The sequence below is a fragment of the Callospermophilus lateralis genome, unplaced genomic scaffold, assembly GCF_048772815.1.
Source record: "Callospermophilus lateralis isolate mCalLat2 unplaced genomic scaffold, mCalLat2.hap1 Scaffold_52, whole genome shotgun sequence".
Lineage (NCBI taxonomy): Eukaryota > Metazoa > Chordata > Mammalia > Rodentia > Sciuridae > Callospermophilus > Callospermophilus lateralis.
Window position 1 is genome coordinate 2158276 of NW_027514454.1, and position 122894 is coordinate 2281169.

Here is a 122894-nt window from a genome sequence, read left to right on the forward strand (position 1 = left end):
CTCTCCTTCCCTGCCTCTGTCCATAATCCTCCGATGAGGAGAATTTGTAGCAAAACCTCCAGATCATATCACCAACATGGTCCCAGTTGGATCTCTCCATTGCTGGATGGAATCTTACAGAACAAGAAGGCAAGTGAAGAAGTCACACCATGAACTATCAGAAGCAACCAAAGTTGCAAAACCACTAACATAAAATTATTATTCTTTTCAGATATTTTTGAAGAATTTGTGTTAGAACTTTAGCTCATTCTCTATGGAAATACACATTTATGCAAATATAGATCATTTAAATATATGGAGCTATGTAATGTTGATTAACAAGATTTACTATGCCTTTCATGTTTATGATGTATTTTCATGCAACACAACCATTTAATGAAAGGGCTCAAGAAGCCTATTGACATTTACCTTTCTGGGTGCAGTATACTTATTAAGCACGAATATAACATTCACATTAACATCAAACACATGTAAAATATAAAAATGCTAGAAAGGAATGATGACATATTTTAGTACTTTGATGGTAGTGCCAACATTTCATTTAGGATATTTATATGTGTCATCTAATAAGGACAATAAATTTCAGGGAAGGCTTACTATATTACAAGACTTTTCATCAACACACTCCACAGGGTAGGCTAAAACCACAGAGGGAAGGAAAAAATACTTCTGAATAATCAATCTTTGAAAGCATTCAATGTTATTTTTAAAAAGGTACATTTAAAATATCCGAAAGTCTAAAAAATGAATGTGTCGGAAGTGGCGTGATGCATATGTGTAGGCATAAGAGTTATAAGGACATTTATAATAGGTAAGCAAACACTTAAAAAAATAGCTAAGGCTTTGACACAAACTCCACCTCTGGAAGGTAGAAGACCCTTTTAGGTGACACTATTGTCAGTTTCTAGCCACTGTATGTGCTGGCATAGGATAGCTGTCCTCACTGCTCATACATATAGCAAGGCATGTGGTCTTTTCAGCTTTAAAGAGGGATGAGTTGAATTAACCAAGTTTGTTACTCCCATATCCTTCTGAACATTGGAATGAAGCTTGCTTAAATCTCTCCTATCCTTAGTTTGGACTTAATTTATTTATGCAGTAGTTCATCCTGATAGACAAGTATTGACATGAATTTATTAGAAACCACTATGCCCAGGCTATGTTAAGTGAGCAAAAGTGATGCAAAGAAAGAGAGACTTGAAGCATTTTTTAAAGAGGTGTAGTTGCACTGCTATCTGTTACAACTGGGAGCACCCCACTTTAAATTGAAGGGACAGAGATCAATAGTTGTGAATCTCATATCCATCAGAAGGAATCATTTTATTCCCTGTGAAAGATCAGCTGTACTTTGTCTCAAGCTTTGTTCTCTGTACTTAAAAACATTTCATATTCAATAGGAAAATTTCCTAATATTCCTTTGTAAAAGAGGGCCTTATGGATCTATGCTTTTCCAGAGGGGTTTCTTCTCACTTCCATTTGCCAAGTGAATGAATTCAGAAAAACAGATTGAAATCTCTGTCTGTTGTGTCCCTGAATCAATGCCATCAAAGGTTTTGTAGTATATCTTTCTATAGGTTTTATTCAGGGGTGCCAAAGTGTATGTGCATGATAACTTTTGAAGTTCTTTCCAATATATACAATGCACCAAATGAAATCCATTTTCTAAAAAAAAAAGAAATTCATTTTTGAAAAGTGAGGCTTTAAAATTAACACAACACCCTTGGTGGACTATCACTAAAGAGGAATTGACCACATGACAATCTGCATACATTTGGTTTTTAACTTTCACAAATCTCTCCCCCTCTCTCTCCCTCTCCTTCTCTTTCTCTCTCTCTCTCTCTCTCTCTCTCTCTCTCTCTCTCTCACACACACACACACACACACACACACAATCTCTCACAAGCCCTCTCCCAAAGATAGGTATGGGTTTGAATAATCTACATATACATATCTTTAATATTTTTCATGCTCTTTCATTGCCATACAAGCCCAAAGCAGTAATGAAGCACATGTCAGATGAAAGTACTCTTTTGGTTTTCAGACACAACTTTTCATCTTGGAGCACTGAGGGAAGTATGTAAGTCTGCTCAGTTTGTAACACAGTTTACAAATGGGCCCCATTTTTTCTCAAAATTGTAGGGAGAAACTATTTATCTTGAAGCAGGAAGAATATATATATATATATATATATATATATATATATATATATATATATATATATATATATATAGTGTCTCAGCCCCTCTCCTGAGAAGTTATATAATATCTATAAAATTTTATCTTTGAGAGAATAACCTTGACAGGCAAAACATTATTCTACTTACTAGTAGGCAGAGCATGAAATCCCATGCCCCTATGATGGGGAAAGTCCTCTTTTCCACAAATTAATTTTTCTACTACATCTGTAATGAAACTGGCCACAACTCTGGAGGTACACCTGTAGATTATCTTAAATTTATGTCACTAACTACATCTGTCCCTCATTCATTTTGTTTTGGTCTGTCTCATAGATACCTGAATAATGGAAACTCATATAGTGTGCTGGTCACCCCATGTCCATACCGGAGACATTTTTAAACTCTCCACTACTTTGTTTTGGATTACACATGGACTATGGACAGAACAGATAAAAATGGCTCATGAACAGGCAAGAAAGGGCTTCTTTACAAAGCAAGCTTGGAAGGAGTCCTTGGGGAAAATCCTAATCCTAAATTTACTGGCCAAACTTACTTTTACTCTGACCTTGACTTCACTTCAGTCACTTAATTTCTTTTTATCATTTAAGCCAATATAACCTAAGACCTCAAATTTAATGTATCTTTTCTGATTTGTCTTCACTCTTTCCAGTCTCAGTTGTATTGATGTTTTTGTAGAATGTTATCTTCCAGTGTTGGTGTATTTATATTGTCTTTTAACTGGAAGGTAGGCATTCCCTGGGTCTTCATTTTCAAACATTCAGCAAATGTCACAAGGAAGCTAATCTCCTCCAACTAGGTCCTGGAACTGTATGATGGTTATCGTAATTGCCAGACTACTGATACGAATAAAGACACTTCAAGGATGTGTATCATCTTAAGAATGTTGCAGAGTATATACATCAAATCTGTCTTAATGAAAATACACCATAGATAGATTTCTTTCTTTACCTAGATGGTGCCTGAATCAAGGTAATCTACTTATCCATATTCAGAATAGACACTGCAATGGCTAGTGAAATTGTGGCCTTAGATTAATGTTTATATCAGAAATGGACAGAAATAAAATCTCTCCTGTGCTTATATAGGATTGTGGAAATTAATGAAAGAGTTCCACAAGAGTCCTTTCTTTAACTTAAATGAGTGATTCCTTGCAATAGCAAGAAAATTAAAGTGTTTAAAATCCAAAATTAGAGCAAGAAATACTATTTTTCAAATTCATCATCAATTTTTAAGTCTGGTTACAATCCTGTTACTTGGAAGGACAAAATTATTATCATTCATACCTTCAGATTCAAAGAAATTCTGAATTTTTTTAAAGGGGTTCCAAGCTAACAAAAAGCAGAAAAGGAACCTAATCTTTAGATGTCATGCCTGTAGGCTTTCCATGAACTGCACCAAATTTCTTACTTAATTCTACTGTTATTTAAAAGGTCATAAAGAAGAACAAAAAAATAATTTCCAGATTATTGAGTTTCAATTATAGAACTCTTGAGGCTCATCTAAATTTAGCAAACATTTTTTTTTTCATAATATGACCTGTCTTCATATATGACTTAATGATGAATCAAATCTGGTTTCTTATTTAGTGTAGACAGTATGGTCCTCAAGGATAAAGACACCATTGCTTACTAATCTTTGGCTCTGAGAGGAGAGTGAAGTGCTGTCACAGAGCAGAAGGATAATACATGTTTGTTGAAAATAATTACCCATGAACCTTGAGTCAGAGGGCATTATTTGCTTTCTTCAGTTTGTCTACATGATGGAGCCACAAAGCTGAAATTTGTAGGGGCCAGTTTTCCTGTTCATAGCTCTACAAGTTCCCAACCATAAAGTATTTAGTTGTCAGAGAATGTGCAGACACAGTGTAAAACAGTTGAAGAGTGATGGTGTTACTTGGGAGACTTTATAAAGAATCAAGGTACACATTCAGGTGTCATAGAAAATGCTGAACACTTGATTTTTTTTTCCTGTTTAACCTCAACGACTTTCTTAGAATTTTAGTTCACAGATCTCCATAGAGAACTCTGCTGTGAGTATTTTCATGTTGTCAGGACATTTCGCTAAGACTTATCAAGTTGCATTATTATGTAGGCAAAGCTTCAAATATGTAGGAGCCCAATCCTTTCATATGAAAAGAGTACAGCTTATTTGGTAATAAGGAGAATAATGACAAACACAGCAAAAAATCTAGTTGATCACAAATTTTAACCACTATCTAGTTGACATGTGCCTGCTGTGCTAATTGCTTTATTACTTAATTATGCAACAACTAATAACATCCACAGCAAACATCACCCATGAAGCATAATTAAAATACAAAGAAATTTGCTCTACACTCTTTAGTGCAAACATAAATATTTTATAATAAGGAAAATCACTTTTTATATAACTGTATTGAGAATTTTGCTGCTAGCTTCAGTTCTTCCTAGAAAATTTTGCAATGCTCTTACACACCATAACCTTTACTGTCTGTGCTTATAATAGACTTTGCCCTGCTACCTACCCCCAAAATGGGTTGTGTTTTTGATTTTTTAGAGCATTGATGTATGCCCCTTCTGTAATGCATAATTTATTAAATAAAAGAATGAATGAATAACAGGATGCAGGAGCAAACAAGTGAACCCATAAATCTAGGGCACAGATATGAAATTAGAGGGGAAACCTAGAAACTACTTTACTCAGACACAGGATGGTAGCTTCTGGAGTAGGAAGGCCACAGCTGTGTTCCAAACAGAGACAATGGACTAGACATAAAATTTCTATGTAAAACATTCATAGTCCTAGGCAAACAAATGGATGTTGTCATTTGAAATCTTCCTAATTCCATTGCTCTAAATGTTTTAGAAATTCTTAAAGAATTGTTCTCAGAGAATTTAAGACTCTTCAAAGAATTTAAGTTTTATTCTTTTTGTTCGCCCAAACTAACAAAATGCTTTTTGTCCTTGCAACTATATTCACTGTACATATTGTTCTTAAATTTGGGTGTTTTAAAAATTAAAAAGGACATTTGAAAGTGAAATAATTGCAAAGTTAAAGACATTCCAAGGAAATTTTTTATGACTGTGAATACAATTTAAAATAAAAGATCAAAAGTCTTACTTATATGGAAGCCTCACTGAAATAACTGTATGCTTTAGGGAATTGATTCTGAATCAGGTAACATGAATCTGACCATGCTATCTCTGTTATTTTCAATCTTTCACATTTGAACACAGAGTCTCATTCTTTCCCTTATGTCTGTCAACATCTGTGTAGTTCTTATATATGTTCTCAGAATTTTGTTGCATCTCAAGTTATAGAAAAGGAAATATTGTGTTGTTTAGCACTCAATATTTACATAAAACACCAACATAATTGATGATTGAGGGTATCATGCATAGCCAACGCTTAGGTCTCCCATTGGGTTTTGAGTCAAAATTATATGGTGGTGGTATCCTAGTCAACCAAGTGTTTAGTATTAATATTTCCTTTCTTGATTTATTTATTTCATGAGTCACTTTTTGAACATCAATATATTTATGACTCTCACGCACCATATTGGCTTCCAGAGCTATAGACGTGAAAATGATGGGCAAGCTTATAAAACAAGAAACATAAGTTTCATGACCATTTTCATGATGAGAGTAAAAGGAACATAGAAGGCAAAGGTTTTTAAATATTAATGTTAGTTAGTATAAATTGTGTTTGAGATGTTCAGGTTGAGATGACAAGCTACTGGTCAGAGACCTTGGGATTGTTAGGTAATGCTATCCAATCCTTATATGTAATTTTTATGTGTTCACAGCATGTTTTCTCAAACCAACAAAAATTTTTGGTGTAGGAAGGGATCATAAGTATTTAATTCAATAAAAGTTTGTTGCTTGTGAACATGTTTTAGCAACTAAAGCTCAAGAAATTGAATTTTTTATTGCGCAAGGTTAAAATGTGCACTGTCCAAAGTTTACACTGTGTCAATTAGATCAATTTTGCATTGTCTAAAATGACCTGCACCTTAAATATGATGTTGGTTTCAAGGATATATAAAGAAACTAAACACACACACACACACACATACACACGAACAACAACAACCTAGTCAATATACAGGTGAAGGAATTGAACACACACTTCTCAGAAGAAAAACTATGAATAGTTAACAAATATATGAAAAAAAATGTTCAACATCCCTAGCAATTAGAGAACTGCAAATTAAAACTACACTAAATTTTTATCTTATTTCAGTCAGAATGGCAATCATCAAGAATACAAGTAATAATTAATTTTGGTGAGGATTTGGGTAAAAAGGTACACCTTGCTGATTGGGTTAAAAGTTGATTCAACCACTCTGGAAAGCAGTATGAAGATTCCTCAAAAAAACTAGAAATGGAACCACCATTTGACCCAGCTATCACACTCCTCAGTATATATCCAAAGGATTAGAAATCAGCATACTACAGTGATGCAGCCACATCAATTTTTTAAGGAGCACAATTCACAATAGCTAAGATGTGGAGCCAACCTAGGTTACCCTCATTGGATGAATGGATAAAGAAAATGTGGTATATATACACAATGAAATATTACTCAGCCATTAAGAAGAATGACTTTATGTCTTTTTGCCAGTAAATGGATGGACCTGGAGACTATCATGCCAACTGAAATAAATCAATCCCCAAAAGGCAAACATTGAGATATATGGAGGCTAACCCACAATAAAGGGAGGCAGATGATAAAAATTAAGTAGATTAGACAAAGGTGAATTAAAGGAGGGAATGGGTATAGGAAAGGTAAAGAGAGTGGAATGAATCTGACATAATTTTTCTATGCACAGATATGAATTCACCCCAGTGAACCCTACCATTGTGTATATCCACAAGAATGGGGTCCAAATTAGAATAAGACATATTACATGTTTGTATAATTATATCAAAAGGGATTGTACTAAAAAGAAACAATAAAAATTTAAAAATAAAATAAGAAGATCCTGAAAATGCAGAGCACAGTGGTTAATATTTAGAACAACTGACATTATCTTCATGATGTTGGCTTTCATGTATATGATAGAACTCATTTTTTCTTACACTTGAGTAACTTCAAATGTATTTTGCCTCTCAGATTCTAAATCTTTGGTATCCTAACCAATTTAAAACTTGATAGATTCTCTATAGAACACAAATTTCTGATTCTCTTTTAGGCTTATATGTTTACTTAATCATAATACAATAGTTGCCAAATTTTAAGAGGCAAGGTCTTACTGCTGAAGTTTCTTGTTTGTGGGCCATGTGATGAACTCAAAATAGAAAAATGGTTGAGAACGTGGGCTACAGATTAGAATTCTGTGTTCCAATTTTGGCTTCACAGTTTACACATAATTTTGATAAAGCATCTAAACTTTCTCAACTTCTGTTTCTTCATTAGGAAAGTAGGAAATTAATAGTCATGGGATTTATGGGAGAATAAAATATTATAATTCTGATAAATATGTGCATATACTTGGCTTTTATTTTTTTAAGGAGGGTCACTATGAATCATACTTTATTGTGTGGGAAACAGCATGTGTCATTCTGAATGTGTTTTGCTCCTTGTTGACCATCCACTTTATACTGCCACATAGTTGGTTCCCCTTTCACGATCGCACTGTGCTTCCAGGTTGTACCTTGATGTTCTGACCCATGCTTGAAATGTGATTTTACTGACAAAGATTCATAGTTTCTAAAATGAACTAATCTCTTCTGTTTTACCTGACAGTTTTGCCTAAACAGAAGCTTTACAACCAACAGCACTTTCTCCTTGAACAGTCCAAGTGAAAGGGCAACTAGTTTTAAGAACAGTAGGAAATAAAAGGATATCAGTGCAATTGAAAAAAACAGGCATGGTTAGCCCTAACTCCATTCAGTTCTTACTTCCTCTTAGAAGGAAGAAAAGACATTTCTCTCAATACTTGAAATTGTAATAATTCAAAGTTTTATGTGTGTGATTTATAATGGGTAATCAAACCTGTTAACTGTGCTGTTAGCAATGGAATTATTTATCTTGTAGCTTGACTAACAGTAAGGACTGCAACAGGTTTCAGAGCTCTCCTTATATGATTGAAGGTTTCCCTTCATTTAGTGAATGAAAATGAGCCCTGGCCACTTATGTCTCTTTGAAAACTCTAGACAGACAACGAGGAACTTATTGGCTGGTCTAACATAGAGTCCTTCTAAGGTCAAAGGCTACCTCTAATGGTAGTGGAGTAACATTTTAACCCTAGTTCTTTATTGTGGGATTTGGGACAGGCTACCCAATTTCTTCTTGCTAGATTCCTCGTCTGTGAAATGATAGATAATACCTTATGATGTTGTAAGGGTTTAACAGGTTAATTTGTGAATTGTATTTATCATATGTAGTGCAATAAATAAATCTTGGTTTTCAGTGTAGTAGTCACCACATACTTACAGGTGTAGTTACTCTTGGAGAAATACAATTTAAAAATGTCAATATTTGTCTTGACTTTTTAAAGAGACACAATATTCACATAACATTTATTATGTTTATTTTTATAATTATTATGTTTAATTTTCAGTTATTTCTTTTAATTTTTTACTGTGCCTAAATTAAAAATTAAACCTTATCATAGTTAGGTTTATATAGGAAAAAAATTTTAGTGTATGTGGTTTCAGGAATCCATTGAGTGTCTTGGAACAAAAACCCTGTGGATGGTGAGTACTATTGTATTTAGTAAAAGAGTCAAACAAAAAATAAAAAAAGACACAATTTAGAAAATTTGGGCCAATTGTAATTTTTTTCACTATTTTATTTCTGGAAAGAAAAATCATTATGTGTAAGTAGTAAAAGATATACTCAGAATACTCCTCTCACTCCCCATATTACTCCAGAGAGAGCAATTTTCTTACTTTGTGTGGTATGTATATACTTCACCTTGCTAAACAGAGTGGTAACTATATTTTACAGGTAGTTGCCTCTGATTTTCAACATTCATTTCTTTTAACTACTTTCAATTTCTTAGATGTAAGGTAAACACAAATGCAGGACAGAAATATTTATTTTCTGCAGGTATACCCTTCCTTTCTACTGTTTAGCATGTCTGCATGTATACAGCTGAAATTATATCATAATGATAGAAAATTGCAGAATTATGAGATATTCTTTTTTTTGAAATAGAAAATTGGGAGACTTTAATAGCAGATGCTGCATTATGAACACAATTTACTGGAATTGCTCTTCTCTAATCATATAGAAACCATGTTACATCCTAGGGAGGTTATAAAAATATACAGAAATCCATTTATCCTCTGAGGAAATTGAGGTCTTAGTTAGAATAATGACAAGGACTTGAAATCGAGTTGGGAGACCTGACATCATGGATTGAGACAGTATACTATGGATTTAATTCTATGAAGCCACAACATACTGAATACATGAATAAAATAAGGACAATGATTATCACATGTCTATAATTTTAATATTCTCTTGACATTCCTTAGACTTTTTCAAAATGGAGCTTGTATATTTGTATAATAAAAATTATATAATCCCCATTTCCAGGTTAAACTGAGAACCAAGAAATATTTACAAGTGGTGCTTTTGTTGTAAGTTGATAAAAAGATTATATGAATATAAAATATTTTTTTTACATTTCCTGTTTACAGATAAAAAGTCAACCTATTCAATAGAATATGCAGTTCCCACAATAGTCATTTCTTTTCTATATCATTCAGAATGCAAACTTCATATCATAGTTAAATATGCTCTTTTAGAAAGCATTGCATCAAATAGAATATACAATTTTATTTCTTGCCAGAGGAAAACTCTAATGTTGATTTCTCTGTGTATCCTCCTAAAAAGTGAAAAAATGTTCCTATAAAAGCTTGCATTTTTAATGTGGTCTTTCACATTTGCATTATTTTAAGCCTTTACAAAGTAATGAGTTTCAATAACTTTAGACTCCAGGTTTGATTTTTAATATCACTTTGATTCAAACTGCAATTCTGTGACTATCTGAATGCTGGGCTTACTCATATAATATATTTTAATTCTGTATAAATTCTGGACAATTCTGGCATCTCAGAAAATATTTCAAAAGATAATGACTCCATAGAAAAATATTTTAAGCATTATTATTTAAACTTGCAAAAGCACTATTTTATGATACCCTGCATTTGATATAATGCCACCTGAGTTAAAAAAGATCAAAATATTACCTTAAGAAAATTTCCAGACATTTCTCAAGATAATAGTCATTCATTTCCTTTGCTATCAACAGCTTTGGAAGCAGTTGTTAGAAATACATTTAATCTCTTTTAAACTGCAGCTCCTTAAGTTTGATGTGATCAATAACTAAAGATTTTCTAATCTACAGATTTAGTTAGCAGATGCAGTTAGCAATATTCTCACAACATTAACAGGCACATATATCTAATTTCAATTTCTTTCTTAAAAGATTGTAACAGAATGCTTCTGGCAAGAATAATTTTCATATTAACACAACAACAAATGAAAATGAAAAACTTTAACTTAAATGTTTTAAAACTCCTAGGAAACCAGATGAAGAAAAGTCTATGAACGAGTAGACATTAAGCAAGACACCACAAATCTCTCATTCTTTCAACAGGTTGGGAATTCCCTAATGACATAGGCAATATGAATACATTTTATTAGTATTATATGAATATTTATTTACTATGTTTTCCATTATCAAATATTAAAAACAAGTTGTTATGAAATATAACTATCAAGAGTTTTTTTGCTATAATATTTTACCTACCATCCATGTTTTAAGGGATAGATTTTGATCAATCATAGCTGGATGTTCCTATAACTAAAGCAATGGATATTGACATCTAAAATTTTGGATAGTTTAGGGGAAAAAAGGACTTTTATTTAATCAAAGAAATGCCACAGAATTGACTCTTAATCGGATTATTGCCTATGCAGTAAGATTCTGTCTCACACTTCCTTCTTTAGAATTCTACAATATGTTGGTTAATTCCAAAATGTTAATGAATTTGTACCTGCAAAAGAATAACTGTCTCTGTATACTGGGGCTAACACAGTTTGGGTCTCACCAATCAATGTGAAAGTGACTTGCAAACTATCTATCTGCAAATGATTCAGTGCTGAGCACTACAAGATGACTGGCTTATTATCTTTTGAGACCTTATCTCTTAATAAGAGAAACACCAAGATTGTATGCTCACCTTATTTATCTTCCCTAAATGCCAGTTGGGGGACTTTTTCTTTTGTTACAATCATTTCCTTGGTCTTTAATTATATCTTAATGCTGATGATGCCCAAATTATAACTTCAAGCTCAACTCTTTCCTTGTACTCTAGACCTACATATCCAAATGCCTGCATACCAACTCCATTTAGATACTCAAATGGCATCTCAAAACCACTCAAAACCATGCTCTTAATTCCCACCCTTCTGTTTCAGTATGGCTCCAGTATTCCAGTTGTTTAAGACTAAAACTTCAAAATCATTGCCTAATTCTCACTCTCCAAACATTCCACACCCATCCAACAACCTTCAATGTGACCATGATCTAGTCAGGCTTCGTTGCCCCAAGGAACACTCTCAGCGATGGCCAGTACAGCTCTCACCAACACTATTGCAATCACTTTCTGACTAACATGCAAGTTCTACCTTAACCCAGTCAGTACACTATCTTCATTATTCAACGGGCAGAGGGATTAATTTAAAATCTCTCACTAAGTAATTTATACTTTGTGCAAATCAGATCAAATGCTCTTCACAAGATCTGTGTCGTTTGTATTGTGTCCCCACCCATCCTCAGTTCATCCTGTTCTCCTGACTTACCCTGCTCAACCACCTACACCTTCTTTCTGATATTTATATGAGCTGTTTCTTAGTGCTCTTCAACTCATTTTTCCTGTTTTGGAAATTCTTCCCATGGATTTGTACATTCTTCTTTCTTTGAGCCATTCCTGAAGAGACACATTATCAGAGAGTTGTTCCAAGAGACCCAGTATCACCTGCACCCCCCCTGTCCATTTTTCTTAATAACCTGCATTATGTTATTCATTATTTATTACTTATCTTCAACTCTTGACCAAAATATAAGTCCCCCAGGTCTGGGCCTTGGTTTTTTACTGGGATTTCACTGGCACAGAAAAATAGCTCCTGAAATAATGTATGAACACAATAAAAATTTATTGAATTAATTCAGAAAAGCCACACAAAGGGATGGTGTAGGGAATGTGGTAAATATGAGTTTCATTATAGAGGTTTCCTAGGGTGATATCCATTTATGTGGTGGCTAGAAATGAACTCTTAAGCTCAAGGAATATGCTCCTTCTACAGTCTCTAGAATTCCCAGGAATGGAGGAAAAGAATGTCTCCACTACAGATCTTGCTTTCTTCATATTTTTAAAAAAAAATTTATGATAAATATTTTTGAAGAGAAACAGTATTACTAGTGCATTCAATTACAAATCGTATCTCCCCTCAAATCCTGACTTAGACGGAGAAGCCATCATTCAAAATTTAAGATTACCTCAGAGATTTTCTGAAGGATAGTTACTGTTGATTTGGCAATGCTGGAACTCACTTTGCCTCTGTGCCTCATAATGTACATATTCCCTTGATCCTTGGACTATGGAATGTCTATGCTGATCTGCCACTGTATATTTGATGAACTAACTCTAAGAGGACCTGGATTTTACCCCAAACTTAACTGAAAAAGCTTGGATTTGGTTTTTACGTTTGTTTGATTTTTACACTTTTAGTTTTCTGCACATTGTCTTCAACTCCACAAGAGGTGACTGAATCAAAATCTTTGTCTTAATTTTCTGAGTCTTTTGTTTATTTCTTTATTATGCACCAGTGGCTTATAATTTTATTTCTTTTCTTTCAATATCTTTGTAAGTTTGTTGCCATTAGTGCTTCTTAGATTATAAAGAAATGCTGCTATAGTTTCTCAGACCAAAACGTTTTTAAAGCCAGAATGTGCATTTCTTCTATTAATCTCTCTGGCTGAAACATTTTTTTCCTTAATTTCTCAATTACTATTTATTATAGAATAATAACAATAATAAAAATAATAATAATAACAAATAATTACTATTTATTATAGAATAATTTCTCAATTACTATTTATTATAGAATAATCAAAAAAATTGATGTCTTAACTTTGGATTCCTATAAGGCTTCCCAGCAAAAGTGATGGCAACTGTAATTATTAAGTATCTGTAAATAGATGGATTCCTTATTGTCTTACAATGAATTAACAAATGGGTTAAATATTATGCATAATTAGTTATAAATGCCATCTGTTTATTTATTATATTTTATATAACTTAGTTATATTAAATGCATTATACATTCTTTATGCCTTTCTATAAACATGAAAATCTTGATTAAACTTTTTAGGTCATTGCCGTAATCTTTCCATCTTAAACTGCAGTATAGACCAAAACATATCACTTTAATTCAATATAAGTGGTTAGCTCAATGGGAAGCCCATAAATTTTACTGCCAGAAAGACATTGACTAGTGAATTAAATTAAAAATCTATTCTTTTAGAACTTAAATAAACTATAGTGGGTAACATTCAATAGGAAGTTTACTCTTCAAAATAGCATTTATTTGAAAAATTGGCATAAATCAATAATTGGAATGGAATCATACTACTAGTTGTAACTTCCTTTTATGATTAATATGGTAACTCCTAAAATCAAATAAAATCAAACTGTTAAAATGAGTAAACATTTCTCATTTATCTCATTTATCCACTTTAGAGTAGTAATATTTACAATACATTATTATATGCTCATTTGCTCTTCTCTTCAACTAGATAAAAAGCTCGTGAAGGGCAGACTCTTCTTTGTATTTCTGTGACAAGCACAATGTCGGACACATGACAGATGTCTAAGGGTTTGTGAAAATGGTGAACTCAATTTCCAGTTCTATCTAGGTTTCTGCTGTACAAAATACTTATTTGAAGTTATATTGCAATATAATAGCCTTGTGATATTTGATGAAAATTGTACTGTGCACAAATCAGAGTGGATGTTGACCAATTCTTGATAAAATATTAGACAAATTCTGAGAAAGAGACTGGAGTACACATCATAGCACTGGTAGGGAACTTAAGATCATGAAAACACAGGCCTGAGGTTTTCTTTAGAAATTTCTTCATAGAGATGTATTTCTTTAAGACAGTGCACTTTTCAAAGCACCTTTACTTAAGGTTCATTTGAACTTCCAAACAACATTATGTGTTGCATAGGGCAGAAAAATATAATTTACCTCTTAAAAATAGGAAGAAAATCTTACAAAGAGAAGGGCAACAATTCAACCAGTGTCACACAGTGAATCAAATTTCACTCTTAAATATAATTGCATCATACTGTGCAAAGCAGAATACTGTAACATTAATTTTCAAATAAAGCCCAAAATTCTAGAAAAGACTGGCACAATTAATAATGATACAAGCAGGAGGTGCAGAGGTGCCCTATTTCATTACTACTCATAGAACTGGATGGTGTTGATTGACTGGGGCACTTATACTACACACTCACCCCTATATAATATAGATGTCTTACTAAGTTGATTAGGACCTGGCTAAGTTGCCTAGGCTGGCTCTGAACTTGCAATCCTTCTGCTCAGCTTCCAAAGTTGCTATGGATTATAGGTGTGTGCCACTCACCATGTAACTATGACCACTCTTTTAACCTACTTTTCATTAGAAACATTATGTACATGAATATATGCAATAATAATTGGACTTACTTTTTATTTTTTAAAAAATCAATCATTGCTACAACTAAAATGGTTGTATTGTATTTGAAAAAAGAGGCTGTGCTTCTCTTTTATGTATCCCCTATTATAATGCTTAATGATAAATTACATTTTCACAAATATTTTTATTATATATCTAGAACATTAACTTCCTTTCTAAGGTCAAGTTTTCAATGTGGAAACAAAAATTGACTAGACAAATTTACAAGTTATTTATTTATGAAGCAATAAAACAGAAAGTCCATGAAAATTCAATGATTAAAAATTAATGCAGAACACACATTCTAAATATTGCTCTTAAGTTTAAAACAAAAACTGTTGTAATAATAAATACTGTTAGAAAAGTTGAAAATAGAATCTGTGTTCAACTAGAAAATATCACAGAATTTACTGCATATGATTGTCTTTTCATATATCCTGACCTATATAATTATAATTACATGGTTCCAAAGCAATTTTACACAGGTAGTTTAAAACTTCTCCTTTGCAGTTTGTGAACTGAAGAAAAATGTCCAAGATTTATCTTAATCAGTGATAATAAACTATAAAACCCACATAATGAATGAATTCCAGATTTTTTGAGTTTCCTATTTTTATTTTGCTTTTGTCTGTCATATTCATAATTCCCTGAGCCTTCTCACAGGAAAGTAATTCTCATGAATTTTTAAGTCAGATCTCACAGTTCAAAAAACTGAGATCTATTTCTAAAAGGCCTTATTACAATGATCTTTTGAATTCTCTGTGATTTCTATTGAGTTTTCCACATATGAAATAATCTTTTCTACCACATACATAGTATGAATTAATGGATGTTTACCTTCAAACTTTTATATGTAAATGAATCACTATAACTCACATTAGAAAAGGAGGGGCAGGAAAGCAACTGTATTAATCAATACTGCACATGGGCATTTGAAACACTGTAACTTAAGTGTGAAACCTATAATAAAGATCTAAACAGTATTAAACAGTATTCTGATTTTACACTTGAATTAAAGTTAAAATTATGTGATAGAATAAAACATTATTGCAAATCTGGCAAGTGAATCCAGAGTTGTGAAAATTAAAGTGGAGATGGCATACAATGTCTATAATAAGATCATTACTTTCTGTTGTTGTTGATGTTAATGGTAGTTGCCTTGCTTTGCCATTTCACTATTTTTTAAAAACTTTTACTGCCTTTGCTTACTCTGCTTCATTGGTTCTAAGTGATGCAGTACACTAAATCATTTGATCTTAGACATCACTAGTGAGAGTTACTCTTCAATTATTTTATGCCAGCTATATCCTCTAATTAGATGTTACTACTAAATAATATGGGACAAGTCTCATTTTATCTCCCCCTAGAAATGAATCACATAATAGGAAAAACTGCAATTAGATACACTGAAATATACATTAGTGAGTGATTTTTTTCGGCTGTAAACTTTAAGAATTTATGGTCAAAACTTGTTAATTATTTTACAATACAGTCAAAACTGCTTTCCACAAACATGACTCTTTGCTTCGTTATTAAATATAGTAGGCAATGCTACATTCTATTTTTTCACTTTATTATGGAAGGTAAGCAATTGGCTTACTTTTCACACCCCATCCATGGGTTGTTAATAGTTTCATGCTTTAAGCATTTCATTAAAATTTTATTATATATGTAAAAATAACAGTGATATTTGCTAAATATGAGTCCCAATACAATGCAGTTAGGAAAGTTGTAAGAGACTTCAGAAATTTGGAGATGCTTGAAATCAGGAAAAATGCATTATATTAACATATTTAATTAGCAGAAGGAACTATAAACAAGTTTATTTTGAGGCTAAAATATACAAATACTCTTGTTTAATTGTCTCAGGGTTAGCATGAGATTTAACATAGCAATAGAAAGCATGTGCAAAGATATCTTACATTTAAATTCTGGCAATCTCACTGAACATACAGATAGAAGTTGAAACTAAGACCTTAATGAAGCATCTGTCTTCCACATTTCTCTTTACTCTCAACTACCTTATATGGCTGTAAGGAATAGCTGTCCTAAAAACATCATGATCATTTCACAGACTCTACTTAAAAACTTCGTATGTTTCTTCATTTTTAGATAAACATTTATATCAACTTATATTTTTGAACTTATTTTTAATCTAATCTAAAGCTTATGTTTCAAAAAAGCATGCAGGCTGCACTAATGAATGAACATTCCTTCCATTCTGCTCCATTTGGCTCAAAGTCTTCTACAAATCTAAATTTATTTTCTTTCTTTCCTGACCATTTTCATTTTTATAATTTTTAGAACTTGAGAAAACTCTCTTCCTATAAAGTTTTCTGTAGTTTCTCCCTGTGAACATCTTTGAAAAATGGTTGTTTCAATCATTAAGTTTACAATTTAAATCATATATTTTATGTTGTCATTTTAATTCAAGAAATATAGACTATCTTGCAATGTGGTAAGTATGGTAGCACCTTTGTACTCTAAGTATGATGAGAGGAACCAGAATCATCGTTAAAGTGCAAAACCTTAGAACTCTGTCCAGAATTATTGAGAGTATTTACATGTAGCTGAGTGCAATGGCACACACCTGTAATCCCTGCTGCTCAGAAGACTGAGGCAGGAGGATCCTAAGTTCAAGACCAGCCTCAAAAAGTTAGTGAGACTGTCTCAAAATAAAAAAAAAAAGAGGCGGGGGAGAAATAGATGGTAGGGATGTAGCTCAGTGTTATGTTATCTACTTAACATACTGGGTTCAATCCCCAGTATGTTAAGTAGATAAATAAGTAAGTTATGTTTACATATACAGAAACATTACATGATAGCCTCCAAAATATGTGTAATTTTCATGTTTTTATGTATCAGTTAAAATAAATTTAATGAAAATAAAACAGAATAAATCATGGAAGCCAGATTGTAGTTGGAGAGAGCTTGCTTTGTAGGATGCACACATCAGCTCATCATAATACTTGGCCCCACATAGTTCAACAACTTGTAGCACAATATTAATAATCAAACAGGTGAAAAGGATCATGAGACAAGTGTAAAGTAAGCTTCAGTGTGAGGGGGGTCCTGGGGAAGAAGATCACAACCAAGTATGATTATAACTATTAATCTCATCAAATTCCATTAATAATAATGAACATTTATTTGCTAATTCTAATAATATACTTGTTCCAGAGCTAGTCATTTAACATGCCTGATTATCTCCACAATGACCAGGGAGGTAGTTACTATTATCCTTATTTAACATATGAGTAACTTTAAAAAGGAAAATCTAAATTTGAGGGTCCAGCTCAGAGTTTAAATGTCTATTTTCTCCATTGTTACAACTATTTCCAAATTCCCTTGCCTAAGTGTATCATTTTTGTTATTAAATATATGTTATCTTTCCTATTCAGGATGCAGTGTTTCTTCCAAACTTGTTTGCAGTCTTTTAAATCTTCGAGATGACTTTATACTCATTTGATTCTCCTACAGAATTGATTGGAGGCAGTAAATAAATTTTTCAATAATATACAAAAATTGACAATTCCCCAAAGGAGAGTTTTTAAAGTTTTATTTAGTCATAAAGGGCACATTGTGGTTTGTTTTAGCTATAAATGTCTAAATGTAAAGCAAAAGGGTTAAAGTCTATACATGTGAGTGTATGGAATGGTTGTGTGTGCATATGTGTGTGAATGTATGTGTAAATGTGTAAGGAAAATTATTAATTTAAAGCATGAGAGAATATGACAATGACATTAGTTCAAAGGTATCATGATTCTGCTATAGTCCCTAAATACACTGGTGATTTGGGGTATGTTTTATGTATTTTTATTTGCTTATTTACTTACCAAGAGAAATTATGTGAATTTATACTTAAAACTTTTACATTATAAATTAATTTAATTACATAACAATCCTTTTTTTAAACAAGGCCTCAGGCCATCTCTTTTAATTTATTTTTTAATTTTTTAGTTGTTGATGGACCTTTATTTTATTTATTTGTATGTGGTACTGAGAATTGAACCCAGTGCCTCATGAATGCTAGGCAAGCACACTACCACTGAGCCACAACTCCAGCCCTTACATAATAATCCTACAGTAAATAATCCTGGGATAAAAACTTCAATTCACCACTTTCTTTGGAAACCTGGATTATCTATTTTGAAGAAGTATCAGGCTCCCTCTTTATAAAGACTTCTATGAAAGTAAATATATTAGTTTTCATGCATCTCTGAACTTTGAAGTAGTTATCTTAAAAATTAAATTATACTCGTAGAAAAATTTAACATATGTTTAGCTCTTTTAAAATGAATTCAGGCACATCAGTTATTGTTTAAAATTCAATATAACTTGTTAATAATAATTTGCTTAAGTAGAGTGAGTTTATTTTGGAATAAGTGTTGTTTTGCTTTTTTTCTTGCATTTGTGCACAACTTATACAATAAATTGTAAGACTTTCCATCATAACTTGGTCAGGTCTGAATAAATTATGAAAAAGAAAGAGTCTTTGAGAACCAAGGCCATTTTCATTCTCTAAAAAAAAAAAAGCATCCTTTCATTTCTTTTCTTTTTTTCTTTGGTAATGTTGAATGACATTTTTCAAAGAAGTATCAAGGGTAGCTGGATTCTTTCAAAGGATGAATAAAAGAGGAAGAAACCCCATTCATAGTACTCCTAGACTCTCTGTATTCATCAATCAATGGCAGTTGTAAATAGAGACACTGAAATTTGTTCCTTTAATCCGAAAAGGTTGGGCGAGCATCGGTTGAAAAGACCACCAAGAGACCATCTCATGCAACAGCAAAGGGTTTATTGGGGGTCCAACATGCTGGGGCTCAGAGCTCACTTAAGAAGAGCAGAGAACAAAGAGCCCCAAGAGCCACTTGAGCAGAGTTTATATACATTCTTTAGAGAGGGCAGGGGCTTTACATACGTCATAGCCTCCTTTAGCAAATCATCATATACTGCGGGAAAATCAAATAACAACTCTAAAACATGATTAGCACATTCATTGGCAGGAACAGGTCAGGTGGGGGTGATTGGTCAGCCCTAAGATAGGCATACATTTAAACTGATTGGTTGAAGCCCTGAGAAGTGTACGTGCTGAGCTGCACAGCCTCTGGGAAGGGGTGATTTAGTAACTACGTGGTCAGGGGAAGATTTCGACACATATCTAACAGGCAGTTCCAGGAATTGTCTTAACTGCCACAGGAATTTCAGGCTCTGAGTGCAGCTTGAAAACTTTCCAAAACCTGGTCCTTTACATTTTAATTTCAATTTCTTTTATTCTTTCAAATCTAATGTTTTCTTCTTGCACTTGCAATGTTTTCTATTTTCTTCTTTTTAATGCAATCTCAGAAGGTGTTTCTGTTACCAATTTTCTAAAGTTTAAAATTATTTGAGCTTGGAAACAGCAAAATTTACTATTCAATAATATTCTATTTAAAAATTTCTTTTTAAAATGAGATTTCAAAGTTGAAAAAAAAACTTTAATAAAAAGCCCATTTCACTGTCAATATTGTTTAATTTTGCAAACGTTTATCACAGACTTCAAAATGTGTCAACCCAAATTTGGGTGCCCCTGGGATAAATAGTATAGGCAGGTGCATCATTTTCAGAGTGTTCTGCAAAACTTGTCCATCCCACCGCATAGCCTTTCTTTTGTGCTTCTATTAATAAAAAACTACAGCTAAAGAGAAGATAGTCCATGAGTGATAAGACATCTTCTGAGTACATGAAAAATAACTTTTCTGTTTGTCCAAGTGTGGATTTGCTCAGGACCTGCACTCTTTTGCATGTTAGGACCTTTATTTGCCTGATGTCATCCAATATTTTTGGATCAAACATTATAACTTACTGTATCAATTCCTCCTCTTCTTATTGGTGGAGAAAATTAGCCTAACTCTGAAAATCACAAGTTTTTCTAAATTCATGGATGATACATTAATAAAAAATTGCTTAGAAATTTATACTATTTTGTAATAGGAAATTTCAAGAGAAAAAATGCTTGGTAAGAAGCCTTTGTTCTTCTATGTTAAAAGCACAAATGGTTTTTATCATGTTTCATTTTATTGGATTTAGTTTTGTTCTTTCACTTACTCAAACTATATTAACTGAAATCTTACTGGGGGCTGGTAACTTGATCAGTGAAAGATAAATGTGGTCCCTGCCCTCACTGTTTATTTTGGACTCCAAATTATATTCTGGGACTGGATATAAAGGATTATAAATGAAAATGACTGAGTCTGTCTATCCTTCTTTCTTTAAATTTGCAGTTAGAATTTTGTCCAGTTTTTATGAGAGAAGGAATGGCAGCATTTAAATGAAAAACTTAAAGTTTTAAACATTTCTGGAGAACATTTACTTTTTAAAAAAATTCTGTGCTTATAAAATTACTCAAGATTGTCACCATTTGAGGGAACAAAAAATTATGCTATTGGAAGAAAAAATTATTATTACAGAAATTAAAAGGGTAGTCATAATTGCCTGAATATGAACTTTGTGACTTAAGCAACCACTTTAGTATCTTATTTCCAAAACAAATCCTTTTCAGTGTTTTGTCCCACAACAAATACAAACGTTGCTTTTATATTTGTTTCACACATTTATAATTAGATGTTCAGTTTACAAAATATAACAAACTAAGAATAGTCATGACAACAAGGAAAATAAAATGAAGACCTCCTGATTGCTGAGCTAATGCTCTTTAAGGAACCATATCATGTGACTATATTCTGGTTGTTTGGCTTCTGTTGCCATTTTTACAAATTCTATTTTATGCCTGTAAATTCTATCTCCTAAATTTGCATGCACAGAGCACCATTTATTACACCAATGACATGTTTCCTGGTATTCTTGATCTGGCTTGAATAGTTAATTGATTTATTTCAACTCTTCACATAATATATATGAAGTTACAAATCTTCAAAAACATATATATTCTAAAGCTTATTAAAGATGTTTTGCCTCAAAGAACATCCATATATCCTTAGTCTACAGACCAAGAATTGCTAAAGTTAAAAGTTTAGTTATGTTTTTAATTTCTAGCACATTGACTATTTAATTCTTCATCCAACCAATATTTAAGGCAGGCATCTACATGAGATATAGATTCATGAAAAGTTCCAAACATTCCCTGGAAGACCAATTAAATAAATAATGACTAATAACTTCTGGAATTCTTCTGGCAAATCTTCCTAAAATCTCTAATGTTGAGTTCATAGAATATCAAAAATAAATACTTTGTTTATGTGCTCTTTTAATTAATGTTTCCATCCTAAATATAGTACAATGTTGCCAAATACAAATTTAGCTGCATTAAATAAAACTGTATTGGAGAGAGTTGTGTTTGTTCAGTGTAAATTAAATCACTAATGTGGCAAACAGTAAAAATGCACCAGGTAAAAACAATAAATGCTTGCATTTTTCCCTCAAATAATTTTATGTCTTTTCTTTGTGAAACAATACAAGTCTTAAAAAGTAAACTCAATGTTAATTAGATTAATTCTTGAAAAAGTTTAATAAACAAGACATTAACAATGAGGGGGAACAGCTACACTGCATTTCAGAGACTCAATAAGAAACTAACCTTTTTGAAGAGATATTAATTCAAGAAGAAATAGAAGAAAATTAGATTAATGGTCTTTGGAATGGAGAATTTCAAAGGTGTCTCCATCATCTGCAGGGATTTTAGTTTTTTTGTGAACAGTCTTTACTATATATCATTTGAACAAAAAACATTTTATATATAGTTGTGGAATTATGTTTTGTAAGAAAAACTACGTGACATATTTGATTAACATTCTGATTCTAGTTTCAAGTTAAGAAAGTGGATAAATTGGCTTAAAGCATTTTATTTACAAAAATCTGGAATATTAATTCATTTTAATTTTACTGTAAGGCATCATGCTCTGATACAAAGTTTGACTTAAAACTATTTCTGACATTATCTAGAAGAGTGCAACTTCATTTTCCTGCTTTGTGTATAACATGCTCCCGGGGCCATAGTCTAAGAAACTCTGGAATATAGGTCATCTATGTGGAACACTCAAAATTTGATGCATCTTGCCTTCTGAACATGACCTTTTGTGTTATCGGTGAATCTAGCATAAAATTATTGTGATCGCTTGATAATGTGATCACTTGGTTGATTTAATCTGTTTTTTAATTGAGTGTGATCTCTATGATCAGTTGTATTGCAAATGTACCTGTTGTGTTTAGATGTTGGGAAATAAAGCAAACAAGGTGAAACTAAGAACAGCAAGTGTGATGAAAATGATAAGGCATAGAAATCTGCAGGATGCTCTGTGTGAGCCATCTTGATCAAGCAAGATATATTTGAATCTAACATACATAAATAGGCAAATAAGCATACTATGCACATACACCTTAAGGCAAGTTGCACAAAATGTTTACCTTTATTTATCCCACTAAATGCAAAGCATAGACTCTATTCTTCTATTATTCCACTCCACTGCACTCTACTCCACTCCATTCCATTTTTTCATATTAGTTAAAAATATAATGGGCTTGGCACCGTGGCACAGACCTATAATCTCAGCAGCTCCAGAGGCTGAGACAGGAGAATCTTGAGTTTAAACACAACCTCAGCAACAGCGAGGTGCTAAGCAATTCAGTGAGACCCTGTCTCTAAATAAAATACAAAAATGGGCTGAGGATGTGGCTCAGTGGTCGAGTGGCCCTGAATTCAATCTTTGGCAAGTCGTTCCCCCTAAATAAAATCAGTCCCTATGAAATAAGTAGACTTCATTTCACTAATGATTGTACACAAAGTATTTTCACACCATTCGTGTCTTCACAAATGAACTTAGGGTAATGATGTCTAAATCATTCCACAGTCTTTCCTACCCCCATATGCGCTCCCATTCCCTCCTTCCCTTTTGCCCTATTTAAAGTTCCTCCATTGCTCCCATGCTACCCACCCATCACCATTATGAGTCAGTATCCTATATCAAAGAAAATACTTGGCCTTTGGTTTTTAGGGATTGGCTTACTTTACTTAACATTATATTCTCCAACTCCATTCATTTACCAGCAAATGTCATGATTTTTTTTTATTGCTGAGTAATATTCCAATGTGCATATATACCAAAATTTCCCTACCCATTCATCTACTGAAGGGCATCTGGGTTGGTTCCACAATTTAGCTATTGTGAATTATGCTTAGATAGTTTGAAGAGCTTGCTAATGCTATGGAATGATGAGGGGATGATGAGGGGATTCCATTAGATTCTTTAATAGATTCATGAAATCCCTTTGAAGTAATAAAAGCTAAATGGTATAAAGCTATTTACAGTTAGAACACTATATAATACCTACTTATTATATTATCAACTATATTTGTATTATCTCATTTAATCTTTACAACAGTGTTTTTAGATTGGTCAAATTATACCCCAGCATTATAGTTAAGGGAATTAATGTTCAATGGGAGGAAATAATTTTTTTATTCACCAACATCATAAAAATAAATAAAATCTTAATACAGAAAGTTTGACTCCAAAACTATTTTTAAGCTTGCAAAATCCAGTAAGATAATTTATTTCTTTTCTTTGTTCCAACAAAAAGATTTCTTCATGACCAGAAGGTCATGAAGAAATGTGCCATGCTCCATGAACATAAAAGTAACTGACTGCTCTGATAGCATTCATTGTAAAGAGAAGGATAAACAGAAATCAAGGTTGAAGTTCATTCCTAAACTAACAGAAGAGGCAGAACAACATAATCAGTTACACATTGACTATGAAAATAACGTAATTCCTTTCTTCAGAATTTTTCTTAAAGAAGAAATCTGTAAGTTTATCAACAGAAGAAAAAAACCATGTTGGATTTGATGTCTTCCAACTTTGTACACTAGGAATCTGCCACATTTTTCCTACTGTGAAATTTTTGGTTTGGAGTGGTACACTATCATCGGGTCACCTGGCAGGTCTCTGGCCTCACATACATTCTCTTGAAAGTCAACATTTTAACTCTAGAGTTACTGTTTGTAGTAAGGAGATTAATGATTGCTCTTGGTTGCAGCCTATATGGAAATCTACACAGTCAGCAGCAGTGTTCTGGTTATGGGAAGAGGACTCAGGTGATGCAGGGCTATGATTCATTGCTACTAAACAATTTCAGTAAAGTTCAAGGTCTTTAGGTCTAAGTGTAACTCATGAAACTTACCCCTTACCTGTCAGCTTCTCTGACAATATTAATAAAAATTTAGAATGACAGCAAATACAGAACTCTGCACAGAATCACCTGAGGCTGAATTACTTATTATAATAGGCAACAGAACTCAACCTACAAGTTAAAAGCTTACTTTCCTTCTGTAATTTCACACAAATTTTAATAGAAACACCTTTGAAGCAGAATGGTGCCTAACACATTATTATTATTATTATTATTATTATTATTATTATTATTATTATTTGAATACAATGAAGGTAGGTAAAGAAACTAAGAGTAACTGATTCAAGTTAGTGTTATCTGCTAAAATGTTTGATATGATATGAAAGTACTTAGATTTTAAGATAATGTCAAACTAATTATAAAAGCAAAGTTAATATGAGAAGTAACAACTGATTTCAACTATTCTAAATGTTATTCTTGAGTTTTCTTTACAGTCAGTTAAAAGCCATATGGGAAATTATGTCTACTTGATTTCTAGTTTTTTCATAACCTTTGTCTAATTTTGAACCCAAATTTATATATCATACTTTGCTTTTTGGAAATTTAGTTACTGCTGAAAATTAATTAATCTTTAGAGAACAAGACTTGTCACCATTCAAAAATTTCCAATAAACTCTGAAAGCAATTCCAAAAGAAGAGCCCTGCAACATGACTACAAAGTATCGGGTGCCTGAGGCAGATTCCCGGAGCTGCCCTATTCCCCCGGAACAGGGTCCATATACAACTCAATCAATCTAGCACCACAGCAATTATATACAGCTTAACTCAAATCATCATCTCAACGGTTCACTGGTATCACCTTTCAACCATTCCCTCTGGCAATATGCCAGGCGTCATTCTGACTGTGGCTGTGGCTCTCAACAGGTTCCAAAAAATTTGTGCTGTTTTAAGTGGCTACCTTTGTGCTAATTTGTTACATGGGGATTGAAAAGTGACAGTTACTGGCATTCTTCTTTAAACATGGGGAAAATTGAATCCAATTTGGGAATTCCTCTATGTTAGGTCCCCAGGCCAGGAAGATCCTATCTGGATTATCTCTGCCCTCTGGGAGCTTCACTGTGTCTTCTTGCTTCTGCATGGAAGGGAATTGTGTAAGTAGCCATGTGGCTTGCCCAGCCCCCTCCTGCCAGAAATCTTGATAGTTCTGAGCATCTTCCCCTGTCCTGTGGTCTGTCCCTGTCAGTTCCCACAGGCAGCTCTCCTGATGATGAGACAGCCCAGTTCCTTGTGGGCCCCTTGGATGCCTCATGGGACAGAACATGTGCTCACATCTTGCTGAGGTCGTTCCTTTTTGCATTTTCAGCTTCTTCTGGGGTGGCTGAAGGATAATTCCAAGAAGCTCCCTGGTGGCTCTCTGAAATAACTGAGAAGACCCATAGGCATAACTTGAACTCCTGGTGTTGAGTGCTGGGACTTTTCCATCTTCCTGAGATTGCAGCAAAGGACTGTACTGCTGCACCCCTTCAGCTCTTTGTGCTAATCTCCAGAATAGCAATCTCTTATTTTCAGCATCTTTTGCCATCTGTAGAGGGTGAGGATATCCCATATCGACAGCTCTTTCCTCAGTTTCTCCCTCTCTCCCCACCCCCAAATTTTACTATAAACATAAAGAAGAACCAGCTTTCACTTCAACACTTTGCTTAGACATCTCCTCAACCCAACTTGTAAACTCACCATTGACAGGTCCTACCTCCTAAAGGGAGGGAACCATTTTCCTAAGCTTCTGGCCACTGTGGAACAAGGGTCTCCCTTCTTGCAGTTCCAATAACATGAGGTTTTTTTCTTCTGAGCACTCCCTTGCAGTCCTTTTAGGGTCCATAATTATAGCAGTTTTTCAAAGCAATCTAGGCATTTACAATTATTATCATTCTTCTCAAAATTCCAGCAGCTTAGTTTACCAGCAGATTCCAAAACACTTTGCACATATTTGAGGTTTTGTTATGGTAGCATGGCTGGTACCAGAATTTATATCAGTGTTATGTTGCTTCCATACCTATGATCACAAACTTAGAAACTTAAAAAAGGATCCACTCGCTACCTCCCAGGTTCTGTGCACCAGACGTCTAGCAGGACTCAATCGAGTTCCCAGCTTAAGGAGTCAAAGCAGGACCAACTGAGGTCCTGCTGGCCTGTTTCCCTCAGGAACATCAGGTCCTCTTCCAGGCCCATTCTTGTGACTGGCAGAATACAGTTCCTTGAAGTTGCAGACTAAGGTTCCTGTGTCCTCCTGGGTATTTGGGCAGCAGTCACTCTTGGCTCCTTGCAGTCATTCTCCAATCCCTACTTATGGTCCTCTCCATCTTCAAAGGCCAGCAACAGTGTGGCAAAATACAATTGAACAAAGATTCTCCCGGACAGTCACCCCCAAGGTGGGGTTTAGTTCTATAATCTTGCTTGAACTGGGACTTTCCTTCAAATGAAGGAAAGTGTGTGATAAGTGAGCTCCTGATATAACCCCCTACAATGGACATTACCATGACTGTCCCTGCTCCCATCTGAGCATGTTTTGATTATGATATTTCTCTCTACAGGTTCCTGTGTGGCATCCAATGGCAGCACCTTGGTTCTCCTGAAGTTCAGGAACTGTGCCAGGGTTTCTTTTATGTAACTTGTGTACATATCCAAAAGTCCTGCTTTTTTCTTATCCATCACAAATTATAGACTGAAGTGCTAGACACTGATGTAATTGGTATTTCTAAATTCTTCTGGAAGCAAATAATGAATGCACATAAAAAATAAAAGTAATAAAATATTCTTCATTGATTTCACTTTAAAGTTAGCCCAATTAAACTGACAGGGATTTTAAAATCAATTCACTACAAAAATTCTATCAAATAAGAAATGAATCTTGAGAAGATTTAACTGATGCCAATTATTAAGTTATAGTAATTATTAAATTATTTTTTCAAAATGCTCATATGCTTTAACATATTTTTAAAGCACATTAATTAAGCAAAAATATATCTGCTTTCTTCTTTGAGGGAAGCTCCTTCTACCCATGATTGCAGAAGATTATAAACTATTTGCTTTTAGCCTCCTCAGATTAAAAGAATGTAATCAGAGACAGAATGACAAATTAATTAAAATAAAAAAGCTTTTTATAAAACTTGAAAAGTACTATCATCCTGTTATGTATTAATTCATATGAGTAACGTCCCATTTGAGGTCAAACAAAATATTTTCCAAAAGTTATAAGTTTCTGTTGAACTACTATATTTCAAGGTTCTCAGCCTTAACTTCTGTAAAAATCATGTTATATTGAATAAAAATGCAATTTTTAATAAATACAGAATCTAACACTGAAAAAGGTACAGATGGACATATGTTTTTATCTTGTGGTTTTCCTGTTTATTCATGTTAAACAGTACATAGAATTAAATCCATAAAAATGGAAGCTGTTTGAATCAGATCATCCTGATTCTAAGGTAACACAGAAGATCAGCTTTCTTTCAAATGGACAGAGAACTGGTATATGTGTGCTTTTTGTTTTTCTCTGGTGGGGAATTAACATGAAATATCAAGTTTTCAAAGGTTTCCATTTGTGGTCTTTAAAAAACATAGCTGTAATTTTGTGAACCTATGCCAATGATTTGCCCCCACCTCTGATCCTGAGCTGTCCTGGTCAAATGCCTTGACTTTTATAAGATGTGACAGGAAGCTATGTGGGGCAATTTCAGAATATAGACCTCACCAGCTTTCACAGCTTTTCACAACCTCCTCCCCCATTGCCCCAAGCCCTTGAGGAACTCTGGACCCCCAGGAAGAGAAGAAGACCCAGTACCGGATTTTAGGGTCTCTCAGCTGCTAGACTACACATGCAGTGACCTTCCCCCACCCCAGGGCAGCTGCATGAGGGGGCCCAATAGGCATCAGAGCAACCAGTTGGACACAGCATGGTGGAGAAGTATAGTTAAGGGTTATTTTCAGCCACTAAGCTTCAGGTTAAAGGATTCAATGCAGCCACAGAGTCCAAAAATCTAATCCTCCACCAAAAGCTGGTACAAAAAATGAGTCCTCTTTCAAAAACCCCACTTTACCACAGACTGCTTTACAAACTGCTATATACAAAGAGATTCTGTACTAACATTTTAATGATCTTTTTCTATTCAATGAGTCAAAAGGAGGTAATATTGCATTCATCATTTTCAGAAAAATGCATTAGATAATAATATTAATAGAAAATATTATTTTTATACTTTGAAAATTTTTAATTAATTTCTCCTATTCAAAAATTATACTTAGTGTATTTTTATCTTTAAATAAATTAAAATTTACAGTATCATTTTATCAGTGTAAGAGCTCGCAGGCTTCAAACCATCTTCAATTTCTCAGGGACAGGCATCCAGTTCTGCAGGTAATATTTCCTCCATTGTATTGTTATCTGATTTCTCCTTTTTCTTGAGAATTTTTTTTCTCCTTGGCTTAGAGGAGTGAGAAAATCTATTGGGGTAAAATTCACCTAGACCAATGTGAGAAATGGAGCCCTGAGTGGAAATCTAGGCTCTGGCTTTTTTTTTTAATTAATTGAAGGATCCATTTGGTCCATCTTTCTTTTCTTTTCTTTTTTAAATTTTTTAAATATTTATTTATTTATTTTTAGTTATTGGTGGACACAACATCTTTGTTTGTATGTGGTGCTGAGGATTGAACCCAGGGCCACACGCCTTCCAGGTGAGTGTGCTACCGCTTGAGCCACATCTCCAGCCCTAGGCTCTGGCTTGAGACACAAAAGCCTCCTGCCTCAGCGGAGCCAAACCAGAGTGGGGCTGCTGCAGGGGCCCCGCAGCTCTTCTGCTGCCAACTCTGTGGGCCTGGTTCTTCTTTATTCCAGAAGGTTCCATCTTCCATGGAATGCCTTGGCCTTCCTTAGTCAAGTATACAGAATCTTCAGGTTGGAGCTTTAAAAGCTCTCATGAGGAAGGATTCCCCCTCTGAGAAATGTGTCATTTTATGTTCACCAGGTCTGAACTCAAACAATTATAAACCCGTATCCCCTACTCTAAACGATGATCACCCACAGTGATGATGAAAGAAACAATTACTATTTAATTTAATAGTTAGTATTAAATAAAATGAGGTCCACACAAGAAAAATAAAATTTATGTTACTGGTTCCTAGAGCATTGTCTTATCTTCCACCACTGCAGCTGTGATGCTGGTCTGTAAGTCTGTTACAGTCATTTTTATTTTCTTATTTGTAATATCTGAATAAGGACTGACTTGTTTTACTGATTCCTTAAAGTATATTTACATAAATAGCAGTAGTTCTGGATTTCACTTATTTAATCCCTTCAAATATTAGTAGGGGGAAATTGAAATATGCAATAAATACTACTTCCCCTAGAGAGATTGTTATGGCTCTTGCTAACCCCAGTCTGATAAGGGCATATATTCCTAAATGTGCCGCAACTTAAGTAGGAGGTGGTGCTTCCAATTCAGCTGTCACTTCCAACAACTGTCAGTATTCATTTGAGACAAATGGTTTCCATTTTCAATCAGCGAGCTATCCTAATTGTCATGTGACACTAAAATATTTAGCTTAAATTTACACACACACATTTTCATTAAAATACATTTTTTAAAAAATTCTTCAGTCATCAAATCACCATCTGTTTTTCTACAAAATTTTGCTTTTATTGTTAAGATGTCTTTATTGATTTATTGTTAATTTCTCCTTTTTCTTGAGAATTGTTTTTTCTCCTTGGCTTAGAGGAGTGAGAAAATTTATTGGGGTAAAATTAACCTAGACCAATGTGAGAAATGGAGCCCACATGTGGAAATCTAGGCTCTAGCTTGAGAAACAAAATCATTGTGACAGAAATAGTTTCATTTTAGCACAAAAATTTTATCCTTAAAGTTTAGATTTTTTTCACTTTATTTTATTTGTGTATATACGTGTATATATATATATATATGCATACATATGTGTGTGTATATATATATATATATACACACACACACACACAAACATACATACACATTTATATATATTTTAATGAGGTGCAGAGGATCACATGTGCTAGGCAAGTGCTCTACCACTGAGCTGCATCCCCAACCCCTAAAGTTTAGAATTTTTCAATGAGCAAAACAGAATTACTTGACGAATCTCAAATTAAAGGCAAACATTCTTGTCATAGGCCAAAAAGAAGTAATATTCATTTACCTCTTTGAGATCATTGATTTTCTCAGGTAGAATTTTCCCCCAGTATCTGAAAGTCCAAAAGGAACCTTGCTACCTGTCCTACCGCCTGTCTCACTAGCAGAGCCCTGCCTGGCTGTCTGGCACTCCTTCCCCAGAATGCACTTTAGGATGGACAATTTGGGGAATCATATGCATGCACCACAATCCGGTTCCTCGGCCTCCCACTGTCCTTCCCTGGGCAGTCCCCAGCCTGGCTTCCTCTGGCAGCCCAACGGACCTGCCCGGGCAAGCGAAGCTAGCAGGGCCACGGGGGCGGGGCGCCCGCCAGCGAGTGAAGAAGGGCCAAAGCTAGGGGCATGCCCTGGTCGGGCGGGTGAGGCAGGTCGGGTGGGTGAGGCAGGTCGGACGGCGGAGGCGGGGCCTCCAGGGCGGGCGGGGCCTGGTCCGGCGAAGAAAGGGCGGGGCGGGTCCTGGGCGGAGCTTCAGCGGCGGGGCGGAGACGGCAGGTCCAGGCTGCCCGAGACAGTCAATGCCCTGATGGCGGCGGTGGCGGCAGCTGGCCTGTAGGGGTGGGGAGCTGCACCGCCCGGGCTGCTGGGGCAGCTGGAGCTGGCCGTCGCCGGGAGCCAAGAGGCGGATCTGCAGCTGGGAGCGCACCCCAGGCCGGCAGAGGAGGCGGCTGCAGCCGGATCCGGAAGCGCTGCTGGCGGCGGAATCTCCCGCAGTCAGTGCCTGAGGAGGTACCAAGGGGCGGCGGTGGCAGGGCCGCGGTGCCCAGGGGCGGCGGCGGCGGGAGCGAGGCCCTTCCTCGGTCGGCAGCGCGCGGCTGCAACGGGACTGGCGGAGGAGACCCGCTTCCCCTCCGCGCCATCCCCGCTCCGGCGCGCCCCGCGCCGCGCGCCTGGAGGGTTGGGGGCGCCGAGCTGGACATTGGCCGCGGCCCTCGAGGGGGCTCCGAGGACCCCGCACTCTCCAGCGGACACACCCTAGGGGCGGGGCGTGCGGGGCGGGGGACCACGGTGCGGGGCGCGGCCTCTGCTGGGCGGCCAGCCAGGCGACCCAGGCGCCGGACTCGGACCCTTTTGTCTCCAGGCCGAGCTGGACTTGGGCGGCCCTGCTGGCGCCTCTGCCCCGCGCCCGTGCTCCGGAGGAGTTCGCCGCTGCGAACCGACCCCATCCTGCCTGTCGCCCTTGGTGCAGCGGGGGAAGAAGTCACACTGTAGTGTGTTTGATTTATCATTCGTGGAAGGGATCATCGCCTTCCCTTTTCTGTTAACCAGTTCCTTTCCAGCCGCAACCCTGGGGTTCTTCTCGTAGATTTTGCAAACTACCAACAAAGAAGTGTGGCGAGTTCAGTAGACAGCCCCTGACTGCTGTGCCCGGTGGGCTGAGAGCGCTTCCTTGGAGGCGCTGTTCCACCTCAGAGCCTTTGGGCCAAAATGAAGAGTGTCACTCCATGTTCATCAGGTCTCTTTTTCTCCCTTTCTAGGGTGAAAAGGTTTCAAAAATCGATATTAAATTATTAATATCTGGCTGCTTGGGAATTACAACCATAGAAGAAAATAATGCAAAAGGGAAATGGAACGAATATCTTTGAGGGTTAAGTGTCCCAACTTCTTGAAAGTGCCAGAGATGAGGTTTATGGATTTTTGAGATTAATGGGTGAACTGTAGATAATCTTTTAATATATGGTATTTTGCACTAAGATATTTTTATTTATTTCTTTTTAGTTACTTAATGGAAATTGTGGATTACCTCGACATCTTAAGACCCAGGAACTGGGTTTAGTAAGAATCTGCTGTCTTGAAAAATGCATTTTATGAATGCTTTGAATTAAGAAAGTGTAAACAGTGGTTTGTCATTTCTGCCACATAAGGGATAATCTGAATCAGTTCCCTTGCAGTTGCCCAGATGCCTAAACCTGGCAAGAACTAGTACTTGGAGTGGTCATCCTTCAACAAGAAACACAGAGCTACCTATGTACTATATAAATGCTATCTCTTTGATGACATTTAAGATAATGGACAACTTTTCTACATCTAATTTTCATACACACAATTAACACTGGAGTTTGGAGAAGCATTTGTATTATATTGAAAGACTGAATTTTCTCTTTTTGAGTTTTCCTGATTTATTATATCATCTCTATGCTTCAAATCTCCACAGTCACATAAACTCCAGACATAAGGATGGAGCTATATGACCCATCAAGACATACAAAAACTATTGGCAAGCTTTGGAACCAGTTGTTTTTGCATCTGTTCAACAATGAATATATTCTCTGCTAATCAAGAATATGGAAGCAAATAGAGTCATGCACATTGTATTGATAAATTGTGACTGTTGAATTTTTCTGTAACTGGTTACTTTTGTCATTCAAATGCAAGTTATTTCCAAATGGATATAAAGACTATATTGGTGTACCTAGCTCCTAGCCAGTGTTGAAGATAGAAAACCTATTATGACTAATCCTTGGGAAGAAAAGGTCTGCAAAATGCCTAGACGAGTTTACTGCAAGGGAAGCAGTTTTACTGTAGGGAGTGGGTTTTCCACAAGGTTCGGCATTGCCTCCAGGAGAAAAGTAGCTGCTACAGTAGTGCTGTCAACACACCATCCCTTGTGATGAATTCTGGGAATAATGCTGGTGCTGTCTCAGGAAAGGCAGCTCCCTGGGGTGTGTTGTTGGTAGGAGGCCCTGGTAGTGGCAAGACAGCCCTGTGTACTGAACTCTTATGGCCAAGTTCACCTACAAGCTTGCAGAGAGATTTACCTTGCCAGGCTTTGGCCTTTCATTTCTGCAAAGCCCAGGACTCTGATACTTTGTATGTTGGAGGGTTTGTTAGAGGTCTGGTCGCCCAGATATGCCACAGTGGACTACTCCAAGGATATGAGGACAAGCTGCGAGATCCAGCCGTTCAAAGCCTCTTACAGCCTGGGGAATGTGAGAGGAACCCAGCAGAAGCATTCAAAAGGTAACAGCAAAGAATGTCATAGTGTTTAGTTTTCTGTGCAACAATTAGAGACTTTTAGCTAGGGTTTTTTCTTTTTTCTTTTTTCTTTTTTTTTAGGTACTTTTACTAGTGCTGTGCAGTTGGGCTTAATCAGTGGTTTTGAGTACAACTGTTTATTTTAGTATGGGAAGAAACAGAACTTTGTATTGCACAATATATAGATTAAAAATAAGTCTTAACTGTTCTTGTTTAACAACAGAATGTTCCATTTCTAACAGTAACTGTCAGTGGTCAGGGGAGTCTTTTCTTACGATAAAGAAGAACAGTTAGCTGCCTGGAAACCAGGCCTCATTTTCAGGGAGGATGAACTATCTATACTATGAGCTGAAGTAGGAGAACTCTCAGTATAGAAGCCAGTAACTTTTTGTTTATAGCATATTATTTTTTACATGAAAATTTCTCCTTAAAAGGCGTCATAGGCATTGAGAATCTGAAGAAAATTTGCTAATGTGTTTTTGGGATTATTCCCATATTAACTTATTGAAAAGTTGAATTATAAGTTTATGTGATATTTATAACATAGTGAAAATTTGGGATTACTTTAGTGCTTTTAGTGAGTGGTGCAGAGAACATTCCCCCCCTCCCAATTTTAGTTAAGCATTTGTTCATGGTGAGTGGACTGATCTAAGCAAGTTGCTTTTTGAAGTGGCTGCAGATTCAAAATTTGCTCAAGAAAACATAATTTCTTGAAAATATAATTTTTGCCTGTCACTTCCTTGGTCATTGTGAAAGTAGCAATTGGTCATTGTGTGCTGGCTCTTGCCTCCCTTCTACTTGAATGACTCATTTTGCCACACACCTTTTTCTCCCCATATTTACTAGGCTTTATCAGGTAAAAGTTTGTGCCCCAAGGATTATGGAGCACTGTGCACTGGAGGTTTGTATGAGTGTGTCTCCAGGAGGACTTGGAAGAGTTTTGAGTAGCTCTGAAAAAGGTGATGCTTGTTTTTATGGCCTCCTCAAATCTAGTATTATGAAATTTATAAAGTTTGAAGGTATATTGATAATATTTAGTAATTATAGCAAACAGTATGTTAGACATTTTTCAAACAGTTTTATAAATATTAAACTATTTCATTTTCATAATGTTCTATGAGGTAATTCCCATTTACATATGAGGAAACTGAGGGGTGGAAAGTGAAGTAAACTGTCCAATCTAGTTAAGTGGCATTTGAAGTATATCTCTCCATATTTGTAATAACAGGTTTCTTTTAAGGACTTGATGAAAAGAGGAGTGATGTAGATGTTGGTGTGCAGTGAAGTTGGAGAGTGAGGGCTGGCACACAGTGTGGCTAAGAATCAGGAATGACAGTGTAGAACTTAAAATTGGGAGGGGTTATTCAACTCACAGAGTCTTGCTTTTGAGAAGTATAGGACTCTTGGGGTCTTTTAATATGTCAGTGCTGTCCAGTGGAAGTCAGGGTGCATCTTTTGGTCATCAAAATCAGGCTTAAAACTGTTACATCACTCACCACTCTATGAGGATATCTGAGTTAATGCTTGTGGCATGGACAGGAGATGGCAGGTGTGATGGAGCGGGTCCATTGTGCAGTCACTATCATTGAGCCAGTGAGGGAGTCTTGAAAATGAAACTTTTCGTTTTAAGAGACAATGGTCTCTACCCAAAAACATCTTTTATTACTTTTTCTCAAGATAACCATCAATAGTGAAGACCTGAGTTTTAATCTCTTTGTCATCAGTAAGTTCATAAACTATTTGGATGACACCTAAATCAATTACTTTTAAAGAATTCAAGAAGACCCTAATAATTAAAATTATATAATTTTGTAATTTAGTGGAATGCATATATAAATTTCTAATACCTAAATGTTTTAAATCCTGATAACCATATATTTTTGATGTTCTAATACTTAAGCATACCTCTCACTATAGTATCATTAATTTTTCTAAAAGAAATTTTTCTCCTACTCAGTTGTTCCTCATATTTTCTTTTTCTTGTGTAATTTACAGTTATTATCTAATCGAAGGGAAGAAAGAAGCATTTTGAGCTGTGTGTGAAAACCACACCAGCACTGCTTTTCTGATTGACAGTAGGTGCTATTCTTGATAGTGGGTGCTAATCGCTTTGTCTTTCCATCCTATATTTTCTATGTCTACACTTGCTTGCCCTTTTACCACATTAACCAGTAAGAAATCCCTCACTGGATGCTGCCCCTCCATCCGGGATTTCTCACCCTCCAGAATGGAGAACTGAATAAACCTCTTCTGTTTATAAATTCCCCATTCTCTGGTATTTTGTTGCAGAAGCAGAAAATTGACTAAGACAACTGAGTTGTTAAATAGGTCCTTCAAGGATTTTAATAGGAACATATTCTATCAGGGCATGTATAGTTGTAATTTAACAGCCAGACCATGGGACAGAGGACCATTGTTTTCAAAGAGTTGTGGTATTTTGAGGGAGATAGAAGTAGCTATGTGATGAGATGAAATATAAATATAAGCAAAGATACACAAAATCTTTTTTTCACTTTAAACAAAAACAAAATACAAAACCAGCTTTTATATTGTTATTTTCTTAACATTTAAAATTTGATAATGTTGATAGTTCCACATAATCATGTGAAACAATTTATTAGTAGTGAGAAATTGATAAAGAAAAAAACCCTTATTCTCAGATCCACTAAGCTGGGGAACTTTCAGAGAAGTGATTTAGTAATAGACGCTTTTTTCTTCAGTTTTTCTTTCTATTTTTCCCTATATTTCACTCTTAATACTAGGTGAAACACATAATATCGTATGCTGACTTCTTACATGCAATGATATGACTGTGTATTCACATTAAGTACCAACTTACAGAGATTCCATTTTCCTAAATAATAAAGAGAGGTAAGAGGAATTTCACATTAATCAAGTTCCATACTGTCATGTTCCCTTCTGACTTGGCACAGCATGTCATTTCTTAGATTTAGTTGTCATGAATTTTTTTTAATATCAATTATTATTTTTTTAAATATTTTTAGTTGTAGATGGACACAGTAATTTTATTTTATTTATTTACCTTTTTGTGGTGCTGTGGATCAAGCCCAGTCCCTCATATGTGCTAGGTGAGTGCTCTACCACTGAGCCCCAGCCCAAATATTCTTTCGGTTGTTGATGGACCTTTATTTATTTATATGCAATGCTGGGAATTGAACCCAGGGCCTCATACATGGTAGGCACGTGCTCTACCAGTGAGCCACAACTCTAGCCCTAACATCATTAATTCTTAACCGCAAATATTGAGAGCAAAAGCTGTGTGTTTTTAAGAACAGTTCATATAAAAAATGTCCTGTTCATGTCAGAGCCTGTGTTCATTTCAGGCCAACATCTGCAGGACCAGGAGTGAGTCTTCTGTGTGTGGCATGGCTTCCTGTGTCGCCCTGTGGAGTAGGAAGAAAGAGTGTCTTCAGGGCACCCCAGATGTAGCATAGACAGAATGAAACTGTGATGAAAATTTAAGATCAGTTGTCTAGGGTTTGAGAGTTCAGCAGGAAACTTGAGTCCATGGTGGAAGGCAGCGTGGCTTGTTAGGACAAGATGGCGAACTGGGAGACCACCCTGACACTTGTTGTTGTGTCAAATAAGAGTCCCTCAATGATGGACTGTTCTTTCCCAGCTTTTTATCTGTTTTTGTAACATTGATGGTTCTTCACTTCACTCTCTCTCAACTTCTACCTTGAGTTGTCCTCACACCTCTTCTGTTAGGCATCTGTTGTATCTCATACCCCTTCTGTTAGGCATATGCTTCTTTATGACATCATTTCTGATGAAATTTTTATATGGACCCTAGTGCTTTGTGTGGCACTTTACATATCATAATGCCAGCTGTCCTCTGAGGGAGAGCAGCACACATTGCTGCTGCCCATCTAGACTGTCACAGCCTAGCTGAAAGAATGCCCAAGCTCTTCATAAGAGAAAACAGAGGTACTTGATGATTTAGGTCAGTTTTAATTGCAGACCAGGCTGGTATGGTGATTAATTGATTGACATGCTGTCTGCTGTAGAGCGTGCATGAATATGGCATCAGTCCAGGGAGTTTTAAGTGGCCAGATAGCTGTCTCATGTCTCAACTGGCTCCAAGTGTTTCTGGCACAGTCAACAAAGGGGCTCAAGAGCAGGAGGGCTGCTGCCTTCTTGCCCTCACTTGTGGAGTGTTTTCTCCACAGAATATTCTCCTTCCGTAATCCATCTCGTACACCTGGTACTATTTCAGATAGCCATCGCTGTCAATGCTCAAATATTGTCAGATGAAAAGATCACTGAAGAGTTTTGTGACTGTCCAAATTTAAAATAAAACAAATCAGTGTATTTTCAAAAACAGTTTTCCCAGTCTGAGTCCATTTTCCACTGTGGTCCTCTGGCTTTTGACTTGGAGCTGTGTGGGGTGGAATCCAGGGTGGACTTCCATTCATTCTGAGCTCCCACCCCCGCCTCCAGCCCTTTCTCTCCATGCTGGGTGAGTTCCTGGGCCTCACAGAGAAGCACCTTCTGCTTTGTTGTGGTGCTCTTGGCCACTTGCTGAGCCTGTTGTCCTGGGACTCGGCCACCTGTGCTCTGGTGGCTCAACATGTTGGCCCTGTTTGCATGTTGGTCTGCTCAAAGCCCACCACACTCAGTTCTGCTCTGCAGTCCTGTGCTTTTATTCACTTTGGATAAGTCAGGTTTTTTTGCTTGTTTGTGTAGGCCAGAGAGAATCCAGTGGTACACGATAAATTCAATATATTCTCTTCCCAATTCAGGAAGTTTCACACACATATTCCGATTTTTGTGTGTTCCTGGGACAAAAAATGAAAATGTCCATTTTGACAGTATTGGATTCCTACTCCCCCGAAGTGGGTCAGCTGCTGTTTGTGTGGGGGAGGGGGCACGTGCTACATGCTCTGATCTGAGCCAAGCCCCGTCCCTGCTGTATAAGACACCGTTTCATTTATTTCATTTATTTTTGTATAACAGCCTGGCTCTTGGAGGCATTTTCAAGCACACCAGGCTGCTTCTTCCTTCAGATGGGCAGCAGGTAGCCTTGGGTGTGAACAGGGAGTGCCGTCCCCTCCCTTCCTCCCTGTCTCCTGCTCCTCCTGAACCTCCTAGAATCTCCCATTTCCAGAAGGAGGCCTAGCCTAGCCTGTTGCTGTGCTCAGTGCTCCATCCGCTTGGCCCAGAGGCTGTGTTTTAAAACTTTTTTTTTCATTATTTGACTGTTCTTCCTTTGAGAACCTCCTGCTGACTGTGTTCCTTGCTGTCCCCTCCCCTAGGTTCTCTCAAGACTACCCCCGAGAGCTTCATTTGATGTTCTTTCTTTGTGTGACCCTACATTATTTTCTTCCATGGCTCCAATGTCCATATTAATACAGCCATCAGATCTGCATCCGGAGCCTCTATCTGTTCTCAGTAGTGTCTCTTTGCACGCAGCTGCCCTTTCTAACCCTGGTGTGTTCAGACCTGCTTCTTTACCAGTATTTCTGTTCATTCATTTTTTAAATCCTCGGTGCAGGCCATGTGCCAGATGCATGCTAAGTTAAGCATCAGGGCTCAAGTGGTGCATCAAGTAAGGCACCGAGTTAAGTGGGAGGAGGTACACTGAACAGAACATCATAACTGGACACACAAGTCGTGTTTGGTGTGTGCCATGAAGGAAGCCATGGCATGGTGGGAGAGCATGTGACGAGCTGTTTCTGCAGTGTCTGGAGTGCTGGGAAAGCTGATTCAGAAGAAGTTCTCCATAATGGCTTCATTCTCTGGGTCCTTTCTACTCAGAGGTGATATGAAGATAGCAGTGCTTGCCCCACCTTGGAGGTTGAGGAAGAGGGAGAATCTCTGGTTCCTGACTCAGAATCTGCCTTGTAACTGGACCCTAGTGTCCTTGAGATTGAGAAGCACTGCCCTAGGCTGGATTCTAGCATTTTCTTTGACTCTCTCTTATTATATTACTCTTGTCTAAGGTATTTCATCTCTTTCTTGGATTAGTCCTTGTATTCTTTTACTAATTTAGAATCTGTATTCACCTGTTCCTGTTCGGTCTGTTGGATTCCTTTTGTACCAATGCCTTCTGCAGGTCCTTTCTCTTGCCTGTGGTAAGCTGCATAACCAATGCATATTTCTCTGCTTAGCGTTGAAAACTCTTCATGACTCAGTTCTGCCTCCTCTCAGGTGCACAGCATGTTTCTGTGACCTCATCAGAGCATATTTAGCACATTCATTCTTTTAAGAAGTATTTTCTAAGCACAGCAAACAGTGGTAAAGCTTTTAGCAATATGGACAAGTAAGCGTATTCTTATTTTTCTTAATGTTTAGTAAGAGTATTCTATACTTGGTGAAACTATGACACTTTTTTATAGCCTCTTTGTTGAGTGATTTTGCTATTTTTTTAATTTTATGAAATAAAATTGCTTAATTTTATGAATTAAAATAAGTGAATACTTATTGTCTATTCTTACAAATCTCTTTGAACTGTGTTCTGGTTGGTTGTGATCTTTAGTCTTTATTGATCTCATTGTTGTCTTCAGACTTTATCATTTTCTTTTAAATTTCAAACCAATTTCTCTATCCCGTGATCCTAATCTCATAAAGATCCTAAATGTCATTGCCTTTCTAGTGCACCGTGTCTTGATTTGACCACACTGACCCTGTGTTGGGCTGAGTTACTACCTGTGTTCTTTGTCCCTCTGAGTAGCCATGGTCTTCATCATATGGAGAAGTGGGTGTCTCCTGCCATGTGATGATGGCTTAGTCCTGAGGTTTACTCTGGTCAGTGGGACATTAGCAAATTGACCTGTCAAACAGAGGGTTAAAGTGGGATTTGTCCTCCTGTGTTTCTACCATCATTTGCACAAGAACCTACCCAGGACTTGGAAATGGTCCAGGGTGAGGTCAGAGGTGAGGAGGGACAGAGCCGTCTGCACCTTCTGTCCAGGAGAGAGCAGATCAAAACACACAGAACAAAGGAGAAATCCTTGTTATTTTGAGTTTTGGTATTTTGCTGTACTGTTGTAAGAAAATAGCTAAAACACAGACTGAGAACATAATATTCCAAAGGGGAAGTCATTCTTTTTGTTAAAATCTGGGAATCGCTGTTGATCGCTAAGCTGTACTCAGTCCTTTCCTGAGCCCAGGGCTCCTTCTGTCCTCCTCCTCCTGCCTACCCTCCATGGTTGTTCCTCGGCCACTGTTTCTTGGCAGAAGGACCACAGTAGTGGCCTCCTCACCTGCCTTCCTGATGCTGGCTCCCTCTATCTTCAGACAATCCAAGCATCAGATCATGTTGCTGCCCTGCTGGAACCCCCCCGAGTTCCTCTTGGTCGTCTCCCTGCCCGCCCTTCAGCTTGCCATCTCCCTCTTGTGCCCCTGCTCCGTGCTCCTCCCTAACAGCCCTGTTACCTTCTGAAGGAGGGGAGTCCAGCCAGCAGGTGTCTGGCTGGCTGCCAGCCTGTCATGGCTGAAGTGCCCTCTTCAGGGCTGCCCCTGCACTCTCCCTCTCCACTGAGCCCTGTGGAGTCTCCCTGTCCAGTCAAAACCACATCACCCTACTTCGTTTTCTTTCTGAATTTTTAGTATTTATCATGATCTGGAGTATTTCTATGTGCATTTTCTTTTCCTTGATGTCCTGCCTGCCTATTGGAATGAACAGAGTGAATGCCTGTTTTATCCACCTGTGTTCTTAGGCCTTAGGGACTCATTAACTATTGCTTCATTAATGGATAGCTACTTATTTTAATTTAAAACATTGTCATTTTGGTCAGTTGGTGAGTTGTATTGCTTTAACCATGTCAGCCTTTTTCATTTGTGTTTTTTTTTTTGTGTGTGTGTGTGTGTGTAGAGAAATTTAAATATACATGAGAGATGAAAAGGATCCTTTTTAAACCAGTACTTTTGATTTTTTTAATTTCTATCTTTTCAAATAATGTTGGCATTCCATTTTATTGAATTTTTTTAAGGACATTGCATCAGATTATGTCATGTGATAGAGTCTCTGAGGTCCCTTTTACCTCTCCATAAATCTATAATTTCATCTGTGGGGTTCCTATTTCTGAAAGATTATCAGTAAAAAAACCATATTCATTTGGAAAAGGGGGAAAACCTTTTTAGGTCTACTCTTAGTGTGTGTGTGTGTGTGTGTGTGTGTGTGTGAAGTTGTGAGAGAAATAGACATCACCCAGTGGACCTAGTGGGATTCACAGAGAAAATTAATGGCACCAAAGGAAATATACACTTGGAGAAAAGGAATGTATGGGGCAAGTTATAGATTCCCTACCCGCAAGTGTTTCAGTTATATAGTGAAATAAGTAGAAAAGCAAATACACATACCCACCCACTTTTTGCCATATTTGCTTCAAATCTGTATTTGATTTTGTTTTAAAGAAAATAATCTACACTTTTAGGAACCCTGTGTGTCCCTCCTAAATCCGGCCAGCCATGGGTGAGCACCCTGTGAATCTGCTTTTCAGCCACGTGGCTTGAGCACAGAGGAGCTGTGCAGATCGGCTTCTCAGGGTTCGTTCTGTAGCCATGCTTTTCAAGTACTTTCATTCTAGGTACCCTTTAAACTCAAAATGTATTGAGGATCCAAAGAGCTGGTTTTTATTCAGGTTATAGCTATCAGCATTAGCTGTATTTGAAACTTAAATTGATAATTTTATATAATGTTTTAATGTAATGATAATAATAAAACTATACATGCAAACATAAATAAAATTTTGATGAAAGAGTACTTATATTATCCAAGCCAGAAATAAGTGAGAATGAAAAACCAAAACCAGCACTTAAAACAGTGGCTTTTTCATTCTTTGCAAATGGTTTTAAATATTGGACTTAAAGGACAGCTACATTTCCTGCTCTGCTTTTACATGTGGACTTCTGGAAAACCCCACCTCGACCTTGGGAGAGAGTGACTTTTCTGAAATGATCTGAGGCCTAGGGTCCCCCAGGCCTATGCAGCTTACACTTAGCAAACTGCCCTTGTGGGTGGATGGTGACGCACCCCTGGTGTCATCCTGCAGCACCTCTGTGTAACACTGCCCTTTAGGTGTGTCCTGTTGCATGGGGCTAATGATTCACTAGTGCATGGGCAGAATTCTATTCTGTCATTCAAGTTCTCTGTTGTCTTGTTGTGACTCATTTGGAAATGTGTGCAGCTGTCTTACTTCATGAAGCAGTGCTGTGCTGCTGAGAACATTCTCAAGCATCCTTTTGAACCTGTACTAGGAGTAAAGTAGGGAGAGGTGCTACAGCCCGCTTGCTGGGGCCAGGTTGCTGGGCCATGGGGTGTGCGTTTTCATCTTCAACTCTGCAACATGCCTCCAACTGCCCTTGGAACTTGTGTCCATTTATGGTCTTGTAGTAGTGTGTATTTGAATTTTCATTTTCCCACCAGGCCACAAACTTTTGCTTTGTGGTCAGGTTCTGTGTGTTGTGAATTTCTGTTCTGTCTGTGTTGTAATCAGGATAGTAGTGAATGCATCCAGAATCCCTCATATCTAATAATTATGTTTTTTAGTTCTCTTATGGAATTTTCATTGCTGATTTTTATAGCTTCCATTTGTTGTTGGAATTCTCCATCTTTCACCCATTTATATACATCTATTTTCTCCAATATTTTAATTACAGTTATTTTAACCTCTGGGTAATTTTTCAGCCTATATTAATTATCTTTTTTTCTACAGATTACTAATCTCCAATTCTTTGCATTTGCCTATCTAACAATTTTTTAATTGTATGTCAGATGGTGATAGATGATCACGGTGGCAGAGAAGGCTTTCCCCCTCCCTGCTTGGCCAGGCTGGTGAGGAACTGGTGCAGGTGAGAGCAAGCTGGGCTGGTGTCCTTGCTGACCTTGGGAAGGCCTCTGCTTCCTGTCTGTGCTTGGCGTGGTTTGGCTGGTCAGCTATGCTCAGCTCTGACAACTTGCTAATTCACTTCCCTGGGACATGTTAATGTGTGGTGCTTTTGGCCTAGATTCCTTACACATCCTGGAGTTTTGTGTTTAAAGCAAGCATTCTGGCTTAGCAGAATTCTTCTCTCACATGCCACCATTGGAGCCCTCAAGGTGGCTTTAGACACACCTGGCCTGGTCTCTCAGGCTTCTAAGCACAGCCCACAGTTTAGCAAAGTCCCTGAGGGAAAACGAACCTTGTGTTCAGGACCCATCACACATGCACTCTGCTCCTTAATAGGGACAGACTGACTCATACAAACCTTGCTGGCTTTGCTCCCTTGGTACAGTCCCTTACAGCAGCCCAGTCCCAATTCTTAGTCTGCACCTGTAGAATTAGCCTGTGTCCCCAAATCAATAAATGACCCCTGAGAAGAAATCAGCAGTCACTTTGTTCCTCACTTTGAGAAAGCTCCTGCTCTGCAGTTTCAATCCATCTCATTTTTTTTTGCTTTAGCAGCCCCCTCGTGTCTGTAAAGATACAGTTGTCATTTTTCTCTCTCAGTTGCCAGTTGCTACAGGGGAGGTTGGTGCTGGGGCCTACTATGCTTCATCCTGCAGAAGGACCTTGACTTTTCTTGTTTTACTGGATTTATGCCTTTGCTCATTAAGTTATTTCCCTTTTAAAAAAGTAAATTTTGCCCCTGCCCTTATTTCTCTGAACAATACAAATGCATGTTTTAAGCCCTTAGCAATTTGGTGAGTTACTGTAGCTTAGACGCGAGTACACACTCCGCTTCTGGGTTTGCTGCCTTTTTGTGAGCACTAAGTTTTTTTCCCCTCCTTTGGAACTCTGTTATTCTTATTCCAGAGGTTGTTGATCACCTTACCATTCTGTCCCCAGTGTGACCGACTGTGAGGGCTGCAAATGGAAAGGTAAAGTTCCTCCTGCAAGCTGCTGACTTTTAGATTCAATATTGACTTGAAGTGGTCAGTTGCTGTCTCCACTGCGGCTAGCTCTGTGTGCTCCAGTAAGCATACTCCCCATGTTTTTAATTTCATCTTTTTTTTGTTGTTGTATTGGCCAGCCCCTGTCCTAGCTCTGGTTTCAGATAGTGAGTCCTGGTGCTGGAGGTGAGGGACTCCGAGTCCCTTCTCTCCCACTAGCAAGTACCCAGGCTGTCACCGAACGCTCTGGGGCAAGCAAGGCTCAAACAGTGTGGCTTCTCTGTTTCTGACTCTTTAAAATGCTTCTTCACTTTGCTTATATTTTTCCTTTTGTTTTCATGTTCCATATCTCTGGGCTATGTTTTAGCAAGGGCTAGACAGTTGATAAAAATGTGAAAGTATTATAGTCACTAGGCAAAAATTCAGGGACACATATTATCCCATATTTTGGGCAAACTTTTTCCTGATTTTAATTTTCAAGTAATTTACTAGGTTCTTTTGGTTTTTCTTTTAAACTAATAGGTAATATTCCATCCCAAACTGGTTGAAAGTACTAATGATACGTCTTCTTCTTTTTCCACATGCTTTAGATAATGATTGGGATAATTTTGTTTCTGAGAAAACAAGATAGAATCTAAGTTTGTTTTCCAAGAGAATACATAATATATTGATTAAAAATGACTAGTACTTTAATTTTTCTGCTTTACTCTCATCTTCTGTAGGAACTTAATTTTTAAAGTCTGGGTTTTTTAGAGAATTTAACAATTTGTCAATGAAGAGATGGTTAGCAAGCACTCTCAATGATTTCAGAAAGTGCTCAGTGCTCAGAACTGCTCTTTTTAGAGCAAGCGGACCTTAGGGCTCTGGACAAGTACTCTGCCACTGAGCCCCCTGCACAGCCCCTAGATTTATGCTGTTTTGATGCTAAATTTCACCAGATGGTAATGACATTTCAGGCTCCAATATTCAAAATAGATAATCTGGTATTGCTACTTGGTGTCACTATAACAAATGTCTGAGCTAATCAACTTTGAAAATATTTACTTTAGCTCACAGTTTTAGAGGCTCCAGTTCCTGATGATGTGAACCCATTGCCTTCAGGCCTCTGGTGGGACTGGTGGCAAAGTAGAAGTACTCTCCTCATGGCCTGGTGGTGAAAGAGGACGAGGAAGGGGCAAGGGTCCCACTGTCTCCTTCAAAGGTCCCCTTCGTGACCTGAAGGCCTCTAAGTAGGTCCCACCTTTTATAGGTTCTGTTACTTCCCAGTAACAACAAGTTGGGGACCTGACCTTTATCACATGGGCCTTTATGGGACATTTATCCAAAACATAGCCTAAGTGTAATCTAATTTTCAAAACTTCTTTAAATCAAGGTAATTGATAATGAATGTAGAAAAAAGTATAGATACTTTAAACAGTGTCTTATCTGAGGGTTCTTTGGGTGGGTGCACCTTGGTGACTTTGCAGTAGCCAGCATGTATCATGCAGCAACAAGATGGAACCCGCAACAGCAGTCTTTGTGTATTGAAGGCACATTCTGATAAATCACAGAAGATCATTGCTGACACCTTCTTGCTCTGTCCTCACCAAGTAGCAAAAGGATGAGCCAGGTTCTGAGATCTCCTTTACAAGGGCACTAATACCCCATTCCTGAGGGCTCTGCCCCTCTACCCACTCACTGCCTAGAGGCCACCCCTGACACATTGGAGGCTAGGATTTAATATGTGAATCTTGGGAGGAATGCAGACATTTGGACCATAGCTAGATGGTTGTTTATGTTCAAGTTTTAGGTGTGTTTGAAGGAGAAAATGAATTAGCATGAACACCACATATATTTGATTTATGAGACAAATACCTTACATCCCTGCAACCATCACATCCAAGGAGAAAGCCACTGATTAAAAACACCCTCCTCTATTTTGCCATTTTGTGCAGGGGTATGTTTTCTTTTTTAACTGTGTGTCAAGAAAGCTTAAAGCTTTTAAGTTTTATGCTCAATCACAGATACTGTATTAGCTTATTCTTTCTCCTTAAAAAAAAAAAAAACAGTTTTCTAGCCCCCATTTTGACTGTAAGTTTCTGTTAATCCATTTAAAAACCAATAAAAAATCATTGTTTTTTTTCATCTCTTTTTCAGTATTCTAACTTTGTTAGATTGTAGAAAATGGAAGAGAATGTAGAAAAATGCAGGAAAATGTATGCTTTCACTTGATCATACACTGTCATCACATTGTAAGTAGTGTTGTCCTTGGGCTTGAAACACAGGTAGTGGCAGTTGGCATAGGTCCCTTCTATTGTGGGGTGTCCAGCACCTTACCAGGGAATTCTTGCCTACTCCAAGGGCTAAGCCTCCTGAGAAATTAAAGTCTGGAATAATTAATGAAGAACAAGAAAGAGTCAGAAGGATAGTTTTAAAGATGGAGTCCTGATAGGTTCAGTCCATAGAGGAGCTGCAGCTAGACAAAAAGAAAATGGCTCCCATCGTTTATTTAAAGGTGTACATCAAAGGCAGAGATAAGGTTTCAAGGGTAAAGTCTTGCTTTCTGACCTCTTGCAAACAGCAGGTTGACTGGCATCTTGTCAAATCATACCCATTTCAGAAGGGCTGTGTTACTATAGCAGGTCACCCTACTCTCGTGCTGTGTGGGACATGGCAGAGCTGAATAGAAATTCACAATGTCTCTGGGCAGTCAACCAGAGGAAATGTCCACTGTGAGTTCCCAGACACAGTTTTATATTTTGGATGCCGATATGTGTAATTATCCTGTTCACTAGGCATAATGTGCAACATAGCCCGCAGAGGCTCTCAACACCTTCAACTATAGATAACTTTTGCATCCCATGATATTGTATGAAATATATTGGAGCACATTTCGCTTGTTTTTCCTCCTAAAAGTATAAATCTCTAAAATTCTGGTTAGAATTTTTTTTTAACTAGACACATACCTTAGAACATTTATTGGATTAGTCAAAACTTCCATCAGGAAGCTTTCTTTGGGTTATTCTAAATTGTAATTTGATGGTATATATGTCCTGCCTTTGTTCTTTTTTTATGTTCAGTAAAATTATTCAAATAACAAAAATAATGGATCAGTAAGGAACCACAAAAACATCTATTTCCTTAAGTTGCCTTCAATTTCATTAGCTTTTATCCTGCCATAATTTGTAAAGTTTGAGACTCCTCCCATTTTCTGTTTCTCTTTCCCAAAGGTAGACCCAAATTTTTGACTGATTGTTCTTGGGATAAATATATTGTTTTTGAATAAAGTCATTTAAGAGGAGTTTTCTGGGTTCTTTTCCCACTTTCACAGAGTACATAAACTCAAGGAAACCTGTTCTCTATAAACTATATCCTGATTGTACAGATTAAAAGTCACCAAAGGACATGTTGCTGCAAGTTCATTACCCCTCAGTGGCAACCTTTCTTTTTGAATGTCCACAGGAAGCTTTGCAAGTTGGGAAATGCCTGCTCTATAGATCTTCAATGGAATAAAGTCCTGGGGTATTATATCCCAGCAGTTAGAATTGTGAAGGCAAGTCTTTGTGGGTTGTACACAGAGAAATGTAAACAATTTTATAGTTTCCTTAGTTATATCTAATTAATTCAGTTTTAGGGTAAACAGATGTTTTAGTCAGCTTTGCTTCACTGTGATCAAAAGACCTGAAAAGAACAATTTAGAGGAGGAAATTTTATTTTGGCTTATAAGTTCAAAGGTTTAATTCGTAGTCTGCTAACTCCATAACTCTAGGCATACATCGAGGTACAAAATCATGGTTCGCAGGATATGGCAACCTGGAAACAGAAAGCGAGCCGTACTCACCCTCACCAGGGAAGAAACCAAAAAGGTACTTCCCCAGTGACCTCTCTTCTTTTGCCATACCCTACCTGCTTAAACTTGTCATTCAGTTAAATCCATATCAGTGGATTAATGAACTGATAGGTACACCTCTCATAATCTATTTCACCTCTGAACTTTATTGCATTTACTTGAACTTTTGGGGGATGCTTCATACCTAAAGCATAACACTGAGCATTATGTTCTTTACTCCCATATACTAATGAGGCTAGACTTCACTATGCATTATCTGGCATTGTGGCTAAGTGTTTTTAAGCAACAAAAAGAAAAACAAAGTATTGTATTCCAGATGCAAACCCACATAATCTAGAAAGTACCAAATGTTCAATTTTAAGGGAGTTTCCTCTCACCTTACCACAGCATTCCATGCTCTGCTTCTTCAAAATTTTCAGATTTTCATATTGAATTACATTTTATTTAATGTTACATATCAAATTTTACCTAAAAGTAATGTCATAGTTTTTTTAATATCCAAATTTCATATCAAATGCAGTTCTTAATACTTTAGTTTTTAAAAACCTGTGCTTTGCAAAAACTAACAGAACAGTTTTCATGAGACCATTTAAATTAATTAACCAAATTAACAAACTATAAAATCAAGTATGTTTATAAAGACCCAAAACCTTGTAATGACTTCTACTGAAGCCTCTAGACAGAAAAATCTTAAAAAGAAAAATAGGTTACTTTAATGAACAAGACATCATGGATTATTTAATAAAAATAAATTGCTACTTTAAGTTGTAACTAATATTTCTCTTGGCTACAGAAGAAAATAATTTGCAAAGTGATAAGTTGATAAGTCAGACTGAAATAATTAATGATGATTTAGGGTCATATTTTACATTCCCTTATGTTCACTGTATCTTTATTGCAAAAGAATTTACATAATGTAGCATTTGCATTATGGAGAATAAAAATCTTGTCATATTATATTACCCTAGCTTATCTGGTAAATGAATTTGAGGCTCTACTTGTTATATAAAATACCTTTAAAAAATCTTTATAGTGGTGGTGTTATTTTTCTTTAAAACTTCTTTGACTTTGGGGAGGATAAATATGTAGTTTCACATAATACTTCAGTGATCTCTGTAGTTGTTAATAATTCAGTTTCTTGATCCCACCCCTCTTCTTATTCAGATGGTCGTAGAAGAGGGCTTACAAATCTGTTTAAATGAACACCAGCAGTGAATCGATGAAGGAGTTCCTGGGTCTCAGTGTAAAAAAAGGAAGAGAAAAATACCTCTTCAAGTTAACACCAAAGATACCAAAGATAAATATTCCAAAAACTACTTTAGCCCCTGTTACATACCCTGCTTCTACAGCCAGGCCAGGCTGTATATCCTAGTTATTTTTTATTTCCTCCCCAAAATTCATACAGCTTGGAGTCTTGGAATATTGTATAACTGTTACTCAGTCCAAGGCTTGGAACATAGTGGGTACTGCATAAATACCTTAGGATGAGTGAATAAAGGAGACCCACCAGCTTAATATTTAGAATTTCTGCATTATCCTCATTCCATCCTTCCTTTGGTTCCACTGTCTAAATCATGTGTAGTTTTATTTTCTTTCTTATACAGATTTTCATGGAAGGTCCCATGTCTTTTCTAGACATTTTCATATTTCTCCTTTTAGCAATATTTTACACATACATGGTTAGTAAATATTTATCAAGTAAAAATATTTTGTGTTTCTTTATACCATACTAGATTCTCACCTCAGTGAAGGTGGGGAGTTTATCTCATTTTTTTTTTAGCTTTCTTATGGCTTGAAAGTGACTATATGCTTAGAAATATTTGAATGAATAAATATGTAAACAAAATAAGAAGTAACTTTATTTTTTTAATTTTTTTAATTTTAATTTTAATTTTTTTTAAATTAATTTTTATTGTAGGTTGTTCAAAACATTACATAGTTCTTGATATATCATATTTCACACTTTGATTAAGAAGTAACTTTATTTTAATTTAAGTTTGATTAAATATAAAGTTGAGGGTTACTGAGGTTTTATAGATAATAAATTTTATTTTTATGTGGAAGAAAAAAATCCACCTTATCAAAATTGCAGTTGAAATGTTCCTACCTTTTACAAGAGATAAAATGGTAGATTGTGACAGATTTGGAATTGGTGAAGCTTCATCTGTGCATTATGGTTAACAGACTTTTCCTTTTTACTTAGTCTTAAAGAGATTATGTCAGTAATTATGAGAATATAATAATTTGAGCCAAAATGTAGTCTCTTAACATTCTGTGAGGTAAAGATATTTCCTCTGTGCAAGCTAGAGAGCCCACCAAAATCAGAGGTTTTTTTTAGTCAAAAGTAAGAAAACAGAAGATATTTTCAAGTAGAAGCAACACTTTCTGAAATAAGTTCTATTAGTGTAGTCTTTAAAAATGTTCATATGGACCTTTTGAAGTAGTACAGTGGTAGAGCATACGCCTTTTATGTTCAGAGCCCTGGGTACAGTCTGTATCACCATAAAAAGAAAAAAAAAATTGTGCTTGGGATGTAGCTTAGTGACAGAACACTCACTGAGCACCTGCATGGCCCTGGGTTCAATCCCCAGTGCTGCAAAAACAAAACACACACAAACATACATATACCTATATACACACATTTACATATATGTATGTGTACTTCTACACATACTCATGTGAGTATGTATTATGTTTGTTTTGAAAATACTATCAGCAACTGAGAGCCCTGATAAAGTGTGAAATCTCAAGCTTTTATACCTTTATTGTTAACTTCTGTTAAATTTTTCCAGTTGACTTAAATGCTTTAATCTCCCTTTTTTTCTAAATGCTTTGGAGATTTTTTTCTTTGAAGAAATTCTGATTTTTTTTTAGATTATATGTGTATCTTTACATTGAATAGATGCTAAAATAATATTAGTTATTTAAACATTCCAGTTTTGTGAATGATTGTTAAGAGATTTTACTCCAATGTGAGTTTTAGCATCACATATGTGAGAACATTTTCTTTGATAATTTATAGATTGTATTAGCTTTCCATTGCTTTAATAAAATACTTAAGATAATCAACTTAAAAACAGGAAAGGCTAATTTTGGCTCATGATTTCATAAATTTATTTTCCATGTTCAGAAACTCCCATTACTTTTGGTCTGTGGTGAGGCAGAGCATTAAGTTGGAGACATGGTAGAATAAGCTGCTGACTTCATGGTGGCTGGAAAGAGAGAGGGTTAAAAGACCAGCTTTGACACATTTGAAATAATGCCCCCTGTTACCTAAAATCCCCATTTATCCTCACCTCTTAAAGTTTCCACCACCTCTTAATATTATCAAGCTGGACTCTCAGCCTTTAACACATGGGCATTTGGGGACATATAAGAACTAAATCATAGTATTCCACACATGGCCCCCAAGGGCTTCGGTCCATCTCATCATGCAAAATGCATTCAGTCCATCTCCAAGAGTCTCCCAAATTTTAACCATTATAGCATTGCTCAAAAGTCCAATTACAAAGTCCTCAAGAGTCTCAAGGCAAACTAAAACCTTGAGTCCTTAATAAAAATAAAAATAGAAAAAGGTTACATACTTCTAAATTACAGTGGTGCAGGGTAAACATTCTCCTTCAAAGAGGGTGGAATAGGAAAATAATAAGGAGCCATCAGACCAAAGAATACTGAAATGCAACATGGCAAACATTAAATCCTAGGTCCCCATGTCTGGCATCTGGTGCACGCTGTGGCAAGATGTGGTCTCCCAGGAACTCAGTCAACCTGACCTCTTCAGCTTTGCTAGTTACAGCTCATGTGGCAACTCTTTTGAGCTGAACTTGCAGGCTGCCTGCAGTTTCCCTAGCAGGGACACTTAGGCAGAGTGCAAATTCACCTGAAGAGAATAAACTAAGAAAACCAGTAGTAGTCTATATTGGCTGCCTGTGGCTATGTACCTCCTCTCTCCTGTGTTTCTTTTATGATCTCCACCTTCCCCACAATTACTTCATTACTATGATAAAAATAATTTTGCTTTTTCATTTGGTCACATTATTTTTTCAAATTTATAGTATGAATAAAAGCATTATGAATGATGACTTTGGAAGAGGAATGCACAAAATCAAACACATTTTATAGAAACCATCCATTAGATATAAACCAACTTATAGGCCAATAATAAAGCCATGTTATGGATTTTTATTTAACCTGCGTTTATTCTGTATATACTTTATTCAAAAACATGGCACTGTGGGAGCATGCATACATTGGAATTTGTTCTGAAAGATTTATCATTGATTATATAAGATGATTTTGTATTGAGATATGATTTAATAAACTGAAATATTAAATAATATATTTTCCTTTATTGTCATTGATGGTGTTTGCACATGCTTAAAATGCCACTGTAAGAACAGCTATGTCTCTTATAGAAAGAGCAAAAAAATTGTGGCCAGATATCCTGCTTTTTACCTACCCAAGGGCCTGAATATGGACATGCAGGAAAAACAGGTAGGATACAAATTACAGCAAGCAATAAGGAACTAAAGTAAATAATGTGCCACAAATACCTGGTATTTTACATATGAAATATCCATTATCTACAAATTCTAAGACATTAATTTCATAGATTTTTTGACTTTTTCTTGACTAAATGATCTTTGAAAGGTTCCACTACTTGATGTATTCACTTATCACTTCTTTTAATATGACTTTAATGGAATACTTATTTCTGATTTTTAAATTGTAGTTAAAATGTGAAATGCAGTTAAATTTAAAAAAAATATATGTTATCTACTGGATTTTTGTTCTTTTAAATAATTAATATTTTAAATTAATTTCTCAGTTTAAACTTCTGAGGTTAGTATTGACAGATATAACCTAAATAAAAAAAAATGTACAGGAACTCTGAGGCCAAAAAGCTTGAAAACATTACCTTACTAATTGTTGTATGCTCAAATAACTAAAAAGCCATGGGATCACCTGCATTCTAGTTAGAAAATCAGATCCTCAGAATCTCAGGCTTACCAAATAAGAATCTACATTTCAACCTGCTTCCCAAGTGATTTCATGCACATTACGTTTAAGAACTATTCTAGGTAATTTGTGTATTGGTACTCTTTTAAGATATATAGAAGATTTTATTTGATTATATCTATTTAATAATTTACATCAAGTTTGGACAAACTATGACAAAAGGCCTTGGGTGACCATCTATAGGTGGTTTCATTTTAATTTTCTCATATGATCTGCATTATTATTCTGTCCTTTAAAGATTTTTATACCCATTATATAGATAAAGTAAAAGGGAGAGTAAATAATTTCCCCAGACACTTCTATCTAAATCATGATTTGAACCAATATGACTCTGAAGTCCACCCTTTTCACTGTACTGTGTTCTATTTATTCAAAAGCAAAAAGATTGGATCCAATATGGGACTTCCTAAAGTCTTTAGGGTATTGAGTTGTGTTTTCTTTTCCTTTTTAATGAAATTGAAGAAAATTTCTTCAAACTAACTCTATCCCTTACTTCTCCTAAAGAGACTTTAAAAAGTGAAACTTTCACAGTGCATATTATAACAAAAGATAAAATAATCTTGCCAAATGTAGTGGTGCATCTTTGTAATTCTAGCTACTTGGAAGGCTGAGATAGGATGATGCCAAGTTCCAAGGTCAGCCTGGGCAACTTAGAAAAACCCTGTCCAAAAAGGGCTTTAGATTTAGCTCAGTGATAGAGCATTGCCTAGCATGTGCATAATCCTCAGTTCATTCCTCCATATTGCAAAAGTGTGTGCGTGTGTGTGTGTGTGTGTGTGTGTGTGTGTGTTGAGACAGAGACAGAGAGAGAGTATTTTTTGAGTGTTTTCTCAGAGTCCCAGAATTTAATTTTTTTTTATTGGTAGTCATATTAACTTTCTAACAATTCCAAAGAAGCTATTATTGAAGTGATAAGAGATATTTTTTCCTACATTTTGGAAAGTGGGAAATTAAGCACTCAAAACATTAAAATGAAATTACAAGGTACATCTGCAAGTATAGTACATAGAAATTTAGCCTCATGATTCCTGTTAATGGAAATAGAGTTTAATCTCTACTGGACCATACTTACTCTACTTCAGATTGTTTAACATACCATCTCAAATTCCTCTCTTAACAAGAAAGACCTTTAAAAGCACTTCTTTATAGTTTTATCTAATATGTTATAACCTTGTTTGTTTAAATAATAAAACTCCACTAAGAGGCCTTTTATTTTCCCTTCTCACTGTGTCTCTCTCAAGATTCCCCTAATCATTCCCTTCACTAATATGAAAGTTTCCCTCATAAGAAAATTCACTTCTATTTCTAAATCATCTACTGAACTAAGTAGACAGAGAGAGAAAAGTGAAAAGTGAAGGGCCCCAAAAGTAGCTTGCAAGATAGAGATTGAACTCAAGGTTTCCTCTGGAAAGGGAGTATCTCATGAATTCCAAATGAGGCTTAAAACAAGAAGTTGATGAAAATCTGGTGTGATTTCAACTCTAGAGGCTATAAGACCTCAGGCATCTAAACATTTCTGAAACTTACTTTCTCTTCTATCAAATGGAATGATGATGGAGTATTTAATACCTATTTTAGTGGAGTTTTATGAGAAACAAGTGGGATTGCTTTGACATCATTTTGGAAACTGGCTGAAACTGATAAGACTTTAAATATCATATTGTAAAACTATTTTTTTAAAAAAAACATACATTGATAATGAAATTTTAAGGTGGTGAAAGGATAATGAGCAGTATGGATTCAATTTTCCTATTTTACCCTGCATAGTCATATTTTTTTGTTTGTGTGTTTGTTTGTTTTTGTGTTTGTACTCTGGATTGAACTTGGGGCACTTGACCACTGAGCCACATTCCCAGCCCTATTTTGTATTTTATTTAGAGACAGGTTCTCACTGAGTTGCTTAGTACCTCACTTTTCCTGAGGCTGTCTTTAAACTCTCAATCCTCCTTTCTCAGTCTCCCAAGTACTGGGATTATAGGCGTGTGCCATGGTACCCAGCATAGTCTTACTTTTTTTACCATCCCTCTAAGATACTGTCTCAAGCAACCTCTATGTAAAACACAATATACCTCAAGGAATAGTAGCAGCTTATATTTGTAAATGTGTCAATAGGATGTAGATATTTTTATTATTGAGCCATTGTTTTCAGTTATGATTTTCATTTTAAGTTAAATGGGTATTTCAGTTAGAATCTTCATATTGTGTTTCATTCAAGATATCAGTCAAATCCATATTGTTTCCCTCTTCAGGGACAAAATTGTACATAAGTCTTTAAGAATTCTGATATTGTATCTAGCATTCCCACCCATCTCTGTACTGAATTCTTTTCACTCATGGTCCCTGAGTCATATCATGGGCACTTTGATTCATGGGTACTGAGTATATATATATATTAGTGATATTGAGAGTTTTAGTTAAATATGGTCTGTCATGCAATAAGCCTAATGAATGTTGTTACTGGGAATATCTATTGAAAAAGTTAAAACCCTCAAGTTACTTTGAAATATAATTTTATGACCTTTTATTATCTAAATCTACAATAATCTTCTTAATTTCATAGATTCAGCATAGCTTTTACCTAAGTTGATGGCAACTAAATTGGTGGAACTTTGCTTAATACTAATAGCTTTTTTTTCTGCTTCAACAACTTAAGAGTATCACTAAGACTAAATATAATTAGAAGTTTCTCTTTCTGGAGTAGATGATTTCTGTTCACTAAAGATAGTAGCAAGGGTGTGTGATAGTTCACTATATTTTATTTTTTAACTTTACATCCAAAATGTTATCTTCTCAGAGTTTATTTTTTTCCTTAGCCATGTATCCTACCAATTTCATCTACCTATCCTACCTTACTTCATCTTGGAAGCTAATATAGTAATTCTGCTGTTTTAGCCACATAGAAAGGATATAAAAAGTTTGTTAACATTTTTTTTAATAAAGTCAAAAAATTAGTAATAAATATCACTGACTGCTTAATTGGATTTTTGGAAATATGATTTCTGTTTTCAGTGGAATAAAACCTTAGCTCTAAGGAAACCTGAGTTTCAATTTTGACTTAAAAACTCTAATGTAGCTTTTTAACTCACTTAATCCACAGTTTCTTCACTAAAAAGTGAGTAGATACCTATATAGTGAGATTTTTATTAAAAATAGGGTAAAATGTATACCTCACCTGAAAAACAACACATTCTATAATGGTATCTATAACCTTTGAAGAGGTCAGAATATAAAACGATAACAGCTTTAAAGACTGTTGCTGTCACCACATTTAAATTTAAAGCTTTTAGGGGTTGGGGTTGTGGCTCAGTGGTAAAGTGCTCACCTAGCAAGTGTGAGGCCCTAGGTTTGATCCTCGGTACTAAATAAAAAATAAATAAATACATAAATTTAAAGCTTTGGAGCAACAAAAATAATATTGAGTTGTAAAAGGCAGCAAACAGGTTGGTAGAAATACTGGTTACAACTACAATAGGTTAGTTAATATTAACATCTTAATATGTGCATTTATTAAATTTAATAACTAAGAAATACAGCTGCCAATAAATGAAAAGTAAGCTAATGGATAAAAAAGAAGAAATAAAATGAGTAAACAAAGTTTGGATGAAAATATCATTAGATGAATTACATTAAAAAGATTATATATTCTTAACTCAAATAAATTGTCAAAAACTAAACATTTTAATGTTCAATTCTGAAAATGCCTTGAGGATTTAGCACACTCAGATTTTCTGTGGTATTTGAACAGTTCAATCCTGTTACAAAACATTTTGGTAATATATTTTAATAGCTAATCTTTTTCCAGCACCTTTAATCTTGGTGTTCTAAATTGGGAATTTTTTTAAATGAAAAAAATTTAATAAAAAATTAAATCTACACCAAGATTTTTATTTCAATGCACTATTTATAATTAAAAACATAGACATCAAACATATATAACAGTAGGGGATTTTAAAGTGTGGTCAGAAATTCAATTAAATATTGTAAATTAAGACATTATTTTAGACTGTATAACAAGACATTCAGTTTTAAATTAACTTGTCAATACTAGTTTAATTGATCATATCTTGAGTGACACTCTAAATGATAAGTGATTAAACAAGGCAAGGCCTCTACCTCTGAGATACAGGCAACTCAACAGGATTTAGAAATGAATGTGTACACACATATGTACTATGTAAATCAAGAATTGTTATTGCTTAAGAAAAGGAAAATCAGTTCTGTTGGAACACCAAAGGGAAGCAGGTAAGTTTAAGCTAGTTGTCTCAGATTTCAATAGACATTCGAAGGAGAAAAGAAAAAGACCATTAAACGAAAATACTATATATATTCAGAGAATAATATCTAGTCATTGGACTATAAGATGCACAGAGGGCTAGGCATGTAGGTTCCGTTCAGAGTACATAGGACTTAACTTGTATGCTTAGTTATGATGCTATTGAAGACTATTGAAGAATCAAGTTTTGTGATGTGAATTTAAATGCTTAAAAATGCAATTCATTTTCTCTTTCAGAGAGGAGAATTTCACCAAACCCAGGTGTTCATTTCACATGGCTTACTTTGATTAAATGACACACTTTTAAAGAAGGGAGTAACAGTGCGATTTTATCCTTATTTCTTCTATTACTTTTAAGTAAATTTTTTTACAGCAACTTTTGTTCCTGTACTTTAAAATGAATTTTAGAAACATAGAATAGATTTGTTTTGAAAAATTTATACATCTTGTGAAGGAACCATGCTAGTTTTTGTGGGGGGGAGCATGTTCATTGCAATATTTGAAAATACCTGAGTAGGGGAAGCACTATAAACACATACAAATTAAATAAATAATGTTATAAATCTCTGGAGATACAGAAATTTGTAATGAGAAATTTTTAAGTTTAAAATCACATTTCAGTTTTTAAAAATTATTATTTTGATATTTATTTAAGATAACCGGATGAATAAAGAGGATGAAAATTGTAGATGAGGTTTTTTTTTTTTTTCTAACCAGGATTCTCTCTGAAATGCTAACTTGTTACTATATTATTGTACTGTAGTAATAATCAGGACAGACCATGTGGGAACCGAGACCATCTTTCAAGGGATATATCATAGAACAGAACCTATAGTACTTTCTTTCTCCTAAATTAAAGTGAATAATTAGCATAGTAAGATTCATATATGGTAATTGGTTATGGGGATTAGGCTATCTGTGTCATTATGAATGACTTTATACACATAAACCTCAAAATTCTCAACAGAATTAATATTTAATTATTTTTTAATAATGTTGAGTTTTATTTTTTAATCTTTATTCATTTTATTTATTTTATATGTGATGCTGAGGGTTAAGCCCAGTGCCTCAAATGTGCTTAGACAAGTGCTCTCCTTCAACCCCAGCCCCTTATTTTGTTATTTTTATTCTGGTACACTTACATTTAAACATATTCAGTAGTTTTATAATATAAAATGAAACTAAGACAAAATGGATATAGAATATGAAAAAGAATTAACAAATGTCAAAAATGTCCTTAATGCTATGTAGAATTAAAATCCATACAGGGAAAAACAATCAAATGTCATCATTGAGTAAGTTCAGTTTTGGAAGATAGCATTTCCAATGTATTATTCTCAATGAAATAAAGAGGCCTGCTTTTTCATTAACTGAGAAGTCATTTCAGTGATTGTGCTTACCTACTTTTAAATGTGGCACAATGATCTATTTTGAAAACTTAATTTCTGGCAGAATGGCCTTTGCTGTAATGTTTATGTTTGACTTTAATGCATTCCTTTAATTTCTGTTGTATTTTTGATTTGCAGATTGCTTTGGGAACAGTCACAAACATGGAAGAAGCAGTGAAGTGGATAAGTTACACTTACCTTTGTGTACGGATGAGAGCAAATCCATTAGTGTATGGCATCAGTCACAAAGCTTATCAGGTAGAAAACTCAAACTCATTTATTAAAAAAAAAACCTCAAGCCTTCTTTTCAGTTTTGTAATCCTTTCATGATGTGAGGATAAATATTTGCTACTGTTGCCTCATCTGAATAGAGTTATGGACCTAGAAGAAAAATAAAGAGCCTTAATCGTTTTTTAAAATACACTAAAAAAATTAAATTGGTTCCTTGTAATTATTTTTCTTTTATTTAAATCTCTTTTCCCATTAATAATGTTGATATTTGTATCATTCTATTTTTCAGGTATATTTCTGTTAGATGTTAATATTTCACCATGATTTTTTACTCTGGTACAATCTACTCCTCCTGTCATGTCCCTTCTATTCCCTATAGTGAAATAAAAGACAGCATTAATGCATTATTGTCTTAACAGTTTAAAGTTTGAAGTCAGTTTCATGATTCAATGTGTGTGCATAGACAGAGAATTAGATACATGTGATAGCAGGTCTTCCTATGAGCTTTATAGTTGTGTGGTCCATGTGGCTTACAGATCTTGTCTTTTCTTTAGAACTCTGCTTTATATACTGTAAATGCTTCCTAATTACAGATAAAATTCAGTTGTAATGTAATAAAAACATTATTTCACCATCTTCATATGATATTTACTTCTGTTAAGTCAAAATTATCAAAGAGGTTGAGTCTAATTCAAAATTATAGTTTTTCTCTATTTACCAATATACATACACACAAATATTGTATTGATAAATAAATACACATACATATGCATTGAGAGTGTATGTATGTGTGTGTGTGTGTGTGTGTGTATTGGTAATTACATATATATATATATATATATACATATATATATATATATATATATGTATGTATGTACATACATACATTTGTTATCAAAGCAATTGCCAAACTTTTGGGGTTTTTCTTTCATTTTTCCTTTTCTTGTGCAGTAAATTTTGCGTGGGAGATTTGAAACTTAAGACTTAGGGGGGAATCATTAAGAATAGTAGTAGCAACTAGTTCTGAAGCTGGTAATCTGAAATTCTTAGGTTTTCATACTTGGGTCTTCTTTACATAGAATTCCACTACTTTTCTGCTTCTCAGTTAAAATATGTGCTGATCTTCAAATGGATGTCTTATTTTATAAGCAATTTATAATTGCATTATAATCTGTGATTTCATACATTTTTATATTTATTAATTTTTAACTGATACTCTATAGGCACACATAAAGGTGGGAATCACTGATGGTTATTCATACATGTGCATAGCATAATTTGGTCAGTTTCTTCACTCGGTTCCTCCCTTTTCCATCCCTTCTCCCTTCCCTCTGTACCCTTTATCTACTTCGCTGATCTCGGTTCTATTTTCATGGGACATTGCCCACCCCCTTTCTCTGTTTTTTTTTTTTAGTTCCTTAGTTATCTCTTGCTTCCACATGAGATAAAACATAAGGCCTTGTCTTTTTGAGTCTGGCTTATTTCACTTAGCATGATGTTCTCCAGTTCCATCCATTTGCCAGCAAATGCCATTTCATTCTTCTTTAAGTCTGAATAAAACTCCATTTTGTACATATACCATATTTTCTCCATTCATTCTTATGTTAATGGGTACCTGAACTGGTCACATAATTTGACTATTATGATTTGTGCTGCTGTGACCCAGCAATCCCAACAGACCTTGCAATTTTTAAATTATGTGTCTCTAAATGTTCTCATCACAAATATGATCATTGTGAGAATAGTCAAAGGTAGAATGAAAATTTTCTGAAGGACTAAAAATAAACAAGTACATGTATTTTCATGGGTTAAATATTCCTTGGAATAAGATAAACACATCAATTGATTTTTAAGTATTAGGTTAGTATCAAAAGTTTTTTTGCAGTATAATGAAAACTTTAACATAGTTTTCTGGTATTTAAAAAAGAGGAATTTTGTTTCATTCCAGGATTCATAGTTTTACTGCCTTTACAGTACTATATCTTAACTTTTTTTTTAACTTATATGTTTTGATTTTGTTGCTCTGTAAATTTGTATCTATAGAATTCTTATAGACAAAAACAAATCAAGTAGTTTGGACCTGATATATACAGTATCACTTATAGCAAATATTTGCTGATAATACTCTTGATGCTATGTTACTTATCTGCAGTTGGTTTCCTTTTGCCTCATTTTTCTGATTTTTAAAACTTTTTAAGCTGCCATAAAGATCTAAGTTAAAATAAATGGAAGAAGTATTAACTCATTAGATTTCTAGGAGTTTTACTACTTCTCCAACACCCCATTAAAGGTCATATTTTACATTATTGCTCATAACAAGAGATTAATCTTCAAGACTTAGATGTGTATGGTTGTGCACTTGTACAGTATGGTTGTGCATGTATATACATAGCAACAAGAATATTTGTTAGGGGGCTGGGAATGTGGCTCAGTAGTGGCGCGCTCGCCTGGCGTGCATGTGGCCTGGGTTCGATTCTCAGTACCACGCACAAACAGGGATGTTGTGTCTGCCGATAATTAAAAAATAAATATTAAAAAATTCTCTCTCTCTCTCTCTCTCTTAAAAAAAAGAATATTTGTTAGTATTTTGTATTGAATATCAATTTATACTTAGAAAAAAATTATAATAGTTTTAAAACTATATAAAAGTTCATTGTCAACTTCATTTTATTCTTTGCTTCTATTATTATTATAGACAAAATGGATTTTTCCACCAAGAGTTGTGAAAATTACTAAAACAATAGAATTGTATTTTTAAGGGAATAACCATGCATTTATTTTACCTTTGACAGGGGAAAGCATTCTTGCCATCATATCCCCAAATGACTGATAAAATAGAAGTATGGTTCGGTAATTTAAAGTGCCTATTTAAGTGTGGGAAGGAGAAGATGATGTTTTTTTTCCTTTTTCCTTATACCTGATTCCCTGTGTCTATAACCTGAAAGATTATAAGATCATGGAAGAATAATATTGGTATCTAAAGAGACTGTACAGATTGATAGTTTTATTATCCAAAAAGACTATGTGGATTGATAATTTTAATGAATTTTAAAGCTTTCTTTATTTAATCAAATAAAATCTTATTTAGTTGTTTCTTAAATGTATAGAATGTACTTCAGAATTTATAATTGAAAAATCTCTGATCAGCAGCTTCAATACTGGGTATATACCCAAAGGAAATGAAATCAGTATGTTGAAGAACATCGATTCTCCTGTGTTCATTGCAGCACTATCCATACAAAGAAATGGAAGCAGCCTAAGTATTCATCAGCTTATGAATGGATAAAGAAAAACCTAATACCTATACACAAATGGTGCATTATTCAGCTATAAAAAAAGACTGATATATTGTCTTTGCAGTAACAGGGATGGAACTGGATGTTGTTATGTTAAGTGAAATAAGCTAAGTACAAAAGAACAGGTACCACCTGATCACATTCATGTGTAGAATCTCAAAAAGTTGATCTTACAGAGGTTGAAAATAGAATGGTGGTTACCAGGGGCTGGAGAGAGGGATGGGGAGAGACTGATCAATGAGTACTAAGTTTTTATCATAAATAAATGATAAATGTTAGACTGATCAATGAGTACTAAGTTTTTACCATAAATAAATGATAAATGTTTGAAAGATAGTTGTATTTAATCTGTTTTAAATATTGCACAATATATTTTTGTATTGAAAAATCACTTTACACCATTGATACATATAATTTTGTGCTTCAAAGTACCAGTTCAAAATTAAGTTTTTAAAAGTCTAATTAAAACATCAAGTGTTTATATTTCTTTCTTGTAGATTGACCCAACATTAAGAAGCATCGAGAACAGTTAGTCATTGAAGTTGGATGAAAACTAGACAAAGCTCAGATGATTCATTTTGAAGAGACAACTGGTTATTTTTTCTCAACAGATTTGGGTAGAACCACCAGCCACTATTATATTAAATACAATACCATTGAGGTAATATTCTGAGAGGAACAAATGCAAAAATGTTTGTTTTTATAGTCAAATACTTTCTAGACTTCAAAATATATTAATAATGCCAAATAACAAAAGCAACTTATGAGCAAATACGTTTAGTTTATATGAATTCAGCAATATACTTTTAGTAATGACAAGAAAAAAAATGACTTTAGATAGCAATGGTGCTCTTCTGCCATCCTGTTTCATGAACATATCCTAAACACTACATACACCTGAAATAGTTGAAGCCTATTGGTGAGTCTTATGGAGTGTATGCCAGAATGATTTTAAGCTGGACTTGATAGCTTAATTATTTCTTTGAATAAAAAGTTGAAAACTTAATTGCATATTAGTAAGAAACACTAAAGAAGAATTTAAGAAACTACTAAAATTACCAAGTCAGCCTGTTTGTACTAGATGAGTAATTTAAGGAACTTTTAAGGCCAATTTTGACCATACAATTATAAGAGGATTTGTTGCTTTTTAACAACGTCCTGTTTAAGATGATGTGATACTTTAATATTTTTACTTTTAAAAAGCATATACATTTCTTTATGTGTTTTCATGTACGTATATAAGTACATGCCAATACAATGATAACCTGTTGGGAGAATACTTAAATATGAAGAGATTGAAATAGGTTAAGTTGAATTTTTATACTTTTTTCAATAGATAGTGTTTTGAGCTTTTTCTTAAATTTATTTTTGCCTTTTGTACATAAAGTTGTTTTTAAAATAGGAGAATAGAAATCATCAAAAAGAAAAACTTAGCTTATATGAAATCTCGGGTTTGTTGATTTAATATTTGCTTATATATAAAACAGGTTTCAGAAAAACACCTTTATGTGCTTACTTGGTTTTCCTCATTTTTTCAGAATAACTTATATGTGTATGACACTAGATTTCTGCAAGACCTCTTCACATATTATCTCAGAGCTGTGATTTGGTGGTTCCTCAATCCCAGACCTAGTCCTTCCTCCTTATATCACCTACTCTCATCTCATTGTCTCTATGAGACAGCCTTTCTCATTTGTCCTCTTGCTAGTAGACTGCTTCCAAACTACAGCCTAACACTTTCTTTTTTTGCAGTTCTTTTTCAGCAACTCTAGCTCTGTAGTACCTTTGTCTTTTCCATATGGCCTTTAACTGATTTTTCTGTGTATTCTCACTATTCATATTTTGAGACTCTTTGAATTGCATGCTGTCTAGTTATTTCCCTCTGAATTTTATATGATGTATGTGAGCTTATAATCAGTAAATGATGCAGATTTCCATATGCCTATACTGAAGTCAAGACCAGAATGTTATGTTGAACATTTTTAGACATTTAGTATAGATTTCATTAGATGATTTTACTGATCTTTTTTTTGGTTCTAATGGCTTTCTTAACTATGTTTAAGAGTGTTTTATAATCTTTCATAAATTTGATAATATCTTTTGATATTCTATTTTAATTAAATGTGACACTTACTTTGGTAGACCTTTAATGAACTCTTCGATGCTCACAAAACAGAAGGTGACATATTTGAGATAGTCTCCAAAGCCGAATAATTTGATCAGATCAAGGTAAGATTACTTGAAATTTCAGTCAGATATGTATAACATAGACACATTTATTCATTTATGAAAGTTTGAAATCAATTGTTTTTCCTGATACAATATAAAAAAGCCATATGGCATATTGGAGTATCTGCAGTGTTTTCTATTGTACAAGAAAACTCAGTGTTCTAGATAATAATATCACAGCATACCTAACATCATGCTTTGCTTTGTATCCCAAATCAAGAAATTTAAATAGGTTGTGTGTTAATGAATTTATCAAAAATATATTGTATATGTTTTGGTTTATTTGCAATATAGTTCACTGAAGAAAATGTTAAGAAAATTCATGATTCAAACTAATACAGAAATGAATATTTCTGTACCCATATTATAATTTAATGTTATTAACAGTGAAAACTTTAATACTTTGAAATAGTACTTCACAATTTTAAGCTATGAATGCATTATGCCATATAAAAATATATGACTATAATGAATGCATTTGAAGATAATCAATTTTGCCCTAATCAGTCTGGGCAGAGGTTTTACTCTGATCAAATAAAAATGAAACCTCATCAGTTGAAAGATGGTGAGGTCAGATGACTTAATTTTTGTGGCATATCACATTTTTATGTGTCAATGGCAACTTTAATATTGGTGATGAACAATAAATATAATTGTACCTGCCTCAACATAATTTCATACTATATTTTATAATTTACCTATGGGAAAATTACTGGGTTTTAGCTGTACAAGAGTAAAATATTACATTATACTAAAAGGCAATCTTAAAAACATTCAATATGATTTTTAAATAAATCAAACCAAATATTACTATAAAAATATTGACTCTTCTAGGTCAGAAAAGAAGAAATAGAGGAGTTAGATGCTCTATTAAAAATTTTTTGTGAACTCTCAGCTCCTGGAGGTGTAGAAAATAGTTATGGGAAAATAAACATCTTTCTTCAAGCTTCCACCAGCCGAGGAGAGATGGATAGTTTCTCCCTTATGTCAGATTCTGCATATCTTGCACAGGTAAGAATCTTACTCCCCATTTTCTCTTCTTTGTTTATCTCTAGAGACCAAGGAATTAATTCTATTATTCTGTGAATACATTGAGAAATTCTCTGAACTACAGTTTCTCCTTAAAGATATTGATTTGTACATCTTTTATGTAACCTGTGCTTGTAAATCAGGACTGGGGGTGAAAGTTAGTGGTTTGTTTGGCTTAGTAACAAATCTATCTTATATAAGGCCTAATATATATATTCCAGTATGATAGTTCTCTGATTTTAAATATTGAATACTGAAAGAAAATTGTTCCCTAAACCTACAGCTCATTTAATTTATAACTTTTAAAAACTGTTATTGTAAAAAATTCTTCATATATTTAAACCATCATGTGAAATAAAGTAAGTTATTTTTTGTCTTCTTTGTCTTTCATTTCTTTTCTTTGTTTTGTTTTTCATAATACTACAGATTGAACTGAGAGGCTCTCTATGACTGAAATATATCCTCAGTCCTTTTTTACTTTTTTCTTTTAATTATTTATTTTAGCACTAGGGATTGAAACCACGGGCCCTAAATCACATCTCTAACCCTTTCTATTTTTTTTTTATTTTGAAATAGGGTCTTACTAAATTGCTCAGGGCCTAGCTAAATTGCTGAGAATGGCTTTGAACATGCAATCCTTTTTTCTCAGCCTCCCACACAAGCACACCTGGCTTTATTTTTTCCTTTAAGACAAGGTCTTGCTATGTTGCTGAAGCTGACCTTGAATTTATGATTCTCCTCTTCAACCTTTGGAGGTGCTGGGATTGCAGGTGTGTGCCACCATACCTGATTCTAAGCATGAATTAAAAAAAAAATCCTAACCTTTAAAGTATACATTTTGATTATTTTTATTTAGAAATACCTTTTTTAATTTGAGAAGTAAACTTTAATCTTATATAATTATGTTATCTCATGTAATTATTCTATTACATTATATTTGTAATTTTATTCAAAGATTTAATATAGAAAAAGTATGTTTTAAATGTTTTTTGTTTTAAAATTCTTATTTTTATTTAAATGTAATGAATAGTGTTGTTGGGTTTTTAAATTTTATTTATTTATTTTAATTAGGTATACAGGACAGAAGAATGCATTTTGATTCATTTTACACAATTGCAGCATAACTTTTCATTTCTCTTGATTGTACATGATGCAGTGTCACATCATATGTGCAGTCATTTATCTACCTTGGGTAATAATGTCCATCACATCTCACCATCTTTCCTTCTGTCTCCCTATCCCCTCTTCTTCCCTCCCACCTCTTTGCCCAATCAGAATACCTCCATTTTTCCCATGCCCTCCCCCATTATGGATCAGCATCCACTTATCAAAGAAAATATTTGACCTTTGTTTTTTGGGGATTGGCTTACTTTGCTTAGCATGATATTTTCGAACTCCATCCATTTTTCTGCAAATGCCATAATGTTATTCTCTTAATGCTGAGGAATATTCCTTCGTGTATATATACCACAGTTTCTTTATCCATTCATCTATTGAAGGGCATCTAGGTTGCTTCCACACTTTAGTTATTGTGAATTGAGCTGCTATAAACATTGATGTGGCTGCATTACTATATTATGTGGATTTTTAAGTCTTTTGGGTAAAGATCCAAGAGTGGGATAGCTGGGTCAAATGATGGTTCCATTCCAAATCTCCGTACTGCTTTCCAGACTGGTTGCACAGTTATGCAGTTCCACCAGCAATGTATGGGTGTGCCTTTTCCCCTCGTCTACACCAACACTTCATTTTGTTTGTATTCTTGATAACTGCCCTTCTGACTGGAGTGAGATGAAATCTTAGAGTAGTTTTGATTTGCATTTCTCTAATTATTAAAGATGTTGAACATTTTTTTTATATATTCATTGATCAATTGTATATCTTCTTCTGATAAGTGTCTATTCAGCTCCTTAGCCCATGTATTGATTGGGATTTTTATAAGTGTTTTTTGAGTTCTTTATATATTCTGGAGATTAATTCTCTTCCAATGTGTTGTGGCAAAAATTTGCTCCTAAAATGTAGGCTCTCTCTTCACCTCATTAATTGTTTCTTTTGCTGAGAAGAAGCTTTTTAGTTTGAATCCATCCTGTGTATTAATTCTTGATTTTATTTCTTGTACTTTAGGAGTCTTTTAAGGAAGTTGGAGCCTAATCTGATGTGATGAAGATTTAGGCCTACTTTTTCTTTTTTCCTCTGTCAGGCTCAGGGTATCTGGTCTAATTTCTAGATATTTGATCCATTTTGAGTTGAGGTTTGTGCATGGTGAGAGAAAGGGTCTTAATTTCACTTTGCTGCATATGGATTTATAGTTCTCCTATCACCATTTGTTGAAGAGGCTATCTTTTGTGCAGTGAATGTTTTTGGCTCCTTTTTCTAGTATGAGACAACTGTATTTATGTGGATTTATCTCTCTGTCTTCTATTCTGTACCATTGATCTACATGTCTATTGGTGCCAATACAAGCCATTTTTGTTACTATAGCTTTGTAGTATAGTTTAAGGTCTGGTATTGTGATGCCTCCTGCTTCACTCTTCTTGCTAAGGATTGATTTTACTATTCTGGGTCTCTTTATTTTTCCAAATGAATTTCAGGATTGCTTTTTCTATTTCTATAAGGAATGACATTGGGATTTTAATTGGAATCGCATTGAATCTGTATAGTGCTTTGGGTAGTGTGGCCATTTTGACAATATTCATTTTGCCTATCCAAGAACATGGGAGATCTTTCCATCTTCTAAGATCTCCACCAATTTCTTTCTTTATTATTCTGTAATTTCCATTGTAGCGGTCTTTCACCATTTTTATTAAGTTCATTTCCCAAGGTTTTTTTTTTGTTTTGTTTTGTTTTTGTTTTTTTCTTTTTTTAGGCTATTGTGAATGGGGTAGTTTTCCTGATTTCTCTTTCAGAGGATTCATCACTGATGTAGAGAAATACATTTGATTTATGGGTATTGATTTTATATCCTGCTGCTTTGCTGATTTTATTAATTCATTCTAGAAGACTGAGTTTGAATAATAAATTAATGACAAATTTAAAAATACATTGGACCTAACAACCAATCTTCCCCTTTTATTCTTCAGAACGCAGCTAGAATTGTTCGTGCCCTTTTTGAAATTGCTCTGAGGAATCCTTGGCCTACCATGACCTACAGGCTCCTGAATCTTAGTAAAGTCATCAACAAGAGGCTTTGGGGTTGGGCTAGCCCTTTGAGACAATTTTCAGTGTTACCACCACACATTCTAACAAGATTAGAAGAAAAAAAATCTTACTGTAGATAAGCTGAAAGATATGAGGAAAGATGAAATAGGTAAGAAGGGGGAAAAGTGCTTAAATGAATTTTTCTGTGAAAATAAAATATTTTACCAGATATAAAAATATTGTGGGGGCTGGGGATGTGGCTCAAGCGGTAGCGCGCTCGCCTGGCATGCATGCGGCCCGGGTTCGATCCTCAGCACCACATACCAACAAAGATGTGTGTCTGCCGAAAACTAAAAATAAATAAATAAATATTTTTTAAAAAATATTGTGAATTTTCATATTATTTAACATAAATTTATTTTCTTTTTTTTTTAAAGAGAGAGCGAGAGAGGGAGAGAGAGAGAGAAAGAATTTTAATATTTATTTTTTTTAGTTATCGGCAGACACAACATCTTTGTTTGTATGTGGTGCTGAGGATCGAACCCGGGCCGCATGCACGCCAGGCGAGCGCGCTACCGCTTGAGCCACATCCCCAGCCCCAATAAATTTATTTTCTCTCTTCTTTTTTTATTTGTTTTTAAAGTACATTATAGTTTACATTGTTAATTTTGACATATCCATGAATGCATATAACTCAATATAAATTTTGAACCTACATGTGAAATCTCTTTATTTATGCAAAAGAGCAAAAATCACTCCAGATTTTATGAAGTTATTTAGCAGAATTAGCAATTAAGGCTGGATGTGGTCACACATGCTTTTAATCCCAGCAGTTCTGGAGGCTGAGATAGGAGGATCACAAGTTCCAGGTCAGCTTCAGCAACTTAGCAAGACCCTGTCTCAAAATTAAAAAAAAAAATTAAATGGGCTAGGGATATTGCTTGGTGGCTTAGCTGCTGGCCCTGGGTTCAACCCCCCACTACCCCCTCCAAAAAGTTAGCAATTAAAATAGTTTATATTAGCAAAGTTTTAAGTATTTTAAATGTAGATCCTACCCATAAATGATAATAATCATTCAGTGATATTTATTCTCATTTTGTTTCTTAATATTGAACTAATTTCAAAGATCTGTTATGTATATCAGCAGTATCACAGTAAAAGTTTAAGTGAACAATAAGCTCTACATTCTCCAGAGTTTCTAAACAAGCGTAATCACACATAGATGCCTTTAAATCCAGTTGTCATCAGTGCATACATAGTATTCAGTGTCCAGCATTTTGTGTAATATTGAAAAGTTATTCCTAAACATACATTTCCACAAATCCTAACATTTATGGAATAAATGTATAATGCCTTGATTAGACAGTATTTACTTCTGCAGAGGATAGACATTACACATGAAAAGAGTCATTCTGAAGATGAGTAAGGAGGAGGGTTACTGTTTGCCAGAATTCTAAAGAGGAAACTGAGCTCCCTGGCACACCCCAGGAATCCCAATGGCTGGGGAGGCTGAGACAGGAGGACTGCAGGTTCCAAGCCAGTCTCAGTAAAAGCAAGGCACTGAGCAACTTAGTGAGACCCTGTATCTAAATAAAATTACAAAATAGCCTTGGGGATGTGGGTCAGTGGTTTAGTGCCCCGAGTTCAAGCCCTGGTACCAAAAAAAAAAAAAAAAAAAAAAAAGAAAGAATTCCAAAGATGTTTAGAGAGGCTGAGATAGTCATAACATTTGTACTCTAAGATAGAGTAGGAAAAAGGGCAGAAAGAAAGACAGACTATTAACAAAAGTAAGTTGACTGTACACATATTGCACACTTGATGCTTTAAACATGATCTATTTTCACTTAATTGCTCAAATCAGTTAGTCACATTTGTTTTTTAACAGCCTCTACCCTTGGTATTCCCATACATCTCTGCATTCCAAAACCTGATTATTTTATGTTTTCTAGAAGTGGGCATAGGGGGATGAGTTGTTTTTAATTCCTGAAGCATTTCTCGTGATTTTAGAGTTCTAAAGTAGACCGTGAATAAACCAGTGGCTATGTACATAAAATGTTAAATATTTCTGTATGTGTTCTAAACTAACTCAAAAAGAAGTAGTTCTGTTTAAAGTAGTTTAAGGACAATATCAAGGCTCAGAACCCTAATAATACCTAAAGGAACCTTGATACTGATTTCCAGAGCTATGAATTGCTGCCCGAGGCAGCAAGAGCCACCCTATTGCCGGACAGTAAAGGTCAAATATACAACTCAATCAATCCAGCATCACAGCAATTATATATAGCTTAACTCAAATCATCATCTCAATGGTTCCCTGGCATCACCTTTCAAACATTCCCTCTGGCAAATGCCAGGCATCATTCTGACTGAGCTGTGGCTCTCAACAATGCCAGGTCAAGTCAGATTATATTGCTTTTTTTCTGTCTGGACGCATTACTTCTATGTGATATTTTTCTTTCAGGTCACATTTTGCATTGTGGATATTGGACAGAAGGTCAAACAATGTGTTCATCAGATTCCTTCTGTTATGTGGAAGCATCCATTCAGCCTATCACATGGACTGTCCGCATCTACCCTGATTTCACATGGAATGATCAGGTAGAAGTGGAAAATATCTATATCTATATTAAACTAAAATGTCTGTACCTCAGATTTTACTACACCTCCGTCCTCAGAGAGCCTAGGGAACTTAACATTGCATCACTGGACACTATTTTAGTGGTTTCAAATCCATGAGAACTTTGCCATTGACTCTCATTTTTACTTACCAAAAATCCATTTTTAAATCATGATGTCTCTCAAAATACTGTTCTCTCCTTTTCTTAAACATTAGACTTGTAGAGAAAGGTATTCTACATTTTCTTTCTTGTCACCAGTTTCTTTTTCTGCTGAGACCACTTCCTCAAGGATCTCTAATATCTGATTGACCAGATGCCATAACCAACAGATTTTTCAGTTATTTCCCTTCTCTGATTAGATAGCATTTTATATGGAGCTCTTCCCTAGGATGTCCTTTCTTGATTCTTATCATGTTTCTATTTCTACTTTTATTCCTCCTTTTCCTCCTTTAATACTTAGAAGTTCTTCAATATCTTATATGTGTTTACCAACATAATGGTAAACATACATGTAAAAACCTACTTTGTATCCTCTTCTTATTCTATCAATAGTTTTTAAGATATATCCTTTGACTAGTTACTGTGTTAGAAATTGTACATATAAAAGGCAAATAGGACTCAGTCTACAGTTTCAAAAACTAACTGGGGAAGGCAAGTAAATCAGAAACTGTATACAACAATGCTTTACATCAAGTAGTCTTTTAAAATTCTAGTTAAATGTATTTGGATACTTCCTATATTAGTTAACATTTGTACATCTTTAATGTAAATGAATTTTGTTCAGCAGTGTGTTCTAAAATCACCCATCCATGTTATAATTTAATTCCACATTGTCATTAAAGCATTCAGACCTTTAATTCCTAAAGCATTCCTCATTCCTATTTTTCTCACAGTATATGAGCACTAGTTGATAACACCAAATTACAGTTAATATTTTTATAAATATGAAATTTTATATAAAATATTAAATTATATTTAAGTATAAGCTCATATTTCAAATTTTTGATTATTTTTAAAGGAATGGAAGTTTCATTATTTTTGCACATGGTTTTCTACTATTGCTATTCATAATACATCATAATTTAGTTTTATTAATTAATAGGAGAAAGTACACGTTTGTTTTTATGATTAACTCTCTTATAAAGCTATTAGCTTCAAGAATGTAAAACCTAACTTGCCTCAGTCTGATTTACGTAAGGTAATATATCCTTTTGTACAATAAAAGGTCCACAGATCAGATGGGCCCTAAGGAGCGTCCAGTCTTGAGGTTAATAGTATTGTTCAAGGCCCAAGATCTTTACACTTCTTTGCTCTGCTCACACTGTTGGATACTTCCCCAATGTTTTCCTGCTTCTCTTTCACTTTTAATGGAGTAAGGGGAACACATACCCACTTCCTCAGCCCACAACATAAACTGTAAGCCCTCTTCCCACAAATACATGCTCCCCCCAGTCTAATTATGCCAAGTTTTTGTTATGGACTTCTCCTTTACTATAGATATTGTCACGAGAATGTCATGAGGTGATTGGCTTTATGTGAATCAAAATTATCCCAGGTGTTATGGTTTAAATGTGGTGTCCCCCAAAAGCTCAAGTGAGACAGTACAAGAAGATTTGGAGGAGAAATGATTGGGATGTGATCTCCTTTTCATGAGTCCCTGAGGAAGAAGTGAATTCTGAACAGTATTGGATCATATAAGGAAAAAAGAGAGATTGGCTTACATAAAAAAATATGATATATGTGTCCAGTGGAATATTATTTTACAATAAAAAGAAGCAAAGTACTGATGCAGTTTAAAACATGGATGAACTATAAAAATAGTATGGTAAGTTTAAAAAGCCAGTCACAGAAGACCATATGTTATATCATTCCATTTAACAAAGTGTTTAGAATAGCCATGTCCATACTTCTAATGAATATAAGTACTCTCTTGGAGGTGATAAAAATGTTCTAAAATTAGATTATGTTCATAGTTTTACAACTTTGTAAATATGTTAAAACCATTGAACTGTATACTTTAAATGAGTGAACTTTGTTTTATAAATTATATATCAAAAAAGTTGTTAGACTAATAGGTGCTGATATGTAAACAGTACTGTTACTTGAGTTATGATTTTCATAGTAGTAGGATAATTTTTATTCTAGGTCCATGGGACAGTAGGAGAACCCTGGTGGATTTGGGTGGGAGATCCTACAAATGATCATATTTATCATTCAGAGTATTTTCTAGCTCTTAAAACCAGGTGAATATAACCTTATTATTTAGCTATCATAAAAAATATATAAACAATTTTTGTTTTTTACTATCTCTCTGATTTCAGAGTGCCATGAAAGTTTTGTTATATTCTGTTTTTCTGTTTTGTTTCAAAGGAACACAGAGATTCAGTGTGACAATATTGATTATTCAGTCTGATCCTAGTTCAAGAAATTCATTTATTATCTTTACCATGGTTTAAGGAATGGCTTCTAGAGGCGTGGAATATATAAAATAAGGAGGGTAAAAAATAATTTCCTGCAAAATAATAAATTGCTTTGTGAAAAGATCATTCCTTGTAAAATTATCTGTAAAGACTCAATTGTTGTTACATCTTTAACTCATGTTTTATTTGTAATTTCTCTTTTTATCAAAGAGAAAGCAAGCTTTTGATTGAAAATCTTGACTAGATACCGATAGTATTTTATAGCAATATTTTGTTTTCATGCATTTATCTTCTTGATAACCATGTAACATATATATTTTAAGAGATTTCAGATATTCCACTTAAGATACTGATCAGATTTAAAGAAAAATATTAAGTAAATAATAATATGGTACTTGAAATTATAGAAATCATGAAATAATTGCATGAATCATGTTTGGGAAATTCTGATAATGAATCAAACTGGTAACATGTCATAATGATAACATATATATACATAATATAAAGTGAGTAGAAATTTTTACCTTCTGTTATATCAAATAATCCTCAGAAGGAAATCACATAACAAGTTACTGTAGTACCTGAATATCTGAGCTATTTAGAAATCCAACATAGTTTATTTTTATTACATCTGGTGTAGATACTATTAAGAATTGACTACTAAGAACTTTATTTATTTTAGACTTTATTTCACATTAGGTCATTAGTAAAGAAGCTCAACTACTGGTATTTGCAATCCCTATTTTTGAACCTTTGCCTTCCCAATACTATATCCAAGCGGTTTCTGATAGACGGTTAGGAGCAGAGGCTGTTTGTATTATCAACTTCCAACATCTGATTCTACCAGACAGGCATCAGCCCCATACAGGTAACAAATTGAACATTAATGTGTTGATGTGAATTATTGACTTCCCAAAATTGTTATTTTAATTAATGTTGACAAGTATAAAGTTGTTTTATTCTGAATCAAAGTCCAACTTACTTGAAAAATTGTTTCTAAACTGTATGTTCAAAATTTTCAAAATCAAATATGTATATGTAGATAGTCAAATTGTGGACCTTTAATTTTTGTTAATTTATGCCCCAAAAGCATTAAAGTAGGCTTAGTCAATTCTGATAACCATAGTAATGATAAGAGTTACTATTTCTTTGTTACTGGACTTTCATCTGTACATATAATCATTATTTCTCCATATAGCCTTCCTTTTTCATTGTAATTGTCATTTATCATTTAATCTGTATTCTCTGTGAAAGTTTTGCGATATCTCTTTTTTCTTACATTTATTCCAATTCACATAAACTTATTTCTAGTACAGGTTATCTTTTATCCAAAATGTTTAAAACCTGAAGTGTTTCAAATTTCACATTTTTTTTAGATTTTGGAATGTTTGTATATATATAACAAATTATTAAAAGGGATATATAGTAAGAGCATTCAGCAACATTTTTATTGTTGTAATGTATAAACTGTAGGTTTTCATTAAATGAACAAATGCCTTTCTGTTTTGATTTATTAAAAAAGCAAAATTTCATGAATAAATCTTTGCAGTGATACTTTCAAGTACCCCTGAAATCTATTTCAAAAACATCTCGAAACTAGTATACTAATTTCATTTTTTGAGAATTCATAATTGATGAGTATTGATTTTCAGAGGTCCTTAATTTACTTTACAAACATAAATTAGGAGTCAAATTTTCTTTCCCATGTATATTTCAGACACACTGTTTGACTTTTCAGAATAAAAATGTTATTCTGACTACTTTAAATAGCATGCTATTTGACAGTCCTTTCAGAAGTGAAAGGAGACCTAAATATGACTTTATAATCTTTCATTTTGTCAAATGTACACCTTATTCATATTATTCATTGAGAGATTCTTTATACTACATCTCAATTTCTCTTTGATATCTTGGCGTAGCAAAACCAAAAAATTTTATCAAAATAGAATGATATTGAGACTGTATAATCTAGTAATCTACTTATTGCAGAGGGTCTTTCTGGTCTTATTTCATCAAATGTGTTTATGTGATATCTAGAATCTCATAAGTTCAAAATATGTGGAAGTGATGATGTTTTAACTTGAAATATATGCTTCCAATATCATTGCTAGGTTTCTTTCTTTCATTAAAGTACTTAATTTCACATATATTAGCATTATATGTTAATGCCAATTTAATAATTTCTTTCTTAAGCAACCAAATACATATCAACCTATTTATATAATTAGCTGATATTGTATAAACATACCATTTAGGTAAAATCACTGTAATAGATCATCTTAATTTAACATTGTCAATAACTGCATTTGACATTGTACAATGTTTAATTTTTAGTCTTTTATTAAAAAAAAATATGTTTGATTAACATCGCATGCCTTATCATGCAATGTCTTCCTCCTTCCTGAATTTCCAGAGCTATGGAAAATTTAAACAATCATAATCAGACATAGAGAGTATGAAGTTAGCTCTCAGCTATCCTTGTAATAGAGTAGAGCAATGGGTGGGGCAAAGATAACTTCTTAAAGTCATCTTTTTATTTTGTTTTTTTTTTCCTTTAGGGACAAGGTACCCAGGATTGAACCCAAAGTGCACTTAACCACTGAAGCACATCCCCAGTCTTTTTATTATTATTATTATTTTGAGAGATAAGATATCACTAAGTTGCTGAGTCTGAGGTTTTCATTGTTTTACAAATTATGGCAGATTTATTTTTGTACCATAACATACATATTGTCATATACTTTTATTCAAGTTATTTCCCTTTTTGGAAGAGAAATATATAGTTGGTTTATAGGGGATTCTTCAATAAAAGTGTTCTGTTATCAGTTATGTTAAATGTAGTGACTGAATAAGATGTGTCACTGGTGTATAAGAACTTATATTAAATATGTTCTTCTCTAGAGATAATTAGGAAATGTTATTCTTTATAATACAGTATTCAGTATTGTGCATGTTTTTTTCAGTTATTGTATAGAAGTAACTGTTGGATCTTTTCAGAATTACTGGATCTTCAGCCTTTGCCAATTATGGCTTTAGGATGTAAAGCATATGAAGCCCTGTACAACTTCAGCCACTTTAACCCTGTGCAGACACAAATATTTCATACACTGTATCACACAGACTGTAGTGTCCTAGTTGGAGCACACACTAGATCAGGAAAGACTGTTGCAGCTGAATTAGCTATTTTCAGAGTCTTCAATAAGTATCCCTCCTCAAAGGTATGTTGAATGTATTGTGTGCTTATTATATTCAATTTGAAAAGATAGTTAATGTCTCTAAACTAGCCAGGTCCAAATATTCTGGCATACCCTGGTGAATAGCTTTGTTATACTCTCAGTGAATTTTCCAGGGGGCCAGATAAGTATTAGAGTAATTTGTTGCAAAAAAAAAATTGATATCAACTTTGGAGTCTTCTAGGTGAATTTCTCCTGTATATAGTGCTCACACATCCTCATATCTATAATTCATGGTTACTTCTTTTATGAGGTAATTAATTCTTAGCTGTACTTGTTAGGTATATAATGATTCATAATAATTCTTTGGATATGAATGAAATGCTAATACTTTAAAACACTTCGATTATACACAGGAAAAATAGACATAATTTATGGTACATTCCTCCAAATATTGATATTATCAATTAATGTCAAATAACACCAGAATCAGATAAGTATTGATTTTTAATTTTTTAAAAACATATTTAGTAAATTTTTCCCAATACTATTTTATTTTTAATAGAAATGATTTATATTTGAGGTGTTCAATGTGATACTTAAATATATATATATATATATATATATATATATATATATATATATATATATATATATATATACACACACACATTATAAAATAATTGATAGAATGAAGATAGCTAGATATCCATCACTTCAGATAATCACATATTTTTGCAGTGGGAACATTTAATATCTAGTCAGCAAATTTCAAATCTATTAATACGATATTATTAAATACAGACACCCTTCTGTACCTTAGATGTCTAGAACTAGTTCTACATAAATGAAACTTTGTATCCTTTAAGCAATATCTCCTCATATCCCCCACTTTCACCCCTCTTAACTATTATTTTAATCTGCTTCTATGAAGTTGACTTTTTATTATTGCACCTGTTAGTGAAATTATTCAGTGTTTTGTTGTTTTCAGCTTATTTCTCTTAACACAAAGTGTAGTATTGCAAATGGCAAGATTTTCTTCTTTTGTAAAGCTGAAAGATCTCCCATTGTGTTTCAGTTTCTTTTTTCATCCCTCTTGGGTCACTTAGACTGTTTCTTTATCTTGGCTTTTCTAATCAATGATGTAATAAACATAGAAGTGTACATGTCTTTGAGACATTGATCTCATTTCTTTTGGATATGTATTCAAAGTAGAATTCCTATGATGATGATGATGTTTTCCATGTGTAATTTTTTAAGGCTGTTCATGTGTATTTTCCGTAATGGCTTCCCCAACTACATTTCTACCAGCAGTGTGTAGCAGTTTCCTTTTCTCCACATCCTTGCCAATACCTTCATTGTTTTAATATTATTCATTCTAACAGATGTGAGGTGTTGACTCATTGTGATTTTTAAAAAAAATATTTATTTTTTAGCTGTTGTTGGATACAATATTTTATTTATTTATTTTTATGTGGTGCTGAGGATCAAACCCAGGGCCTCTCACATGCTTGACGTGTGCTCTACCACTGAGCCACAACCCCAGCCCTCACTGGGATTTTGATCTGCATTTCCCCAATGATTGGTGAAAGTAAGCACCTTTTCATGTCTGTTAGCCATTCTGTATTTCAACAGAATGATATCTATTGGCCTCATTTGTCCCTCCACCTGTTTTTTCTATAATAGAATTTTTAGCCTTTTTGTTCTTGGGCTATATAAGTTCCTTATAGGTTTTAGATATTAACACCTTACTAACATCTGTAAGTATTTTCTCCTATTACATATGTTATTTTTAAAATTCATTGATGGCTTCCTTTTCTGTGCAGAAGGTTTGTAGCTTTGGTGCACCCCTATTTGTTTATTTTCACTTTTTTTTTCCTGTGTTCTTGGGAACATATTCAAAAACTCATTGCTAAGACCAGTGTCAAGATCTTTTTCCCTGTTTTCCTCTAGAAGTTTTATGGTTTCAGATCATACATCTAAGTTTTTAATAAATTTCTAGATGATTTTTGCATCTAGAAAGGTTCCAGTTTCGTTCTGTTAAACGTAGATGTTCAGTTTTCTCAACATCATTTATTGAAACCTATCCTTTTCCTTCTTGGTATTCTTGTTAGATTAGTGACAGGATGTTTGTTTATTTCTAGACTCTTTTCTGTTCTGTTAGTCTATGTGTATATATTGGTGCCAGCACCATACTATCTTAATTATTGAAGCTTTGTACTATAATTTGTAGTCAAGAAGTAGAATGCCTCTAAATTTATTTTTTCTCAAGATTTCTTTGGTTTTTTGGTTCTTCATGGTTCTTTAATAATTTAGATTTTTTCAATCTCTAAGAAAAATGCTATTGGCATTTGTTAGGGATTATATTGAATCTGAAGATTGTTCTGGGTAGTTAGTCTCTTACTTTTTTCCAGTTAAACATTTAATTTTATTTTATATGCTTATAAAACAGCGTAATGTGTCTCAGATTGCAATAAAGTCTACATTACTGGAAAGTGGAAGCTGGAAAAGTAGACTGTGATCCAGAATAAGTAGACACTTTTTCATACTTTATGATGGCAAGTTTCACAACTTCACTGGAGCTTTATTCCTTGATGAAATAGATGAACTGTGATTGCACACATTTATTCTGGTTCTCATTGTTGAGGAATTTTTTCTGTTGTTGTCAGTACTCCTTGAATAAATGTAGGAACAGGGCGAACTTAATTTAACTAAATAAAACTCCAAAGAAAACATAATGATTTCATTACATGAAATCAATCAGGGGCTTCCAAATTTTTCCACAGTTTGTTAAAGAAAGAAAATCAGGTTTTTGTTCTACCCTTACTACTAATTTATTGTGTGACGCAGGAATGTCACAACTTCTCTGGAACTTTTTCTTAAAAATTGTATTAAATCATTTCTAAAGTCCCCATCATTTCTGAAATTCTAGAATTCTTTGATTTCAGCTATAACATTATGAAAAAGAAAGGGTTTTTTTCTTTTTTTTTCATTATTATTTTTTTACATGACAGTAGAGTATACTTTGAAATATTATCCATACATTGAATAAGTTGTAACTTGTTACAATTAGGATACTGTTACTGTGGTTGTACATGATGTAGTGTTACACTGGTCATTTATTTATATATGAGGATAGGAATGATATTCCATATTCATTCTACTGTCTTTCCTATTGCAGTCACCCCCTCCCTTTGCTTCATTTCCCTTTGTCTAGTCCAGTGAATTTCGAATCCCTCCTGTTTGTTGTGACTTATCATCCACGTATCAGAAAGAGCATTCTGCCTTTGGATTTTTGTGACTGACTTATTTAATTTAGCATGATATTCTTTAGTTCCATTTACTTACAAGCAAATGCCATAATTTCATTCTTCTTTATGACTAAGTAATATTCCATTTTGTATATATGCCACAATTTTTTCATCCATTCATCTCTTCAAGGGCACCTAGGTTGGTATCATAGCTATTTTGAATTGAGCTGCTATAAACATTGAAGTAGCTGTGTCACTGTAGTATGCTGATTTTAAGTCCTTTGGATATAAAGAAAGGAGTGGAATAACAGTGCAATACAATCATAATTTTTTGCATTACGATTCTTAATACACATTTATACCATAATTTATTTAATCTCTGTATTTATAGTGTTGACTCTAGCTCAGCAGTTCCTTCGACACAGAATGTACAACCAGTCCAAGTGTTCTAAGGAATCTCCAGACTGCTTTCTGAGTATTTTCACCAATTTGCACTTCCACCAACAATGTATAAATGAACCCCTGCCATTCTGACTGGGGTGAGATGGAATTTCAGTGTAACTTTGATTTGTGTTTCTCTAATTGCTAGAGATGTTGAACATTTTTTCATATATTTTTTGACCATTCATATTTTTTCTTCTGAGTAGTGCCTGTTTAGTTCCTTAACTCATTTGTCATTTGGGTTATTTGTTTTTGTTGTTGTTGTTGTTATTTACTTATTTATTTGGTTAAGTTTGTTGATTTCTGTATATATCCTGGAGATCAATCTCTGTCTAAGATGCTGGTGGCAAAGATTTTCTTCCATATTGTAGGCTCTCTGTTCACATTCTTGATTGTTTCCTTTGCTGTGAAGAAACTTTTTATTGATTTTTTTAATTGATTATTTATTTTATTTCTTGTGCTTTAGGAATCTTATTGAGGAAGTCCTTTCCTAAGCCAACATGGTGGAGCATTGTAATGCATTCTGCTGTCATATATTAAACAAAATCAAAAGGAAAAGTTAATACTCTAGTTTGAGACATTTTTTTAAACAAGTGCTATTTTAGTGAATAATGTATTTTATAAAATTGGAACAGCTAAAATATATGACTGGAATTTTTTAAGATCTGCATTAATCCCACTATTGGGATTTTCTATTTCTGTCATTCCTGAAGTTGCACTATAAAGTTGCAAAATTTTCTTTCACATTTATTACTTTATTCAGTTACATAACTATAGAATCATAGATGTTTGTTTTATCCTATTGGTTAAACTGCCTTGCTGTCATTTTTATTTTGCTTCTCAAATTGTCTCAGATTAAAATTTTCTGTAAAGACTGATTGACAGTTCTAATTTTGTGCCTTTGTTCTCATTTAGATACATGGGTACTCTTAGTCTTAGAAAGTATTGGCTCAGCAGTTTTCCAAGATTCAGCCCTCCTAGCGATTAAAAATTATATACTGCATTCATGGGACAGCAACCTGATCCTGTCCTTTATGGATGGGACTTCGTACACCACCTCTATAATTTTCCTCTGCTGTCATTTTACTATGAAACCTTAGGAAGATCACTTAACCCCGGATGTCTGAGTTAAAACAATATCTTGCAAGCATGAAGCATTATTAATTGTCATAAAGTAAAACAATAAGTTGGGAACTCAAGTAAATAAATCTTAGGATTCTCATGGTTAGTAGGTTTTCTATATCCTTACGGTGTCATAGTGACTTAACATTAAAAATTTTTTATTCTCTTTATTTTATAGAGAGCCTTCTGAAATTTGCAAAATAGATCTTTTAAAGTTTATTGGCAGGGTTTTTTTTTAATCTAAATTTCAAAATAGTACTTTGACATTCTTATTTGTATAACAACATCTAATTAATTAAAAATATATTACATTTCACATAGCCAATATTATATTTTTCTGTACTCTCTATAATTATAGAGATGCATAAGATATATGTGTGTGCACATGTATGTACACATATCAGAGTCGGAGAAGAGGAAAGTAAAGGACACAGAAACAGTTTCCCATCCCTGGGTTTGGTCCCCAGCAGCACCAAAACAACAACAACAACAACAACAACGGTAAACTCAAAAAAGGCCTTTTAATTGAGGATACTATAAGAAAGGTCTATGTCTCATTGACAAATGCTTCCCATGTATAGTAGATTAAGAAGCACAGAAATATCTGATGATGGCAGGAAGTGGAACTGCTATGGAGCAGGGCTCAGGTAACCTTTTAGGAATATTTGCCTATGTGTGCACTAAGCATAGGCCCAGTGGATTGGCAGTGTATTGAAGAATGTCAGTTTTAGAATTGCAGAGTCAAATGCAGTTATCAGTGAAAATAGTCCTAAGGTAGTATCAAAAAAAAAGGACTTAACAAAAGAAGTCCTTAGTCAAATCCTTAATCCAATACTTGCAAGAAATGTTTTGATACAGCAAATGACAGGTAATCTTCAGTACTACTCTTAGTAAAATTCTTTGAAATTTTTAAATGTTTATAATTAAGCCAAATGAAAACAAAGGTTAGTGTAGCACAACAGGCTTTAGAAAGCTTCTTCAGATCATTCTGCTAAAAAGACAGGTAGGTTATCAGTCAATAACATGTCTATCATGACATGTTTCAAAGAATATCAATAGTTTGAACATATATTTGGAGGTTTTGTGTCACCTAAGATGTGCTGGAAATTTTCAATACCTGTAGCATCACTATTAAGATGACTTTGGCACAGTGCTTGGCATATAGTAGATATCAGTTTCAGAATGAAATAAATATTTCAGTTTTTCCTTTCTAGTTTTTTCATAAGAAAAATTTGGAAAGGGTAGATTTATTCTATGTATATAGATTCCCACTTATTTTAAGATTTTCTACCAAATCTGAATTGTCTACCAATAAATGTAGCCTCTGTTATAAATATTTATGTAGTGTTATCAAATTCATAAAGAGCAAAGTAAACTCTAATCTGGATGCTTTCCTGGCCAGATTTCCAGAAGCTAAGATCTTGCCATAAAAACCTGACGACGTTTTATTAATGGGTATTTAAAAGCAAATAGTTTTAAGAAATGAGATTACTCTTGAATGATTTACTCTTGCAAAGGTTCACACAGTGGTGGAGAAAAGCCATCTTGGATAGTCAAAGGTACAGTTTAACTCCAAAAGATAATGACCAGAACACCCCTTAAAAGAAAGCACCGTTCCCCACTAGGGAAGCAGCACTGAGCTGGTGTATTTAGCATGTCCGAAACTAACACAAATGTGTGTATTTTGCAGTGTTAAACACCTTTAATTACTCTTGTGGATTTACAAGCAATCTCCCTTCAAGGACTATAATATAATTTGGGAGGCTATTTTCTCATGGGTGACTTTACCTGTAAGCTTTTGTATGACAATTCAATGATGGTATTGAGGATATGATGCTATTATGAAGGATCATTCTCCCTGAAGCTCCTCTCTGCATCCCCACATAAAAACCCTTTTCCCGCTTGGGGCTGTAGGAAATGAGTAATGCTTAACCAATTTGTGTGATCAATTCACTTAAGCAGCTATTGTGAAATGTTAATCACAACTTTAATTTGTACTGTATTAGCATTTTGATTAACTTGTAGGCTTGCTAGCACACTTGAAGTGCTGTTACTCATAGTTTCAGCTCGGAAATGACTTTTTTATTAATTAAGTTTGTTAGACAGCAGCTGAGTTTCCTGAATGCTAACCTTCTGGGGGTACAAGTTCAGGAGAAAGTTACTATGAACAACTGTTGCTATTGGAAAAGATTCTTATAAATGTACTTACAGCATTTTAATTATTGACAAAATATTGTATCATTACTTGCAACTGACCTGAACCTTTAAAGGAGTGTGCCTTTCTGTCAAGAAAGCTTTTTTTAGGTCTTCCCAACACTGTAAAACTTTGGGGAGCTCTTGAGGTAAATAATGCATTTGCTAGCAGATGTCTGACAACTAATGTTTTAACAAGCTGCCTAGGATAAACTTCCATGGTTATGTTATTGTTTTGTAATGAACTTTTAATTTGAGAATAGTTTTAGATTTCCAGGAAAGTGGCAAAAATATAGAGTTCCTGTGTACCTTGAACCTGCTTTTCCTCTAGTGTTAGTAGCTTATATACATTAATAATCTATTTTTGCTATCAACAAAAGTGCATATTCATTCATAACCCTCTAATTTTTATTTCATATCTTTTCTGTACTCAAGAATTTTATTTAGAATATCACATTACTTAACTGTACTCTTCATGTCTCAGACTCCTCTTATCTTGGCTGTGACAGTTTCTCATACTTTTTTGTTTTTCCATTAATAACCACTTGATTTTTATAAATCAATGCAATTTTCTTCTCATTCTGGACCAACTAAATCTTTATTTTAAATCTGATAACAGTATATTATCTTCATATCATTTAACCTGAATAGAATTAGCAACATCACCAGCCATTTTGACATTCATCATGATATGATTTTCCTGTGCTGTTGCAATGCCTGTACAATCACTGGTGACAGCAAGATGACTCCAAGAGATACAGGGGGCAGGGGTCCCTGGAGGAGGAGGGAGGATCAAGAGAAGAGGAAAAGAGGGTACAAGTCTATAGAATGTGCCCACTATGTAGAAAAATCCTGGAACATTACTGTCCAGCTCCACTCATGCATCCTACAGCCAGAATCTTGACAACACTGAGGGTTAAACTGACAGATTTCTCAAATTGAACTTTAGATTTTAGGAGAAATTTTTAATAATAAATCTTAGAGCCAGATCTATTAATATACCTTTTTATGGTATCATTTTTCTTCTAATGATGTCATTTTTTTTCTTTTAATAGCCTAGGTCTGTGATTTAGTTATCTTACACAGAAGCTGACTTAATTTGATCACAGTACTCAATTTTCCGATTCTACCCTTGAATTATTTAACTTCAGAATTCAGGTGTGGCCAAAAGGTAAATGCCTAAAGATCAAATATTCAGATGTAGTTATAACCAATGGTAGATTAAAATTAATTTTTAAATTTTATGTGTTTAAAACTTATGTTAACATAAGTTTTAAATTCACTCGCAGAGATAATAATAAACACATAATTTTATCTGCAGTTTATAATTTCAGCTATGTAAACAAAAGAGAGTCAGATGTAAGCCATCTCAAATCCTTTTGAAACAAGACAGGGTGCAAGTCAGCAGAAGTAATGGGTTATTGGGCAATGAGCATAGATCTGAGAGCAATCCTTAACTCCATCCCATTTTTTTTTTAACCAGAGGGATGACATAGTGAGTTTCAGTTTCCCTGTCTGTGGAAAGCAGGTAATACTGATGCCTGCCTCATAGTTGGTATTGTTAAGGATTAAATGGTAGCCATTAGTGAAAGTGTTTTATACTATATATTACTGTACAAATATTTTCATTATATTATATATATATATATATGCTGTCTACACAGACTGGACTTTATATAATTCACCATTTGAATCTTTTCACAATAATTGCATGAGATTTATAATACTTGCTATAAAATATAAAGATATTGTCAAACTTAAAGCATTAGCTGTTTAAAGTATAATTGGCAATCTCAGAAGATAAGAAGAAAAATATCAGTAGATTTGAATAAATCTGATATGCAAAAATAGTTCTCGCACTATAAAACTGTGGTTGAATTTAAATGCTAAGACCAAGATTGATGAACTTAGGGAATTCTTGAAATGGATTCAAAATAAATGTTGAGGACATGAAATGTATCCAAGTCAAAAAGCACACCTTGACTTTAGGAGTCTCACACCCAAAACATATTTCCTTCTAGAGATTGTTCATTTTCTAAGTTCTCACTGTTTTAAGCTTTTTCTTCTGGTTTATTTTTTGCCATTGCTGTTTTGTTTTGCTTTACTCTTGTATATAACCAAGTACTTCAGAAGCTCATGCACTTCCCATACGGGGGAGGAGTTCTAGCAAGAGTATACTGTCCTTTTTTTATATTTTTGCCTCCTTCTTTCACCTTATCCTTCTTTCTCTCCTCCCTTCTCTTGTTCTCTTGCTGAAATAGAGGCAGATACACACACCATCTTCATTTCACCTTTCTCTCTAAAACTCTTGAGTTGGCTGATTCTTTTACTCCCAACAGTAAGAGTAGATCTCCCTGGGTCTCTCCAACCACTTCCTTCTCAGATTCCTGCTTCTTCCATCTATGTTGTTTTTAATTTTCATTGTACATAAGATTTGTTTTCAAGTGTCTCCCAATCTCTAGATCTCTTTCCCCACCTTCCTTAAGCACCAGTTAATAGCCTTCAGCTCTCCATCTTAGGTTCCATCACAGTAGCTTAAACAAATAATCTTATGTATATCATAATGATATACATCCCAAACTCCTTTACTCTTATTGCTGTTATATCCAAACCACTTCAACCCCAACCTTTGTGATATCATCTTCCAAGTCACCTCTTTAGCTACAGCATTTTTGTCAATCAACTTGACTAAACATTTCTGATACTATGACCTGGGATCTCTTCTCTCTTTCCTGATCCCTCAGTTTATTCCTCAGTCCCATTATAACCTCACTTGCCACCTAAATAACATCAGTCCCAGAGTTAGCCATTTTAACAATAATGCCAGGATTCCCTAAAAGATCTTATCTCCTTGGGTAACACCTGAATTCTCTGCTTTCACACCCAAATTATTCATTATTGCTGTAAACAACCACAGGACACTGCTAATTTTTGCTACTACAGAGTCATTGAAACTCACAGCAGCTCTAATTTTGTTTTGTTGTTTTCCACATCTTTCATCCTACCAATAATTATTCCCAACATTTTTCTTTCTCACAGCATAAGATATCACCTCCAATTTACAGAGATTACTGAAAGCCTCTGGCATCAGTATCATCAGTTTCTGGACCTCAGAAACCCTCATCTTCTGAACTCAGGAGGGTTTTTTTCCTCTATACAGCTTATTTTGTATTTAGTATAATCTACCCCCAACCTTACAAATTTTACAGCCCACCTAAAATGATAAAAAGCAAACTTCATAAAAACAAATAATTACATAGTATGAGTGTATTGGTATTTAATCACTGAAAGAGTAAAGCTTGGACAGAAGACAAACCTTAAAAAGTATGTAATCAAATTATATTTTTCAGATGAGGAAAATAAATACCAGGAGTTAAGGGATTTGCCCAAGGTTTTATAGTAAAATTAGAGGCACGGAACTCGAAACTGTCATTCTGAGTCTCTTTGAAGTGTACCACACACCACCTTCAAATCAGTGTCAGATATTCATGAATCGTACTATTGTTTACACTTTATCCAAAATTTAAAAAGTTGGCTTTCCATTTTCTTCAATTCCATATCTGCAGATTCAATCAGTGGTACATTAAAAATGTAAAGGGAAGAAATTGTATCTGTATTGAATATGTACAGCATATTTTTTTCATCATATTTCCTAAACAATTCAGTATAACATCTAATTGCATAATGTTTACATTTTATTTGGTATTGTAAGTAATCTAGAGTGAATTTAAAGCATACAGGAAGATACATACAAATTCTCCACTTTAAGTAAGAGATTGACCATCTATGAATTTTGGTATCTGCCAGGGTCCTACAACCAATCCCTCATATATACCAAGGGATGACTGACTATATTTATTTTAAATACAGTGTGTTGTCAGGAAAACTTCTCAAAGTTTCATTGTTACAGCTATACCCATTTCTCATAAAATCTGTAATTCTAGTTTATAACCCCATTTAAATTCTACACACCTTCCATATTACCCACAATGTTGTTAAAGTAAATCATTTGGATTGAATTTGAATCCCACTTACCAGAATTATGCAGGCTTAGACATGTTTCTTTACCTCTTTTAGCCACAATTTTTCCATCTGTGAAATAGGCTTAAATTCAGTATCTTACATAAAACATTTTACAGAATTTTTGGCAAATAGTAGACACTTAACAAATGTCTGTTCTTGGCCTTGAGAATCCTTAGATATCCTCCTCCATTATTCTTTTCTGTCTTTCCAGATCTCCTGGTAACCTCAATTCTACTCTCTCTACTTCTGCCACAGACAGGGTGGCTCATATACCTCTTTGACAGGATTTCAGAGTCCAGAGCTCCAGTCTGTACTTTCTCCACAGCTCATTTTCACCTGAACTTCTTACCTGGCTTCATAGTAGCACCCCAGTTAAAATGTGTTCAAGATCAAACTCATCGCCTCCTTTTCAACCCACCCCTCATCAGCAAATGACAATAGCCCCACTGTTTCTAGTAATAAGGATAAGGGTTTTCTTTGGTTACATTGTAATTTTATAAATGCATAGTATACTAGAAATTACATTTCCACTCTGCCATGACTGGATATGAGAAATTGTTTTGAATCAGCAATCAATTGAAATTGGTGCCAATGTGGTAGAAGGTCTTATGCAGTGAGCCCCCATGTATTTTCCCCCTGTACTCAGAATTATTCTTTGTCTGATAGATAGTGTGCCAAGGAGAAAGTGGATAAGAGGTGAAAGGGGATTCAGTATCTACCTAATATTAATGTAAAGTTGCTAAAAAATGTCTAGGGTTCTTTCTCAATGTACTGAAGAAGCCTTTTATTGTTAAGCCTTGCATCTCTGTAAAGGACTTCAAGGTAACATGGAAACTAAGCCATATTCTCCACTGTAGCCAAAGCCAGACTCTGGAGAGGAGCATATTAGACCTTATCTGCCAGACAGACTACTATAAACATAAGGAGATAGAAACAGTCCTTCTAGGCTCAGTCATATAAAGGTACATACTACCAGGATCCCCCAGCTTGTTTACCTAGACCACCTCCATTTTTACCCCCTATTAGTTAACATACTTCTGAAGAGTAAAATGAATTTGCCCACTGAATTGAGAAGGCCCACACCTTCCAGTTTGACCTAAGTTGCAGGATCGGATTTTGACCTTCTCTCCAGGCTTTTCTGTAACTGCACACCTCTTTTGATGGACCTGTACTTTCCATCCCATGCATCTCCTTTGCCCTTCTACTACTGCCCAGTGTAGAAATCAACAACAAAAAGATCAAAGAAAATTCCTGTTAGAAAGAATGGGTTGATTTAGGATGTCTTCATCTTATCATAGAGGAACTTTAAAATAGGCATTTGTCCATTAGTTTCCACTCTGTAGCATAGCATATTAGGTACTAATATAGTAAGTAGAACATTTCATTTTACCCTCATAGAACACCTAAAAGGAAATATGATACCTTTTTTTTGGGGGGGGGGATTGTTGTTGGAGAACTCAGGTTTATGATTCCGGCATACCCAGATGAGCTAATGCTCTGAAATTCTGGACCCCAAACTGAGGTTACGTGGAACTTTTGTAGGAAATTTGATATTATTTCTTTTAACCATTACAACATTGGTGAGTTTGAATTACTGAACTGTGTGACCAAGGATCATGCACAGGAATTCTTCAATAAGTAGTACACAGATGCAGAATGAATGCAGTGAAATACCTCCAAGCGACATCACAAGTGACCTTCACCACAGGCAGCAGTTTCTCAAAAACTGTAAGCTTACATTTCTAAGAGGTATATTAAAAGAAAAAAAAAACTAGCACTTAAACTACACTCTTACAAGGACCAGTAATTAAGTAACACTCTTACAAAGACCAAAACTGTAAAGTAATGTAATGTAAACCAATGTTTCTTCTTCATTTCCCCCTCTGATGCCTGTCTGTATCATATAAGGCATCAACCTTTATAAAGCTGGATATTTAAGGTCTTCCTGTTCAGAAGTCAGGACCATCTTTAGTTTTGTTGCTTTTAGGCATGACGTAACAAACTGGACCAGGCAGTTTAACATGTAAGGAGTGAATCGGGCCTACGAGTGTCATAGCAAGGGGTCTTGCCAGGGGCAAGAGCCAGGCTTCCCGGCCAGGTTCACCTCTTGAATTTTTCAAGTTTCCATTGTCATGGCAACTCCAGATCACCTTCACCCCTGCTGACCCGTTCCAATTGGATTACAGATTTTATGGTTAGAAGGAACCTCATTTTTTTTTTATCTCCCAAAGTTTCAGGATCTGTTCTTCGGCAGTTAACAGATAGTTTGCTAAAGAATGTGACATTCTGTCCACTTAGGCCAGGCAGGGCTGCAAGTATCTTGCTTCTTGGAACAGAAAGCATGTGGAGGTGAAATATGATACCCTTCTATTAGTGAGAAGCTTAGGTTCAGTAGGGTAAAGTGATCTTCCTGAGTTATAAATGGGACAGAATTAGGATACAAATCTGTGTGTGTGTGACATCAAAACTTGTGTTTTATCTTCTGTTTTATACAGTAAATTAGGCAGAATTTCTTATAATTCTTATGATTTTTTAACCTATATTCTTTTGTTAGTTTGTTACTGAGGATTGAACCCAGGGGTGCTTAACCACTGAGCCATATCCCCAGCCCTTTTTATTTTTTAAGACAGGGTCTTGCCAAGATGCTTAGGACCTTAATTACATTACTGAGGCTGGCATTGAACTTAAAATCCTCCTGCCCCAACCTCCTGAGCCACTGGGATTATAAGCATGTACCATGGGCTTTCCAGTGTTCTTTAGTAGAACAGGTATTTTTTTAGTGTTCTTTGCTAGGGCTGGAGTTATAGAAAATAATTCCAGATTCTTGCTGTCAAAGAACCTATAGTTCAAAGGACAAATGTGTAAACAAAAAGTCATGCTATAATAATGATGGCATTCCTCAAAAGCAGCAAAGGCATAGAGAAAGAACTAAATCCATCTGAAAGAATCAGTGAAGGGTTGGGGATGTGGCTCAAGCGGTAGTGCGCTCGCCTGGCATGCATGCAGCCCGGGTTTGATCCTCAGCACCACATACAAACAAAAATGTTGTGTCCGCCGAAAACTAAAAATAAATAAATAAATATTAAAAATTCTCTCTCTCTCTAAAAAAAAAAAAAAGAATCAGTGATGTTTCATAATATCAGTAGTGTTTAAGCTAGACCCAGAGAATGAATAGGAATTTCTCAGGTGAACAAAAGGAATGATATTTGTTTTACAAAATAAATAAATAAAAGCAAGGGTAAATGTGAAAAAAATACCAGTAATTTTCTAGTGCTCTATGCAAGGGGATGGCCAGAGAGAAAAGTAAGGACCAGATAAATCAAGGACCAAATAGATAGTGGGGTGTTGACCATCTGTAATGCAGAGAGACATGTTAGTTTTGTTCTCCTGACCAAATGATGGCATTGAAGAAATTTAAGCAGGGGAATGACATGACCAGTTTTACCCCTTTAAAAATTCAATTTGAAAAAATATAAACTACAAATTAAAGGAAAATTATGAGATTGATAATAAAGGAAATTTATATAACGTTCCAGCAGAGACAAGGAGCGTCAGTATCAAGTAGTGGGGAGCAGACAACAGGAGCACCAGGGCGGGGTGAGCAGAGAGAAAAGGGGAATAGCATTTGGTTCACCACACAAACCTCAAAACCTTTTATCATCCTGGATTCTTGATCTACCCACCTGCCTTTTCTGTAAACTAATAAAAGATAATAGTTTTTCAATTCGTGATATGGCCTTTCATTTACTTCACATGATAAGCACTTATTTTACTTTTTTTTCTAAATTTTCACATCTGGATCATAAAATGAAAAATTCTAGGGAAGTCTCATAAATTTTATGCAATCTTTCAACTTTATCGTCAAAACTTCAAAGTTAAAAACATATGGTTCATTCATTCAGCTCTCCTAGTATGTGAATTTTTAGTCTGGAATTTATTTCCAGTCAAATTGTAATGTAAAATCACACGTAAAATTGCCATACTTACTCCGCATTACAAGTTATGATATTGAATTAGGTATAATTATTCATTTTTCCTTTTCCTTTTCCCTTAGCAAGTCTCAAGAGTTACAACTAGTGAACTACTTTTTTCTGTATGTAGCATATATTCATCATAAGCTGCTTGTTTCCTATACTTCACAGAAAAAGTGCATTTTTCTTCTTTGTAAAAAAAAATATAAATTTATCTTCTCTGGATTCATAAATATGTACATTCATATGTGTACACACAGTCATACATGCACATAAAGACACATATATTTATTACACCAACATTCAGGCTTTATGATGTATAACTAGCAGGTTAGCAGGTACTAAAAATCATTTTGACCATCCTTTAACACTAATTAGGGTATGCAAAAACTTTATTCTATTTCCCTGTAATGTATATAAAGAGATCATAGGTTAGTTTAAACAAATTTATTAAAATAGTTTACTTTTTGTAAATTAGAAAACACAGAATTGGAAATTTGCAACTTAGAAGAAGAATGTGTCTCTATCAAAATTCTTAGAAGTACAGGAAATTGATTTTACTAGAATAGCTTAAAATTATTTCAAAATTAATAGATTTTTGTTCAATATTTTTTAAATATTTTGCTGTCAGTGAGATATTTACCATTAAAGTATCATTGTAATGCTTTGCTAGGTACATCCAAAAATAAGAATGGAGTCTTAAAACTGTACGAAATAACTGCCTAAGATCATAATATTAACTTATGTGTCTTTAAGACAGCATTCTCCAGAATCTAATTTAATTGAAATGGCTTTGCCTGTGTAAACTTCTAAGATTTCACTGTTTAAACTAATAAGATTTCACTGTTTAGTTTTGCTTTAAGCAAATGCAGCGTTTTGTTTGTTCATAAAACATTGGATTAAATGTATAGACTGATATGAATAGCTCTCCATCATTCCACATGTACCACTGGCAATTGCCCCTTTGTGTATTATTGTCATTGTGGATGTGGTGTATTATTCTCATTGAGAACAAGATTCTATTCTTAACTTGCTCTTTGGGGAAAATGAGTGTTTCACAAGAAAACCTTCTCTCTCCTTAGCATCATAAATAGTTTTCAAATTTAAAAGACTCTGTGAAGGGCCTGGGGTTGTAGCTTAGTGGTGGAGCACTTACCTAGCATGCATAAAGCACTGGGTTCAATTCTCAGCACTGTGTATAAATAAATAAATAAAATAAAGGTTTATCAACAACTAAAAAGAATTGTTTTAAAAAAGAAGGAATACAACTACTAGTATTCTTGATATAGTGAATTATTAAGTATTTGTTTTCAAAGTACAATGAGTTTTTACTCTTAAAATTAGCTTAGGGTTTGACTTTTTGTAGGATGTTACAGGAAATTCATTTTGCTCTCCCCATCCAACTGTAGTTTATTCTGTTTTTATTTGGATGAATAGTAATTTAGTGATAAAATGATTGATTTTTTGTTTTTGTTTGTTTTGTTAAAGCTAATGTAAGATTTCCAATGGGAGAGGGTGAATGTCTTGATGTTCTTGTAACATGTGCTCTTTGCCTATTCAGGCAATGCTGGATGTGGCTGCAAAGCAAGGTTGGCTGGTGACTGCCCTGAATACCAGCAACCTCGTTCAGATGTTGATCCAGGGCCGGTGGTTAAAAGATTCTTCTCTTTTTACACTACCAAACATAGAACAGCACCATCTTCACCTTTTCCGGTAATTGTCTTAATTTGCAATGTAATTTTTTAAAGTTTTTTAATGGATTTTTTTGGGAAGGAGTGGGTATTTTTGGGAATCAGACCAAGGGCTTCATGCATGCTAGGCTGTACCATTGAGCTACACCCCCAGATTCCCCAAAATTTCCTAATTAAAATACATAAAGACACTGGAATTTCATGTGGTGCCTACAATATTGATTCTTTGGCTTAAAAATGCCCCTTTCCCAGAAGGAGACCTGCCCTCAGTACCAAGATGAACCACAATTCATTTTAACCTTCTCCTACCTAAATTGTGTGTTCTCCCTTTGCAATATTAAATATGTTTCTATTTTAACTGCATTTATTCCTTTACATTATCAGCTTTATTTAAGAAAACATTATTAAGGTGCTTTGTGATCTAAAACCAAGATATATAGGCAGCTTCTGTTATGTAGAAGAGACTGAGGGATCTGAAATCCATTGTCCAAAGTAAACCATGGGGAGCTGGGGTTATGGCTTAGTGGTAGGGCTCGCCTAGCACATGCAAGGCGCAGGGTTCAAGCCTCAGAACCACAGAAAAATAAATAAATAAAATAAAGATATGTGTCCTATGACATCTAAATGAAAATGTTTTTAAAAAATAGTAAATTATGGATCTGAAATGTCCAAAACTAGATAGTCAGGTGTAGTGGGAGTTCAAGATATAATCTGTACTGAGTTTATAATAGTATCGAATAATTCAACCCTTAGGTCTCACATACATGGCTGCAAATGTTTCAACAAGGAAAAGAACAGTACAGTATACAAGCTAGATTGACAGTGTTTAAATGAAAATATCCTTTCACACCAATGTTTCACAGCAGTTGAGATACCTTGCAGACAGAATGTTATTTCACAGTAATGGAGATAACCAAAATAGTCTGGCTTGCCATCATTCACCCTCTACCTCTTGTCAGCTGCATGAGGATCACAGTTACTTAAACCATCCAAGTACAGATGCCAACAAGAACCTCAGGAACACCTGGGGTCCCCTAAGAAAAATCCCTAATTTGAATCAAGTGTTCTGGGTGACAGGGTGACAGGTATGCTTGAGTCCCTACCATAGGATGTCCCTGGAAACTAACAGACACATTCACAGAGTGAGCCATAGCAGCAACAGGTGGCAGGGAGAGAAGGTAGATATATCTACAACTTGTCAGAAACTCTTCTGGTAAGGTTCTGAAGGTTATGTGAGTTGGATTTCAGCAGTATAGAAAGCACATTAAACGCACAACCTCACACAGCATCATCTATCAGGGAATCTGCTGGAGGGTGTAGGAGATTTTTTCCAATTTTCTTATCACCCTTAAAAATTCAATATTAATGTAATTTTGACTATATTTTCTTCTTACTATAACTTTTAGGTGGCTTGTGTTCCTGTGATCTGGCACAACTTAAAATTATCTCAAAGATCTCCAAAGTGTACTTTAAATTCTGTGCTCCCCAAACTTAAAATTTAAAATTTTATTCAAGTAATTATAGTTGACACTTGCACACATTCACCAAAATCATGTCAAGGTTTCACATCAGCACTTTTATCTCCATGGAAACATTGTTTCACATCGGTGCTTCCTATAGAAAGACATCCACTGCATATGAACTCTTTTATGTATTTACTGAACCTGATACATTATTTGCAGTTTACAGATTTCATACAATGATAGTGATACTGCCTTAGGTTGATATAAAGAATGTTAGGCAATATTTAAAAGTTAATATAATGGCCTATAAAGAGTTATATCTTAATTTTTAACAATTGTTAATATCATACACACCAATGTTATCAGAAAATCTAACTTGTGCTTTGAAAGAGTTATTATGTTGGTGTTGATATAAGTTCTAAGGAAATGGAAACCAGTTATAAAGTGCTCACGTGCTAGGTGCCAAACTTCCATTGAGTGCCTCCCTGAACTGATTCATGCCTGTGTAGGGAAAGACCATATATTCAGCTCCATGGTCGAGAAGGAGCTACAGGCCACCAAAACAAAGCAGGTAAGGCCGCCTTACTCTGTGAAGTTGTACCAAGAGTTTTCTAATGTAGGGCGTGGGTTTTGAAGTCAGTCCCACCTGTGTTTAAATTCTGTCTTTGCCATTTACTAACCATGGAAACATTATATATATCTTATGACATTCTTATGAAAGTTAAGCAAAATAGTATTATGTAAAATGCTTTATATAGTTCTTGACATAGAATAATAATTGACGAAATGATAGTAATAGTGATTAATAACATTATTGGCATTATGAGAACTTGTTCAGTATAAGGCTTTCAAGCTTGCTTTGGAAGGCTCCATTTAGCCTTTCCATCACCAGATTGCATTACCCAGGAGCCTACTCCATCTCTTCTAGGGAGTTTTGCCCTTTTTATGCTAGGGTATATTTTCATCTAATTTCTTCAATTACTTGTTTATGTTCCACTCTTATTTTAATTACATTATTGTTCCTAGATTCAAAGAGATTCTTTCAAATAAACCCATTATTTGTTCACTATGTAACTTATGAGGAAAGTTAAATCTAAACAATCTTTGGAAGGCCAAAAACCAAATGAACAATGCCAGATACTTGGCTTTCTAGCCTTTTAAGTCTTAAGCAGTTTTACCCTAAATGTGTCAAAAGTGAATGTTCAGGATTTATAACATGATTATATTGATTTGTATGTACACATATTAAAGAAACTTTTAAAGCATGTCTCTTTTTCTTTCCAAGTAAAACTTTTTTTTGAACAAGACTTGTTATAATTAGTTCAGGGAGAATTCACAGGTAAACTTACTTAATTTATTTGCATAAATTTCCATTCTGTTATCTTTAAAACCAAATGCAAATTGGCTCTGTCTGATATGATGATGGTTATTTTGGCTCAAAAGTGCATCAATTTTGCAGAGCAATCTGGTGTCGGCTTTGCAGTGAGGCGATCCCAGGTAACATACAAATCCTGAATTATTCCAGAAATTAGTATGTTTAAAGCATCAATTTAAGTGCTAATTGCAGTAGTAATGAGAAAAAGCAGTACAACTATGAGATTTGCATCTCCTACCCCATCAGTATGCCTGGAATGGTTGCTGACTGGCAGAGGATTTGACTGCTAATTAAATAATTGTATGCATGTAAGTGCTCTTGCCTGATTCAATAGATGAAGATTAATCCTCAGATAGATTTGTTTGGCTGGTATTGAAATATCTTAGCAGTTTCTTTTAAAAAGCTCATGTTTTATATACATAAATATACCTATATACCAAATAAATATATCTGTATACATTATAATTTAAAACATAATAATAAGTCCTACAAAAAGATGTCATATGTAAATATAAGCCAGTTAGACATTTGGAAGCTTTGTAAAGAAAAATCTCAGTGAGTTGCTAATATCAGAAAACATCATATTGGTGACTAATTTAATGGTATGAGTACAAAAACATGAAGTCCTGCTTTGTGTGGTAAATATTACTTTCCTTGTTTCACAAAATTAAATGTTTTGCAGAAATTAAATATTTAAGTGTTCCCTCGACCACTTTTCTGTGTCGGCCAATATTAGAATATTAATTAGTGCAGCTTCTGAACTCAGTGACTTTTGGTTTGAGTAGGAGATAGACCATCATTTGTACTTGAAGTTCATTTTATAGCTTGACAATTTCAATTTCAGAAGTCTAGTTGTAGGCATAATTTCAAATTCACAAGACAAGTTACAGGATTGGAGTTGAATTGAAATTTTGCATTGGATCTAAAGTCTTAGCAAACAGAAAATTAAAGCTTATAAGGAAATCTATACCATATATAAAAGAACTAAAAGGAAAACTAAAATTAAACTCGTTGTGTAACTTTAAAAATGACCTTAGAATATAACAATTGATAAAACAGCTATTAAGAAGTTGTCTTGGGCTGAGGTTGTGGCTCAGCGGTAGAGCATTCGCCTAGCTTGTGTGAGGCCCTGGGTTCGATCCTCAGCACCCCATAAAAATAAATAAAGATATTGAGTCCAACTACAATTAAAAAATAAATAAATGTCAAAAAAGAAGTTGTCTTGACCTATACTTACATTACCACATAATTGTAAATGTTAAAAAAAGGTTACAGTTACCTAGTCCTAAAGTTTATTGTGTTATATACTTTCCGTGGATATAAGATTCACTCTTTCATTTGTTCATTCAGCATTGTTAAGCATGTACTATTGGAATACTGATTACTCACAAATATCTTTTAATTTAAAAGGCAAGAATAAAGTTGGTAAAATATTTCTACTCTTTTAATATGTGTGATTTTAACTGGTAATTTCAGCATGATAATGCCAAAAAAAACCTATTTGTTTCTACAAGGAACCCTAGTCTTACAGGATTCCCTGTGTTATATGACAAGTGTCAGTGGATTATACTGACATCAACAATTGCATCACAGATTTATTTTCAGATTTCCTTTATATCGCTAAGTAATGTTTTCTACCTTAAAAGTCACATAAATGTTAAAATAGATGCTTCTCTTTTAAAAAAATACATTAAAAACTTTTAGTTCCTCTTTTGCTTTTTAGTATAGTCAATAACCACTCAATATGAAGAGGCATTTATAAGTTAAAAGTTTAGATAATAACTTTTTGGTTTATAAAAAAAAAACTTAAAGAAGATTTTAAAAAACACTGTTCTACATATATTCACCTATGTACAAGTACAAGAAAAACTAGGGAAACCTGAATAATCAGTGGATTGTGTCAATGTCAGTATCCTGGTATTGAAAAATGCCACCATTGCATGATACTGGGTAAATGACACAAAAGATGTCCATTATTTCTTTCAATTGCATTTAATTCAGAATTAATCTCAAAATTAAAAGTTTGATTTTTTCTAAAATTACACTATTTCTTAGTTGATTACTCCATGTGACAGTTTTTTGTTGTTTTTCCTTTTTTCTTTTTAGGCATGGAATTTTTTATCTCATTTGCCAATGATAGATGTTGGCATAAGTGTTAAAGGCTCATGGAATGACTTAGCTGAAGGACACAATGAACTCTCTGTCTCAACTCTGACTGCAGACAAACGAGATGACAACAAATGGATCAGATTGCACGCTGATCAGGAGTATGTGCTCCAAGTCAGCTTGCAGAGAGTCCACTTTGGGTTCCACAAGGTATAGTATTTGGTCTCCATTCTCAAATATTTGGCACCAACAACCAGCATATGCCACCACACATATCTTTTCTATTACTAATGTGTCCGAGTCATTCATGAATCCTGCTTTCTCAACTGGCCTTAACCAGCAAGAGTCAGTCTTTGACAGTAGTCAGTCAGTTCTCATGTGCCATTTTTCAACCCCAGAATATCCACCTTACATAATCATATATTGCCTGGATTACTATTCTCAAAGTGTAGTTTACACACTCAGTCTAGCAGAATTTCCTGGAATGCCTTTATAGTATAGATTCTTGGCCCCACTACTGAATGACTGAATCAGAATCTCAGGGTCTGAGTGAATCGCAAAACTGAAGCTCTTTTGGGTGCGCCACTTGATCTTTTTTTTTTTTTTTCTTGTACCTAGGATTGAATCCAGTGGCCTCACACATACTAGGTAATGCTCTACCGTGCCCAGTCCCCCCATGTACACATGATTGTTAAGGACATTAAAGTTTGAAAAGTACCGCACTAGAGGCACTTTGGTATAGGAACCACATCAGGCCAGATGCAGATGAAATTGAAGCTTTCCTTCTTAGCTCTATTGAATTTGAATAAGATGCTAAGCTTTTCTGAGACTCAGTTGCCACATCTAGCTGCTTACTTCATTATAATGCATATGATAGAGCTTTGTCAATTTCATACAGACCAAAAAATGTACAGTAGTTTTATTTTAAATTACTATGCTCTTTTCTGTATCCTCTGACACCAAAATTATTTATTTAGCCCTCTAAGAATATTAGTACACATAGTGTGAGCTGATTGGTTTTTAGTACCATAGTAATTGAAATAAGAAAGAATTTGTCCATTTTTTTCTTTTTATCCTAGTGGATTCAGGGTTTTTAATATCTAGAGTAACCCTCTGGGATGAGTAAGCCCCTCTGTTTTCATAGAATAATCATGTGTATTGTTACAATGTCCTTTCAGTACAGGTCTCACTTCATTTCATTTCTAATACTAAATATCAGCCAATACGAACATGAACTGATAGGCCTCTAGCATTTAAGAGCTTCAATATGAGCATTTCTAGATGACTTACTAAATTCCAGCTTCCAAAAAATAATAATCATAAACTAATCATAGAAATAGTTATAAAAATCATAATGATAAAGATAAAATCATGGAGCAAAGGTAGATTTCTTTTTTTTAACCTTCAAAATCTACTTTAAAATTAGATTTAATCATGTTCAAAAAAATTGTAGATTTTATTCCTAACTTCTATGTAACTATATTACTCTCTGGCTATGTTTTAAAATGCTATAACTGAAGCATCTCCCCTTGGAATACAGAGTGAAATCTCAATAGGAACATGTCATTATTAATATGTTTAATGCCATAAAGTCATTGTCTTAAAGACACATTACAATAACCTTGTTTTTGTAAAAGTTGGTCCAAGATAAAGACTCCAGATTCTGTCATTACATTAGTACTGGTCTTTTGTTTTTAATTTAAAAAATATATTTTTAGGTATAGTTGGACACACAATCCAACTTCAAAATATATTATAAAACTATAGTGACCCAAACTATCTGTGGTGCTAGCACAAATATAGACAAAGACTAATAAAACAGGATTTTTCAAACCCAGAAATAAATTCATGCACTTAAAATCAAATTGTTGGCAAAGACACCAAGATCATGCTTTTGGGCAATTACCCTCTTCAGTAAATGCTGTTGAGAAATCTAGTTGTCCACACATAGATGTATGAGATTAGATTCCTCTCTCACACCACATTCAAAAATTAACTTGAGATGGATTAAAGGCTTACATATGTAAGATCTGATACTATAAAACTAAAAAGACCATTTTCAGCAAAAGATTATAAATAAGAATGAAGAAAAAACCCAAAGAATGGGAGAAAATATTTGCAAATTCTTCACCCAACAAGATCTTAATATCAGAATATATAAGGAACTCAAAGAAAAAAAAAGAGAGAGAACTAAATTGAAAAGAACACAAATAAATGGAAATACATTTTATCTTCATGGATTGGAAAAATTAATATTGTTAAAATGTCCATATAACCCAAAGTGATCTACATGTTTAATCATTTAATGCTGATGATTAGAACTGGGAGGGCAGGATGAAAGAGGATTCCAGTTAAAACAGTATTAGCAAGACTCTGAAATAGCCCAACCTAGAGTGTCTAGCTGGTCTGCATTTTCTTTTTCTTTTTTTTTTTTTTTCACTGAAGCAAAAGTAGAAAATTTATGGAAAATCAAACAGAAAAATAACCTCAAACAAGTAACAAAGCAAAGACTAAAAGGAAATAAGAGGGAAAATACCTAAATTAAGACAAAGCTCCAAACTACTTCAAAATGATGAAATTATATTGGATATGGTATCTAAAAGATGGAAGTGGGGGATGGGATCTGATGTGGGTGTGGCTGTCAACAGAGGACTGTGGGAAAATCTTTGGGGAAAGCAGAGGTCCCTCATTCCTGGAGATGCAGGCTGCTGCTGCACTGGGCTGCGGACGAAGATCCCTGTAAATTAGGAAAGAGTGATAAAATTGGCTATGGGCGGGGTCAGCATTAAGGGAAGGAAATGCACCCAGGAACACCCATTCCACTCCTGGACTGGAGACTCAGACACTTCCAGGTGATTCAAATGACAGGTGGGGACACAATTAGATGGAATAGTAACCGGAGGGAGGACCTGAGGGACCTGTGGAAGGTGGCAGGTGCAGAACTCCCATCCATTCAGAAATATGCTGGACATGATTTGTCTGGGTCTTCAAGGTCACCTTCCTCAGGCTCTGCAGTGGAGAGTCTATTCAAGGTGGCTTCTAGTTCCTCATCCTCTCCCCTGAGGGGCCAGGCACTCTCCTGGGCCTGAATGGAGAAGCTTCTGGTTCTTCTTGGGCTGAGGTAGTGGACATCTTTGCAGGATGGGCATGGACAACAGAAGCTAGACCAGGATGGGCCTGCCCAGGTGGAGTGTGCCCAGGATGAGCGCGAGGCCTCCCGAGGCATTGTGCAAATGGGTGACAGCCTCGTTCAGAGTTGGGTTATATCGTCTGTTGCACCGTAAACCAATTCTGCACCAGTTTCTCCTCTAGGCTGAGGCTGGAGGCCAGGGCCACCATGGTACCGTAGGATGGATAGGGGTCCTTCAGGAAGTGTGCCTCCAGCTCCTGCATCTGTTGCTTGCTGAGGGTCAAAATAGAACAATCCGAGGTCGATGGGCCCAGCATATTGGAAGGCTTTCCATCTCATCCATGGCAGCGGAGGCTCCATTCAGAGGAAAGGGAGGTCTGCATTTTCAAAGAGTCCAGCAAACAAAAACCGAAGTCTGTGAAGTAACCTTGAGTTAGTAAAGACTGCAAACCTCATGCACATGCCATGGAATTCTTGGAAAATTCACCAGTGCTCAGGGCTTGACACTGGAGAAACTTTCTTTAGAAAATCAATCTGATGTACATGTAGGAATGGTATGACTAAGAAAGTCAAGGAAAAAACATTCTGAAAATAATTTAATACAGAGTATTCCTTAGTAAGGAGTCCTGAGGGGCCAGAGAAGGTTTTGAAAAGAATATTTTGAGAGTAGAACAGAGAACCAGTAGAAAGAGGAGACACCCAAGAGCCTAACAGGGCAAGCATCCATGTCTGTTGTGGTTAATGGGTAACAAATAGGCAAGAGGTCAAGGAAGCATGAACTATGTCAAGGGTCTTTGAGTGTAGTTGTCATTAGTGATGGTTAAGTATTTCAGCAAAACAGGAAGGCAGAAACTTTGAGAGTAGGAGGTAAGGATCTGAGTGGGCAACTAGAAAGGATAGGTAATGAATAAGTAAATTATCTGGCTTCACTCCTAGATCCCATGCTATCACCTGTATTGAGGTGGGTGATGATAGGGCAGACACTAATTGGTAAGAATCAGCCTGTTTCCTTCCAATATTTTCCCTTGCCACATCCTTTAATGTAAATTAATGTATTTGTATGTGTACATATATCCCCATTATATATTTGTAATTTATTCCTATTACATTTTCTATTGCATGTAGGACCAACTAGAATACAAGATCTGAAACCCTCCTTTTCCTGTTCTTTCAAATTCCACAGATGGCTTTGGTGGGAAGAGGATACAGTGACATGAGATAGTTGGTCACCAAATATTACACACACAAGTAATACAACAAAGTCAAAATACAAAATCAGCCCTCCCCCTCAAATTTCAGCATGCCCTTGTAGTGAATCACTAATCAGCGTCCTTGGAAAACTGCAGTCGTTTCCCAAGAACATCTTCCACATCTGTCAGCAAACCCTTTCAGTTACACCCTTGAATTCGTCCAGACACCTCCACCCCTACCACCCCTTGCACGCTACCTCCTGATGGGCTTCCCAACAATCATGCCCCTTCACAAATCTTTTCTCTACACAGTCAGCCTTTTGAAACCTAAGTCTTAACAGGAGTCTGCTTTGCTCAAGAGATTCCAATGCCTTTCTCAGAAATAAAACTCAGATCCTTACAGTGCCTTCCAAGGCCCTGCCTGGTCTGCTGTCTCCTCCCTTCACCTCCTTCTGATTTATCTCCTTACTCTCCCTCCTGCTCAGTTCACATCAAACCATGGGTCACATTGCTGCTGGTTGAAAACCCTCTGCCCTTTCACTCCCTCAGTCGGAAAGCTTTTCCCTGCCTTGTTAGGCATGTCTGACCATCTTAGTTTAAGTGCTTTGCCCATCAGTCATACCCATTCTCCTGTCCTATTTGGTTTTTCTCCATCATTTCTATCACCACTATAAAAATATCCTTTGGTTTATTATTGAAGCAGGAGTCTCTCCTGACTAAGATTCAGGAAGGCAGAAATTTTTGTCACTTTTGTCTTTTACTGTAAAACCAGGACTGACAGCATGTCCTGGCTTGTGGTAGTGTTCTAGACCACTCTATATGGTCAAAGACCAAACAGACTCCATCTTCCCCTGAGACTCCCTGTCATGTAAAAACTGCTTCTCCCATGGGAAAGCCCCACTTCTGTACCCATCAATAGTTGCTTAGCAAAGCATATTTGGCAACACAAAATGGCAATTCTTATACAATGTAAAATTGTTCTCTCTTTGGTTATCATTTTTCTTGGACAATGTACCCTCTCCAAGACTGATTGTCTAAATGTGAGTAATCATTCAACTTGTACTCAACTAGGGACATTTTGACCCACTCCCCCTTCTACTTATGATTTTAGATCTCATGAAATTTGTTTTGAATCATAGCAACAGCTACTTATGATTAGTACGGTTTTGGACTACAAAAAATGTACCCAAATCCCAGGAGGGAGTTAAAAGGTATAGACTTGCAGCCTACCCCTTGGCCTGCCAGCTGGTGGATCTGAACCAATGGCTGATGAATAAGGTTTTTGTCTCCTGCTTTAACATCGACTTGGTGATTTAATGCAATCTCACCTTAACAATAGCTCAATAAATATTTCATGAATCACTAAATGTTCATGGGCACTCAGATGAATAATAAAATACCCACACACCTCCACTTTATTCTAGAAATCACAGCTATTCTTAGAGGCTCAACAAAAACTAAGTACTAACCAGATCTTCTTATATCTTCTGCCAAGGAAAAATTTACTTAATTGGTATTTTGATGATAACAATGATGGTGATTTAAGGCAAAGGAGAGTGAATTTTTTTTTATATAGCAATAGATCTTGGATATTACAAGTATTCTAAAATTTCAAATGAATAAGACCATTTTAGTTTGCCTCCTAATCATAAGCTTCATATATCTAAAGAATAAGGATTGGTAATAATTTGGGCCTTCTGCCTTTCAGAAATAATCCAAATTGAGTAGGCAAAAAATATGTCATAAATCACCTTCTTTTCAAAAAGAAAAATGAACTTGAATTAAGTTTTTAGCTTTCAAATGAGTGTTAACTGAATATAGAAATTGGTTTCAAAGACATGCATTCGATAAGCTTTTTTTCCTGCTTTCAAAACTAAAAATTTTAGGGACTGGGGTTGTAACTCAGTGGTAGAGCACTTGCTTCTCATGCAGGGGGCCCTGGGTTTGATCCTTAGCACAACATAAAAATAAACAAATAAAAATTAAGATACTGTGTCCATCTACAACTAAAATAAATAAATAAATAATTTTTAAAGATAAATTAAAAATAAAAGTTTTAAATCTAGACAACACAAGAAATAAATATTTTGAGCTTAAGAAGTTTTGTTATGTTATTTCTTTCCAGGTTCTCAAAAATTCTGAGAATGATAATTGATTTTTGGTTGTCCTGAAAGCCTATTTTTTTAGATTGCTACAGCCAATTCTGGAACTCACCAAAGCCAATGACCCATTTTTCAAAATGCCCTTAAAGGTGTCAAATGTTACTCCTTTGTGGGACGAATGAAACTTTGGAAATAACCAAATAATTTCTGAGAAGGAGAAGGCTGATAACACAGAGTAATGCTGACTGCCAAAAGTGAAACTACTTTTCTCATGACTTGTGAATTGACATGAAAGACAATCAAAAAAGAGAAGTCCTAAGAGTGTTCTTCATGACAACATGTCAGGATTGGCACATATTCTCCAAAAGTAGCAACCTAAAAGGACACAATTTCTTTGGATATGTAAGTTCTAGGTTTATAACTGCCTTGGGTCAAATTGTATATATGGGTTAATTAAAAAAAAAAAAAAAACTAAACAGAGTGAAGTGGCAAAAAAAAATGAGTCTCTAATAGTTTTATTATTACATGTCTTACATTTAAGCTTTTAAGCAATTTTGGGTTGATTTTTGTATTTGGTGAGCAATGAGGTCTAACTTCATTCTTCTGCAGTTTTCCCAGCACCATTTATTCAGGAGACAGTCCAGTTAAAATGGTGGAATAAGTTCTGGTGTTCTATAGCACAGTAGTGATATGGCTAGCAATATTAATCAAACATTTCAAAACAGCAATATTTATTGACTACTTCAAAATAACTAGAAGAAAAGTTTTTAATATTCTCACCACGAACAAACATATAAAGTGATGGATATGCTAAGTACCCTGATGCAATTTGTTGCATAATGGACACATGCATCAAGACCCTCATTGTACTCCATCAATATGTACAATCATTTTATGTCCATTAAAAACAAGATACATTTTTAAATAAATAAAATAAAATTATAGAAGATAAATTTTGGATTAAAATGAGAAAAAAATCAAACTTCACACTATGGTTAAAAAATAATGAATAGGCAAACTATCAATGGAAATCTTCATTAATCAAACATTATCTTCCTCAACATAACTGTTTCTCTCTACCAAACTCCAGGACACACTGGAAACAAGTCCGTGAATATTTCTTTAAATATCTGAAATCAATATCGCATGAAAGTGTTTAAAATTCTAACAAAGAATGCTGATAACTTCAATTTTATCTTCAAATAAATTCTTCTAATTACAATACAAAAATGGCCTGATTATGGGCTATTTACCAAGAGTGTGCATCTTTATCTGTGTTACTTGAGCTCATTAGTATTTTCAGAAATATGCTTTACTGTCTTTCACAACATGATTTCACCAGGGATCTAGAAGGAATAGGAACAGCTTATGAAGAAAAGCTATATTTGCTATGCCAAAAGAAGCAGTTCTTGTTTGTGTGATTGATTGGTTGTTTTTTTTTTTTTTTAGGCAAGTACAGAAATGTTTTATTATCAATTCCTTACACAATAACACCACTGTATTAAAAGATTATGCAAGACACCAAAGGGTTACTCACAACTCAAAAAGGTTTATACAGAATTTTTTACCAAAAGTTCAGTCCTTGTCTCTGATGCCAATCCAATAATAAGGAGATCATTTTGAGAAAAAAAAGAAAAAGGTTTATTGCTTTGCTAGCAAAGAAGAAGCACAGCCCTGTCCCAGAGGCTGTGATTCTGCACATCAAGGAGCAGGAGACTTTTAAGAGGTGAATCAAAGGCTACATTCCACCTGTTCTCTGTTGGAGTTGTAATTTACTTAGGAGATAGTCATTTCTGAGATCTGGTACCATCCCCAAAGTCATTCCTATGGTGGATGTATTCTCAAGGACATCTCCCTAGGATGGGGAAGAAAGGTAATCCTGTTTCCCCTGAGATTAGGGACAGAGAGATTAGGGAGGAGCAGGGAAAGAGGGAGAGAAAGAAACATGTCCATTTTAAAAATAAATTGCAGTGACAGAGCAGCAAGGTATATTCAAAGCATAACATGGACCACTGTAAGAAATTCCATCACTTTTCTGTAATTCAGAAACCAACAAAAATAATCCCTAAAATTCCTTGAGATTGGACATGTTTTTGTTTTTTTTTTTTTAATGATCTTCTGGGTTGCTACTTCACCCCATGTTGTATTTGGTGATCCAACCACATTTTGAAAGATTGAGAGTAATATATCCTATTGACTCCCCTCTGTTCCCATGTCCTCACCCATAAAAACAGAGGTAACTCTTGCTCAGGCTTCCTCTCACACAGCAAGTGTTGGATCAATTTCATTAAATGAATCATTTATGTGAAAATGCTTAGAAAATTATAAATAATTAAAAATAGCAAACAAAATGTGAATGGAAGTCTAAGTTAGTAAAACTAAGAATAATGTCATTCTCAGGGTTGATTTTATGTGTCAGTAAGGTAGTAGACTAAGAACACACTTTACCATCTCCACTTCTACCAAAAACAATAAATTTTTGTATTTGTGTTCCATTTCTCAGGAATAGGTATTCCACTTCTGAAATGCAAATGAATTTATATTTTCAGTGTAGCTCAGTACACATATGGAAATGTGAGTTACTTCATTGGAGCTTTTCTGTGGGTATTTCCTGAGACCAGGTTTTGATGGGATACTAAACAGCCCCTAGAAAGACCAGAGAGGTCTGACTGCCTCATTTCTACTCATCTGTGTTCTGGAGACAAACTTCACCACTTCACAGACTACTAAGGGCCATTTCTGATGTCCAAATCAGCAGAAACAGGGATCTCTCTGGAGTAGAAGAATTTTTGAGAGCAGGAATATGGGGTACCTCACACTCTCATTGAGTGTATGGATCATAAGGTTTGTTACACCTAGAGTGAAATAAAATGGTTAAGCAAGTTCCGTAGTGTCCTTAAAAGCATTTGTGTACTCTGCTTAATATTGCAAGTCATACCACTCTGCCCAATCTTCCTTGGAGTGGTGTTCCTCCCATGCTTACATAAACATGAAAATCAATTTAACTATATTCACTAAAAATCTAAACCCTTTTTTTCTAAAAGCAAATGTTTGATCTTTTACTTTTAGAAGCAACAATTTTTACATGATTTTATCCAACTTCTGAAACTTAATTCTAACAAAAAAATAGGGAGGAACAAATTAGGCCTCTGGCTTCTAATATAGTGCTTCTGTTAGCAGAGGCAATGAGAATAATATAGACATCTTTGTAAAACCTCAATCTTATTTTCTGATCCTTTAGAAAATTCATTCCTCTATAAACACATTACCCTACAAGTGGCCTTTGGAGAAACTGAAACATTGAAGAAATCCTTAGATTGCTGGAAAGAACATTCTCCATGGACAATTCTAATCAATTACAGAAACATAACTGTACCCAGATCATGTAATACACCACAGTGATGATCCTGGTTTCTGTCCATCTTATAAAATGCTGCAACTCATAAACATCAAACCTGCTGCTGTTTGCAACAATCCTGCCCAGAAAAAAATCACTCTCAATTGATTGTTACTTTTTCATGCTGCAAACAATTGTACATCTGCATATTCTATTTCAGTTTTGTCCTTTTGTTATCTTTGTCCACAGTGTTAATTATTTTTGGATGTTTCATCTCATCCTCAAACAATATACTTGAAACACTCCTGGGGATGCATTGAATAAATATTGAATGTGTTAAAGACAGAGTCTGAGGTAATTCAGAATGAATTTAAGTAAGTTGACTGGAATCAGTTTTTACTTAGGAAATCTTCTAGGAACAATCCTGGCATATTTAAAATAACTGTTCACAGAGATGCAATCTGCATGTGCATTCCAGCAAATCCATGAATCAGCAATCATAAAGGAAAAACACCAATTAAAATGCAGGAAAACTGCTAAAAAGGAATTTAGAAAAACATTACCAGTTACAATAATAAAAAAACTAGGAAAATGCTTCATAACAAAAATCTTTTAATAAGATCAGATGAATGGGGCTGGGGATGTGGCTCAAGTGGTAGCATGCTCGTCTGGCATGCGTGCGGCCCGGTTCGATCCTCAGCACCACATACCAACAAAGATGTTGTGTCTGCTGATAACTAAAAAATAAATAAATGTTAAAATAAAAAAAAGATCAGATGAAGATAATGTGACAACAATGAGATGTTAAATGAAAAAGGAAAATGTGGAGTATACACAAGCTGCAATTACATACATGTTTTATGGATTCAGTGGACAAATAGGAGATCTGTTCCACCTGACAAACAGAGAAGTGGCAACAGTAATTAGAAGTCAAATGCCTTGCATTGCATTTGGAATAATGTCTTGGGTCTGACACCAAGGACACAGGCAATGAAAGAAAGGAAAGCAACCCACAGAAGAGAAGAAAATATTTACAAATCATATCTAGGATACATAAAGAACTCCTAAAACTCAATAACAAAAACAAACAACTTGATTTTAAAATGAACAAAAGACTTGCATAGACATTTCTCTAAAGAAAATAATCAATAAACACATGAAAAAATACTATAATGAATTATTACAGAAATGCAAATCAAAGCCACATGAGATCCACTTCATACCCATTAGGATGGCCCTAATTTTTTAAAAAATCAGGAAATAAGTGTTGGTGAAGATGCAGAAAATGAGAGCTCTGAGGTATTGTTGATGGGATCATACATTGATGCAGCCACTCTGGAAAACAGGATGGCAGTTTCTCAAAAAATTAAAAATAAAATCACCATATGATCTAGTAATTCTATTAGTTGGTATATAACCCCCCCATTTGAAGGCAGGGTTTTGAAGAGATACTTGTATACCTGTGTTCATAGCACCATTGTTCACAATAGCTAAACCTAAGAAGCAGCTTAAATGTCAAAGGATGAATGAAAAAGCAAAATGTGACATAGAAACATCTAATGAAATATTATTCTGACAGATGCTACAATATAGATGAACCTTGAGGATATTATACTAATGAAAAGAGCCAGCCCCCCCCAAAATAAAATACCATATGATTCCACTGATAAGAGGTACCTAAAATAGTCAAATGTATTGAGGCAGAAAGTACAAAGGTGGTGCCAGGGTTGCAGGGAGAATCAGGAGTTATTGTTTAATAAGTTCAAAGTTTCAGTTTTGTAAGATGAAAACTTCTGGAGTTGAAAGGAGGTGACAGTTGCATAGGAATGCAAATGTACCTCATACCATCTATCTACAATGTTTAAGATGGAAAATGTTATGTTGCGTATTATTACCTTAATACAAAAAAAGGTGTTATTAAAAATTATTCAAGTATATTTAATGAAAAACAATGAATTACAATAAGATGACAGTATCATCTAAATGTTCATTTAAAGTTCATTACAAAACACTATGAGGCCAGAATTATATAAGCAAAAGCGCGTATTTTAAACAGAAAAGTTTCAAGACCATTTCACCAGTTCATCTCATTGAAAATTTATTTCAGTAACCTACTAAATACTAGAGATGAAGTTGTTGTTTCTACAAATCTTTAAAAATAAAGTGCAGAAACAAATTTCCATTCATGAAAACTTAACTATGCCTTCTCCTGCCAGGATCCATATCCCTAAATTAGGGGAGAGTAGGATTAGAGTGTGAGGGTGAGTCAGCTTCCCTATCACTCAATGTAAGACTGTCTATTACATACTAAAATGTTACTGGTTGGCTAAATAGTGGTCCTTTAGTAACACCAGAACCTCCAATAAAGTGAAACCGAAGCAAAACAGATAACCAGAGAGTCAGAGATTTCCTCTCCTTTATCTCTCACATCTCTGCCAAATATTGAAGCCCATCCCAGCGAGCTCACAGAAAATAGATGAAAGGGTTTTAATTATTTGTATTTTGCTCATTCCTTAGTATTGTGAAAAATTGTAGACCTATAAAAAATACAGAAATGTTAATGTACATTTATTCACTGTCTCCCAAATTTATTGAATTATAACATTTTTCATATTCACTCTTTTTTTAAAGAGAGAGAGAGAGAGAGAGAGAGAGAGAGAGAGAGAGAATTTTTAATATTTATTTATTTTTTTAGTTTTCGGCGGACACAACATCTTTGTTTGTATGTGGTGCTGAGGATCGAACCCGGGCCTCACGCATGCCAGGCGAGCGCGCTACCGCTTGAGCCAAATCCTCAGCCCCATATTCACTCTTTTAAAGAGAAATGAAACATTACAGGTACTCTTCACCCTTTCTCAATCCTGCTCCCACCTTCTATTCCAAGGGCCAGTCCTCACCCAAATTTCATATGTTTCTTTTAATAATATTATTATTGATGTTACTACAATTTTTTCATATTTTATACTATTTTATCATTTATTTTAATACATTAAAATAGTAATCTGTTGTAACAGCCTCCACTTTGTTCCCTGATGATCCCAAACTTCTGTTCTTCACACCATTGGGGAATTTTCTCTCATTAAGTGAACAGAATATGTAATGTGATGCCACTTAGAAGGTTAGGTCATAAAATGACTATGACTTCTATCTTGGGTGATCTCTCTTATTCTTTCTAGGATTCATCTTTTTGGAGGAAGTCAGCTGGCCATGCTATGTCATGAGGCAGCTCTGTGGAAAAAGATCTACAGAGAGGCACCAATAGTCAAGAAGTGAGTTTGAAGGCAGCTTCATCAAAGATTCTGAGCCAGAATGAGCTGCTAAATCCTTCCAGGATCCCTGATTAACAGAACCTACAAGATAATAAGTGTGTATTTTTTTAAGCTAACATGTTTGGGGTTTATTACCAATAAATAACTAATACAGAAGTACCTACCAAGCTTTTAAACTTTTTTCACACAAAATTAGTTTATCACACTGTATGAACATAGCACAGTTTGCTCTTTTTTAAGTTGATGAGCTTTTATATGCATGATACTACAAATAATTGCTGCAACAAAATTTTTTCCACTTCTGATCTTATCATTTTAATTTAATAAAAATGCACATAGCCAGGATGGAGATATAGCTCAGTGATAGAGTATGTGCTTAGCATGCATAAGGTTTTGGGTTCAATCCCTAGCAGAAAAAAAAATGCACATAGGTAACCAATATTCAAGTTCAAATTTTAGTTCAGGGATCAAAAGAAATCAGACAGAATAAATAATGATTTGCCTAGAGTAATATGACTTTTTGGGGGGGTGAGGTGCTGGAATTGAATTCAAAGCCTTGTGAATGCTAAGCATGTGCTGTACCACTGAGCTACATCTCCAGCCCCTATTTCTAAGCAGGTGATTCTGAAATTGTAGAATGAAGGCAGCCACAGAACATATTTCAAACCCAGATTGAGGTACACAGGGCAACAGTTTCTCACAATTACCTAAAGATATCAAGATGACATGGTTAGCATGCTCTTTGCTTTTTTGCTGTTCTAAACTAACGTTCAACTTCAAAATTTCCCAGTAACTCCTGTGATTTTTGTGATTGGGGAGATATCCTCTGGGAGAATTTCCTGGGAATCACATGAAAAAGAGTCAAGAGCCCCCTCTTTTCCTTCTCTCCCAGTGAGACACAGAAAGCTCTGCCCAAAGGTGCACAGTGAAGCCTCTGGGCTGCCCGTGTCTCTTAGTGAATCTCCTAAGCAATGGGAATGTGTCCTGCATTCTCTCTCCTAGCAAACCAGGGTGGCTAAAATGCTAACATGAATTAACAGTGCTTCATGGTGTGACAAAGGTCTTTAAGGTTCTCTTCTATTTTTGATTTACAGAATTTTAAAGCTGACATTAACAATCATTCCTCCCTTAGAGTATCTTGGATGTAAAATGGTATTCACTGGGGTATTCATACTAACCATATTTCTTTATGTTTTTATATTTTCTATCACATGGATAGGAAAAGAAAACCCAGGAAATTATTACTTCCCAGTTTTAGCTACAACCATAGAAGCCAACTACTTCCAACATCACTACCTCCAACACCACCCTCACTGAGACATAAAAGTGCTAAATAAGAAAAGGTGGCTTTGATGAGAAATGCAAATACAGCAACACCATGCAATGAACTGCCTCGAATGGCTGCCGTTCTTATGCACACCCAAATGGGGGATCTATTTAAAGAGATGTCAGACTTGTCAAAGCACCTCAGTCACCATTTCATCACAACTTAAGATTTATTCAAGAAAAAAAACAACAAAAAGATCATGTATAAAATTCCTTCATCATTTGAATCATTTTTAGAAGCAATCCGTATCCCTCTCAGAATAGATTTCACCTCATATGCATCATCAGAAGAAATACATACAAAGTCCAACCTTCCACCGAAACTTACCTGTGCAGATGCTTCAGAATAGAAAAGACAATAAGAACCGGCCCTGGATGGTTTACCTGGCCCTGTCCTGCACCATTTCCACCCAGTGAGTCACCACCACCTCTGCCAGGACTGTTCTCTGTTTTCAGGCACAAGTTCACCTTGTCTCCTCACCTGCACACACAGCCTTGTACAGAGGAAGTGCTTGAGAATGATCTGTGCAACGCATACAGATTTAAAATAATGGACTTAAGGAGTAAAACAGACAAACTAACAGGAGAAAATGAACATTTCAATAGAGCTTTCTCAAGCACTCCTCATGCTCATTGTCCCATCTTCTCTTCAAAGGATCAGTTGTGGCTCCAGTGAAGGTAAATAGAACAAAGTGAGGTTACAGAACATCCTTCCTGCCTGCAGGTCATTAGGGAGACAAAAGCCTTCCTTTGGCAGGAAAGCTGACACAAAAGAGTCCAAAGTACTACAGAATCTCGGAAATTAGAGGTATTTTTCAGGCAAAGAGTTCTATGGTAAAACTTGGTCCCTGACATCTAAAAGCCACTGCTGGAGAATATTCTCCAGCCTCCACCCGAGACTGCTATTCACTTAACAACATGTTCCCTACTAAGTGTGTATTGTCTAAAGAACTCAATGCTCTCCATAGAATAATTCTGGAAGGCAAACAGAAAATTTATGAGCAGTGGCTTCTGAGGAGGGGCTGGAGGGAGAGACTTCATGTTTAATATATTGCACCATTTGATTTTTTTTGTAATCTCGTGCTCACATAGTAATTTTCCATTGAAAAGAGTTGGTTTCAGGCTGGGGATCCAGCTCAGGGGCACAGCACTTGCCTAACATGAGGCCCTAGGTTCAATAACCATCAGGACAAAAAAAAATGTTGGTTCAAATGTTGGTTAAAAGAATATGTTCAAACATGAGGGGGGGGGAAGAAAAGATGGATCCACTGAAAATAGAGCAGTGATTAGTGGAGTGAAGGAAGGGGATTGAGAAGGAGGGAGGGAGGACATGAGAAGGGAGAAACTTCGTAATGAAATTAATGAAATCATGCTATGAACACATATGAATAGACCACAGTGAATTCCATCTTTATGCATGTCTATAAAGCATGAATTAAAATAATAATAAATAAAAGGAAGCCCAGTAGAGGAGAAGAAGGCCAAAAGGAAGAAGGAGGAGGGGAGGGAAGAGAAAGTACTTGAGACTGAAATAGAGCAAATTGCATCCCATGAAGATATGACTCTGTCAAAATAAACCCACTATTATGTATAACCATAATGGACTAATAAAAACATTTTTTAAAAATAAAATGCTCAAAATCATAGCCTGCTTCCAACACACAAAGCCAAAAGATGAATACAGTGTTTCCTTCACAAGTGGTTCGTGAGCTGTGTATGTGAAGGGAGAGGATTCCATGGGGAGTTGAGGGAAAAGTTTTCATTTCCTGCCAAGGACAACTTAGGGGGAAAGTGATTTTCCATCCATGAAGAGGGTCCATGGGGAGACCCTCCTCTGAGAAGGCACAGGTCCTCCAAAGTGTTTGCAGTCTGGGGAAATCACGCAACTGCTGCCCAAAGCCCTCAAATCCTCCACAAAACTCTGATCCTGAGGAAGATGGTCACCAGGGATGAGTCTGTAATAGAGGATGATTAAAACAAAGGTAGACCTGCATTGTGCTTTAGGCAGAAAAAAAGTTGTGGGTTTTTTTGGGGGGAGGAGGGGGTGGTTAGGGTGGAGGGATGTTAAAATTTATAATAATTTTACAGGATTTCTTAGGTTCTCTCTATTTACCCCGCTCCTCCCCACATGTGAAAATAATATTGTAAATAGATAATAAAAAAACTCCTAATAGATATATTAAATAACATTATTAAAATTAGACTACTGTTTATATGCCTGAATTCATTTTTTTCTTTTTGTGTTCTTTAACTCTTATCTAGAATGCATTGATTCCAGTGACCCACATCTTATGATTCACCTAATGATTAATAAGTGATGTAGTAACCATTGCAAAGCTAGTCCTCAGCTAGTCATCAGTCTTTCAAACATTATTTAATTCTGTTTTCAACTTTTATTTAGTTTCATTTGAACCAGTGAATTTTGATTTGGATGAGAATTGTGGGACACTAACTATCTGGCCTGGTTTTCAACCTGACATTGCCCTTTTTGCTAGAGGATTCTGTTTTTTTCTGTAGTGTTTCCCTTTTCACAGAGCACACAGTTTGGTGATGTGTGTTTCTATTACACTTGCAGCGGTCACTAATGGCAGACGGACTTATTAGTAGATTTGACTAAATTAAATAATTGAATATATCTAATGATTAACCATAACAGTTTCTCCTGGTAAATAGAAACCCATTTTCTTATATTGTAAACCCTTTAGATTTAAAATAATTAAATTTTAACCACTGTTAAATATATATGTATGTATATGTATGTGTATATATATAAAATTTGACCAAAGGAAATGTATCCTGGTTATAAAAGGTAAATATTTATAAATTATTCTTTATTTAATTCTTCATGTAAACTTCACCTGTTAGATTGTTCAAATTTATATACTCTAATGCATATTCATGTACTCATCTCCAACATTTAACAAACTAGTGTTAAATATTTAACTTTTATTAAAGTCTTTCATGGTATGATGAAATAACTTGAGGGGATTAAAGGTGGATAATTTTAGAATAGCGAATTTGGCTTATGCAGTGGACTAAGCACAGGTTCCTGAACATTGAACACTGTTGGGTTTTAAAGTTGATCATAACTGAGATTGATTTCAGTAGGACCTGCAATGCCACTGTCACCAAAGAGAAAGGCAGTAATAAATACTTCCTTTTTTAATGTCCATGCTTTTCACTTTAACCTTAATAACTATCATGTTTTTATTTTGTTGATGGAATACATTCACATGTCATGTAATAACAGCTGATAAATATGGAACATGTATTGTGTACAAGGCACCATTTTATATATGCTGAGATTATTTAAGGATCACAGCACCTTTTAACATAGATATGGTTACTTTTTATAGATGATGAGACTGAAGGTCACAGAGACAGTAAATGGCATGCTTCTTGGTTCTGCCCCTAGTGTTGACCCCATAGTCCATTTTGGAGATCACCATTATGGTGAGCTATCTTCCAACATAAAAAACTTCTATGAACCTCCCTCTGGTTTAAAAAGATATACCTTCATCACACTAGGTGATTGAATTCTGATCAGTGCAAAAGTACAGTTACTTGGAGACTATTGGGAGCACATCCTGAAGGACACAGGAGAATATATTCTAAATGGAAACTTGTGTATTACTTAAATAACTGTGGTAATTGAGGAAGTCTACTTTCTAGCTGTAAGTATTCCTGTGTTTGGAGCCTTTTCAATCTTTTGTATTAGGATATATATACAGTATACATATCTAAATACACCCAGCTTTCTTGGCTACAACCTAACCAAGAAATACTTAAGTGTTCTAATGTAAATACTCCATCTTTTTCTGCAGACTTTCACCCAAGAGAAGGATATGTTCAGTAGATACAGATCATCTTTTCCTCAAGACCAAGTACTCCTCCAGGTTTTCTTAGTAGTGATATTTTAGTAAACCCCCCAAAACTTCAAATTTGACTTTTAGTAACTTTCTTTGGCTGTTACCTTAGCTGACTGAAGCTCTTTTCTAAGAGTCTCTTTTTATAAAAACAACTAACCTCTTCTGTATCCCATAGGACGACTGAAAATATAAAGCTATTTTTTAAATGCTATTACTGGTGTTACATCTCAAAATTTACATTTCTATTATTAATCTTGTGTTGATTATCTAATCTCACAATTCTTATTAATTCAGAACTCCTGCTTTTGAATCATCTTATACTAATTGTTACATTTATATTTTGTCTCTTTATTTAGCAAGTTTTCACTATTAATTATAAGATGGAATCTAGTTATGATAGGCACAAGTTCTACCTCATATCAATTAGTAAGAATCATGTCTCTCCTAATGTCCTTGTTCTGAGGGTCTGTGGTTCAAACTGCAACTCTAAAAATGTACACCCATTTATACCAGTGTTTTGTAGAATGATTATACCATATATGCTTCCCAAGGTATCCATAGCTTTGCATTCCCTCTATTGTCTTCATAAATGCTATTTAGTTATTCTGACAAATTTCAAATTTCTTGTTCATAGAAATATACATATTCTGTACAAAAAATGCTAGCTTATTTTAGGATCTCCAGACTGATAAATATATGAATATGTGGGTATTCTGTATTTGAGTTGTGGATATGTTCACATGAATTTGTGAGTATAAAAATTCCTCTATTTTTAAAATTTCTATGCTGTCTGCTTTACTGTATTATGAAAATCTTTAGCTCTTAAACACTATTGTCTGTGAAGTTCATATCATGACTGCTTTAAGCATTTAATAGGTGAGATCCATAAGTGACAGTGATTGAGAATATGGCCTAAGGTAAAAGTATTTTTATTATATACCTCATGAAAGCAATCAGTCAAAACATGAGAAACATGAAACTAAGGAGGAAGATCAAAGATGTCATACTTGGTGTGCTTTTACTGCATTGTTACTAATAAACCAGGTCTGCAGTGAGAGTGATGCTTGGATAAGGCTAAACTGAAGTCAGTTTCTCAAGAAATAACATCTTTAGATGTTTATACAAATATTTTAAAATGTTCTTTTAGCATTTTACCATCTCTTTGAGTTTCTCTGAATTTGCTAATATTATGAGAGATCAAGTGAAAGTTTCAGACCACAGAGGCATTATAATCTACTCAAATCAGTATTTACTGCTAATTCCTCACTATGTTTCTATATCATATTTTTATTACTGAGGATCCTTCTCTTGAATTATTTCAGAGATCTGTTGGGGATCCATCCCATGACCTCCCTTTGGGGGATTATCACAATAGTTAATCAGAATTGACTTTAGTGGTTCAGAATCAAAATATGAGTTTGAGTGGCAGGTTTTCTTTTCTTGCTAGATTATTAGAGGTCTGAGTTCTGAAAGAAGGAACAGCGTAATATGATGGCAAGGGCTAGCTATAACTATATACCAACTGTTATGGTAGAAGTTTAATATTTTTGGGATGATGAGATCACCATCCACCTTATCTCTCCTTCCTTAAGAGGAATTATGAATGAGGGGTTTGTATAGTATAGAATCTGCCATGAAGGCTTGTGTTTCTGTCCCTGTAGTGATCCATCATTGTCTTTAGTATCTCACACAGTTGGCAATGATGATAGCTTTTAAATCATTTTTTTTTCTTTTGGGGCAGGTTTCTTTCCTCTGGCAGAAGTATTAGAAAGTTATGAAATAGTAAATTCATCACTTTTTTCTGGATGTATAGCAAAGCACAAAGACAGAGAACTTCTTATGTATTGGACTATTTTGCTTGGATGTACTTACATGGTCCTATAAGAGTGGAATGACCCAAATTTACACAAACATCTAGTCCAAGTTTATCAAGACTTCTTACCCATAAAGAAGAAAATACAGAATTCATTTTCCACTCACTTAAATATTTATTGAGAAACTTCTGTATGCCAAACAATTGTTCCAGAATTACAGCAATGAGCAAAATAGAAAAACAAGTTCCTGACCTTACAGCCAATTCCAGTGGAAGCAGATAATTAACCAGTAAATAAGCCAAAAGCTGTTAAAGGCTTATAGTAAAAAAAAATAAAGCTTTGGAAATGGGATAGAAAATTTTGGAGTCAGGGAGGAAGGCATTGAAAGGTGACATGTGAGAAATAACCAGAAGGAAATGAGTGAGGGGAAACATTAAGCTATCAGAAGGAAGAATGTTGTAGGTATAGGAACAGCCAGGGTAGTCATCCCAGGAACTCTCCAGGCACCATGAGAGGCAGCAAAAAGGCCAGTGTGTCTGGAGTGAGCTATTCTGTCCTTGCAGATGGTCAGAGACATCTAGGAACCAGGACAACAATTAAAAGGACTTAGATTTTCTGTGCCAATTGGGAAAATACTAGAAGGTTTTGAACAAAGCATCCTAAAGTGACTTACACACTGTAACAGGCTCCTTTTTTTCTGCTATGTTGAGAAAAGACAGTTGGCATGCAGCGTAGAAGCAGAGCCCTGTTAGAGTGTTGTCAATGATTCAGACTCTATGGTAGAAGTCAAGCTGATGCTCGGTGTCTTTTAAGGGAGGAGTCAACAGGGTAGACTTGTAATGGATGATGAGAGAGGAGATGACAGCAAATAGAAAATTGACTTGCTTTTTGCTGAGATAAAGACCATGAGAAGTACAGAGTTTGGGGTAGAAGGAAGAAAATGAATGACTGCTAAGATTTCAGGTTTAGACATTCTAAGTTGAAGTGGCCTTGATGTGGAGACCAAAACAGGTCATCAGATGGAGTACACATGAGTTTACAATCATCAGCATGTATATAAAACTTAAAGGTAACAAATCATCAAGAAAGTGTGAGTATAGATATTAACAAGAATATGGCCAGAGTTCTGGTGACACCAATGTTGGTCAGCAGATGAAAAGTAATGCACCAAGAAAGCAGAGCAGCCAGAGTATGGATCTGTTGAGAGTGAGAAATGTGGTGTCCTGGGTAAGAAAAAGCACTACAGATAGGAGGTCATGTGTGTTTATTGCTGCTAACAGGTCCAAAAAAAAAAAAAAAAGAGAGTTCTAAGAAATGACCACTGATTTATTTGTGGTCAAGGTCAGTGGTGATTTTGATAGGAAAAGTGTTAATGCGTCATGAGTTGGTAAAAGTTTAATTGGGAAATTCAAGTGGGAAAAGAGAAATTGCAGAAATAAAATATGAACAATTCTAAGTTTTGTTATAAGTGAAAGAGCAAAGATGGTGTGGCAGTTGGCCAGGAGGCATCAATCTGCCTGAGGAGGCAGGATAGTCCTAGGTTCTGCAGACATTCACCTGCCAGGAATGTGAGCAGTAGCCATTTGTAGTCTGTGACCTCAAGGAACTTATCTTGGGTAAATATAAATTCTTGAAACATTTTCCACTGATACACTGGTGCTAATAAGAGATAGATTAACCAAGCCAGCTATTAGTGTACCAGTATTCTTCCTCTTTTTAACCCTTACTTTGCATTCAATAATTTCTCTGATTCTTCTGTAAAAATTAGTTTTTAATTGTATTTCTCAAAAGCCTTTTACATTTCAATTTGTTATTTTCATATTTGTCCCCTGTCCTAGTCTAAGTTAATTGAGGAGGGATATATTTTATTTTTCCTTACATTTTACCTTACTTCTGCACAGATTTTCTTTTGTTCCATAACTATTTTTTTAATAAATTACTATTGTGCTTCATTTTGGTAGATGATGGATTTGTTTTAAAGATCAGTGTCTTCATAAGGTTTGCAATTAATTTCTAAATATAGGATTGTGTTTGGTGGTTTTGTTTTTTACAGAGTCCCTGTGAAGCAAGCATAGGCTCACTGCAGCTCAGTAGCTCCTCCATCTGTGAACTTCATCTTTGAGGAGAACAAAGCGAAAAGCACTTTCCCCATCCTCCAAAGCAGCCCAGCATTCGAGTGATGGAAATGGCCGAGTGACTGGTAATGTTACTTTTCCCATTAACACTATCATTTGTATTATGTTCTGCTTAATACAAACAGAAATGATATATGTTTGTCTTTTTATTAAATAATGATATTTAGGATTTATAAATAGTCCCTGATTATTCTCACTTGACTGCTTTCTATGAATCTGCAACACAAAATAAAATGACAAAATTATATGGCTTCATTATCCGAAAATGAGCAGATTGCAATTTGTAAACTTATTTAGAAAACATTGCCACTCCAGGATTGACTTATATAGTGAGATTAATGAATCTAAGTGGAATTTTGTCATTTCACAGTTGGGTAGTAAAATGACTTTTAGCAAGGTCAAGGCTCAATTCTTTTTGGATTATATTTATAAAAAAGCTACAGTGAAGCTGTAAAGGTGCTTTATGTATGAGGCTTGTTTATAAATTGTGTTGTTCCTTTCAGCCCTGCAGTTAGTAGATGGGATTCCTCCAGACAGTGCTTTGGAAACAAGCTCTCCTGAGGGGCCATCCAGCCCAGGTATGACACCTTGACTCCACTCTGTGTCAGTACTGAAAAAGAATTTCCATGACAGTTGAGGAATGGATTTAATTAGAATGCTCCTTGAAAGAGATCAGATTCTTTGACCTCATTTCCCAAATTTATTTCGTGAAATGAATTCTCCTTCTCTTACTCCCCACAGGAGTAGAGATTAGAGTCTGAAACTGGCACACAATCAACATTTCAGTTCTGGAATTATACCTGGATGACTTTCCCTGTTTGGTCTCTTGTTTTTCCTTATTCAATGTCAGGTCGACATTTGTTAACCTCCTTCCCAAGAGTACTGACACATCATAGTCAGAAACGTTTAGTATGTTTGGGGAAAAAATTTACATTAAAATTTAAATTAAAGTAGGACCAGGTATCCTACCGTCATGGTAAAAATTTGTTACCCTGAAAATACTTTCTATTATATAACTTGCATTATCAGTTCTCCTCAAATAAGTAACTGAACTAAATTTTATTAAAAGCATGGACACTCTGATAAAATTTTATGTGTATTTTGACTTATATGTTCAATTATCAATATTAAATTTGCATTTATACTGGTATATATTGTTTATAGGATATATTCTTCATCCCCATGTTTACCAAATTTGTAATCACATGACTCACATTTTACTTATGCCTGTATCAACATGTGGTTTTATATATGCTTTCATACATAATTTCACAGTATATTCTTATGAATATTGATATTTCCCAATTCACATATTCATTCTTACACTAAAACCCTAACACAATCCAAAATTTTATATTGACCTTTATATTACTT

At 34.9% G+C, this 122894-nt stretch overlaps 2 pseudogenes; both read left to right on the forward strand.

Moving 5' to 3' along the window:
• Window positions 1-33709: 33709 nt before the first annotated feature.
• Window positions 33710-59798, forward strand: LOC143387523 (ankyrin repeat domain-containing protein 50-like; annotated as a pseudogene).
• Window positions 59792-105882, forward strand: LOC143390282 (activating signal cointegrator 1 complex subunit 3-like; annotated as a pseudogene).
• Window positions 105883-122894: the final 17012 nt, after the last annotated feature.